At 39.3% G+C, this 144,179-nt stretch overlaps 3 protein-coding genes across 5 annotated transcripts in view; 2 read left to right on the plus strand and 1 right to left on the minus strand.

Annotated features, from left to right (window-relative positions):
• The first annotated feature begins 24,192 nt into the window (after positions 1–24,192).
• On the plus strand, positions 24,193–101,068 carry ZNF292 (zinc finger protein 292). 2 transcript variants are annotated; one of them, XM_081094010.1, is made up of 8 exons: positions 24,193–24,384; positions 58,593–58,747; positions 58,940–59,018; positions 61,289–61,424; positions 76,684–76,886; positions 85,596–85,732; positions 88,678–88,819; positions 92,145–101,068. In XM_081094010.1, the coding sequence occupies exons 1-8, from the start codon at positions 24,217–24,219 to the stop codon at positions 99,276–99,278; spliced, it is 8,154 nt and encodes a 2,717-aa protein (XP_080950136.1). In that variant the 5' UTR covers positions 24,193–24,216; the 3' UTR covers positions 99,279–101,068. The 2 variants fall into 2 exon arrangements, with proteins under 2 accessions (XP_080950136.1, XP_080950137.1); XM_081094011.1 differs by lacking the exon at positions 61,289–61,424 and having other exon boundaries at positions 24,198–24,384.
• A 13,883-nt stretch (positions 101,069–114,951) lies between these two features.
• On the minus strand, positions 114,952–118,379 carry GJB7 (gap junction protein beta 7). The gene has a single exon (XM_081094015.1). It carries the CDS (start codon positions 115,924–115,926, stop codon positions 115,120–115,122), a length of 807 nt encoding a protein of 268 aa, XP_080950141.1. The 5' UTR covers positions 115,927–118,379; the 3' UTR covers positions 114,952–115,119.
• A 15,435-nt stretch (positions 118,380–133,814) lies between these two features.
• Positions 133,815–144,179, plus strand: part of SMIM8 (small integral membrane protein 8) — a 10,534-nt gene continuing 169 nt past the window's right edge. Inside the window, exons 1-3 of one of the 2 annotated variants that reach the window (XM_081094017.1) lie at positions 133,815–133,903; positions 141,357–141,514; positions 143,983–144,179. The exon at positions 143,983–144,179 is cut by the window's right edge and continues 169 nt beyond it. In XM_081094017.1, the coding sequence (XP_080950143.1) occupies positions 141,380–141,514; positions 143,983–144,141 (294 nt within the window). In that variant the 5' untranslated portion in view covers positions 133,815–133,903; positions 141,357–141,379 and the 3' untranslated portion in view covers positions 144,142–144,179. Of the gene's footprint in view, positions 133,904–138,494; positions 139,762–141,356; positions 141,515–143,982 lie in introns of those variants that run through there. The other variant, XM_081094016.1, reaches the window with a different exon arrangement.

Below are 144,179 nucleotides of genomic sequence, written 5' to 3' on the forward strand. Positions count from 1 at the left end.
AGAGAGATCATGTGATAATTACCTTTGTCCAGCTGGCTTATTTCACTTAGCATAATGCTCTCCAGTTCCATCCATGCTGTTGCAAATGGTAAAAGTTCCTTCTTTTTATAGCAGCATAGTATTCCATTGTGTAGATGTAACAGTTTTCTAATCCATTCATCTGCTGATGGGCACTTAGGCTGTTTCCAAGTCTTAGCTATTGTAAATTGTGCTGCTATGAACATAAGGGTGCATATATCCTTTCTGATTGGTGTTTCTGGTTTCTTGGGATATATTCCCAAAAGTGGGATTACTGGGTCAAATGGGAGTTTGACCCATTTTTAGTTTTTTGAGGAAACTCCATACTGTTCTCCACAGTGACTGCACCAGTCTGCATTCCCACCAGCAGTGCACAAGAGTTCCTTCTTCTCCACATCCTCTCCAGCACTTGTCGTGTGTTCATTTGTTGATGATAGTCATTCTGACAGGTGTGAGATGGTACCTCATTGTTGTTTTGATTTGCATCTCTCGAATGATTAGTGACTTTGAGCATGTTTTCATATGTCTCTGGGCCTTCTATATGTCCTCTTTCAAAAAGTGTCTATTTAGGGCCTCTGCCCATTTTTGATTGGATTGTTTATCTTCCTTTTGTTAAATTGTAGGAGTTCCCTGTAAATGTTCGAGATTAAACCCTTATCAGAGATAACATTGGCAAATATGTTCTCACATGCATTGGGCTTTCTTGTTGTTTTGTTGATGGTTTCTCAAGAAATAATTTCTGATTTAAGTTGTGAAATCTCAGATCTTGGTTAATAAAACCATCATTATTATCTTTACAATTATAAGTGATTTCTAAGGGCCAGATCCCAGGCTAAACAGTGGATATACATTATATTATCATAATTATTTCTCATAACAACCCTGAAAGACAATCCCAGGAACTTTTATCTCCATTTTACAAATGAGGGAAAAGGCCTTTAGAAAACTAAGAAGCAGTAGAGCCAACACTTAAGCCCAAACCCAAGATGCTCTCTGACTATGTGTTAGTATTGTTTTCATCTGTTATATATTGACTTTAAAAGTTCAACCTGAATGAATAACAAATAGTACAAGATTCTGACTAGAATTGTGAAGCCTTAAGTACTGTTTTGAATGTATGCTTATTTGTTTACCTTCATTAACTCTACACACATAGATCTCAATTCTAACAATACTTTAATTTCATTTTTCTAAGGACAATTATTTAACCTAAAAATTTACTACATCTTCCATCCAATGGGTATGCCAGTTCCATGTTTTCTAAACTAATATTGGCTTTCTCAAACCAACGTTCATTGTGAAGAGCAGGGATTCTTTCGAGAAAGCCATTTCCCTATGAATATTATTTAACTCTTCTATTAGCTTGTGGAAAAATTCTTGGTGGCTTAACATAATGGAGATTTATTTCTTGCTCGGACCACATGTCCATCACAGGTCAGCAAGGTCTCTGCTCCACACGGGAGCTCAGGCTGACCAACTTGTAGATGCTCCTTATGGAGCACATAGCTTCCTCAATAAGGAGAGAGAGACTGACTAGAAAGAGAGACATAGGTTTTTTACTGCCTCAGTCTGAATATCAGTTTTGCTGCCATCATTGGTCAAAACTAGTCACATGGGCTCACAAACAGCAAAGTACAAAGAGGATAAAAAATGTAGGACATCAAACAGAACATTTGGTATGTATTACTGTCTCGGCCACAAGTAACATCATACTTTTCTTGTCTCTTATCCATCTTTCTTTCCCTTTGAAAACAAAATAAATTGTCAAGCCGCATTTACTCAAATAGAAACATTTTAAAACTTTGTTTTGTTTTATATGCTTATTTAAAATCTATATAGATTGAACTAGCTTAAGAATGAGTCTGGGGCAGGGGAGAGTGGTTTCTTGTTGTGTCAGCTAGTAATGTCCATTGAGGCAAAATAGGAATCTGCAATGTCCCCTTCTCCTCTCATATTTTCACCTTTGTGATTTGATGCCACTTTTCCTTGATCTGAATGCATGACCCCACTATAAGGAATAGAAAGGTAAGCACTCTCTTATGTAGAGGTGGCATGTCTCTACTCAAACACTCCGAGATTGTCCTTGACAGGGAATCATCTTCCTCTCACATTACTTCCCTCCAAAAGGCTAGAGACCAAGTATTCTAGAATTAGTTATTATTTTCTTTTAATATTACCCAACGTTAGATGAGTTCACAATTTAAAACTCTATACTAGTAAATCCATTTAATTATATTTTATAATTAGTTTAATTTAATATGTTCACCAGGAAGTTATATTTCTTTAAGGTATATATCCTCTGGATCCTTACTGAAATAGTTTTATGGTTAAAACTATGCATACTTATAGCTGCTGTTAAGTTTTTCCGGGATAAAATAATTGTGTTCATGATCAGGGTGAGGAATTCTGACTTTCTGAAAGCTCTTTGGTCTGTGTTTTAGAGATAACCAAATATTACTTTTTCAGAAGAACTCTGCCGTGACTACAGATGCTGCCACGGCCATCTCTGTGCAGAGGTTGGTTAGCTGCCCTACTGGACCCCTAACCTGCCACTGCAGCCAGTTGACTTTTAAATGCCAAGCCTGTGACACTACACATTGAATAACTGCTGCTTTCCAGACACATGTCAGGGAGTATAACCTCACACTTAACCTTGATCCATTCCTATCAAAACTCCCAGAAAGAAAAACATATAAAGTATTTCCCAGAGAATGTGCAGACTATCCCTTCTCTCATGAATCAAATCCATAGACAAGAAACATCTGCATCACCTGTGAGCTTCTTGGATCTACAGAAACTGAGGCCCTACCTCAGACCTAGTAAATCAGAATCTTCATTTTATCAAGATTCATATGTGCAGTAAATTTAAGAAGCACTATTCTAAAGCACATTCTTAATCTTAAAAGATAAGGAAGCAGAAAGCACCCAATCAAAACAGCAAGAAGAAAAAGAATTTTAAAATATGAGGATAGTTTAAGAGATCTTTGGCACAACATCAAGCAAACAACATCTGCATCATAAGGGTATTAGAAAGAGAAACAGCCAGGGATTAAGAACCTATTTGAAGAAATAATGACTGAAAACTTCCTGCACCTAGTGAAGGAAAAAGACACACAAGTCCAGGGAGCACAGAGAATTCCACAAGATGAAATCAAAGAGACCCATGCCAAAACACATCATAATTTAAATGCCAAAGGGATAAAAATAAAGAGGGGATCTTAAAAGCAGCAAGAGAAAGATGGTTACATATATGGGAGCTCCCAAAGTCTGTCAGCTGATTTCTCAACAGAAACTTTGCAGGCCAGAAGGGATTGGCACAAAATATTCAAAGTGACAAAAGCAAGGACCTATAATAAAGATTACTCTACTCAGCAAAGCTATTATTTAGAATTGAAGGACAGATAAAGAACTTCCCAGACAAGGAAAAGCTAACGGAGTTCATCACCACCATATCAGCATTACATGAAATGTTAGAGGGTCTTCTTTAAAAAGGAAAGAAAATGATAAAAAAATATGAATAATAGCCCTGGCCGGTTTGGCTCAGTGGATAGAGCGTTGGTCTGTAAACTGAAAGGTTCCAGGTTTGATTCCACATGCCTGGGTTATGGGCTCAATCCCCAGTGGGGGACTTGCAGGAGGCAGCCTATCCATGATCCTCTCTCATCATGGATGGTTCTATCTCTCACTCCCTCTTCCTTCCTCTCTGAAATCAATAAAAATATATAAAAAATATGAATAATAAAATGACAATAAATGCATGTCTATCAACAATTACTTTAAATGCAAATGGATTAAATGCACCCATCAAAAGACAAAGAGTGGCTGAACCAATAAGAAATTAGAACCCTACATACGCTGTCTACAAGAGACCAACTTCAGGTGGAAAGACACAGACAGACTGAAAGTAAAGGATTGGAAAAACATATTTTATGACAATGGAAACAAAACAAAATAAAGCTGAACTAGCAATACTTATACCAGGCAAAATAGACTTTAAAACAAAGGCTATACTAAGAATCAAAGAAGGACCCAGCAACTCCATTTCTGGGCATTTATCCAAAGAAACCCACGACACTAAATTGAAAAGACATGTTCATTTCAGCATTATTTACAATAGTCAAAATATGGGAACAACTTAAGTGTCGATAGGTTAATGGTTAAAGAAGAAGTGGTGCATATATACAATAGAACATGACTCAGCCATAAAAAAGAATGAAATTTTGCCATCTGCAACAACATAGACAGACCTAGAGGATATTGTGCTGAGTGAAATAAATCAGATAAAGACAAATGCCATGATTTCACATATATGTGGAGTCTAAAAAACAAAATAAATGAACAAGTAGGATAGAAGCAGACTCGGATACAGAGAACATTTTGACAGTTGCCTGATAAGAATGAGGTTGGGGGATGGGTGAAGAGGGTGAAGTGATTAGAAAGTACACCTGGCCAGGTGGCTCAGTTGGTTAGAGCAAAGTCCCATACACCAAAAAGTTGCAGGTTCGATCCCAGTCCGGGCACATACAGGAGGCAACATATAGATCTTTCTCTTTCTCTCTCTCTCTCTCTCTCTCTCTCTCTCTCTCTCTCTCTTTCTCTCACTCCCTTTCTCTCTAAAAATCAATAAATACATTCTCTGGTGAGGATAAAAAAAAAAAAGAAGTACAAATTAGTAGTTACAGAATAGTCATGGAGATGTAAAGTGTAGTATGGGGCATATATTCAATTATATTGTAATAGCTATGTAAGGTGTCAGAGATGGGTACCAGATTTATTGGGGTGATCTATCATTGGGTTGTATACCTGAAAATAATATAATATTGTACATCAACTGTAATTGAAAATTTAAAAAGTTATTTTTAAAATTAAATCACAAAAGATAAAGTATTATATTCACAAAGATGAATTGACATTAACAAATTAACAATTGGGGAACGTTTTCCAATTTTCCCCAACCCTGTCTTCATATATCAAGGTGCCTCTAAGTGAACGAGTCAGAGTAACTAATGCTTATTTGATAACTCTTAGTAAAACCTCTTTGGGAGATTTCCCCAAAATGAAGGCCTCTAATAACTGTGTAACAAATACTATGCAAGTTGGGTGGTTTCTAGTTCTGTGCTTTCAACAGAATTGAAGAAGCACCTAATCAAGTTGTCAGTTGCAATATTTTTAGCACATACCTTGAAAGAAGTTTTAAAAATTGAGTAATATTGCCGCAATAAAACTTACCCTGTTCCAATTACTAATGGAATAAAGATTTCTCAGAGCTCACATCATTAAAATAAAAAAAAATAGAATAGAATTGAGGCTGAAAAATCTCATCTTTTTCTAGTCATAAGTAACAATAAATGATAGTTACCCATAGATACATGTAAAAGGTGAGAGTCACCACATTACAAGATTGCCTTGAAAAGTAAATTTACACAAAAAGGACTTAGACAATGAGAGGCACAAAATGAATGGCAATACACATAAACTATGATTATTAGGTAAAAATTTACGATAAAGACCTTAATTTGGACAGGAACCAGGAGGGCCGAGAGGAGGCGCTCTCTAGTGGTGCAATTGGCTTCTCTAGAAATAACACACATCCTGAAAATTATCCTTTTTGTGGTCTGCTTCTTCACCCAAAATGTTAAGGCCTTTCTTCTCTTTGCAGTAGTCTCTTCTTGTATAAAGTGTGGACTTTTAGCCCTAGCCGGTATAGCTCAGTGGATAGAGTGTCAGGCTGCGGACTGAAGGGTCCCAGGTTCAATTCTGGCCAAGGGCACACGCCTGGATTGCAGGCTCAATCCCTAGTAGGGGATGTGGAGGAGGCAGCCGATCAGTGATTCTCTCTCATCATTGATGTTTCTATCTCTCTCCTCCCTTCCTTTCTGAATTCAATAGAAAGATTAAAAAAAAAAAAGTGTGGACTTTTACTGTTGCCCCCAGAATCCCACTGGAGGTCTGAAGGGGTTCCCGATTCACCTGCCCTTTAAAGGCATCCCAGTATCCTTTGTTCTAATAGACGTAGCAGGCTGGTTCCGACATTTGTATTTTTTTTTTATCTTTGTTTCTATAGCTCAAGATTTCTAAAATCCTGTTCTCCTAATCTGCCATCAATACTTTTTAAAATATATATATTTTATTGACTTTTTACAGAAAGGAAGGGAGAGGGATAGAGAGTCAGAACCTCCTGCACACCCCCCACCAGGGATGTGCCTGCAACCAAAGCACATGCCCTTGACCAGAATCGAACCTGGGACCCTTGAGTCCGCAGGCTGACGCTCTATCCACTGGGCCTAACCGGTTAGGGCTACCATCAATACTTTTGTCATTTTCCTCTTTTCTCTTTCCAGTTCTCTCTCTTTCCTTAATTGCCCCCAAAATAATCATTCACCTATTTTGGAAATAAATTTTCATACTTACTAAAATGCATACAAAATATAAAATTTAAATATACTAGAATTTCATACAAAGGGAACTTGCACTTCAGGAAGAATTGCTGACCTTACAAGCCTTTAAATATAATTTCTAGTCACTAGTTTCATGCAGACAGCCCAGATTCTGTATATGCCACACAGTCACCATCATTTATGGGGTAATGCGACTTTCCCCAAACGGTGAGACTGATACTTCGTGTCCTTGGCTTGAATAACTCAAGCAGTTTCTCTCCTGCACATGGCCTCACACTTAGTTCAAGGCTTTAACCAATCTGGAACTAGTTTATTCATTCCGTCTGATCATCCCGCAGGTTCCTAACGCCACACTTTCCGTCCAAGAAGGCATTACTACAGAGTCTTGCATTTGCTGTGGTGGTGGTTCACAGCATAAGCAGTAGGCTGCCTTCTTTACGTTTATACTTACTCAACTAGACATACCCATTATGCAAAAACTCCTGAGCTCTGTGTATGTGACGATAATGAGGGGCACTGGATTATGTTTCCACAAGATCCTCAAGAAAGTTTGTGATCTGTGCAAACTGTGAACATACGGCTCTAACAGAAAAAGGCGTGAGACTTCCTAATCCCTGAGGTGACAACACGAAGGGCTTCTCTGACAGCTGTGCCTTTGTGCATAGTTCTGTTCTCTAAATGATACCCTCAAGCAACAACTGGTGTCTCTTTGCTACTGGCACCTTAGGACTAGCCCCACCTTCAGCACCGGCATGATGACTTATAGGCAGTAAGAAGCAGTCGTTGTGTTCCTCATCATGCATTCCCGGAGATTAAAAGTCAATAGCCACTTGACATTGAGAAAATATCCTCGTGCTGGTAAGTCCAGTGCTTCTGTCCTAGTTTGCTCAGGCTGCCATGCCAAAATATTGTAGATTCTGGGGCTGAAACGACAGAAATCTGTTTTTTCACAGTTCTGGAGGCTGGAAGTTTGCGAGCAGAACGCCCGCATGGTCAGGTTCTGGGGAGGACCCTCTTTCTGCCTTGCAGGTGGCTCCCCTCTGGCTGCGTCTTCTCATGGGGAGAGAAAGGGCAAGCTTCGTAAATTGGCACTAAACCCACCACCAGGAGCGCACCGCCCCCCCCCCCCCCACCACCACCACCGGGGATCTCATCTCAACCTAATTACCTCCCAAGGGCCCCTTCTCTAAATAACATGACATTGGGGGTTAGGCTTAAACATGTTAATTGGGGTGGGGACACAACTTAGTCCATAGCAGTTTTATAACACCTTTTCTGAGTAAGCAATGAAATAGTTATGCAGAGGCCACACTTTGTGAAGAAAGCACCGGGAGGGAGTGGTGTAGCAACAGAGGAATAGGTGTGAGGGTTTTATCATGAACTACACACACACACACACACACACACACACACACACACACACACACGGCATCTGAGGAATTCCCCCAAACTGCAGGACTTGGACTTTAACATAAACAATGCACTTTCCAGTCTGTGGGTCCCATGAAGGAAGTTTACACTGCAAAATCATTTGGGGTGGGTTTGTTTTGTTGTTGTTGCTGTTTGACAATTCCGCCTGAAGACCAACAGGAGAAGCAAAAATAAGGAGCAGCAGTTCTCCCCAGCCTTTAGCCTGCTGAAGGGAAGTCACCTCGGATAGCTCTATCCACACTGTGCCTTCACAAAGAGGGCTAAAGGAGTTGTGATTGGGGTTTGTCTAGAGGGAATTCCAAGAATAAAAAATTATCCGTTTGAGGACCTAGTCCTTCCTAGCCTGGTTTTGTGTTTGTTTTATTTTTCCTAATAACCAGTATGTCTACACCTCCCACCAAGGCCTGTCTGCTCCATGACTCTGATTTTTCCTTTCTCTTGCTCTTAAATCATGCATTGTTTGGGCTGTACAATAAATTTCTCAAGAATTCTCTAAGGTGGTCACACACAGCAGTCAATTCATATTTGATTGATTAATTGACATGCTTTATAAATAGCTATTGACCATAATTATGTGTGTGTATGTACAGTTTTTAAAAAGAGAGAGGGAGCAGAAAAGAGAGCAAGTTGTATGCAATTGGACTTCTTCCTGGAAGCCTCTTTATTGCTCATGCTACCCAACGCATACCATCTGATCCGTATCGCCACTTGGCAGGAAGCAGGACACCAGGCACAACCACTCTTGGATGCTCAAATTTATCTGGAGAGTCTGTCACCATCACCTCTCCCAATCCAGAGTTTTGTTTGCAGAGGTACAGACCTCCTTTTAAGGAACCACTCACTAATATCTAACTATTATTTTTTTCCCAATGTTCTCCTTCTCTCCCAGTGAGGTTGTGTGTGTGTGTGTGTGTGTGTGTTGTTTTGTTAATTTGTCCCCAGGTGGGAATAAAGCGAGGTAGGGGCAAAGTGGAACTGACTTATTAAGTATTCTTTCTAATTTTTCTGCCTTCTACTTGGTACTAAAGATTTGAACTTAAAAAGCAAGCAAACAAAGAAATAAAAACAGGAAGCTGCTACCTTGGTTCTCTGGATCTGTTGTCCTTGGGATAATGGTGGCATAACACCAGCAGCACCCTTGAGGAAAAGGTGGGGGAATGAAAGAAAATGGAGGGGGAGGACATCCATTCATATTTTGGAACATCATCCAGTTGCAGACTATGGTAATTAGGTTCACTATCAAAGGTAGTTTAGTAATTATTGAAGGAATTATAAAATAATACTTTTAAGGAACAGGATTTAGGGAACCCTCGTGCACTGCTGGTGGGAATGCAGACTGGTGCAGCCACTACAGAAAACAGTATAAAATTTCCTCAAAAAAATTAAAAATGCAACTTCCTTTTGACCCAGTGATCCCACTTCTGGGTATATATCCTAAAATCCCAAAACACCAATCAAAAAGAATATATGCACCCCTGTGTTCATAGCAGCATCATTTACCATAGCTAAGATCTGAAAACAGCCCAAGTGCCCATCAGTAGATGAGTGAATAAAAAAGATGTGGTACATTTACACAATGGAATACTATGCAGCTGTAAAAAAGAAAGATCTCTTAACCTTTGTGACAGCATGGATGGGCCTGAAGATTATTATGCTCAGAAAATTAAGCCAGTCAGGGAAAGACACACATCACATGATCTCACTTACATGTAGAAACTAATGAACAAAATAAACCATAGGTCCAGAGGCATGGATATATGGAACAGACTGACAGATGGCAGGGGGGAGGAGGATGGGTGACAGGAAGAGATTAACCAAAGAACATATGTGCATATATACATGACCCATGGACACAGACAATAATGTGGTGAAGGCCTGGGATAGGGTGGGGGCTGAGGGACATCTGTAATACTGTCAATAATTAAAAAGTGATACCTGGCATGGGCCTAATAAACATTAGCTATATTACAAAAAAAAGATTTAGTAATAAGTTTAAATAATTATTTTTAAATGAATCATAAAATTAAGTTTGTCTCAGATTCCTTAAGGTTTCCCCAATTCTTATCTCTAGCAACAACTTTTTTCTATGAAAATTCATTAACAATTTTTATCTGTAAAATGAAATTTTGATCATTTGATGGGTGTGAAAAGTAGTGATTTGCTTTTAGCAAAAGTGACATTTTGTTCCTAATCAAGTAAGAGAATAGCTGTGTAAAGAGCTTTTATCTTGGTGTTTAAAAAAAAATGGAGGCTACACATCCCTAAAAAATAATGTATTTGTTAAGTCGTTGACCTCAAGGGAGTTATCAAGGAGGAAGTTATTATTTTCTTGCCAAATTTTCACTTACCATAATATTATGAATTAATTGTAAATAGTGTAAATGTTTGTGTGAGTGAAAATTATTTATAAACAAAGAGCTATAGGAAGATATATATAGCTGTGAAGATATGTATAGGCTTTTTATTAAGAAGTATTTATATTACATTCTTCTCTCAGTATTTTCTACATTCTTATTACTTCTAACCAACTATGTTACAAAAGGAATTTGTTACATTCATTATATTCCCATTAATCTTTTTTAGAAAATGAATATTATATTTCACAGCTATTGTTTTTCCACTAAGCAACGATTTTTACCATGAGACTGAAATCAATAGACATTTAACAAGTCATATACATAGGTTTATCATCAATCAAAAACCCAAAGGACCTAACACAGCACTTACTAAAGCTGAGTTTGAGTTCATCTTTGCTGTTATATTTTATGCAGCCTCTTTTACAGGCTCTGGTTTGTTTTACTGAGAAAAATAAGGCAGTTCTAGAGACTGATTGGCAAAAGATTTAAGGAAATATAATTCAAAAAAATTATTTCCTGCATCTAGCTGGGATGTGAAAATGTGGAACCCCCTTTTTTCCATACTTGCTCTGCCTCTGGCATTATAGAACAGCAGACTATTTTTAGACTACTTTGATTTTGTGCAGTTTTTACATAGAAAACCTTCACTTAGAAAAAGGGTTGGAGATAGAAAGTTTGCTTTCCAGGAAGGTAAAACTAAACTAATATCTTTAGGAAAAGCTACTTGAAACATGAAGTTTCCTTTGGTTATCTGATTATACTACCTGGCCCCAAGTCAAGAAACTAAAATGAGACAAGCTACAAATTTAAAGGTCAAATCATTAAAGTGATTGTAGTACCTAAATTAGAATATGACACTAATTAAAATAGGGACTAGGAGGAAAACTATGTCGTTAAAAATAAGGAAAGTTGAAAATATGCCCATAGATGAGCCCACAGATCAAAAGAATCTAGCCAGCAATTAGAGGTCCTGGTAATGGAAACCAGGCAACTCCAGGTATAGAATATACAGAGATGATAGAAATGAGCTGCTATGCCAGGACCTCACACTTTTCATACATCAGTTTCTTTGTCTAATGCCCCTTAATATGGGCACCTCTGCCTTTATCACAGCCCATCATAGTCCAACCTACACTACTTCCTTGGAGCTGCAGGTTTCTCCCACTTGCCAGGAGGAGTTTTATGGGTGAGTGTTTATTAAAGAACTAGAGACCTGATGCACAAAATTCATGCAAAGGGCTCAACCTCTGCCACGGCGGCAGCCGCTTCTGCCTTGGCCCCTGCCCACTGCAGCGGCCAGGGGCTTCTGCATTGGCCCCCGCTGCCACGGCTTCATCCAGAAGGTTGTCCAGAGGACATCTGGTCTAATTATCATATTACATTTTTATTATTATAGAATATACTAACACTAGAGGCCCAGTGCATGAAATTCATGCACTCGGGGGTGGGGGAAGGTCCCTCAGCCTGACCTGCACCCTCTCGCAGTCCAGGAGCCCTTGGGGGATGTCCATGTGGAGCAGGCCTAAGCCAGCAGTCAGACATCCTTAGCACTGCCACAGAGGTGGGAGAGGCTCCCGCCACCACAACTGCGCTCACCAGCCATGAGCCCGGCTCAGGACTTCTGACTGAGCAATGCTCCCCCTGCAGGAGCTCACTGAACACCAGGGGCAGCTCCTGCATTGAGCGTCTGCCCCCTAATGGTCAGTGCACGTCATAGCAACTGGTCATTCCGCTGTTCAGTCAATTTACATATTAGCCTTTTATTAGATAGGATGGCCAGCATTAACAATTCTAGAAGCACTCTCCCTAGACTTAAAGGAACTTGCAGCAATTATTTTTGCACATTACCCTTACTAAATTAAACTTGGTATTGTCTGAAATGGCAATGCTGCAAGTATATGCATGTATATAAGGATATAGAGGAAACTTCTCAGGGAATGTTTTGATAATAAAGGAAAAGATAAACACTTTGCACAGAATAAAGTTTAACAATTGGAAATAAATTTCTGCAAGAAATTGGGACTTTTATAATACCAACCATAACAACTCTGGGTTCATAAATCCTTCTGTAGTCATTTGAACTCTCCTAAAAGCTCTCAGAGGGTTATCCTTTCCCCCTTTTCCTGCTTTTTGTTTATAAATTAGAATCAGAGATATTTTATTGAAAAGGACCAACAAATCAAAAGGCAATACAGCCAATTTAAAATTTGCAGTTTATGAACAGTCAGGGCCTCTTGTCCGAGCCAGAGACTTCTTGACTTCTCTATGGATAGTCTTATTTTGGGGAATACTATACAACTTGAATCTACAGGAATCTGTAAAATATTAGAAGCAAAATGAGAGTAGCAAGCTACACTCCATGCTTTAGAATAGGATGATTTTTCAGAATCTTAAATCCTTTCAACCAAAAGCAGCTTTTATGAATAAGAATAAGGTAGATTCTTAGATCAATACCTCGTTTTTGAGGGGCCAGGTTCTCCTTCTATGTAACTATGGAAATTAGATTACACAGGAAAGCAATCTTCCCAGAGGGAGCTGCTTACAGGTGAACTTTCTGATACTGCTAGTGAAATTGAAATTCTAAATCCAGCTATGTTGATTGAATGCAACACCCTCTAATGGGCACACACATCATCTTCATAAGTTTTATTTTGGTAAAAGAAAACAAAGCACAAATAGTGTGATTGAAAGTCCTTCTTGGCTTCTCAGTATATGCTACTGAACAAATGTGTTAACATTCTCTGCATCAAGAATCTTGTCCACTTAATGTAGCATCCTTTACCTACAGTAGTAACACATTAGCAATTTATTCTGATACACTCGTATATGAGCCAGATTACTGTTGTTTTTTCCAAATGCCTACCTTAAATATGTCTATTTTAAAGTTTTAAGTTGTCGTTCCCAATTATACTAAAATTAACCAGTTTACTGACTATCTTCCTTTTCTTTTTCTTTTTTTTATAATATTCACATTTGCATTAGGTTCTTATGACTGCTGTTTTAAATGATCACAAACTGAGTGACTTAGAATAATGCGAATTTGTTAACTTACAGTCCTGGAGGTCAGAAGTCCCTAAGTGGGTCTGAAATCAAGGTTTTGACAGGGCTGCCTTTCTTCTGGGGGCTCAGGAGAGAGTCTGTTTTCTTGCCTTTTCCAGTTTCTAGAGGTTGCTGCATTCTTGGCTGGTAGCCTCCTTTCATCTGCAAAGCCAGCAATGGCTGCTCAGGTCTTTCTCACATCAGATCATTCCGACCTCCTCTTCTGCATCAATCTTCCACATTTAAAGGACATTGTGATGACGTTGGGCCTGCTCGGAGAGTGAGCACCTTATGTTAAAGTCAGATTAGCAACTGTAATTCTGTCTGCAACCCTAGTTCTCCCTTGTCAGATAACCTAACATATTCACAGGTTCTGGGGATGAGGACATAGATATCTATAGGGCACATGGGACATTATCCTGACTAGCATAGCACTCTAATATTGCATGTGATTGATTATATCCTCACAGATTCATTTTTGTGCTAAAGTATATTTGAATTTTAAAAGATCGTTATAGGTCATAATCTGTCATGGGTTGTCCCTTAAAAAGATGTTGAAGTTCTAACCCTGGTACCTGTGCAAATGACCTTATTTAGAATAGGGTCTTTGCATATGTAATTGAGTTAAGATGAAGGGTGGGCCCTAAACCAATACGACTGGTCTTAAAAGAAGAGGAAAACACCATATGATAAATAAACTGTGAATAGAGAACAGTTTGGTATGCATGACTGCAAAAAAAAGTTTGTGAGAGTCAGTAGTAAGTGGAACTCTAGAGAGGTAGGTTAGAGCTGCACCATTGGTTGGGCATTATGGCACCACTGACAGTTTTGAGAGGTAAATTCACATGACAATAATAACTGTTAACATCTATTGAGTGCTAATTAAGTGCCAGTGATAAGCATGTTATATGCATATTTTCATTCAATTGCAACACTAACATATAGGAATTATTCTCCACAATACAGATAAGAAAATAGGGAGTAAAAAATAAAATGGCTTAACCAATCCCCTACACAGCTCACTTCAGATCTGAGGGGTTCAACTCTTCCAGACTGAGTTGCCTTAAAGTCAGAATTGTCCTTGAGAAGGACATTCTAGCTGGAAATCCTTAGCACAAAATAGAAGATGCAGAGGTAAGCAGTCAAGTTAAAAAACCTGGCCAGCATGGCTCAGTGATTGAGCGTCAACCTATGAACCAGGAGGTCACAGGCTCGATTCCCGGTCAGGGCACATGCCCAGGTTACAGGCTCAATCCCCAGTGTGAGGCATGTAGGAGGCAACTAATCAATGAATCTCATCATTAATGTTTCTATCTCTCTCTTCCTCTCCCTTCCCCTCTGAAATCAATAAAAATATATTTTAAAAAAAGAGAGAGAAAGAGATTTATGAGAACCACTGGGGGACAGTGTTGGGAATGGAAACGTGATACAAAGACTTCTTTGGTAAGTCTGCCTTAGCTGATGTAACCACATTATATCACTGGAGGCAAAAACAAAGGAAACGGAAAGCAAGACTCAAAGCTGAACTCCATGTTTGGAATCTGAAACTTGGAAGGACATCAATGCCCTGTACAGAAATAGGAAAGCAAGAGGAAGCTTAACTCCGGGTGAGAGCAAGGGTGGGAGGGGAGTTGGATGAATTTATTTGGGATTGAGATGCCAGCAAAACATCCAGTGGAGCTGTCCAGCATGCAGGTGGCCGTGTGAAGCTGAAGCTCAGAGAAAAGTTCAGACTGCAGATATTGATTTGAGAGTCACGTTCATAAAAATAAAAATTAAAGCCATAAAATGGAGGAGATTGCCAAAGGAGAGGATATAATGAGGTTGATGGCAGAAACTTAAAAAAAAAACCCAAACATTTAGCAGCCTGAAGGAGTTTTTAGTGAGATCAAAGATTCAGTGTAACAGAACCATGCTATATCACTGGAGGCAAAAACAAAGAAAATAATTAATCACTAAACATCTTGAGCAACTAAGACAGATGTTCAGGTCTTAAGAATCTTAGAAGATATGCCTCCTAAATAGAAACTAAACAGTGGAAAGGTGTCACAAGGAAGTTCTTTTCCAAAATAATTGTACAGAAAATGGCTTTTTGAGATCAAAGGTGAGGACCTTGGGCTTCCATTCATAAAGGTCATCACTGCAGATTTTCTGGGCATTCTGCACTACACACTGCAAGGCACAAGTCCTGATGTCCTCTTTCTCAGAACAAGGTGCTTTACTTTCTTTTTTATATGCTTTCATAGATTTCAGAGAGAGGAAGGGAGAGGGAGAGATAGAATCATCAATGATGAGAGAGAATCATTGATTGCTGCCTCCTGCATGCCCCCTACTGGGATTGAGCCCACAACCGGGGCATGTGCCCTGACTGGGAATCAAACCATGATCCCCTGGTTCATAGGTCAACACACAACCTCTGAGCCACACTGGCCAGCTAAGGGGCTTTACTTTCACTATGCTTTGAGGGAAAAGTATCTGGAATAACTGTGAAAATTCTTCATGCAAAAAACTTATACAGGGAAGTAATAAAGTCTTTTCTTCCCATATAAAGAGCACAAGTGTATGAAAAATGCAAAATACTCCAAAAGATTGAATTTGTCATAAAACTAGTTTTCATAGTTACAGCCTTATGATCGCAAACAAATATGTACAGAGCAATTTCTAATAATTCTGCGAGGACCAACACACACTGATCATTTGGAAGTTAAAAAATAATGCTTTGACTTTAATCTTGCAAGTTCATCTGAAGCATATTTGGTTCGTTTTGAAGTCCTGGTCTTATGCATTTGACAGGAAACCCAAGCAGAAAGAAAACATACATTTCTCATAGTTTCCTCTTTCAGCTTTACTCCCTGCTGTGTTGTGCCAGAGAGTGCGTGGTGAGAAATGAGTCTTGCTTTCTAAATGATGCAGCAAAGCGGCAGACCGTTGGGTGTTTTTAAGTGCTTTGTTACTTTCTACACTTGAAATAGGGCAGAGCACCAAAGAAGGAAACCTAACAGTGGCACTGAAATGCCAGAGTGAGTCTTGGTATCCTGAAACAAAGGTAAAGGAAGTTGCCTCCTTGCTTCACTGAGTATTTCACACCCCAAATAACTTCTTAGAACATTTACCTTTCATCACTAATTCTATTGGCAGAAATATTAAATAAGAAATAAACATTAGCTCGATTATATATATATCCTTGATATATATATCAAGGAAGGGGGAGAGAGAGAGAGAGAGAGAGAGAGAGAGAGAGAGAGAGAGAGAGAGAAGAGAGGGGAGAGAGAGAGAGAGAAGAGAGGAGAGAGAGAGAGAAGAGAGGGGGGAGAGAGAGAGAGAGAAGAGAGGAGAGGAGAGGAGAGAGAGAGAGAGAGAGAGAGAGAGAGAGAGAGAGAGAAAGGAAGGAAGATCGATCAGCTGTCTCCTGCCTGCCCCCTACCTGAGCATGTGTTATGTGTCCTGACCAGGAATTGAACCGGCAACCTTTCAGTCCAACTGAACCACACCAGTCAGGGCCACTAGCTCCATCTTAATATTCCTGACCAGGAATCAAACTGTGACCTCTTCATTCGATGCTCAACCACTGAGCCATGCTAGCTGGGCACTGTAGTATTTTTAGAGTGGAAAAAAAGGAAATAACCCAATTGTATATCTGTTAAATAAATAATTAATTTGTCGCATTTATACTGTGGAATACCATGTGGCTATTAGAAATAATGCTGATATGGCAAATTTCTAAAAATTATTAAGGGAAAAGAGCAAAGTGGAACACCACCCAGATGAGTGGTATGAATCAATTTGTTTAAGAAAGTGGAGTGGTAACTTACAAATGCCTATATATATACATATAAGAAAAATTTCTTAAGAATAAATAAACTCTGAGTCTAGTGACAGGGTGGGACTAGAGATTAGGAATAGAGTATTTTTAAATTTTACTTCATGTCTTTCCTTACTTCTTGAAAAATTTCCCCAAACATGAATTATATTTATAATTTAAAAATTAATGATACCCATTAACAATGACAGGAACTGTTGGAACCATGGAGTTCACAGATTGAAATTTAAATTAAGTGTTTCTTTCTGCTCCACTTACCCTTACGCATATAAAAATGCATTTTAATAAGGCAGATAAATGCAGGAAAGGTTTTGAAGTATCTTCCACTTGTTCCGGCACACACTTCCTGAGAGGGCTGTTAAGAAGTAATCAAGTTCTACTTAACAAGGAGCATTGCTAGAGAAGGCATGAATAAGGGGTTGAAAATGCACATCTACTGAGAAACCACCTACTATGTGCCGAACATTGAACTAGGGGCTTAAGATTCAAATGATTCACAAAACAAAAGCTTTGGATAATCAGAGTGATTCAAACAAATTATGAAGAGCTGGCTATAACTTTTTAAAAAAGTGGCCTGTGCCCACTGGTGGGTGAAGCCAGAATGGGGGAATTTGTTACAAAAATGGTGCAAGGGCCCTGAGTTGAAGAAAGGGAAGGGAAAGCAGAATTAGACAACTACAGGTCCAGAGCAGTATGATCTGAAGCACCCTGAAGGGATGGTTAGAAATGCAGATTTCTGGGACCCAGCCTACGGAATCAGACTTTCTAGAAGTGTGGGCTGAGATTCTGCTTTTTAGTCAGATTGTCTAAGTGAGCTAAGGTTTGAGAGGTTCTTCTCTAAGATAACTCAGATCCTGAAGAATAAGTCCTACCTGGAGTCAGAGATAATCTTATATTTATTGTCTCCTTAGATTCCTAGGAAGGTAGTAGGACCCATATGAAGCAGTGCACTAAATACTATGGTGAAGAAATTGAGAAATTATTCAGTCATGTTAAGAAAACAATTGGCTTGGAGATTTAGAATCTCTTGGGAAGATGATTTTAAAAATCAATATTGTCACACAATGTAAGAGCAAAGACAAAGTTGAATTAGGCCTAAAGCACAGGTTAAGTTTGTGAAAAGGAAAGAAAGCTAGAGTCCACATTTTTGCAGTTCATCTGTTACAGTGAAACAACTGAGCATATCTCTTGTCTTCTTTTGATTATCTCTATATATAAAAGCCTAAGCGACCGAATGACCAGTCACTATGATGTGCACCTACTACCAGGGGGCAGACGCTCAATGCAGAAGCTGCCCTCTGGTGGCCAGTGCGCTCCCACAGCCAACCTCCCGGGGCCAGCCAACCTCCTGCCATCCTTCCCCCTGGCTGGCTGGCCCTGATTGGCCATGATCAGGACTGGGTGAGAGGGCCCAAATCGGCCCCCCATTGCCAGCCAGGCCGAAGGACCCCACCCGTGCATGAATTTGTGCACTGGGCCTCTAATGCTATTATAACTTCTTATCATAGAAAATTGCATTAATAAAACATAGATCCTTGAATTATTTAAAAGATAGTTATAAATAAGCTCCTATAGTTTGGAGAACATCTGATCTCCCTGGATAAGTCTGGGATATTTTAGATAATGAGGATAGGTATAAATACATATGTATGACTGCCAAAGATAAACGAAATTGAATTTAGTTCAACGGGCACTTCCTGACTACTTATTACCTTGCAGTGTGCCAAAGGGGATTAGAGAAGGGAGGCTAGATATGACACCGTCTCTACCCTCAAAGGGCTTACATGTTTGTGAGTGAGGCTTATCTATAGACTATGATAAAAGGCATGAGGACAGATTCCAAATCAAAATTCAGGAAGTACTAACTCAAACATACCAGAGTTTTACAGAGTGGTTACTTCTGTATGGGAAGGGGTACGAAGGAAAACAAAACAAGTCAGCCAAATTTACTCTGCTGACAGATATTATATCCTGATTTCACTCCACCTAAACAAAGGAAGTCTTCACAGAGGAGCTCTGGTTAGAGAGGAACTTGAGAGGATGAGGCTGTGAGGAGAGGAATAGTGAGTAAGAACATTTTTTTAAAAAATTCTTTATTGTTTAAAGTATTACATAAGTCTCCTTCCCCCCCCCCCCATTGACCTCTCCTTGGCTGCCCCCACCCCCTAGCACATGCCCTCACCCCCTTACTGTCTGTGTCCATTGGTTATGATCATATGCATGCATACAAGTCTTTTGGTTGATCTCTTACCCCCTCCCCCCCACCTCCCTCCCTGCCTTCCCTCATAGGTTGGGCAGTCTATTAGTAAGAACATTTTTGTAAAGGTATGATAGAGGGTAAGTTTTTGGTGGGACTGATCCTGCTCCAGTATACGAATATAATACTAAGTACTCAAAATGATATTATTAAATTGTTATCATTATTATTGCTATATGTCTGTAGGAATCACTGAAATCAGCAAAACTCCTAAGAAGCTGATGTCTTTAAGTGTGAAGATAAACAGCAGTTCAAGGGCGTGGGACACTCTCCACCACAAACGTGCTATTTTCTGATGGATTTCCAATGAGATACAGTGATTAAAACTTAGAAATATAAATAAAGAAAGGCACTTTTTATATTTATTTCTTTGCTTCTTTGGAGAGATGCTGTGAATCAACTCAAATATTTTGTTACGAGGTTTTATTTTGCTTCATTTCTCAAATATTTTCACCTCGGTTAATTTAAACGTTTGAGGGCCTAGGGCTCTATTAAAAGCATTTTAAAAATGTTATTATTCTTGCCCTGGCCAGGTGGCTCAGTTGGTTGGATCCCTGGTCTGGTACATCAAAAGGCTGGGGATTCTATTCTGGTAAGAGCACATACCTAGGGTGCAGGTTTGGTGCTCGGTTGGGGTGAGGTCAGGAGACAACCCACTGATGTTTCTCTCTCTCTCTCTCTCTCTCTCTCTCTCTCTCTCTCTCAATCAATCAAAACAAATCCTCTATTGTGGATTAAAAATGATAATAAAAGGTTATTACTTTCTCATTTGCACTGGCTTTTCCTCAGATGGTAAGAAAACAGAATATCCAAATAGGCAATACAAATATCCCTCCTCATTTAATTACCTGTTCATTTAACTGTATGAGTTATCTTTCTGGGAAGAACTCAAGGACTGAAATTAATCCTCTTAAATGTGGGTCCAATGTTTCCGGTGCCTTTGGAATCATTTCAATTCTGTGGTATAGCACCTGTCTCATGTTTTCCACATTTTGTTTCCACTTCGCCGTTCCTCGCCAGGAAAATGTGTTCCTGGGACACGTGTGGCATTTTTAACCGATTCCACTAGGTCTTTAACCCGCGTTCCTGTTCTCTGTCAGTGAGCATAGCACTGCTTTCCAGACTCGGAGGAGGACTTTCCACTGGACAGAGCCCAGGACAGACTCCAGCCCTCACTTCTGGGATCTAGGAGGCGGCCAGTATGGGGCCGGACGCTCGGCCCTTTGCAAGGGAGCAGATTGAGTCTGCGAGCCCGGCAGCAGCGCCCGCGCCCCGACTCGCGACCTCCGCGGGACAGACTCCAGCACGCCCCGGGGTTGGTTTCCGAGGCCCCGCGCCCCACCGCGCCCTGGAGAGGCTCCAGCATCTTTCGGCCTGGACGCCCCGGGCAACCGCTGCACCGGGGCCCGGAACCACAGCCGCTCTGCGGGCTTGACTTGCAGCTCCGGTGGAAAAGCCGCGGCTGCAGATGCCGAGGTTGAGGCTGCTGAGCGCCGGCGGCCCGGGACAAACGACTCCGAGCACCCACGCGGCTGCTGGGCCAGCGCGCGCCGAACCGCGGCCCGGAGCCCAGTCTGGCCTCGGGCAAGCGGGGATCCGCACGCAGGGTCGGCGGAGCAGAGCGGAGCCAGCTTTTAGCCTGGTTCCAGTCCTGCGGACCTTCTCGGTCGCCAGGGCCCACCCAGGGAGAGAGCAGGGGCAAGATAAACGGCAGATCCAGGGCGCGGCGCGCTCTCCGCCACCTCCTGGCCTCGCGCTGTCTCCCCGCGCGCAGGGCCCCGGCCGGGCTGCGGGGTTTCTCTGGACCGGGGCTCGGAAGGACCCGCTGGGCCTTAGTCCTGAGCGATCCGTCCTCTGCAAACGCAGCTCTGGTTGCATCCCTGACGCGATCCCCTGGCTCTGCTTGCAGGCACAAATCAGCTACGTTCCTGCCTGTGAGTCTAGGCGCTGCTATTTCGAGATTTCCAGGGAAAAAATGTGCAGCGGTGCGGTAAGGGTCTGTGCAGCGCAGGGAACTCGTGAAGCAAGGAGGCGCGCGCGGCCTGCAGGCAGACACATTTGTCCCCTCTGGGTCTGCCCAGCTTTACTGCTCGTGGGGGTGGAGTGAAGGTTTGTTTCTCTCTCCCAGAGTTTCCTCTGAAATCAACTCTCTTTAGAGCGAAGGTCCAGTATGGCTCTATCTCGCCTGTAGCAATCGCAATGTGTCCAAAATGGGCACCAGCACAGAGTTTCTCCGAGACGCGGAGTCTCTTGGCCCCGGAGTTCATTCTTGTTTTCTCAATGGAATGGGCCTCCGAAATCCCCCAGGACCGTCTCAGTAAGTACATATATAATGATTCCCCTTAAGTGGCAGCTTGGGACTTAGGTGCAATAAGTCACGTGTACTTGTTGATACACCTTCTCTATGAATAAGAATATTTTTGAGATCTCGGAGGCAAAGTTGATCTGTCAAGGGACAGTATATCCAATCCTTACCATTTAACTAAAAACCTGCACGTCTATAGAGATTTGGTGGACATTCTAGTTAGCACCTTAGACTACTTTGATGTTCTGCGTTGACTCTATGCATTTTCATAATACAACACTTATATTGCATATATTACCATTGCAGGTCACTCTTCCACAAAACTGTACATTTCCTTAAGGAAGGGATAGTTTTTACTCACCTTTGATTTTCCCACCAAGTAATGCCTACACGTAAGTACTCAATAAATCATTATTAATTAATTACACAACTCACTCTTAGTCATTAAATTTCTACACTCTGAAACAGAGGAATGAAGGAACGGGAAGATAGGCCTTAAATATACCAAATACAAGTGAAGGACTTGTATTTGGCATTTGTAAGACAGTAATAGTGCTCAGAAACAATTTGCTAATCAAACCTCCTAGGTTTTAGGACTATCATGAGCGGGAGGTGGGAATGACCTACATTCTCAGGCAATTTTAAAAAAATTAACATTTGGATATATTTTCCTTTCTTTTCTCTCTTTCTATAAACTAGGTGCATAAGCCATTATGCTTGAAGGGAAAATGTACTTTGCCTACCTTTGATATCTTATCTGTCCTTGGACTTACTGGTACATTTGGCTAACCCCATATTCTCACTTTTTATATTTTCACTGGCATCATAACATAAATTGGAAAAACCTGATTTGGATATCTAAAATACTTACCTTGGGAAAGTGAGCTGCAAATATTAAAATCCACTAGCTACCTTAATTGTTGCTTTTTCAGTTCTCAGTGATACTTTATAACTTGTACCTTAGTCTTTGAAGGTACTTCCCAGCTTCTTCCATGGGTAAACATGTGAAGAACCTGTCTTGTTAACATGTATCAGCACACATCCTATACTAATATTTTAGCTGATACTGTTCTTCAAAAGGGTTCAGTTGTGCCCCCTCACCTTACATAAAGGCACTTCAAAAACATCACCGCCACTGATGCATTACAAAACATTCATCCTGGACAACATACTATTGGAACACTTCCTAATAATGCTAGAAATCTCTTGGAGGAGGATGCTGCACACAATAGGAATTCTTTTTATTTTAAATGCTCGTACTAGAAAAATACACTTGGAATATGAGAGTGAAAATACTAGTTGCCTCATCAATACCATTGTTTTTCTGAATTTCTGTAGACCATTCAGTTGTAAGAAAGATAAGCCTCTTGTCTTATTTTCTGCTAACAAAATATTTTTTATTCTGAACTTTAGAGTTAACCACTTGAATTTTTGTACTTTTTGTTCAAGTGCCAAGTATTCATTCTTTCCAGACTGTAAGTAAAATATGAATCCGAATGCTATCTCTTTTTGCAGTCAGAAAAATGTGCTGTTGAATTTATAACTCTCGATAACCACGTTCTTTTAGCATCAATTTCTCCTCCTTGTTGTGACTTTTAATGGAGTCCTTATTGATGTCTTCCCCCCTTGACCTACTTTCTTTTTAGGTACTTTCATATACAGCGTGTTTTTAGTGATGGCGGTTTCTGTAGTGTGTAGGAGAATCTTAAATCACAGTGACACAGAGCAGTTAGCTACCGCTTAGTCTAGAAATACTTTGGTGGCTTAAAAATGATCTGGCTACAGCGTCCACACTTGCATCGTCTGAAATCTTTCCAGCTATGCTTTTCACGAATTTGCTCCGTCCTCCCGATGAGGATTTGAACTTCATTCTGTCCTGGTCCAGTGGTCATTTTTCTCTGTCGCCTCCGCCTCCCAGAGATTGTTTTTCCTGGGGGAGAGGCGGCCCCGGAGCTGGAGAGGAGAGTGGAGCGAGAGCGGGCGCCTCGGACACTCGATCCCACCTCCCGAGCCCGGTGAGAAGTCACTTTTGACAGCTCGCAGTCCCGCTCTGGCTCTCCCGCTTGTGGTCCAGGGGTAGGTTTTACCTTCCGCCTCCTTCCTGCCCCGGGCCTGTCCCCAGGCCCCCCGCAAAGGCTGCCCCTGGTCCAGCCCGCTCAGAGCTCCCCTACACCGTCCTCGCGGGGAACCCGGGCGCGCGTCCGTGGAAGCCTCCGGGGATGGGAGAGCCGAGCCGGGACCCGGACGCCCCAGGGCGGCCCCTCCCCAGGATTTTCCCCGGGTCCGGGCGCCCACGTGACAGAGAAAGCGCCAGAACCGGCCCGCCCCTTTCGGCCGCGGCCGCCCGCTTCCCGCCGGGGGAAAGTAAACCGCGGCTCCCCCGCACCGCCCCACCTCGCCCTCCTCCTCCCCGCTTCCCTTCACCCCCCGGCCCCCTCGCACCACCCTCCCCGCGCCGCCGTCCTCCCCACCCGGCCCTTTGTACGTGCTCGGCGGCGGGCGGGCGAGCGCGCCCGGCACGTGACCCCGCCGAACGTGGCATTGTGTTATCACGTGACCCAGGTGCGTACGCGACGGAGCGGGGTGTGAAGATGGCGGACGAGGAGGCCGAGCAGGAGAGGCTGAGTCGCGGCGGCGGCGGCTGCGTCGCGGAGCTGCAGCGCCTGGGCGAGCGGCTCCAGGAGCTGGAGCGGGAGCTGCGGGAGAGCCGGGCGCCGGCCGTGGAGGCGGCCACGGAGTACTGTCAGCAGCTGTGCCAGGTGAGCGCGCCGGCGGTCCCCTCCCCCTTTCCCCCGCTGGAAGGGGAAGAGGGCGGGCGCGCGCGCGCCGAGGGGCCGAGTGGTGGTCGCCCCTGCCCGGGCGTCGCCGGAGCCGCCGCCCGGCGGCAGCGGGGAGAACGAGGAGGGTGCCTTTGTGTGGCTGCCGTGGCGGCGGCGGCTGTCGGCAGCTCCCGGCTGGGGGAAGGGAGTTGTGGTCGGGGCGGAAAATCCCCCCGCCCCTTCCCTTTCCCCGACTCGGGCTGCGCGGTCCGCGAGGCCGAGGGGATGCAGACGGCGAGGAAGGGAGCCCTCTCGGCCGCCGGGAGACGGGAAGGGGCGACTGGAGGCCCGGCCGCCTTCTCCCACCTCCTCTCATTGTGCCCGGGGATTACCGCGCCCCCCGCCACCGCGCGTCTCCTCCGCTCCGCCGGGCCTCCGCCCCCTCGGGGTTGATGCCTGTGCTCCCCTGCTTTCATCCGTCCCGCCCCGGCCCCGTCCTCGCCGTCTGCGGGCCTTTGTTGTTCGAGTTGCGCCTCGGGACTGAAGGGGCCTTTGTTGATGGTCGGAGCAGCGGTCCCTGCCGACCCCTTCTGGCTGGGCCAGAGCGCGGGGTGGGGGCGCGCGGCTCGTCCCCTTCTGCCTTTGCTGGCTCGGGGCGCCGCTTCCCTGGGAGAGGGGGCTTTTTTCGGTCGAGAGGCGCCGACTCTGTCTGTGCATCCTAAGCTCGAAGGTCCCCTGCGGCCGCTTGTCCAGCGTCGCTTCTCTTTTGCTTTCACCCTTGTAGGAGTGCAGTGGCCTCTGCCCCCCCCCCCCCCCCCCCGACACACACACCTACCCCTCCCCCCCATTTCTTGGAGCCTTTCCTCTTTGGCCTCCTGGTGAAACCGAGAGGATTGAGGTTCCGCGGACCTGTGCGCTTGTCAGTTTCAGACCTTCCCTTCTCTTGCATAAGGACACTGCTTTCCAGTAATTGCGCTCTAGCCAGGATTTAGAATATTGTTAACGCTTTGATAGAAATCGGAGGTTTGGGGGGGGCGGGTGTCTACATTTGGACTTGATTTCAAAACCTCCAGTTATGTCTGAAATTTCAAGGAGCTGCTTGCTGCTGGCTGTGGTGAAGATTTTCGTTGGATTGTCCTCTTGAGGGGGAAAAAGACGGTTTGTCCAGGTCACGTTTAGAGTTGGTTGTGAATGTATCATGGAGAAGTTGTTTTGGAAAGATACTGAATTCAAGGTGGGACAATGACCCTTTTACCATGTCAGAATAGATTACATTTTCACTCAATTCCTAGCCTCTAAGTTCTGAAATCTTTCCTTTATCACTTATAAGATCAGGGATACTTTATACCATACCCCCCAAAAATTCTCCATTGCTGTATGTACATTATTGCCACTAATTATTTGGTGGTTGTTAATTATCTTAAAATTTGTGCGATCAGTCCTAGGCGGTTTGGCTCAGTGGATAGAGCGTCGACCTGCGGAATAAAGGGTCCCAGCTTCGATTCTGGTCAAGGGCACATGCCCAGGTTGCAGGCTCGATCCTCAGGTGCAGCCAATCAATGATTCTCTCTCATCATTGATGTCTCTCTCTCCCCCTCTTCCTTCCTCTCTGAAATTAATAAAAATATATTTTAAAAAAATTTGTGAGATCAAGTCGTGATTTTCTAAGAGGATGTAAAGGTCTTGTGAAAGCTCTCTAAGATAACATAAGTCTGGTGAATACCTATGGCAAAATTAGAGATTCTGTCATTCTTTTGATTCCTAGTTTGAAAGAATTGTTGGAATTTGCAAATTTCACTAACCTGGTAGTACCCACTCATTCTTAATTGGTCTTTCAGATATAAAGACTTACTTTAGATATAAAAATACACTTCAGTAAGATGCCCAAAAAAGGTAGTCTTTCATTTATAAGTTAGGTCAGCTTTTTAATCAGTGAAAAGTATTAAAGTCTCACTTTGCTGAAAGACATTTTTTTCAGGTGACAGTGTCCTGATGGGTTTAAGGCTAATTGTAAATACTCTTTTTTATATTTTTATATATATATACTAGAGGCCCGGTGCACAAAAATTTGTGCACTCGGGGGGGGGGGGTCCCTCAGCCCTGCCTGTGCCCTCTCTCAGTCTGGGACCCCTCGGGAGATAACGACCTGCTGGCTTAGGCCTGCTCCCGGGTGGCAGAGGGCAGGCCCAATCCCTAGGTGCAGCCCCTGGTCGGGCTCAGAGCAGGGCCGATTGGGGAGTTGGGCCGCCGCCCCCTGTCATGCACAGAGCAGGGCGGATTGGGAGGTTGCGATGCCACCCTCAGTCATGCTCAGGGTAGGGCCGACTGGGGGGTTGGGGCACCGCCCCCTGTCATGCACAGAGCAGGGCGGATTGGGAGGTTGCGATGCCACCCTCAGTCATGCTCAGGGTACGGCCGACTGGGGGGTTGGGGCACCGCCCCCTGTCACACTCAAGGCAGGGTCGATGGGGAGGTTGCGGTGCCACCCTCTGTCACGAAGAGAGCAGGGCCCATCAGGGGGTTGAGGAGCTCCCCCCTGTCATGCACAGAATAGGGCCAATAGGGGAGTTGGGGCACCACCCCCTGTCACACACAGCAGGGCGGATCAGGGGGTTGGGGCGCTGCCCCCTGTCATGCACAGAGCAGGGCCTATCATGGGGGTTGGGGCGCCGCCACTGTCACACTCAGGGCAGGGCCGATGAGGAGGTTATGGCTCTACCCCGTCACACACAGAGCAGGGCCTGTGGGGAGGGCGGGGGTTGGGGCGCTGCCCCCTGTCACACACAAAGCCGCAGGGCGATCAGGGGGTTTGGGTGCTGCCCCCTGTCACGCTGATCCTGGTGCCAGGAGGCCTCGCAGCTCCGCTGATGCCGGTGCCGGTGCCGGTGCCGGGAGGCATATTACCCTTTTACTGTATAGAATAGAGGCCTGGTGCATGGGTGGGGGCTGGCTGGTTTGCCCTGAAGGGTGTCCTGGATCAGGGTGGGAGTCCCCACTGGGGTGCCTGGCCAGTCTGGCTGAGGGGCTGAGGGCCATTTGCTGACGGGTGACTGAAGCTCCCAACCACTCCTTTTTTTCTTTTCTTTTTTCTTTTTTTATTCTGAGCCAGCTTTAGCTCTGAGGCCTCGGCTGCTGAAAACAGGTTTCTGGCCTTTGTTTACTGTCTGTATTTGATACAATGTTGCGGTTCGGCTGGCTGAAGCCTGCTGAGTAAAGCAGGTTTCTGGGGTTTTGTTTAGCTTCTACATTTTCAACATAGTTACTTAGAATTGCAGCTGAGAGGCCGGCTAGTCAGGTGGGGAACGTTGGAGTCCTCCGTCACTGAAGCAAGCAAGCCTCCCTGTTCGCATCAGCTGCCTGGCTGCCGGCTGCCATCTTGGCTGGCAGTTAATTTGCATATCTCGCTGATTAGCCAATGGGAAGGGTAGCGGTCGTACGCCAATTACCATGTTTCTCTTTTATTAGTATAGATATATATGTATATATGTATATGTATATATATATATACACACACACACACACACACACACACACATATATATATATTTTATTGATCTCAGAGAGGAAGGGAGAGAGAAAGGGACACAAATATCAGTGATGAGAGAGAACCATTGATCGGCTGCCTCCTGCACGCCCCACACTGGGGAGTGGCGCCTGCAACCCAGGCATGTACCCCAGCTGGGAATGGAACTGTGACTTCCACCACTGAATCACACTGGCCAGGCATAATTATTGTAAATGCTCTTGGCCAGCAATATTTATAAGTAGGGTTAATAATTCTGGGAAAATGGAATTTCATGCAAGTTGGACTTTTTTGAGGGTGTGCAACATCATAAAGTTATCACTTCTAAAACATTTTAAATGGATAAAATATTTTTTTTATCAGTCAGAAAGTAATTTCCTGTGTTAGTTTTAAGTTATTAGTCTTACAACACATAAATTGTTTTTATTGACCAGTGCTATATGAAATAGTAATCAAACAAATGCTGTGTTTGTGGATTTCAAAAAATAATGAAAGATTTCATGCACTAAAATCCAACAGTAATTTAAATGTATTTGAAAGTGTGATCTCCATTATTTGAATAGGTACAGAGTTTATCTGATGTTTGATCCCCTCTAGAACATTTTCTGTAATTTTTTTTTTTAAGTAACCTATTTGTTAGTGATCTTGTCAAGTGAAAGTAACTTGCAGTTTCTCTTCTTTAAAATTGGATCCTGGCCATTATTATTTAAATATATTTTTATTGATTTCAGAGAGGAAAGGAGAGGGAGAGATAGAAACATCAATGATGAGAGAGAATCATTGATCAGCTGCCTCCTGCACATCCCTTACTGGGGACTGCTCCCAGAACCCAGGCATATGCCCAGACCCTTCAGTCCCCAGGCTGATGCTCTATCCACTGAGCCAAATGGGTTAGGGCTAACCTTTTGATATGAGTTGAGCAAAACAGTGGTTAACAATTATAGAATTTATTGAAGCAATCTTTTTTTAAAAAAATATATTTTATTGATTTTTTACAGAGAGGAAGGGAGAGAGATAGAGAGTTAGAAACATCAATGAGAGAGAAACATCGATCAGCTGCCTCCTGCACATCTCCCACTGGGGAGGTGCCTGCAACCCAGGTACATGCCCCTGACCGGAATTGAACCTGGGACCTTTCAGTCCGCAAGCCGACGACGCTCTATCCACCGAGCCAAACTGGTTTTGGCTATTGAAGCAATCTTAAAGCAGAGCTAGAAATTATCTTTGTTCCTAACCTTAAGATTATCATTTAATGTTTTTCTACCTAATATTTTGCTGTAAAACTGAAATACTCACAGTACTTCAAGAAGGCAAAGATGAATGAATGTCAGAATTAGTGGGCTTTAAAGTTAATAGACTATAAGTGTTGATGTTTAGTGCTTGTGTAATCATTTGTTGCATTTATTTGGAAACTAGAGGCCCGGTGCACAAAAATTTGTGCACTGTGCGGGGGGGGGGGGGGGGAGGAAGAGTCCCTTAGCCCGGCCTGTGCCCTCTTGCAGTCTGGGACCCCTCGGGGAATGACCACCTGCTGGCTTAGGCCCGCTCCCTGGGAGATTGGGCCTAAGCTGGCAGTCAGACATCCCTCTGGCAGCCCGGGAGCCCTAGGGGGATGTCCACTTGCCAGCGAGGAGCAGGCCTAAGCTGCAGTCAGACATCCTTAGCACTGCTGAGGAGGCGGGAGAGGCTCCCACCAACACCGCTGTACTGGCAGCCATCAGCCTGGCTTGTGGCTGAGCAGAGCTCCCCCTGTGGGAGCACACTGACCACCAGGGGGCAACTCTTGCATTGAGCGTCTGCCCACTGGTGGTCAATGTGTCATAGTGACCAGTCATTCCCAGTCGTTCTGCTGTTAGGGTCAATTTGCATATTACCCTTTTATTATAAAGGATAAATTAGTTTACATTCTGAATTTTTACCTCAGCAAAAGGCAAATTTCTGGCGAATAAAGTGAAACCTACAAAAATAGAAGTTGTTTACACTTTCTAATTTATTGATTTTTTTTTTCTTTTCTTTTTTGGTTAATCCTTACCGGAGGATATTTTTATTAATTTTAGAGAGAATAGAAGGGAGTGGGGAGACAGAGAAACATAAACATGCATGTGCCCCAGTTGGGGATTGAGCCTACACCCAAGGTATGTGCCCTTAATCAGAATCGAATCCAGGACCCTTCAATCTGAGGGTTGATGCTCTATCCATTGAGCTATACTGGCTAGGGCAATTTTCTTTCTTTTTGAATGAGGCAGGATAACATTTCTTGAATTTTGAAAAATAAAAAGGCAATGAAAGATATTACATTTTTCTGTTATTATTATTTTGATCTTTATATTGGGTTGCTTCCTAAAAGCATGTCCCATTTATTTATATCAACACTAGAGGCCTGATGCACGAAATTCATGCAAGGGGCTCGGCCCCCACTGCGGTGGCATCTGGGGGCCTCTGCTGCCTCTGTCTTGGCTCCCACCACCACGGCTTCGTCTGGAAGGATGTTCGGTCTAATTAGCATATTATACTTTTATTATTATAGACTAGAGGCCCAATGCACAAAATTCGTGCAAGGGGCTTGGCCCTTGCAGCTGCAGTGGCTTGCCTCAGCCTCGTTCAGCTGTCCTGCCTAATTAGCATATTATGCTTTTATTATTATAGATTTGCTTAAAGCTCAATTGGGAGGAGGGGAAGGTGGTAGAGGATGGGCATATTTGAAGTGGCAATCAAAAATCCTTAAATTCCTTATATCTTTACAAGCTAATTTTAAACTGGATAATGTAATTGACATTAGTTTTCTTAAAGTAATTTCTTAACTTGTTTCAGGATCATTACTATATTTAAAAATTGATTGTAGTTGGAACTTCTTCAACTATTTATTGTATTAGACTGGGCCAGTATTCACTCACCCACTCGTTGTTATTGAATACCTACACTATGGGCCCGGCAAGCATGATCATGGTGTCCCTGGCTTCAAGGAGCCTACACTCTCTGGAGCAAAGTAGACAAATAATGATAGTAAACTGTGATTTATATCTTTTATTTCTTTCATTTTTAATATATATTTTTTTATTGATTTCAGAGAGGAAAAGAGAGAGAAACATCAATGATAAGAGAGAATTATTGATTGGCTGCCTCCTGCATGCCCCCTACTGGGGGGAACAAGCCTGCAACCAGGGCATGTGCCCTTGGCCAGAATCGAACCTGGGACCCTTTAGTCCACAGGCCTACGCTCTATCCACTGAGCCAAACCAGCTAGGGCAGTGTCTTTTATTTCTGAAATGAGTGCAGTACAGCGGATGGAAGGTTATTTTTGGGGGAAATTTAAACAGCATTCCAACAGAAGAATTGTTCCGAAATGATTTTAAAATAAATATTCCTTTGAAAAGTTCAGCCATTGTATTAGTCAAAGAAGGATGTTTTGGAGAGGTATGATGTTTGTTGATAGTATTATATACTGGGCTGGGTGACTGGTTGATTAATACATGAGTTATGACTTTTACTGGTCGTTTTATCTTCTGGTGGCTAATCATTGTTTTAAGAGGTTGAATTGCAGTTGTGGAAATGTGTGTGTGTGTGTGTGTGTGTGTATCCCTAAACTTTTTATCGTTTAGTTTGTATAAGCAGTGCTTCTCAACTGGGCATAGTACTTTTCCCTCTGTATTTCTTTCTTTGAGGGCATTTTCAAATATGTGGGGTCAGTTGTTTGGTCATTGCAGTGACTGGGGGTCGTGGATGCTAAATTTTCTGAAGTGAACAGGACAGTTCCACTTCATTGAAATTTATCCCTCTCCCTAAATACCCACAGTGCCCTTTTGAGAAACAGTGAACAGATTGAAAAAATTTATTGAGGTTTATTTTTAATCACTATTATCTTTTCATGTTAAGATAATATAGTTTTATTAAGAAATGAAGTTAATCTAGACAGGTCCAGGTAAACGCTCTTCAACCATATTTAAATTCACACTGAGCTTGCAAGGTCAAGAAAATTTCTACTTCCTTAGCAGGAATTATAAGCAATTACTAAAACATTTCACTTTTACTAGATTAAAGAGGGTAGCATATTATTGTCCTAATTGATACAGATATTTGACCTTTTGATATAATTTAATTCTGTACTTTTAAAAAGCATTTAATGCAAGGACTAGGTTTAGATCAGCGGTTCTCGACCTGTGGGTCGCGACCCCTTTGGGGGTTGAATGACCCTTTCACAGGAGTCACCTAAGACCATCGGAAAACACATATATAATTACATATTGTTTTTGTGATTAATCACTATGCTTTAATTATGTTCAATTTATAACAATGAAATTGGGGGTCACCACAACATGAGGAACTGTATTAAAGGGTCGCGGCATTAGGAAGGTTGAGAACCACTGGTTTAGATGTTAGCAGGGGATAAAAGGTACAGGAGAAGCTAGTGGTATATAAAACAATGAGGGAAGATTTAAATATCACTTCAAGGTGATAGTTGAAGACATGCCAAAAGGTTGTGTACCATTAACTAATAAACTTGCTTTATTTTCTTTTCTCTATTTTTAAAATGTAGTACATTGAAATGACTTTTAAAAATTGAAACACCAAGAAAGGCTGTACAACAAAAACTTAATCTCCTTCCCACACTAGACCTCCAGTCACCTTCCACAAAGATAATCACCTAATAGTTTTGTATGCATATTTCCAGAAATAGTTTGCTCTTCTTTTAAAAAAAATATAAAGTCCAGCTATGGTCACTCAGTGGTTGAGCGTCGACCTATGAACCAGAAGGTCACAGTTTGATTCTTGGTCAGGGCATATGCCCAGGTTGCTGGCTCTATCCCTGATCGTGCAGGAGGCAGACGATCAATGATTCTCTCGTCATTGATGTTTTTCTCTCTTTAACCTACTCCCTTCCTCTCTGAAATCAATAAAAATATATTTTAAAAAATTAAAGATGAGGACGTACTATACACTGTATTTTGTTTTTCACCCCAAAATAGTATCTTTGAGGTCATTCCATAGCCACCCATGTAAAATCTATAGCTTTCTGTTTTACATTGTATAATTCCAGCCTATGCTTATAGTGTCTAATTAATTAGTTAATTATTGGTGAATATTTAGAGCAGGGGTGGGGAAAGTCTGGCCCTATAAGGCACTTGAAATCATTTGGTCTGGCCCTGCCAAAGCATTAGGGGTGAGTTAATTAAATGTTTGACCAAATATAGCAGGCTAATTTTTAAGTTGATAGTTTTGTCTGATCCACGAATGATGATATAAATATCCAAATGGCCCAAGGTTCCCCACGCCTGATTTAGAGGAATAATTTAACTTTCTGTATGGTAATTTCAATGAATTCAAAGTAGATAGTAGCACTTCAGGTTGGGGTATCAGAACGCTTTACTGAGGAAATACGATTTTTGCTAGACCTTAGTACCATATTAACTATTCTTTTTTTTTTTTTAAATATATTTTATTGATTTTTTACAGAGAGGAAGGGAGACAGATAGAGAGTTAGAAACATCGATGAGAGAGAAACATCGATCAGCTGCCTCCTGCACATCTCCAGTAGGAGATGCAACCCAGGTACATGCCCTTGACCGGAATCGAACCTGGGACCTTTCAGTCCACAGGCCGAGGCTCTATCCACTGAGCCAACCGGTTCCAGCATATTAACTATTCTTAGTGCCGTATTAGTATAAGAAACAAAAATCAAATTAAAACTATTAGGGAGCCACAGAGTATTTAAATTATGTAGTTAAAATATTTCTGTGTATATTTTTGTTTCATCTATTTGATACATGTTGATTCCTTTATTTGCATGTTTTGCTTAGCTTTACTTATAGTGGTAAGGATTTTGAAAATGCTTGAACATTTTCCCTAAAAAACTAGACATTTGTCTTTTGCATATTGGAGGATATCTTACGTTAATTTATAGGACACTTCAAATCATAAGAAAAAGATGGCTTTCTTGTTAATTAGTGATAATTACTTTAGGTATTAAGGGAATAATAAGTCATTTAAATTTGAAAAGTTTAGGTAATGCTCAGGGGAAATAATTTTCCAAGTTTTCATAATTAGTATGACTGCATGCTGGAGATAGTAAATTTCACATTCTACCTATTTTAGCAAAGAAAATTTTTTTGCCAAATTTTGCTTGCCCCTCCTTCTTGACACTTTTTTGGGTCTAAATTAAAATGGGGGAAGAGAAGATATGTTCTGCAATTTCTCTTCATAATATTTTATGTTATTGACCTGCAAAGCCATGGATTTTTAAAAATATATGTTATTAATACTATATGAAACTGCTCCTGTACTTATTTTCCTTGAAATTCTGTCAAGGTTGAGAAATTACCATATTTTCCTCAATTCCCACACATAAATCTAGTTCTTAAAATTAACCAATCAGTATGTGAGTAGCCTCAAAGTTTGCTTTTCATTAATGTTTGTCACACACCCCATTTAACTTTTAACTATGTATTGTTTTCCAAGAGAGCCATTTGATTCATTGTTTCTCTTTTGTTTTGAAAGTTGCAAAGTACATTTCAGTGGGTTAAAAAAAAGATATCTTCTCCACCCTTAATATGTCACATTACAAAATTTTAATGGTCCCTATGTACATAGACTGTTTGGCCAAGAAGATTTGTTAAAATTCAACCAACTACATTATTTATTTATTTATTTATTTATTTATTTATTTATTTATTTATTTATTTATTTCAGATTTTTTATTATTTTTTTTATTTTTCCAAAAATTGCACCAAGGTAAAGCAGAGCCCCACCTGATGCGAATGTGTTGTTTAGGTGTTAGCAGTACTGCCTTCACTAGACATTCATTGGATAGTAGTGCAACCCCAGGGAAAGGATGGTTTTAACCAGATATTTAAATTCCTCTTAATGTAAGAGTACTAAGGGAGTTGCAGAGAATTTAGGAGTGGTCCCTTCCTTCTAAGAGTTTACAAAATCTGGTGCACATATTAATAGTTAAGCAACAGTATTGGGTAGTAAAATATCTCGTAATAAATATAATAAGAGTGTAATGTAAGAGAACTAGAACATTTTGAAATTACTTAATTTAGCTAAAAATTGAGCAGGAAAGGGAAGCACTTTTTACATTGGGTCTTGAATGAATTTGTGTAACCAAAAAGTGGGAAGAATGGGAATAAACACTCAGAGAAATGAACAACTGTAGCCCTCATCAGTTTGGCTTAGTAGATAGAGCATTGGCCTGCAGACCAAAGGGTACTGGGTTCAATTCCGGTCAAGGGCACATACCTTGGTTGCAGGCTCCTCCCCCACCTGGGCTCTGGTCAGGACATGTGCAGGAGGCAACCAATCAATGTTTCTGTCACGGTGTTTTTCTCTCTTCTACCCTCCCTAAAAATCAATGGAAAAATAGCCTCGAGTGAGGATTAACAAAAAAAAGAAAGAAAGAAATGAAATTACTGTTCAATCTGGCATCTTGCAGAAAAATGTCAGGGCTCAGGATGAAAAATTATATAGAAAAATCAGACAAAGGGTTTAGGATCCAAAACAAGGACTTTTAATTAATCTTGTAAGTGTAATTAATGTGGTTACGTTGCCTAAAGGCTCACCCTTACAAATTTGGGATCTATATAATAACAGCCTAAGCGACTGTAACAACAGAATGACAAGAACGACCAATCACTATGATGTGAACTGACCACCAGGCGGCAGACACTCAACACAAGAGCTGTCCCCTGGTGGTCAGCATGCTCCCACAGGGGGAGCGCTGCTCAGCCAGAATCCGGGCTCATGGCTGGCAAACACAGCTGCCACAGCTGGAGCCTCTTCTGACTCCACATTAGCAGGCTGGGATGAGCGCAAGTGGCACGGTGCCAGGCCCCGATTCGGGCTCCTCCCTAGCCACCTGACGCTTGGTGCACAGCTACATCCCCCAAGGGGTCCTGGACTGCGAGAAGGCACAGGCTGGGCTGAGGGATACCCCCCACCCGCCCCCTCCCTCCAGTGCATGAATTTTGTGCACCGGGCCTCTAGTCTATATATATATATATAAAAGTCTAAGTTCGACCATTCAACCAGTCACTATGACGCACACTGATCACCAGGGGGCATTCGCTCAATGCAGGAGCTGCCCCCTGGTGGTCAGTGCACTCCCATAGCGGGAGCATCGCTCAGCTGACTGATGGGCACCAGACACCAGGCTCACAGCTGGCGAATGCAGCTACGGGGGCGTGAGCCCCTCTGACGGGCACTATTCTGCGCGTCCCTCCCCATCCAGACGGATTGTGACTGGCATCGGGACTGACTGGGCCTGAGCCCGCGGTCACTTCTTGGTCATGGGCATGCTGGCATCACCCTAGGATGGGCACGCAGAGACCACAGTGGAGCGGCAGCAAGCCTCCTGAGCAGCGGCAGCAGACACAGAGGGACCAGGATGAGTGGGAGCGGCATGGCGCCTGACCTAGGCTTGGGCTTCTCCCCGGCCGCCTGCCCCTTTGTGCACTACTACATCCCTTTGGGAATGTTGGACTGCTGCTTTCGGCCCAATCCCCACAGGCCATGCCAAGGTTCCTCACTGGTGCACGAATCCATGCACCGGGCCTCTAGTATTGAAATAAAATTAAGTTCAGAGTGTTAGAAGCTTTGCTGTGTTTTGAAGTAGTTTGTATCCATTATTGCCATGTAACATACTATCCCAAAACTTAATGGCTTTAAAAGAATGAATGTTTTTATTACTATTCTCAAGTCTTTGGCTCTGTTAGGTGGTTCTGCAATTAGCTGGTAGGTTGTTTGGATCTGGCTCAGTGGTCCCAAATGGTCTAGCTTAGCAGTCACCAACCTTTCAGACTTCGCGGACCACCAGTGGTTTGCAGACCACCAGTTGGCGACCGCTGGTCTAGCTCATATGTCTTGTGGTTGTCCAGTGGGTTGTAGAAGGGCCTCAGTTAGGTTGTAGAGTGGCTCATCTCTGCTCCACTCTTATCCTCTAGTAAGTCGTCTGGATTTCTTTCCATGACAGCAAGAAAGCAAGTTATAGGGCACAGCTGCTTTTCCAGGCTCTGCTTGCGTCCTCTTTGCCATTGTCCCATTGGCTACATCAAGTGGTCAAACCCAGCCTCTTTGTGGGCACAGGGAGATGTGATTCTTTAGGCACCATTGATTTTTAAAGAGAGTAGAAGGGAGAAAGAGAGCAGAGAGAAACATCGATATGAGAGGACACATTGATTGGTTGCCACCTGCATGTGCCCTGACTGGGCCAGGATTGAGCCAGCAACTGAGGTACAGGCTGACGCTCTAACCACTGGGAAAACCGGCTATAGCTAATGTTATTTTCAAAGTAATGACAGTAGATGACTTGAAAATTACAAGATTATTAATGCTTTAAAATTATTGTAGGCTATTATCATCAAACATGTTTCTAAAGTAGTCTCTTAAGTGCAAATGAAAATGTCACTTTATATTACAACAGTCATTTTAAATAACTATGTCTTTGGTCAGTTCTTTCAACACCAACAAAGGTTTATATCATATCTATTTCAAGGATAAAGCAACAAAAAGTTATAAGGAGCATGCGATGGGTTGCAGTAGACAATTTTGTTAAAATTAAAACCAGCATCAGCATCCCAAGCCTTTAATTCACAGTATCTAATGGCCTGTCAAGCAAACTGTGTATGAAAGAATCTAGAGTGTAGGTTTTTTCATCAAGTAAAACAAGATCTATAAAAGGTTTTTGGGGTGGGGGGAGTCTCAAACACAAACAACACAAAGTGCTGAGCACTTTGCATATTATGATGCTGGAAGTACATAGTAAATGTTAGCTATTAATGCATTTAAGAGGACTAGGTCTGAAATTTTCCCTCATAAAAGAATACTAATCTTGGTGTTAGTAAAATAGTCTTTAGTTTCTTGTCATCTAGGTAGTAGTTTTCAAACTTAAAAAAAATTAGGGGGACACCCTTCCCCCCCAAATCTTACCTGGTAGCTTAATCTATACAGTAGAAAAGTTATCGCTGCAGAACAGTTTGACAAGTTCTAATCTAGAATATAACAGCATCACTGCTAGAGGATGTAAGGGAGTTCAAGCATACTTCTGACATTTTCTTCTTAAACAGGGGTTTTTCTTATTTTTCCTCATTCGAATATTTTCTTCTGTGTACTTTCCCAAAGATAATGAATGCTTTTGTTATAGAAATGTAATAAAGCCATTCATTACTGAAGACTTTCATATATTTTATTTTATTTTGTAAAACTTTTAATTGTGCTGCTTACTCTTGTCTTACATACTAAGACACATTAAATAAACTTATTTTCTTGTACCTGAGTTTTAAAATAATTTTATTTCTCTGGAAGCATGGCACTTGACGTGCATATAGTGTGAATAGAGAAATTGTACCTTATGAGAGGAACAATAAATATTAAGTACTAAAACTTATGCACACAGTTCCACAGATATACCCAGCTAATGTTTATTCTTTCTGAAAATTTATTAAGATCTAGGCATATGCATTCTTCCAAATCATCTTCATCTTATAGTTTCTCTGGATCTTTCATTTTCTTCCTTGGGTTTCCAAAGAAGAGGCAGTTCTCTGGAAAGTGGATCTTTTTCTCTGTGCACTTGATCCTCTCTCCCTTGGAGAACCTTTCCACTTTGTCTTCATCAGTTTTCTTTCCATCATTCCTATCCTTTAATCTATAGATATGCATCTCTCTCTCTCTCTCTCTCTCTCTCTCTCTCTCTCTCTCTCTCTCTCTTTTCTGTTTGATAATCTATGTTTAGATTTCTCCCTTTTCTCTAACCCCTTCTCTCTACATATGGAACTTATCCTAAAAGATACTTTCTTTAACTCTTGTTCCCTAATCTTTATAGCCAGACTTTTTAGAAAGGTATATTAATTGCCTTCATTTCTTACCTTTCATTGCAGCTTGGACTGTATCTCTCACCACACGTAAAATGTTCTTTTAAAGGTCCCTTGCTTGGCATATCTATAATAAATACTTAATTAACTGTAGGCCTGAGTAGCAATCCAACAGCTCTGACTACTTCATGTGTGTACATAACGTTAAAGAAAAGTCAATTGTCAGCATTTAAAAGCCATGTTTTTATGTTGAAATGAGGATGTTTGGCCTCTTTTGTGGAAAATCAGAAGATAATGGTAATATTGGACCCACGGTTACAGGCTGAAGTTGCTGCCAGCTTAAACCCTCCCTCTTGGCATTTTAAAATATTTGTGACCTTGCCCTAGCCAGTTTGGCTCAGTGGTAGAGCATCGGCCCGAGGATTAAAGGGTCCTGGGTTTGATTCTGGTCAAGGGCTTGTACCTTGGTTGCAGGCTCCATCCCCGGCCCTGGTCTGGGCATATGCAGAGGCAACCAATCAGTGTGTCTCTCTCACATTGATGTCTTTCTCCCTCCCTTCCACTGTCTCTCAAAATCAATGGAAAAATATTTTTAGGTGAGGATTAAGTTTGTCTCCCTTCAGTTTATTTACACTGCTCTCCTGATTCTATTACCTGCGTGACTGCTCCATAGTTGTCTTCTGTAAAGGAAAAACTTTTCTCTTTCCTATATAGGGAAAACCCCAGTTCTTTCCTACTGTTTCTTCCCTGTGAGTCTCCTTTACTACTCACAAAACACTACTAGTCACCAAATGTATGAGGACTTTTTCTTGTAACAACTAGAAGTCTCTGACACCAGCTGGGTGCTCTACAATTTAATTCAATTCTGACAGTGTCACCTGAAGTGTCAGACAGATCTCACAGGTTGAGCTCAGTCCCATATGATTACCGCACCCCAACCCCACTTCAGAGGCCAGTCACAAGCCCAGATAATCAACAGTGTTTCTGACTAAATTAGCTATACATCTGAGGTTACCACAACTCCCTCCTCAGTTTGATTAATTTGCTAAAGTGGCTCACAGAACTTGGGGAAAGATTTACTGTGCTTATATTTATTACTTTATTAAAGGACGCATTAAAGAGCCCTGGCCAGTGTGACTTGGTTGGAGCATTGTCCCGTACACCAAAAGGTTGTGGGTTTGCTTCCCAGTCAGGGCACATACCTAGGTTGCGAGTTTGATTCCTGGTAGGGGACATGCAGGAGGCAGCCACTTGATACTGCACTCTCACATCGACGTTTCTCTCTCTTGCTCTCTCTCACTTTCTCCCTCCCTCTCTAAAATCAATAAAAACATCCTCAGGTGAGTAATTAAAATAAGAAGGATGTGATAAAGAATGGTGCTGGCCAGTGCGGTGCAGTTAGTTGGGTGTCTTCCAGTGCACCAGGAGGTTGCAGGTTCAATTCCCGGGCATGGGTCAAGGGCACATGCCTGGGTTGCGGAATTGTTCCCCCATAGGGGGTGTGCAGGATACAGCCGATTGATGTTGCACTCCCACAATGATGTTTCTCTCTCTCCCCCTTCCTCTATCTCTAAATATTAATAAATTAAAAAAGAAGAATACAAATGAACAACTAAAGAGATATATATGCCCTAGCTGGTTTGGCTCAGTGGATATAGCATTGGCTTGCAGACTCAAGGGTCCCGGGTTCGATTCTGGCCAAGGGCATGTACCTTGGTTGAGGGCACACACCCAGTAGGGAGTGTGCAGGAGGCAGCTGATCGATGTTTCTCTCTCATCGATGTTTCTAACTCTCTATCCCTCTCCCTTCCTCTCTGTGAAAAATCAATAAAATATATATTTTAAAAAAAGAGAGAGAGAGAGATAGGGCAAGGTTTGGGAGAGTCCCAAGGGCAGCAGCTTCTCTGTCCCTGTAGAGTTGAGGTACATTACCCTCTCCTGTGAAGTATTCACCCACCTGGAAGCTCTGTGAACCCTACACTATTAGCTTGCTCAGATAGGCATAATTATTAACTCCATTTCCAGCCCTTCTTCCCTCTCTAGAGCAGTGGTTTTCAACCTTGGCTGCACATTAGAATCACCTGGGAATCTTTTTAAAATCCTGATTTCTGGGCCTCATCCTCCGGAAATTCTGTTTCTTTGTTACTAATGTTGTGGCCCCACCCCATAACAAAGAAACAGAATTTCTGGAGGATGAGGCCCAGAAATCAGGATTTTAAAAAGATTCCCAGGTGATTCTAATGTGCAGCCAAGGTTGAGAACCACTGCTCTAGAGGATTGGGAATGGGACTGAAACTCCCAAGCTTTTAATAATGACTTGGTTGTCTGGTGATTAATACTCCTTCTCCAGGATGCTGGCCCACAACAAACAAAAATGCTTTTATCTCTTATCACTTAGGAATTTACAGGGTTTTAGAAGTCCTACGTTAGGAATGGGGTCAAAGACAAATATTAGAACAAGATGCTGCTTGTGTTATCACTTCAGAATTACAAAGGTTTTAGGAGCTCTGTGCCAGGAACCAGGGGCAGAAACCAATATATATTTTTCCTATTGTCTCATGTCTTCACTAACTCTTCCTTTCACCTGCTGGCAGCACACAGTAATTATTAGCTAGTCTATATACACTGAATGGCCAGATTATTATGACCACCCCATCCGTACTTTGTTGGGCCACCTTTTGCCTTCAATACTGCGGCGATTCTTCTTGGCATTGACTCCACGAAATGGTGAAAGGTGATGCGAGGAATCTGACACCATGCCTGATGAATAGCACTGTCCACTTCTGTGAGATTTGATGGTTGTGGAACCAGCTGCCTGATGGCTCTTTTAACTTCATCCCACAAGTGCTCAATTGGATTGAGATCTGGTGATTGTGGGGGCCACCTAAGCAAGGTAAAGTCTCCCTCATGTTCTTGAAACCACTCCTGCACAATACGAGCACCGTGGCATGGCGCATTGTCTTGTTGGAAGAAGCCATCTCCATTGGGATACACCATCAACATGATAGAATGAAGTTGATCAGCAATGATACTTAAGTATGTTGTGCTATTCAGACGTTGTTCCACACGAATTAAAGGGCCCAGATCATGCCAGGAAAACATGCCCCAAACCATAACACTGCCCCCACCAGCTTGAAGGTTTGTACTCATGCATGTGGGGTGCATGCTTTCATGCTGTTTCCACCAAATTCTTACTCTGCCATCTGCATGATGCAACTGGAAACGTGATTCATCGGACCACATGACTTTTTTCCAATGCTCGACCATCCAATCCTTGTGTTCCTGTGCGAATTGGAGACGTTTTGTCTTGGTAACTGCAGACAGCAAAGGTGTTCGAACAGGCCTTTGGCTTCCATATCCCATACGATGCCGTGTACAGCTAATTTGCCTACAAACATCAGGTGGTCATAATAACCTCGCCACTCGCCGAAACCAGTTTGGGCTCAGTGGATAGAGCATCTGAAAGGTCCCAGGTTCGATTCCAGTCAAGGGCATGTACCCCCAGTGGGAGATGTGCAGGAGGCAGCTGATGGATGTTTCTCTCTCATCGATGTTTCTAACTCTCCCTTCCTCTCTGTAAAAAATCAATAAAATATATTAAAAAAAATAATCTGGCCACTCAGTGTGTATAAAAACCTAAGCTACCATTCGATCAGTAGCTATGACGCGCACTGACCACCAGGGGGCAGACACTCAACCCATAGGCATGGAAACGTGGAACAGACTGATGAATCTCAGAGGAAAGGGGGAAGAGGAGGGTGGGAAGAGATTAGCTAAAGATCTTATATGCATACTAGAGGCTCTGTGCATGGATTCGTGCACCGGTGGGGTCCCTCAGCCTGGCCTGTGGGGATTCAGCCAAATCCTTACACCGGGCTTCTAACATCCCCTGAGGGGTCCCAGATTGCGTGAGGGCACAGGCCAGGCCGAGGGATCCCATGGGCCTCTAGTATTACTATATTTTAAAAGGACTAAATTCAAAATTTCTGTGTGTGTGTGTGTGTGTGTGTGTGTGAGTGTGTGTGTGAGAGAGAGAGAGAGAGAGAGAGAGGAGAGAGAGAGAGAGAGATTTTCCTCAATGTGGTTTTCTTTTCACTCTTCGTTAGTGAAACAACAGTTTTCCCTAACCCATTTTGGCATCTGACCACAGGACTCCCTCAAGTGGCTCATACTGTCCTGGTTGATAACCCATGCTTTACATACTAATCTTAAGTAGTCATCTACTCTGGCAGCATCCCCTGTATCTCACTCTGGATAGGATTTCCACGTGTTCATTGTTTTAGACATTGTCACTTGTCTTAGCTTTTGGCTCCTACTTGCAACCACTTGTGAAACTCTTCCACTCAGATATTCATGTCTGATATTGAACTCATCTGCTCCCCCACCCTCCACCAAAAAGAAAGCCTGTTGGTATTGGTGACAGCCCGACCTCCCCCAAATTTAAGTTTTTAAATCTTCAATCACTTTTAGCTCCCCCTTCTTTCACCTCCACAGCCCAATCGCCAAATTCACTCATTCACTGTTTACTGTTTCCTTTTCTGGTTAGATCTTCAACAAGAAAATTCAACAAAAACTTTTTTTTAATGAAGGTACTTTTCTGTCCTCTATTCTCTTCTCCAGCCTATCCTCTTCTGTATTATTACTAAGATTATCAGTTATCTTTTCAAAAAACAGGTATCAGATTCTGTCCTTAAAGACTTCAGAAGGCAGCACAGTGTTGAAGAGTTCAGATTCTGGATTGGACACCATGAGCTGAAATCCCATTGCTCAGTTTCATCTATGGGCTCAGTTTCTCAACCTATTAAATGATAATAATACCTACTTCATAGGGTTGTGGGGATTAAATGAGACATTAGCATGGTGCCCATCACATAAGTAAACACTACATAAATGCTATTCTCTGAAAAATAAAATTTAAGCTAACTAGTAGCCTTATTTATATTCAAGGACTCCCAGTATGCCAGCATGGCTGATTGGCAGCCATATTTCTTACTTCCTTTGTAGCATTGGGCCTTTATAGTCTGTTTTTACAGTATAGTTTACACATCCTTCCACACCTCTGCTTCGGCTTTAGCTCTCTCCTTTAGTGTTTCCTTCTTTTATCAATCCCATTTCTGCACATTTCTTTCCCTCAATCTGATAAGATTATTGTATATTATTACATTTTTCATGAGGCTTTCCTATAGTAATCCTGAATAGATTTAATAATGTATGCTTCATCCTTTTTTATTGGACGGTGTGTATTTTTCTGGCTTTTATCTTAGCTTCTCTGTATTATGACTGTATTCCTTACCCCCAGATTGGAGCTATTTAAAAGAAGGAGCCAGGCCTTATTTTACTGAATGGCAAGTAATTAAATTTCGTTGAATGATTGTCTCCTCTTTTTTCCTTGATTAGGTGTTTTTTGGAGGGAGGAGTTTTCTGGTCATAAGAGTCCATTACTAACTGAAATTAGGTTTCTTATGACCACTCTTGTTTCATCTCAGTTCTGACATTGGGTGATACCTATGTTCAGGGCAGGCAAGGGTTCAGTTTGATCAAATATATATAGTTCTTATAAAGCAAACGTGAGTGTATGAGAGGAAGGAGAGAGAGGAACTCATTTAATCATCAACAATCCTCTTCAGTAGGTAGTTACTAACTCTGTTTATATAGAGAGACTGCTGAAGCACAGATAACTATAATAACTTGCCCAAATCAAAGACCTGTACTTGCTGCCTCCCACAACCATATCAAAATTACAACTAAAATACATGACAACTATCATCCAGAACCATGGGAAACTTGGCTGAGTGGAAGAACTACAACTAGAGAAATAGAGAAGAAAGAGCATTGAGACTGGTAGGAGGTGCGGAGGCGTGGCGGTTCGGAGGTATGGAAAGGGCTGGCACCCGGGTGTGCCACTTTTTAATCGGGGGTGATATAAGCTCCCACGTGCTCCTGAGCTCCAGTGCCGGGCAACACTTTGGTGGACCCAGACACATACGGTGAGAAACTGGACTGTCAGGCATCGGGGCAGGAATGCGGGGGCAGCTTTCTTCCAGACAGAGGTGCGCACAGCAGCAGTCAGACCTCTCCGTGCAGGACTGACTGGGCAGCCATTGCTGTTTGCTCTGCCCTCAAGACTCCCTGAGATCCCACCCCACCCAATTTACAACCCTACCCAAGCTGTGCGCAGTGGCTTTTGCATAAGAATGGCCTGTCCTTTCTCAGCCTAAAACCTGTCAAACTGCAGTTGGGTCTGGGAGCCCCAAAGCTATCTAAAGAAGGCAAAGGCAAGCACTGCAGCAGCCTGCCTTGCTTCACAGCTGGGCCTCATCTGGGCACTTTCAAACCCCATATAAAGAGGAGGAATCTACAGATCTCTCTGTAGCTCTTGCTGGGTGGCCCCAGGCAATGGCTGACTTTGCACCTCCTTGGAGATTCAAGAGCCAGTGTACCCAGTGGTCAGTGTGAGACCATATCAGATTACAACTCAACATCCATAAGTGACATTCTCAAGGGGCAGACTCAGTGAGCACCAAAGCCCCACTGAAGCAAGTCCTGCCCCATAAGGGTGTCTCCTGCACAGCAGCACTTCCACTGTAGACACAGCTGGTCCTCACAGCCAATTGGCCTGAAGGTAAACAAACACAGGGAAGCAGCCAAAATGCAGAGACAAAGAAACGTGTCACAAGTGAAAGAAATGGAAGAAAGCAAACTACTAGATATAGAGTTCAAAACCACACTTATAAGGTTACTCAAGAATCTTCTAGAAAGCTTCGAGAAACTTAGTGAGACCTTCGAGGAACTTAGACCTTCAAAGATCTTAGTGAGAATGCAAAAAAAAAAAAAAAAAAAAAATGGGAATAGGACCAGTCAGAAATTAAGCTTACACTGATCCCAAGAATCAAGTCAAAGATTTGAAATACAAGGAAGCAGAAAACACCCAACCAGAAGAGCAAAAAGAAAAAAATCCAAAAATATGAAGATAGTGTAAGGAGCCTCTGGGACAACTTCAAGTGTACCAACATCCAAATTATGGGGTGCCAGAAGAGAGAGAGTAAGATATTGAAAACCCATTAGAAGAAATAATGACAGAAAACTTCCCCTACCTGGTGAAAGAAATAGACTTAAAAGCCCAGGAAGTGCAGAGAACCCCAAACAAGAGGAATCCAGAGAGGACCACACCAAGACACATCATAATTAAAATGCCAAGAGCAAAAGATAAAGAGAGCAGCAAGAGAAAAAAAGTCAGTTACCTACAAGGGAGTACCCATACTACTGTCTGCTGATTTCTCAACAGAAACTATGCAGGCCAGAAGGGAGTGGCAAGATATATTCAAAGAATAGCAAGAACCTACAACCAAGATTACTTTACCCAGCAAAGCTATCATTTAGAATTGAAGGTCAGACAAAGAGCTTCACAGATAAGAAAAAGCTAAAGGAGTTCATCACCACCAAACCAGTATTTTATGAAAGTAGAGGCCGGTGTGCGAATTCATGTACCAGTGGGGTCCCTCAGCCTGGCCTGCGGGATTGGGCCAAAACTGGCTCTCCAACATCCCCCGAGGGGTCCCAGATTGTGAGAGGGCACAGGCCAGGGCTGAGGGACCCCACTGGTGCACGATCGGGGCCAGAGAGAGACACGGGAGGTTGGCCAGCTGGGGAGGGACTGCAGGGGGCTCCAGGGCATGTCTGGCTCATCTCACTCGGTCCCGATTGGCCAGACCTCAGCAGCAGGCTATCCTACCAGTCAGAGCGTCTTCCCCCTGGTGGTCAGTGCACATTATAGTGACTGTTAGCTGGTCAACTCTCTGCCGCCTGGTGGTCATTGCACATCATAGTGAGCGGTTGAGCGGCCTTAGCATATTACGCTTTGATTGGTTGAAAGGTGGACCGGTCAACCGGACACTTAGCATATTAGGCTTTTATTATATATGATGCTGAAGGGTATTCTTTAAGAAGAGGAAGAAGAAAAAGGTAGATACAAATTATGAACAACAAAGTGACAACAAATACATATCTATCAACAAGTGAATCTAAAATTCAAGTGAATAAAAAATCTTATGAACAGAATAAACTGGTGAATGTAATAGAATCAGGGACATGGAAATGGAGTGGACTGACAATTCTCAGGGGGAAGGGGATGGGGGTGCGGGAAGGGATGGGACAAAGATCTTATATGCATGTATGCAGAACCTATGGACACGGACAGTGGGGTGGCGAGGGCCTGAGGTGGGGAGGGAACCAGGTGGAGGGGAGCTGGGGTGGAGGGGGGGAGAGGGACATCTATAATAATAGGAACAATAAAGATTAAAAAAAAAAAAGAACAATCGCCTTACTAAAAAAAAAATGTTTTAGTGTTCTTTGTTTAGCAGTAGTTGGAATTAGTTTGAGATTTTTTAAGTAATATGTGGATCTTTTAAAGGTAATCAGTACATATGTATGACCTACAATGAGAGCAACTTGAAGAAATCTGTTTCTGATCCCCAGTTATAATTTTTTATTTTATTGCACTAATTTTTAAAAATCTGCATTTCTTAAGTGTTTGGCCTCTTTGTATGGTGCAAAGATGTACTTAAAATCCATGGGGAAAGGTAGGGTCTACATCAGTGGTCTTTAAACTGCTTTTAATTGGGTATTATTCTAGTAAACATTTGAATATGAAACCTCAATATGGGAATGTTTAATTATAAATCATATATACACACTTATGCATACATATGTAGTTTCAGTTTATATAGTTTAATCTGTTTATTAAATAATAAAGTTTTAAGAGAAGGGGGTGTGGGAGATAGAAGAGAGAAAAGGGAGGATAAATGGTGATGGAAGGAGACTTGGCTTGGGGTGGTGAACACACAATACACTAGACAGATGATGTATTGTAGAATTGTACACCTGAAACCTATGTAATTTTATTAGCTGTTGTCACCCCAATAAATTCAATAAAAAGGAGTTTTAGATAAATTAAATAGAAAAATATATCCCCACGCCCCTGTACTTTATTGTATACTCTCTCATTGGAAACCACAGTTTATAGTGCTGTAGGTAGCTGAAATTTCTGAAATATATTGTTAAATAACTGCCTGAGCTATTTTCCCCATTTTCAGAGTGTAATGGAGAAGTGACAGCAGTGAGCCAATCAGATTTTTTTGAAACTTTTAGTCAAATTTAATGTAATATATACTTACAGTTTATTGCTTCTGTCATGCTTTATCCTTTATGTAGATCCCTGAGTATTGAGTGTAGCAGTTATCAGATTCCCTCCCAGCTCTAAATCAACTCTTTATAACTTGCTCTGCAATATTGGCTTGACCCTGTAGGCATCTATGTTGTGTGAAGTTAAGCTTTGTCAATAGAGGATGCCTAAGGAACTTTACGCAAGCTAGGGGCTTCTGTTTTTGTTTCTTGTTCCAACTGCATGGCTGCAAGTGGCACAGATATATGGCCATTCAGGTGGATGCCAAGTGGACAGATTTTGTGAGCTCACAGCCCCAACTTAGTGACCACTTCATCAGTTTTCCTGACATGGGCATTGCATACCCCAAACCTCATGTCTCCTGATGGAAAGCCACCAGTCAACATCCCAGCTCCTCATGCATGCCTGTGGTGTCACAGATGGTTATTTCCCCTGGCCCTTCCTATGCAGATGCTGCTGGCAGTCAGGTTCTCAGTATCCTAACTCCCATTGTGTGCTTACCCACCATCCTCTTTGGCCTAGCCCAACCTGGAGAACAACTTTGCACTCCAGTAGATTGCAACCACATCTTCTCCAACAAGGTCCAAAACCTAGCTTTGGGGAAGGGCACTCTTCCAGATTTGTGTGTTCCTTGGATACTGCAGCTGATCAATGATTCTCTCTCATCATTGATGTTTCTATTGCTCTCTCCCTCTCCCTTCTTCTCTGAAAACAATAACAAATATATATTTTTTAAAAAATGCGATGAAGTGGAGTTTCCTTCTAAAAAAGGTCTCTAGAGCTACTAAAAATTTGTATTTACGCAATAGTTGATAAAACTATTTCTCTGGATTGTATAAGAAGGGAGACAGGGATCACTGATAAGACATGGTAAATGATGTTAATTAGACTTGGCTTTCTCCCCTGCTTCATCAGAGTCTGGACTCTCCTCGTTTTTAGTTTCTCTGTTTTCTGTAGGTAGCTTCCTTAGTTTTTTGGTTAGCCGCTAGACTGGTTTCCCTTTGCTTCCCTTTCCTCTTTTGTTTTGCACTTTTTTTTTTGTCTGCAGATTTGTCCTTTCCTGCTGCCTTTTTTGGCTTTGTTTCCACTTTTGCAGGTTTTTAGTTAAAAACCTCACAGATCTCCTCTTGGAGTCCTTTGCCGACCTCTGGGCAGAGCTGGCCTTGCTCCTGGGCATCCTGGCTAGGGAGCCTTCCAGCCATGCACTGAGTACCCTAACTAAGTTCGGAAGCTGGGCTGCCTGGCTGCTGCTGCTCCTCCTCCTGCCTCCCCAGCTGCTGGGACCTGCTGTCGACAGATTTTAAACCAATATTCTAAGTTTCCAGAAATATTTAAACATTGTAAATATCCAAAGGTTATTTTAAAATTAGTTTTTAGGATATCAATATTCTTAACTTTTTTGCATTATGTAAGAAAAATTTTTAAATGTAGATTAACACACAGCCAGCTGTATTATCCTTTTAATTATTTTAGAAAGTTTAGTTCTGTTGTCTTTCAAGTAAAAAAGCCAAATATCAAGTTTGAAAATGAACATAATAATGAGGGATTTAAAAAAAATTTTTTACTGTTGAAAGTATTACATATGTCCCCCTTCGTCCCCTTCTAGCCCGCCCCAGGTCTTCACCACTCTATTGTCTGTGTCCATGGGTTATGTATATATGCATACAAGTTCTTTGGTTGGTCTGTTTTCACTCACCCATTCTTCTAGTCTCTAGATCTATTTTGTTTATCAGTTTATTTTGTTCATTAGATTCCACATATGAGTGAGATCATGTGATACTTGTCTTTATTTGGCTTATTTCACTTAGTGTAATACTCTCTAAGTCCCTCCATGCTGTCTCAAAGGGTAAGAAATCTTCTTTTTTAGTGCTGCATTGTATTCCATGGTATAAATGTACCACAGTTTGTTTGGTTTTTGCCACTCATCTACTGATGGGCACTTGGGCTGTTTCCAGATCTTAGGAATTGTAAATTGCTCTGCTATATAAACATAGGGGTACATACATTCTTTCTAATTGGTGTTTTGGGTTTTCTAGGATATATTCCTAGAAGTAGAATCACTGGTCAAATGGCAGTTCCATATTTAATTTTTTGAGGAAACTCCATACTGTTTTCCATAATAGCTGCATTCCCACCAGCAGTGTACTAGGGTTCCCTTTTCTCCACATCCTCACCAGCACTTGTCATTTGTTGATAGTAGCCATTCTGACCGGTGTGAGTTGATACCTCATTGTTGTTTTAATTTGCATCTCTCTAATAGTCAATGACTTTGAGCATTTTTTCATATGTCCCTTGGCCATATGTATGTCCTCTTTGGAGAAGTGTCTATTTAGGTCCTTTGCCTGTTTTTTAATTGGATTGTTTGTCTTCTGTTTCTTAAGTTGTATGAGTTCCTTATATATTTTGGATATTAAACCTTAATCAGATGTATCATTGCCAAATATGTTCTCCCATATTGTGGACCGACTCCCTTTTCATTTTGTTGATTGTTTTTTTGCTGTGTAGAAGCTTTTTATTTTGATGTAGTCCCATTTGTTTATTTTCTCCTTAGTTTCCTTTGCCCTAGGAGATGTACCTGCAAAGATATTGCTATGACATATATTTGATATTTTGCTACCTATGGTTTTTTTCTAAGATTTTTATGGTTTTACTACTTACATTTAAGTCTTTTATCCATTTTGAGTTTATTCTTGTGTATGGTTTAAGTTGGTGGTCTAGTTTCATTTTTTGGTATGTATCTTTTCAATTTCCCCAACACCATTTATTGAAGAGACTATCTTGATTCCATTGAATGCTCTTGCCTCCTCTGTCAAATATTAATTGAATATAATGGCTTGGGTCGATTTCTGGGGTCTCTGTTCTGTTTCCATTGATCTATATGTCTGTGTTTTCTCTTGTCTTTTTTATAATAGCCATTTCAACAGGTGTGAGATGATATCTCATTAATTATTTTTAGATAAGGACTCTTTTTTTTAAATCCTCGAGGATATGTTTGTGTGTGTTTTTAATTGATTTTAGAGAGAGAAAGTAAAGGAGGGGGAGAGAGAGAATATTGATTGGTTGCCTCTCGTACATACCCCAACCAACTGGGGGATCAAACCTGCATCCTAAGTATGTGCCCTGACTGGGAATTGAATCTGCAATTGTGTGGCTTTTTTAATTCTTTATTTTTGAAAGTTTTATATATGTCTCCTTTTCCCCCCATTGACTTCTTCCCGCCTGCTCCTGCCCCCCAGCACATGCCCCCACCCCCCTATTGTCTGTGTCCATCAGTCATGCTTATATGCATAGATACAAGTTTGGTTGATCTCTTACCCTTCCCTTTCCTTCCCTCTGAGGTTTGATGATCTGTTCGATGCTTCTATGTCTCTGGATCTATTTTTGTTCGTCAGTTTATGTTGTTCGTTACATTCCACAAATGAGTGAGATCGAGTGATACTTACCTTTCTCTGACTGGCTTATTTCGCTTAGCATAATGCTCTCTTGGTCCATCCATGCTGCTGCAAATAGTAAGAGTTCTTTCTTTTTTACAGCAGTGTAGTATTCCATTGTATAGATGTACCACCGTTTTTAATCCACTCATCTGCTGAAGGGCACTTAGGCTGTTTCCAAATCTTAGGTCTAATACATTCTGTCACTTCTGAGGATATTAATGATAGTTTCTTGGAATTTTGTCTTCTCCTTGAATAGTTTCTGCTCATTCTCAACTTTCTTTTCCTTTTTTAAATTTATTTTTTACTGTTTATTTTGCTCTCTCACCTATTAGATACTTTCCTCAAATGTCTAGCTGTCCTCAGCCATCCACATTTACTTACTAAAAACTGATTGAGAGGTACAAGCTCATGAGTTATTATGGTCTTCACAATAAGGGGACTTAGCTGGTTTTTTTCCTGGGGAAGACCTGGTGTCAGAATATCTCTGTGAGTCTTTTCTCGTGAGTTCCCAGAGAAGGACTCGGCTAAGGACTCTGGAGGTTCTGGCCATGATCTGGGGGAGAAGAGTTGAGAAAAGGGCGCTGTCTCTATATAGACAGTATGTGAAGATTACTTACTGCCCTGTTAAAGGTAAGATACCTCCCCTCAATTGTGTATATAAAAAAAATCTGTACAGAATAAACTTCTGCTGGGGATAGAGAGGAGTAGTGGCTAGTTTATGTGACCAAGCTGTGGAGAGAGATGAGGAAATCAGGGAGGCTTAACTGCTAAAATAGACTTCCAGCCAATCCTCATTCTTATCCCCATTTTCAGAGGCACCTAGCTCTCTCAATTCTTGAGCCCTTTGGTGATTTCTACAGAGTCAGTATCTTCCTGTAAAGCTTACTTAGAGTGCCAATCTTCATGTACTTTCCATTGTTTAAAATTTTGTTTCTTTTTCCTCCATTACTATTTTCTTGGTTCAGTTTATGCTGCTTTTAAAAAATTAGTTTTAGTAAAGCTTGGAGAGAGCAAGGTGCAAAATGTATGTGTCTAATTTTTCCACAGAAACCTTAAAATAAATTTTAATAACTTTGAAAGTTTAAAGAGTAGTACTCATTCACCAAAAGTTCAGGGGGTCCACAAGGCCAAACCTATAAGATATTTTTCTTCTTTAGCACATGTACAATGGAATGTGTCAGAGGTTACTCGACATATGATATAGCAACAGATTAAATGCAGAAATAGATATGATTTCTGCTCTTTTCTAGTAAGTCAAACACTGAAGAGATCTGAAAAATGTAAAACAATGCCACTGTTTTAAATTTTTTGGAAATGTTTATTTTCATTAAAAATGCCTTATTGTAACATGATGGTTTTATTGTTATTTTAATTCCATTTATAAGTACTTTAAAAATCTAAGTTTTCATTTCTAATATGACTATCAATTGTTGTAAACTACATAAACAAAAACTCTTTGTGATTCTCAGTAATATTTAAGAGAATAAAGGGTCATGAGACCAAAACTGTTGAGAACTTCTAGGGAATCCTATATATAAATTGGAACTAAAACATGAGTTTAACAATATAAACACATTCAACACTCCACTGTTTTTATGTTTATACTAGAGGCCCAGTGCACGAAATCCCTAGGTCTAGCCTACAACCAGGGTCATCTTCTGCCCATTCACCAGTTCCCAGTCCCACCCCGCCGTCGCCACCACTACCGATTGATCAAAAGCTGGGGGGAGGGACCAAGAGGTCAGCCGTTCTACCTGCTTGCCAGTCCCCAGTCTCGCCCCGCCATCACCCACCCGGTTCCCCATGGTTCCCCGTTCGCCATGCTGCAATCGGAGCCTGCGATCCAGGGGTCGGGGGGAGGAACCAAGAGGTGGTCAATGCACCTCATAGCGACTGGTCAAGCAGTCGTTCTGGTCATTATGGTTGCTGGGCTTTTATTATATAGGATATATATACATGTCCTATAAACATACACTATAATATATCTGTAGTATTACATGTCATTAGGGATGGGGGACAGTTAGGAAAAAGAAGTTAAAAGGCTCCTTGCGAGCAGATGATAATGAAGAAGAGGTTGAGAAACACTATGTTGGAGATCTCCTTAGAGCAGCGGTTCTCAACCTGTGGGTCGCGACCCCTTTGGGGGTCTAACAACCCTTTCACAGGGATCGCCTAAGACCATCGGAAAACACATATATAATTACATATTGTTTTTGTGGTTAATCACTATGCTTTAATTATGTTCAATTTGTAACAATGAAAATACATCCTGCATACCAGATATTTACATTATGATTCATAATAGTAGCAAAATTACAGTTATGAAGTAGCAACGAAAATAATTTTATGGCTGGGGATCACCACAACATGAGGAACTGTATTAAAGGGTCGCGGCATTAGGAAGGTTGAGAACCACTGCCTTAGAGCAGGATCCTTTAACCTTTTTTTTGGTTAGTATTTCTCCTGTCTCAGGCCTGTCCATAATACACACTATAGAATAGAGGGTGTAACCACAAATATCTTGTTAGGGGTCCTATAGGTTCCTTAACGAGAGAGCCAGCTTGTTGAGGCTTTTAGCAGCCAGACTGTCCATGCCTGGTTTCAGTCAGGGTGCTTGGCTCATCTATGACTCAGCTCCAGCCATTAGTTGCCATGCCAGAATATGAGTTGCCTAATTTTCCAAAATTTTAAAAATAGAAAAGTTAGAAATCTAAGGTTTATGTGAAATTTATTCTTTTTAAATATTAAACTAATTAGAATCATTTTTAAGCAATGTATACATTAGTCAAAACCTGTATGAGCTAGCTGCCCCCTTCACATTACACACTGGTGTAGTTTTTTCTGGTATGAAGGAATGTGGCTCCAAAATATGACTCCTATACAGTTTTCTGAACTCAGAATCATCTTGCTCCTTCTTAAATAACTTCAGTTCTGGGTCCTCCTGTGCCAGGAGGCTAACCTGTTCTATTTTTGGTTAACTCTAATTGTTTGATGTTTCTGCCTCATGGAAAGCAGAAATGTATCTTCTTCACACTTTAACCTCGAGCTCCTGATTTGCCCTGTGAGACCACACAGAAGAAGACTCTTATGTGACAAGTTTTCAGATTTGTGATTTTGGCTATGAATCAAATTTCCATTTGTCCAGAAATGTAGGGTTTGAATCTTCTCTCTGTCTCTTAAATAGCTCTGTGATCTTGGGGCTTATTACTTTAACCTGTTTATGCTCCAGTTTGTCCGTTTTTAAAAGAAGCATATTACTGCCCTGACTGGGTGACTCAGTTGGTTAGAGTGTCGTCTAGTACACCAAAAGGTTGCAGGTTCGATACCCAGTCAGGGCACATACCTAGGGTGCAGATTCAGTTCCCTGGCCAGGCAAGTATGGGAGGCAACTGATTGATGTTTCTTTCTCACCTTGATGTGTCTGTCTCTCTCTTAAAAAATAAAATAAAATAAAACATCGGGAAGAGGGTCCTAATATATGGTGACAGGAAAAGTTTTGCATTTGGGTGGTGGGCACATGGCGCAATGTACAGATCAGAAACCCACACCTGAAACCCATATGTTCATGTTGACCAGTGTCACCCCCCAAAAAAATAATTAAAAAGAATTTTTTAAAGCAATAAAAACATATCCTCAGATGAGGATTAAAAAAAAAAAAAAAAAAAAAAGTCAGCCATGGGATTCCAGTATGGCTGTGTGACCTTTTGATATAGGTATGTGATGTAATTCTGGCCATTGAGACCTGATGAGAAATCTAATGGGAATTGGGTTGGGGGTATTCTGGAAAAGGTTTCCTTGTTCCTAAAACAGAGGCACATGAAAAGATGGCCTCTTGTTTTCTTCCGGTTATTGCTGACCCTGGGTAAGAAGCTTGTTTCACTCTCTTGACACACCTGGGTGTTAGGTGGGGCATCATCTGACAATGGAAGAGTGAAGACATAGGTTGGTCATATGATAAACCTTTCTTATTGTTAGTGTTTTGAGTTGCATTTTCTTAGCTAAAATAATCTTAACAGATAAAGAAGTCACGTTACTTAATTCTATTGTGGCTGGCAAATTGGATAAAAAGTATTTAACCTCATGGAGTTATGAGGAATAATTGAAATAATATAGGTAAAAGGCACTTTGTAATTGTAAAGTAATTCTGCGTATTTATAGTTCTGTTACATTACCACAGTCAGTATCTGTTGGCCAGTGGACAGAATGTTTCACAGACAGTGAGACTGCCTGGCTTTGCTAATTACTGATTGTATTAATATTGTGCAGGTCACTGGACCTTTTAATTACTCCTCTTTAAAATAGAATTAAATATCTTTATAATTCTGTGAAAGGAATGAGTCTGAGCATCGTGGGATGCCCACCTGAAAGACCTTATATAGATTAAGGCAGTAGGTACAAATAATTACAGTGGGGCCTTCACTTACAAGTGTCCCGACTAACGAGTTTTTTGAGATACCAGCTGTCTCTCCGCCAATTTTTTGCATTGAGTTGATAGAGTAATTTGAGTTAACGAGCTCGGTCTCGGAACGAATTAAACTCGTGAGTCAAGGCCCCACTGTAACTCTCTTACTGTTTTGAAACATCGATGTGAGAAACACTGATCGGTCGCCTCTTGCATGCACCCCAACTGGGGTTCGAACCTTCCCCCCTTTGGTGTACAGGACAACAATCCAACCAACTGAACTACACTGGCTAGGGCAATAAGTAAGTCTTTTAATTGAGGAAAGCATAATTTATTAACCAATCATGTTTGGGGTGCTTCCATTTTCACAGTGGTTCTACTGATCTTGCTGTCTTGAAATACTCTACTATCAGTATACTTGCTGGTTATGAATATCAATTCTCATAGCTTTATGCAGTTAGGCAGATATTTGCTTTTTTGTTGTTGTTAATCCTAACCCGGAAGGTACTTTTCCATTTTTATTTTATTTTTTTAGAGCGAGAGAGAGAGAGAGAGTGGAAGGGAGGGGGAGAGACAGAGAGAGAGGAAAAACATCGATGTGAGTGAGACACATCAATTCATTGCCTCCTGCATGCTCCAACCCAGACCTGGGATCAAATTGCAACTGAGGCCGAAACCGGTTTGGCTCAGTGGATAGAGCGTCGGCCTGCGGACTGAAAGGTCCCAGGTTCGATTCCGGTCAAGGGCATGTACCTGGGTTGCGGGCACATCCCCAGTGGGGGGTGTGCAGGAGGCGGCTGATTGATGTTTCTCTCTCATCGATGTTTCTAACTCTCTCTCTCCCTTCCTCTCTGTAAAAAATCAATAAAATATATTTAAAAAAAAATTGCAACTGAGGTGCTTGCCCTTGACTGGGAATTGAACTCGAGGCCCTTTGGTCCATGGCTGACACTACCACTGAGCAAAACTGGCTAGGGCTCATGTAACATTTTTTAGATGTAGAACATCATACTCAGTTTTATTCCTAGAAGTAGAGGGACAATAACAGAAGAATCCCAGAATGCAGATTTTTCCATTCACTTGGCAAGTTTTGTTTAGATTTTGTAAGTCCTGTTGAGAGATTGTTTTGACTTCTGACACCAAATAGTAGGTGTCCTACAATTCAATCCAGTTCTGACACTAGCTGGAGTTAGTGTCAGACTCCACAGGTTAAAGGGCTTAGTACCACAAGGTGGCCCTAACTTCAGATGCCAGTTGTAAGAACTGGGTCTTCAAGTTACCTGCACTTTGTCCAACTTCGAGGGGCTGGGGTCTATGAATATATGATTATGCAGAAAGTGAGTTTTGATTATATTGCCCCCTTTTAAAAAATTTATTATTTTTTTGAATCCTCTCTCAAGGATATTTTTCCATTGATTTTTAGAGAGTGGAAGAGAGAGGGGGAAAACAGAGAAAATATCCATGAATGATAAACACATTGATTTGTTGCCTCCTGCGTGAGGCCAGGCCAGGGGCCGGGCCAGAGAGGAGCCTGCAACCAAAGTACTTGCCCTTGACTGGAATTGAACCCAGGACTCGCTGGTCTGCAGGCCAACACTATCCACTGAGCAAACCGGCTAGGGCTATTGTGTTGCCCTTTCATTTGCCAGATTACCTTTTCTGTTCCTCCTTTCTTCTTCCTTATTCTCTGTGATCACTTACTACTTCTGCTACTTAGAGATTAATAGAGACAGGATAAGGCAGTATGTGTTTTCTTTTGAATGTTCATTTCCTCTTTCCTTCCTTCCTGCTGTCTCTTCTTCCTTCCTAGCTACCTACAGTTGTTTTTTGGGGGTTTTTTAAGTTGCTTCTGTATGCCAGAGGACACAAGCCCTTGTGGAGTTTCCTTCAAGATAACATCCTTTCTGGGAAATGACATCTGAATTTTCACATGTGATGAGATGAGTCTTAAACCATGAAGTGTGAAGAGGACCAATTGTGGCAGTCTTATATTTGAAAAAACACATTTAATTAGAGCCCTACTTCATTTAGCATAATTCTAGAATCTTTTAGATAGTTTTTAGTAATTTGTGATTTTAGTAGTTATCTTAACATGTGGATATTTATCTACTGTAGCAGTTTCTTCCATCTCTTTATTATGTAGATAAACAGCATGAAAGTGCTGTTTATCTTTTTGATAATTCTGACAACGTGAATTTGAAATATGTACTTCATTAAGGAATGAGGGTTGCTTTTAATTTAATAAATAAGTACTTTATTACAAAAATCACTTGACCTTGTAATTAGTCTTTAATATTGATTACATTTGTTGAAGGTCTTTAGATGATTTTTTAAATGTTAAAACTTGTTATAAAAGACAGTAATGGTATGTGCTATAATTTTTTATTAACTGAAAAATTACATGTTTTTTTGTGACTATGTGATTCATTTATTAGGTGTTGAATTTTATACTTCTTATACAAAAAAAATAGAAAACAAATACTCTTAAATTCTTCACTGCATGTCTGGTCTAGTATTACTTGCCCAGATGTCTTCTATTTAAAATAACTTAAATCTTAGAATTTTGAGTGAAAGCTGGCATTTTGACTAGGGTAGAAAAGAGATAATGCTTACACTATTTAACACCAGCCTTTATGAAATGATGTATTATTGGATGAATTAACACTCTTTTTTCCCCCCCTAAAGAGAACTGGAAGTAAGACTATGGTTTTATAACTTTGAATATTTTAACCAGTATAAACTAATTTTCGTTTTTATAAATAAAAAATTATTTTTAAAATTTCTCAGGGAGGAAAGAAAAATAGTTGATTGGTCAATGTGTAGTTTGATTTACATTGACTACTTTTTATTATTCCTTCCAAAACAGACACTCCTTGAATATGCAGAGAAATGGAAAACTTCAGAAGATCCCTTACCTTTGCTGGAGGTATACACAGTGGCCATCCAAAGTTATGTAAAAGCCCGACCTTATCTTACCTCTGAATGTGAAAATGTAGCATTGGTTCTGGAACGCTTGGCATTGTGAGTAGACCTTTGAGTAAATTAAAATTAGGTTTAGCTTTTTTTGTTTTACTTTTATATCTTAGCTCTTATGATAATTTAAATTTAAATAGATTAGTTATGGGATGTCTACTAATAATGTTAGAATGCATTTTATTTTACTTCAAATTTTAATAATTATATATATCTTTACCAAATTTTTTTGTTTTTTAGAAGCTGTGTTGAACTTCTACTGTGTCTGCCTGTTGAGTTATCAGATAAACAATGGGAACAATTTCAGACACTGGTGCAGGTGAGAATATTTACCTGTTAGGTTTAATATAGGTACATTTTAAGTTAGTTTTCTTTGTTCTTAATAAATTATTGGGTTAAACTTTAAAACACCTAACGACAAATTTTAATTGCTCTTGTTATTGTTATTAACACTAGTGTTTTGCATATAGCAGATGCTCAATAAATGTTTCCTAAGTGAATTTACACATTTAGGTAGTTTGGTTGAATAATACACTGTTCTTTAAGATCAGGTAACTAAAGGACTTTGTTAGAGTAGTAAGGGAACACAAAAGAAAATGTCCTCATTTGTATTAAGGGACAGTTTAACTAATATTGAAAATCTGCAATATACTTAATAAGGATGTAACATATCTCACTTTTTTTTTGTCTCTCACTTAAGTCTTATGAAAACTTTGTGGGGGTAGGTATGTTTTTTCCCATTTTAAAGGTGAGAAAACTGAGGCTCATACTCTAAAATATTTATTTTCTCGTACTTATGCAGCTGATATCACAGAGTAGTTATTTGAACCCAGCTTTTTCATTCCAAAGCACATGCTTTTTTTTTTCCTAGAGCTGAAAACATGCCTTTTATTTCTTTTATTTAGTGGTTTTTATTCTACTTAGATGAGTACTACACAATTTTACACTTAGTTATTTTGGAGCATTTTCAAGAACATTAAACTTTGTTTCAGGCACTGGATTGTGCTGGATATATTATAGCTTCAAGTAAATTTTGATCAATCGGATAAAAGAGATGTTCCTGCTAGCTAGTTTTCAAAAATATAGTTGTCTTTTTCTCTAGCCACAGTTCTTAAAATATCCTTTGGCCTTATGTTTTTCTGTAGGAGATGTATTAAAGAGGATTAATCTCAAATTTTAGAAGCATGTGAAATATAGTTAGAGAAAGCAATTTTCCTATTTTATATTAAACATTAAACTCAAGTGCAGAATTCTTGAAGGTAGGATTCATATCTTAATACCTTTGGATTCTATTATGTCTTATACATAATAGATACTTAAAAAGTGTTTGTTGAAATGAAAGTGTCTTGTCCTGTTTGTCACATTGCAACTAACTTTTGATCATGCAATTTCTGCTTCAGCATATCATTCCTTGTGTCTTAGGATTTTTTTCCTAATGTGTTTATTTTTAGGTAAATAATTCAGAACTTTTCATTGTTTGGCATTCAGATACACTCTACACAGAATTAAATAAGTTGTTTATATACAAATATACTACTGAATCCCTCATGCTACTTAATTTTTTTTGTAAGATAAACTTCTGAACTTTCCTTTTTAAAACAATAGCATTAATTGATACTTTTTAATGTGAGTTAATGCGAAGGAAATAACTCTTTAAATCCCTCTATAGTATTTTCAGCAGTTGCTCAAAGAAAATTTTTAAAAGCACTTGAAATTGTTGCAGTGGGCAAGTTTTATGGTGTTGAGGAATAGCTGTTTTGTATAAACATAGCATGCAGTTTTAAGTTTCCATGACACTTTTCTCTTATTTTAGAGTTTCCTCAGGGTTATTTTATATCTACTTAACAGCATTTGTTTCATTTTACCTGTGTGTCAACTGTTTAAATATTTTTTTACCCGACTAGAAGATAAGCCCCATAAACACTGGGACTAGTTGTTCTCTTCCCTAGTACTTTCTCCATAGAAATTCTCAGTAAACAGTTTTGAATTGAATAAAAATTATTGATCTTTGGTGGTCTATAGAATATGCCAATTGCATGAAAGTTTGGAAAAACTAATAAGTAAGGTTCGTGTCAGCTTTAATAGGATTTTGCCAAGGTTATGTAGTAAATAAATGAAAAATCATGCATTTATTTAGTTGGTTTGCTTTCATACGTCTCTTATTGGAATATGTGTAAGTTGTCACTTAGGCCTTGATGCAGGTCTGTCATTTATTAATGGTAGAAGTTTTTGAAAATTTTTTTACTAACACAGGATGTAAATGTGTAAGGTCTTTTACGCTATGGGTATTTTGATAACTTCCTTGAGAAATAACCTTCCTCTTCCTGGTTTAGATTTTGGAGAAAAATTATTATGGGCTTATTTATAAAAATACATTGTTTTTATTTAAAATTTATAATAATATAATGCTTATCCTTGAGATTTGACTTTAAAAGTCAGAAGTAAAGGAATTTAGCACTTTGTAATGTGGCATGAGAATTTGAAGATAAAAGTCTTATTTTTCAAAAGTTTAGTATTATATTTAAAGCCTGATAAGCTTGCTTTTAAAAATCTGTTGTAATTCTTTGGATGTTTATTTAATATTTATAGGTAGCTCATGAAAAGCTGATGGAGAATGGCAGCTGTGAATTGCATTTTTTAGCTACTCTAGCTCAAGAGACTGGGGTGTGGAAAAACCCGGTACTGTGCACTATTCTTTCCCAGGAACCATTGGATAAGGATAAAGGTAAATTTTCTAGAGAGAGAGAGAGCGAGAAAAGAGAAAAAAAGAATCATTAGACCAGAGAAAATTAAGTACTTAAAATTGTTTTGATATAATTCATCTCAAGATATTCCAAACAAGGATCATTTAATTACATTTTATCTGAGATGGTTGAGGCCCTTCATTTTTATTTTATTTGGGGGAAAGATGTATTTATAGGACTTTACAATCATATCATTACAGAGAAACTAATTCCTCCCCCCCACCCCCCACCCCCCAACATCTCTTTAACAGAGGTATTCCTTTTACAACATCCTGATAGGTGGCAATCTGGCTTATATTTAATATCTAACTTACTTGACAGATGGAGATGCTGAAATAGGGTAGTTAAATTATTTTCTTGAAAATAGAATACAAAATTAGTGTTAGAACTTTCAAGTCTTCTGTCTCTAAGATTAGTATTGTTTCTCAAGCAGCTTATTGCTCAGTCTTATTTTATCCAACTTAGTTGTTATTGTATGAGTTCGGCAGTAAAGACTCCAGTTAAACTCAGACTGGCTGGTATCCTGTTGGAAGTAGATGGCTAAATCACTAATATGCATAACAATGTTCAGAGTACAAAAATTGTATATATCACAAAGAAGGGCACAGTTGTTGTCTTTAGTACTTGAGATTATTTTGGAAAGTGCCCAGCTTTCACTCTAATCTTTCCCAAGGTATTAAATTGGAGAATTAAATAAGCTGCTTCCATTGTTTATTGCAGCTTTTCCTGTTGATTGATTGCAGAGTCTAAGTATTTTGCAATATGATAGCAAATTATGAAGGCTCTGAGAAGGGAGTATAAATAGCCCATTGCTTCTGAACACTTCTGATACTTTGATATTTACTGAAAGGCTTCCCTGCTAATCTCCAAAGTTCTCTTCAAGCTGGTTGTTCCTACATGGCCTCCCTTCTTACCATTGCTCTATTGCTTTTCTGATAGTTTATAGCAATGTTATCTGTTTTTTAAATTTTCATAAGAAGTTTATTTTTAGTATCCCCTTACTTTGTGGCTATCCACAGATTAGCTGCAGTGTTCTCCGTACCTTAGAGAAATAAAGAATAGACACTCATTATTTAAAGTAATAAGAAGAACATTTAAAAGTTGAGAATCTTAGTGTTTTGTTTTGTTTTGCCTTTGGCATATTAGTTTTCTTTCCATTATATTAATAACACTATGTTGTTGTTTTTTGTGCTATAATGAAATTGTATTTTCTAATGTTCTCAACTTTTAAAAATATTGGTTGTAATATATTAATATCAAATTACATTGTATAGTTTTTAACAGTTTTAAATGTCCTTTAATATGCATGGTTTCATTTAACCTTCACAATGATCCTATGAAAATGGTAGGCCCTTTATTCTGTTTTACAGATCAGAAAGTGGAGGCTCAGAAAGATTACTTGTATTTTCTGTATCACATTGCCAGTGATGTGAGGCAATAGCAGGAATTGAAATGAGATCTTTAACTTCTCTTCTTTTTATAATATGCCCTGTTGAACCTAACTTAATAAAATAAAATTTCATCTAGTTTAAATAAAGAATTAACTCCTTGCCCTGGCCAGGTGGCTCAGTTGGTTGGAGCATTGTCCCATGCACCGAAAGGTTATGGGATCAATTCCTGGTCAGGGCACATATGGGAGGCAAACAATGTTCTTCTCTCTCTCTTAAGGAATTAATTCCTTTTTTTCCTGAAGAGCATTTTTGCCAAACTCACACATTATGCTAAAGTAGGAAAATGAAACTTTCACCTTAGCAGAGATTTAAAATTTATTTTAAAAGAAAGTGCGCTCCATTTCCTGTTTAAATGTGCCCGATGTTGTTTCTGTTAACAAATGTCTGCCCATCTCTGTGCTGCTTTATTTCTTGGTCTTCACCTGATATAGCCACTGGGATAATTTGGATTATGCAACCAAGAGGAGTTTCTAAAATAGCAGGTGGATTGTAGATAGCCAGACTTTCATACAACTCATGAAGCAACCAGAGAAATATATGATTGAGGAATTTTGCAGCCATAATCTTTACTTTGTTCTCTGTTATTTAGAATGCTTCTTTGGTGGGAGTTATTTTATGTATAATTACACAAATTATTCATTTCCTTCTTTGAAAAAGTTGAAGGAACTAACATTTACACACACGTGCTACTTTATTTACATTCTCAAATTTGATGGTTCAAAAGGAACTTTTAGCTTTTTATATTATACTAGAGGCCCAATGCACAAAATTCGTCCAAGAGTAGGCCTTCCTTCCCTCGGCTGCCAGCACTGGCTTCCCTCTGGCACCCAGGACCCGGGCTTCTCTCCAGCACCTGGGACCTGGGCTTCCTTCACAGTCCCGGCTTTGTCCAGAAGGTCGTTGGAAGGATGTCTGGTTTAATTAGCATGTTATGCTTTTATTATTATAGATATTCAGCCCCTTGGTTTAACTTAATCTAACCTATAGCAGCTTTGAAGAGAGGAGCTAGAGCTCAGAGATTAAGAAGTACATGTCAGTAGATATAGCTCATTAGTTTATAGTGAAGTCTTTGAGTTTTGATATAGTATTTCAGTGATTTTCAACTGGTGTGCTGTGGCACCCTGGTATGCCACAAGAGGCACACCAGTGTGCTGCAAGAACTTTTAAAACATGCACTACCTGACTGTTTAGTCAGGGGCACTGACTTCTTTTCCCTTAGATGGTCAAATTAAAAAATTACAACAGCCAACACAGCAATAGCCATCAGGTGTGAATTAATCGAAATTATACCTATTTTTTGTCAGATGGGCAAAATATATACATATATATATATATTATATATGTATGTATGTATAATTTATTTATTTATTTATTTTTACTGATTTTAGACCTACTAAAATGCAGCTAAACCAAGAAATCTTTTTGGGATTGGGGGTGGGCATGACTCAAAATTTAAAAAGTTGGTTTCATTTTAAGATGTTAGCCTCCTAGAATAAGGTAACTCTAATTACTAGACCAACATAATTCAAGTAGATGGCCTTTGAATATCACAGGAACTTTAGGCTTACATATTACTTGTACTTTTCTTTAATCATAATCTTGGGATTGGAAAGACCAACTGAATACTCATTTTTTTAAACTCAATTTTTGCTCCCTTCTGACACATTACTGATAAATACATTGGCCTTTGCTTGAATATTTCTAGAGAATGGTAACTGTGTAGTTCAGTCCGTTCTTAGCCCTCTATTAGAAAATAGTCATTGTGAAAACTATATTCTTAGAGTTTACATCTTTTGGATCTAGTGATACCTCTAAAGCCATACTGAACAAGAGTATAAGTCCCTCTTTTTGCACCATATCAATTGAGATATTTAAAGATTGCCATCATGTCAACACTTAGTCATCTTTTCTTTTGTAGACTAAGAGCCTTCCTGGTGTGGCATGCTTTTAAATCTACAATCATGATACCTAATTTTTGAGTAGATTTTGTTGGTGGTCTCATTAATGTGTAATTCTCAGAACTTGATGTGTACCCTAAATATGAGCTGCCATTGGTACTCTCTCTCCTTCATCCTAATAATTTATACTTAGTATTGACTTAAGATGACATTGTCTTTTGGGGTAGCCATATCTTTCTCAAAACTCAACGAGGTCACTAAAACCATACACACACACACACACACACACACACACACATTTAAAGTAAATGCTACTATTTTAAATTCTTTACATATTTATACTTTGTCTTTTGGCACATAGGGTATTACTTTTTTTTCTCTTCAATTTCACTCTTTAATAAGGTTTATTCTGTCTCTGTAACTTGTCAAAACCCTTTTAAATCTTGATTTGTTATTCAGAATCCTTTTCAGTTTCCTCTAATTAGCAGACTTATTAGTGTATATTCTGTAAGCATCCAAGTCGTTGATAATAATCATGAAAAGATCATATCCAGAATACCTAGTCCCTGTGATACTTACAGAAATCATCCTTGCCTTCAGTCCTTTAATCAATTTTTTTTTATTATTGCTTCATCAAACACAACTATTTTTTCTTATGTCTGTCCCATGCTTCTCATTTTGGTCTATAAGGATTTGATGAAAACTATTTGGCTAGAGTTCTGTCAAGTTAGACTGGTTAATATTGAGGTTAGTCTGATCTAATTTATTATTTTTAAATGAACTTTTTATTTATTTTAGATTTATAGAAAAATTATGAAGAGTTCCCACAACCATTTTCCTATTAATATCTTATTATGATATATTTGTCACAATAAATTGATATTTGATACTTTATTATTAACAGTCCATACTTCATTCAGATTTCCTTAGTTTTTACCTATTGTCCCTTTTCTGTTCTAGGATCCCATCCAGGATTCCACATTACATTTAGTCATCATGTCTCCTTAGGCTGCTCTTGGCTGTGACAGTTTTTCAGACTTTCCTTGTTTTTGATGACCTTGACAGTTTTGAGGAATACTGGTCAGGTATTTTGTAGAATGTCCCTCAATTGGGATTTGTCTGATGTTGCTCTCGTGATTAGAACTGCGCTTGTGGGTTTGGGGGAGGAAGATCACAGAGGTAAAGTGCCATTGTCACTACATTATATCTAGGATGCATACTGTCCATATTACTTTTGACTGTTGATGTTAAACTTGATCACCTGGCATAGATAGTATGTTTGTCAGGTTTTCCACTATGAAGTTACTATTCCCTCCCCCCCCCCCCTTTCTATGCTGTCCTCTTTGAAAGGAGGTTACTATATGCAGCCCACACTTAAAAGGCAGAGAATTAAGTTCCATTGCCTTGAGGGGGTGGGGGGCACAGTATCTACAGAGATTATTTGGAATTCTACACAGGAGATTTGTCTTTTTGTCTCCATTTATTTACTTAGTCATTTATATTCATGAGGATTCTTTGGATACTTATTATACTTGGTCATAATCCATTACTACTTTATTTTGTTGCTCCAGTTGTTCCAGCTTTGGCCATTGGGAACTCTGAGTTAACTTCTGTGCCCCTTTGACATAGCCCCATCATTATGAGTTATATTTTGTTTGCATACATCCTTGCTTTCTGGTACTACAAGATGCTTCAGGCTTATCTTACATATTTCCTGTCCCAGTTCTAAAATCAGCAGTTTCTCCAAGAAACCCTAGTTTCTTTTATTGAGAATAGTATTAGATACCAAAACCTGGTAACTGGGTGTTCTCATTAATACTGGGATGAACTTGTTTCTAGGACCTCTCAGTAGACAAGGCAAGAAAACATATGTTGGTATACTAATCTGTATATGTACACATATCTATAAATTTCTATGTGTAACTAGCCATATCTATATACTGATGTCTCTAACTGTAATCCATACTACATTGATCATTCTAGCATCCTCCTCTTACCCTATAACCTTCACTTCAACAAAGTGTTATGTAATTGGAATCATACAGTATGTGGTCTTTTCAAATTGTCTTTTTCTCCCATTGACCATCTATATACTTAATCAGTTTTGCTACATACACTTTCTTTTACCGTTTTATAGAGTTCACCTATCCAAAGTTAGTTAGGTAAGAATAAGAACCTTTTTCCCCCCACCTCTTTCAGGGAAATTCTTTCATAACATTGGTAATACAATTACATTCTTTTGACATATTTTACATTCTATCCTGGGCTCCCCAGACCTCCGAAATAATTTTTTAAAAAATTTCCATTCCTTAGGATTCCCTCTATGCTATAACGTTCTATGGGTTTTGACAAACATGTGGTGTCATGTATCCACCATTACAGTATCATACAGAATAGTTTTACTGCTCTAAGAAAATCAACTGCTTCGCTTACTTAGCTTTCTCCTGGACACCTGACAGTTCCTGACCTGTTCACCATCTTTTCTTTGAGACTGTCATAATTAAAGCCTTTTTGGTCTAGTTTCTTTCACTTAGCAATATGCATTTAACATTCATCTATGTCTTTGGCTTAACAGCACATTCCTTTTTATTGCTGAATAATATTCCATTGTATGAATGTATCACAGTTTATCAGTTCACCTAGGAAAGGACATCTTGTTTACTACCAGTTTTTGGTGGTTGAATAAAGCTGTAAACAGTTGCATGCAGATTTTTATGTGGACGTAAGTTTTCACATTGATTGGGTTAAATACCTAGGAGTATGATTGCTAGATCATATGGTAAGACTATGTTTTGTTTTTTAAGAAACTACTAAACTCTCTTGAAAAGTGGCTGTACCTTCCCAGTTGGTGTGGGTCAGTGGTTGAGCATTGCCCCTTAAACTGAGAGATCCCTGGTTCAGTTCCCTATCTGGGGGCATGCAAGAGGCAGCAATCGATGTGTTACTCTCAGTGATGTTTCTATCTCTCTCTCCCTCTCCCTTCTCTCTCTCTGAAATCAATAAAAACGTTAAAAAAAAAGTGGTTTACCATTGTGTATTCTCACCAGCAATGAAATGAGTTAGTGTTACTGTACACCCTCACCAGTATTGTCTGTTTTTAGAATTTTAGCCATTCTAATAGGTGTGTACTGATAACACATTGTTGTTTTAATTTGTATTTCTATAATGACAAATTATATTGAACATCTTTTGACATGCATTTTTGCCATCTGTATATCTTTCGTGAGGCATATGTTCAGACATTTTTTTGCCTATTTTTTAATTGGTTTGTTCATTTTCTTTGTATATTTTGGATGCAAGTACTTTATCAGATATAAGTTTTGCAAATATGTTCTTTTACCCTGTGGCTTATCCTTTTTTTAAATAATGTGTGTAACAGAGAAGTTTTAAATTTTAATAGAGTCCAACTTACCAATGTTTTCCATGTTTTTGGCATATATTTTTCTCCTGTAAGTTTTATACTTTTGCATTTTACATTTGGGTGTGTGATCATTTTGAGATAACTTTTGTGAAGTGTGACTTAATCTATGTTTAGTGACTCTCCTTGGCTCTTCACAGTCACACTCCTTTTTCTCAACAAGCACAAGCCATGTTTTTAGTATAATTAATTTGGAGACTTAGGATTATATCTATTCCTCTAGTCTACAGTTTTGCAAAATGTACCTTTAGCCCCATTTTGAAAATTACATTTTACCATCTGTTTTCATTTGCTCCATTGTTCTACCCTTCTCAGTGTAAAGCTTATTATCAGAACCACCATAAAAAATAGAGAAATTTTTCTTTTTCTCTGTCATCATAAGTAATAGATCATCAGACCCAGTCAGCAGGTCTTTTTTTCCTCAAAAGTTACTCACCTCCACCAGTTTTATTTTTCTCAACATTTTTGGTGAGTTAGGATTCATCTTGGCCTTAGCTTTAATAATGTTTTGCATACTCACAGTGTATCCTTGGTCCTGAGCCTGCTTTTCCTTCTGCATGTCATCATTTGAAAATCTAAATTCTGAGAGAGCTCTCTATTACAGTCACACTGAACCTCTTCAGCCCTTTCTACTTATATATTGGGATAATCTGCAATTGCAAAAATTGTATTTTTATCACTTGCCAGTCTTTTCTTGAATCTAAAAGCCCTATAACTCCCCTCCCCTCCCCTTCATTTTCAAAGGAAATTTCTAAAGCTTAAGCTTTTCATAGTGCTTATAAATCTACTTCAGAATTTTATGAGAAAATAAGTGTTTATTTCAGTAATAAACTTTACATTTTTAAAGTGAACATGGAAAAATTGCTTTCTTGTTTATCAGATACTAGAGGCCCAGTGCACGAAATTCGTGTACGGGGCTGGGGGTGGAGGGGGTCCTTCAGCCCAGCCTGAAACCTGTCACAATCCGGGACCCCTTGGGGGATGTCTGACTGCTGGTTTAGGCCCGACCCTGCTAAACTGGCAGTCGGACATCCCTCTTGTAATCCAGGACCGCTGGCTCCTAACTGCTCGCCTGCCTGCCTGATCGCCCCTAACCACTCTGTATCTCTACCTTATCACCCCTACATGCTCACCTGCCTGCCTGATCACCCCTAACCACTTGCCTGCCTGCCTGATCGCCCCTAACCACTCACTTGCCTGCCTGATTGCCCCTAACTGCTAGCCTTCTTGCCTGATTGCTCCTAACCATTCACCTGTCTGCCTGATCTCCCCTAACTGCCTCTGCCTGCCTACCTGATCACCCCTAACCACTCACCTGCCTGCCTGATCGCCCCTAACTGCTCACTTGCCTGCCTGATCATCCCTAACCACTCTGCCTGCCTGATTGCCCCTAACTGCTTGCCTGCCTTCCTGATCACCCCTAACTGCCTCTGCCTCGGCCCCCACCACGGCGGCTTCGTTTGGAAGTACATCCGGAATAACATCCGGTGGTTTGGCGGTCCAGTCTAATTAGCATATTATGCTTTTATTATTATAGATTAATATACACAAGATGTAATGGTATCTGAAAGGTGGAAAAGATGAGAAGATGGAGCAAGTGATAACTTATACTTTCAAGGCCAGATCTGATTATTACATGCACAGCTACATTTGCTTTCAGATAGTAAATCTCCAGTCCTTTCACTCTTGGATGCTTTTTGTTACATATATATGGTGTGTGTGTGTGTGTGTGTGTGTGTGTGTGTGTGTATGTGTATCTATCTTTACCTGTTTATATATAGAATTCCTAAAGGGGTGACTTTGAGACCTAGACTTAAATCTATTGACAATGTTTTGGGGTTGTTTTTTTTAATTTATTTTTATTGAAAGTATTACAGATATCCCCCTTTTGTCCCCCATTGACTCCTCCCCTCTACCTCACAGCCTCCCCCCTATGCCTTCACCGCACGGTGTCCATGGGTTATGTATATATGCATATAAATTCTTTCGTTATTCTCTTCCTGGCACCCCCTCCCCACTTCCCTCTGAAGGTCAGTCTGTTCCTTGCTTCCATGTCTCTGGATCTATTTTGTTTGTCAGTATATTTTGTTTATTAGATTTCACATATAAGTGAAATCATGTGATACTTATCTTTCTCTGACTGCCTTATTTCGCTTAGTATAATATTCTCCAGGTCCTTCCATGCTGTCTTAAAGGGTAAGAGATCCTTCTTTTTCACAGCTGCATAGCATTCCATAGTGTAAATGTACCACAGCTTTTTTATTCCCTCATCTACTGATGGCTCTTGGGCTGTTTCCAAATTGACAAAAATGCTTTTTGTGGTAGGACATTTCTTACACAAAGTCACTAAAAGAGCACCTTTATAGAGTATGTATTAAAACTGTTAGAAATACACTTTTCCTAACCTTTCTATCTTTCCTTTTTCACATTTCACTTTGCTTTGGTTCTCTTTCTTTGTCCTTAACTGGCATTGTCTTCTTATAAAACATAAGTAAATTGACCATTTTAGGTTTTTTTAAAAAATGACTACTAAGTTATATTGTCTCTTACTTGTGTAGATCCCTTAGATCCTTAAGGATCAGCAACTCTGGATAGAATTAAGCTAATAGAACTTAACAGCTGTAATCGTATAAAAGTAGTCTCTGTCCAATTTCAGGCTGATGACATGTTTTGTATTTATTTTGTGTTTTGTTAACATTCATTATACTCTATTATATAATTAAATAGAAGCATAGTGACCCCAAAATTTTTATTCTTTCTAAAAATGATTTTAAAATATATACATACTTGATTTCAGAGAGAAACATCAATGATGAGAATCATTGATTGGCTGCCTCCTGCACGCCCCCTACTGGGGACTGAGCCTGCAACCCCTTATGTGCCCCAACCAGGAATCTGGCTCATAGGTGACTCTCAACCACTGAGCCACACAAGCTGGACCTAAAAAATTATTTTAACCCTTTGTGGGGTTAAATGTTATTTTTGTAATTCAAACAATCTGGTCCAAATTAATTGACGGGATTGAATGTTAAACTTTTTAATGTTCTTATTGCTCGAGGTTGGACCTGCTCCTAACACCTGGTCTGTCGAGTCAGCCTCGAGGTTGGACCGAAAAGGGTTAAAACTCTCATTGGCTTCTTGAAACATTCTAGAAAAACATATTTCTATTTTAATGAGTGTAATTTATATAATAAGAGCCTAAGCGACCCTTACAGCAGAACGACCGGTCATTGTGCTCCCACAGGGGGAGCGCTGCTCAGCCCGAAGCTAGGCTCACAGCTGGTGAGCGCAGCAGCGGTGGCAGGAGCCTCTCCTGACTCCGAGGCAACACTAAGGAGCAGTGAGCAGGTGGGCAGTAAGGAGTATAAGGGATCCTGGACTGCAAGAGGGCTCAGGCTGGGCTGAGGGGGGGAACACCCACGCCCCCACCCCCCCCCCACCCCCCCGCATGAATTTCATGCACCAGGCCTCTAGTTAATAATAATTTTATGTGGATAACTATATCAGAATTTAATTACTAATAATTGTTATTTCACATAAAAAATTTTAGTGTCACATGCTAACTAGGTAGACCTAGGACATGAAATATTTAATCTTTAAAAATTATGTTTTATATCAATTGTGTCTAAAAATCATTTATGATCATGGAGTTTACCGTAATCAGTTATAACCATAAAATTTCAGAATTAGTAAAAAAGCAAGCAACTTGACTTATTCTGAAATCTTTAAGTGAAACTTCTCTTTCTTATAAATGTAATATGTTCCTCAGGAAAGGGTAAGAGGTGGGTGAATATTAAGACTATCTCTAACTGGTAATTTTGACAATGAAATATACTTACCTAGAACATTTGTCTCAATTTTGGCTGTGCTTAAATCACCAGGAGAGTTTTTTAGACACACTAGTGCTGGAGGCCTACTTCAGTCCAATTAATTAGAGCCTATGTGTGAACTGTAGGCATTAGTACTTTTTAGATGTTTAAGATTATTGTACAGGTGGGGTTAAGAACCACTGACCTAAAGCTTGAAATGTTGTGTTTTTATTAAATTTCCAAATTTAGAATTTTTTGATAATCCTCACCCAAGGACATGTCCATTGATTTGAGAGAGAGAGAAAGAGAAACATAGATTGGTTGCCTCCCATATGCACCCTGACCAGGGATTGAACCTACAACCCAGTTATGTGCTCTGTCCAGCAGTTGAACCGGTGACCTTTCACGTATGGGATGATGCTCCAACCAACTGACCCACACTGGCCAGGGCTGGATTTTTTTGACTAACATTGCTGAATTGATTTTTTTTTTAATGCATAAAAAGCACATAACATCAAATGTATAATTTAATCATTTTTAAATGTACAGTTTAATAGTGTTAAGTATGTTCATTGGTGTGAAGTACACAGATCTCCAGAACTTTTTTATATTACAAAAGTAAAATTGTATAGCAAAACAACTTCCCTTTTCCCCCACCCTCCACTTCCAGACCCTAGATAACCAGCATTCTATTTTTTGTTTTTATGACTACTTTATACCTCATATAAATGGAATCATACCATATTTACTTTTTTTGTGTGTCTGGCTTATTTAACTTAGCCAAATGTCCTACATATTGTAGAATATGACAGGATTTCCTTCCTTTCTATGGGGTGAATAATAGCTTATTGTGTGTGTGTGTGTGTATACCACATTTTGTTTATTCATCCATGTGTTGATGGGCATTTGAATTGCTTCCACCTCTTGGCTGTTGTGAGGAGTGCTGCTGTAAATATGAGCATGCAGATATCTCTGCAGTAGCCTCCTTTCAATTCTTTTGAGTCCATACCCAGAAGTGGGATAGTTAGATCATTTGGTAGTTCTCTTTTAATTTTTTGAGGAACTTCAGGTTCTTCCATAGAGGTTGCAGCATTTTATAGTCCCATCAATAGTGCAGAAATGTTCTAATTTCTTCATATCCTCACAGACACTTGTTTTTTTGATAGTAGCCATTATGATGGGTGTGAGCTAATATCTTACTGTTTTGATTTACATTTCTCTGATGATTAGTGATATTGAGCATCTTTTTATATGCTTATTGGTCATTTGTATATCATTGGAGAAATATCTCTTCAAGTCTTTTGCTCACTTTTTAATAGGATTTTATTTTTTGTTGTTGAGTTGTAGGAGTCCCTATATATTCTGGATGTTAACCCCTTACCAGATGTATAATTTGTAAATATTTTCCCCCATTCTGTACATTGCCTTTTCACTCTTTTGATTCTGTCTCCTGTTTTGATGCAACAAAGTTAAGTTTGATGTAATTCCATTTGTCTGTTTTTGTTGCTTATCCTTTGATGTTATATCCAATGAATCATTGCCAAATCCAGTGTCTTGAAACTTTTCCCCTTTGTTTTCTTCTAGGAGTTTATATTTTTAGGTCTTACATTTAGGTCTTTAATCCATTTGGAATGTTTTATATGGTGTAGGTAAGATAAGAGTGCAACTCTATTCTTTTGCATGCGGATATCCTTTCCCCAGCACCATTTGTTATAAAGACTGTCCTTTTTCCATTGTGTGGTCTTGGCACCCTTGTTGAACATCTACATGTGAGGGTTTATTTCTGAGCTTTCTATTTTATTGCATTACCTATATGTCTATCTTTATGCCAGTGCCATACTGTTTTGATTACTGTACCTTTAAGTGTGAGACCTCCAACTTTGTTCTTTTTTGAAATTGTTTTGGCTATTTGAGGTCCTTTGAGATATAATTGTAGGATAAATTTTTCTATCTCTGCAAAAAATGCCATTGTGACTTTTATAGGGATAATATTGAATCTGTAGATTGCTTTTGGTAGTTGTAACTCTTAACATTATTAAGTCTTCTAATCTATGAGCTTGGGATCTTTCTATGTACTGTGTCTTTAATTTTTTTAACAGTATTTTATAGGATCCAGTGTATAAATTTTTCATCTTCTTGGTTAAAGTTTATTCCTAAGTATTCTCTCTGCTGTTATTGTAAATGGAATTTTTTAAATTTTCTTTTCAGATTGTTCATTGACTAGCTACTGAAGGATAAAAATCATAAAACTTTTAAAATAAATCTGGCAAGCTCTAAAAGAGGGAGCCTTTGATGTGGTATTATAAGTCTAAAGAAAGACATGTTCTGGATTGGAGCAAAGTAGAGAAAGATATGGAAGAAAGGGGAGGAGAGATAAAGCAGTTGAAGAGAAATGGACAAGGGAGGATGGGATAGGTTCTCAATTGAGTATTAGAATGTAATCTACTTTTGATCTATTTGAATCATGAGCTTCAGAATACGTATTATTTTCCTTTTAAAATACTTCTTCAGGAGGTACCAGAGAGGCATTTATAAACTTTGTCTTCAGTCTTTATACTTTTTGTCTTCACTGCTATAAACTTGTTCTAATTAGATATACTAGTCAAATGAGATTTTGTTTTTTCTCCTCTTACCACTGTATAAAGCTGGAAATTAGAAGATTCCATTATTCTGGTCCTGGTTCTGTTGTTAACTGGCTTTATGAACCTAGGAAGTCACTTGCCTTCTGTGAGCCTCAGTTTACTCATCTGCCAAATCTTGGAGCTGGACAAAATGACCTATATGGAAATATTCTGTATTTCTTTGAAATCAGTTTTGCCCTAAGTATGGCAGTGGTTTCCCATGTTAAAAAACAAACACAACTATGCTTTTGAAATTTATATTACCACATATTCTCTTAAATATCAAGTTAGCACAGAAATTATTTTGCACAATCTGTCATTCTAACTTACTTGCTGCTATTTGAGATTTTAGGGACTGTTTGCAGTTCTCCTGTTAAGATTGTTATCAGTTTTTTTTAATACTTGGCACCTGTAAATAATTTTTTGCATGATCTTCAGAGTTCATTGATTATGAATTATTGTGGGAGTATTTGAAATAATTCCCAGACTTTGTATCAGAGTTTCCTTTTGAGAGAACTATTGTATTAGGAAACTAAAGCTGTTTTTTCAAGTGTGTGATTTATTTATAGCTAGGATAGTTTTATTTTAACTTTACTTAAAGTTTTTATTTAAAACCTTTACACATTTTGCTTTGATAGTGAACTACAATTAACCCTAATAGGATCATGTGATACTGAAGAAAGAAAAGTAATGCCATGTATATGTAAGACATATAGTCAGAGGTACCAGAGAGTTAGGCATTTATAAACATTGTCTTCAGTCTTTATACTTTTTGGTTTAGTTTAATGTAAAGATTATAGAGTAGCAGGTACAAAGGTCTAGTTATCAAGAAAAAGATGAAATTTGGCATAGCTTATATGGTCATGGTTTAATACTGAGGAGCATTGATCATACTATCTTATAGACACTAGAGGGTAGCAAAGAATAAAGAAGGGAAGAGAATCTCTCATTTTTCATCTTCTAATGTGCAAATTACATACTAGACATATCTTCCAGTATGTTCATAAGTAGTTAAATTGTGTGTTTTATTTAAAGGGCATTTAAAGTTTTATTACTAAAAGCCTTCCAAAGGTTTCAAGTTGGCCATCACCAAATAAATTTTTCAATATGATTTTCATCATGGTAAAGAAAACGTTAGGGAAAAATTTAAACTTGTATTTGTTAAAATTTAAATTCTTCAAAAATAGAAAAAAAATGAAATTCTTATTTTTAGTGGATCAAATGAGCAGTAGGAAATTAAAAGAATAAAATGTATGATGCTTAAGTGGTACTTAAGCAAATGTTGAGGTTTATTGATTGATGTTTAAAAAAATAACAGAAGTTCTAGCAGACTCCCCCCACCTTTTAATTTATTTTTATGTCTTAATTTGTTCTAAAACACTTATTAAAGCAAGATAGACTTCAATCATTAGTACTGAAACACAATTTTAGTTGGATCTCATTTCCTAGAGTATCCAAACATCCTTTTGTGATTGTCTATATAGTATGTAATGCCCTAGTACTGCAAATTTCTAAGGATGCTAACTCCTGGTATTCAAGAATAAATGAGGGGGGAGGGGGGAGTTGTAAGGATGGAGTAGTATAATTTTAATAACATTGACCATTAGAATTTAATGTGAAATTATTTTATCATCAAGAAGTTAATTCACCTCATTCTAAATGGTACTCTCAGGGGCAAAAAGTATTTAATGCAATTTTTAAATGTTAGCTATATAATATCATTTTACTTATAAGGTCAAGTATTTTGTTATAACCATGTAATAGTAATAGTTGATTGCAAAGAAGGGTTGGGGTAGCTCCTGTGCTTTAAAAAAATATTCCTCTTAAGTATTATATTGCAAACGAATTATTACCAAATGTTAATGGGTAGTTTCTATGCTTTAAAAAAAAAATACTCCTTATAAGTATTTTATTGCAAATGAATTATTACCAAATGTTAATGGGTAGTTCCTATGCTTTAAAAAAATATACTCCTTATAAGTATTTTATTGCAAATGAATTATTACTAAATATTAATAATATATTATGTCTTGTTTTTTAAAGTGAATGAATTTTTAGCTTTTGAGGGTCCCATCTTGTTGGATATGAGAATTAAACATCTAATCAAAACAAATCAGTTAAGTCAAGCAACTGCTCTAGCAAAGCTGTGTTCTGACCATCCAGAGATTGGTACAAAAGGTAGTTTTAAGCAAACTTACCTTGTCTGTCTTTGCACATCATCACCAAATGAAAAGTTAATCGAGGAGGTGAGTATATTTTCTTCTGTTAGTAATTCTTTTTTAAACCGAAGAAACTTTTAAGTTAGATTAGAATGCTTTGACTTCCCTTTGTCTTAATGAGGGACCATTGTTAATCTTATCTTTGGTATGCTCTTGGATAGTGATTCTAAACAACTTTCAGAATTATAATGTAAAGTAATTTTATCTAGCTTTGGTTGAAATAATTTGGATCTTTTAACTGCTTTGGCTGAAGTATGGGAAAGGTAGTGGTGACTTAACAGTTTAATAGAATTTTTATTATTTGTCAGCATTTGGGCCTTAACGTAGTTTTACCTGACTTCCAGATATTTGCAGATCTATTTTAAATTAAAATAACTTTATAGAATTTATATGACTTCCCCCAGGAGTATTTTTTCTGTTTTTAATGTGTATAAGAAACATTTCATTTAATATTATATCTCTCATGAGAGCTAGATGTCTATACCTCTTCCTAATTATATGTAAAAATAAATTTTATATTTGCTTATTAATGTAAAACTATTTTCTTTGTGACACATGACTTTTTTTCCTCCTCATTTCATGTAAAGCATAGTATTCATGTATTTTTATGTTTTATATTAAAGAATTCTGAGAGTAGAATCATGGTTCAAATGGAAATTTTGCATTTTGGGTGACTCATAATTCCAAAGTGAATGAAGTTGAAGGCAGTTGTCAGGGAATTAAATGTTGTTCAAGAAATAGGGAATATGTATTGAAAGGATATGTATTTAGATAAAACTAATATGTTAGACAGTATTGTGTGAGAATATAATGTGTACAAGTGTCTTGTATCTCTGATATAGGTATCCTTTAGCTCCAGAACAAAAGAGAGGAGAACAAAGGGATTGTGGGACAAACTTAAAGATATATAAATGGAAAAGTTGAGATTTAAGACAGAGGACATTTAACAGAGTATGCATGATCAGCTGAGTAGACAGAGATTTCAAACAGAAAGCTGAATGCCCATATGCAGTTAGAGGTTGTATTTGTAATGGACCAAGATTAGATATAAGTCTGTTGTGTATAGCAAGGATAATGAGGATACTGAGAAGAGTGATGTCAGGTAATTTCTGAGCTGGATGGAGTAGAGCAAAGGGTTCTAGCTTAGGAAATTATACCATTAATTTGAACATTGGCTCATCTATAGATTTTTTTTGTTGTTGCTATTTTTATCTCAGGTAATTGGCTTTTTAATCACTGTATAGCAAAACAAAATAGAAGATTGAAGTTTTCTTATTAGTTCAGAATAACTATGTAGACAAGTTAATAGGCTGAAGTATAAAGTTTCTTGAGAAAGTCTTTGATATGTGTGTAACGTTTTTTAAATTCTTAAATTAGTTATTATGCTGCTACATAAAGCTTTTATCTGTTCAGTCCCTGCCCTAAGTCATTCTGTCTATTGGTCCTTCCTTCCTGTAGCAATTTTTATTTAGTGAATGATGTGTGCTAAGCACCGGGATGTGGGGAAGCAGGGGGAGGGGAGAGTTAAAGGTGAGTAAGGCATAGGCTCTGCCCTAAAGAGCATCCCATCCCTTCTAGCAGAAAACTATCTAAACATAGGGCTGTTGGGTTAGCTTTGAAGTCCTATTTGAAGTTGAAGACTATGAATTTGTAATCTCCAGGAAAATAATTTTATGTTTTTAGCTGTTTTAAATTAAAAAATTATGCAATACTGAACCTAAATTAAATTCCCTTTTGGTTTAATTATCCTGAGTTGAGTAGCAGCAGCTCAGCCTACTCTGGGAGACCCTAAAGAAAATTCTCTATGTGGACTCTGGGTAGTTCTGATGTCATATGAAATGATTTTATTTTTCCTTCTCCTGTTAAGCAGGAAGAATTAAGACATTCCATATTCTTTTTTAAAAAAATATATTTTTATTGATTTCAGAGAGGGAGGTAGATGGAGAGAAAAATAGAAACATCAATGATGAGAGAGAATCATTGATCAGCTGCCTCCTGCACACACCACACTGGGGCTCGAGCCCACAACCCATGCATGTGCCCTGACTGGGAGTCAAACCATGACCTCCTATTCATAGGTTGACGCTCAACCACTGAGCCACGCCGGCCGGGCCATTTCATATTCTTGAACAGAATTTACTAAAGTCTCTGTACCCTACCCCAGAAACAAAACTAGATCACATAATACAGGACAGAATTTCTGTGTAAGTCTACACATTTTCTTGTTAAAAGTACCTTTTTGCTTAGAGATTGATTGATTATTCTTTTATATTTCTGTTACAAACATAGAAACTTTTTCTTCATTGTTTTATGTGAAGTAAATTTTCTTACTATTTCTGCCCGAAGTAAAGGTAGTCACTTTGGAACAATTGTTCCCGTCAGAATAGGTATGCTTGCTCTCTTACATGACCTACTTCATTCATTTACTTTACCTGTCTGGTTTTTGTAAGCATTTGAGATTTTTATCCATTCCTTAGAGTATGGTGGAAATAGATTTTGGAAAGACTCAACTATACCTTGGATCTATAATCCTTTTGCAGAAATCCTTATCGAAGTGAGCCAGTAGGCAAGGGATTGACTATTTTCCAGGACCCTTTCAATGTGATAAAAATAGCAGCTAGCCCTGGCAGAGGAGTTGCTGCTGAGGGAAATTAGTATCTATCTGGCATCTCTGGAAGGAATGAGTTTTGGCCTGGATTCTTGGGTTAGGTATAAAAACAAAGTTAGCAGTGTTCATTTTAAATCCAGTATTTTATTGTTTTTTTCTTGTTAACGTTAACATAGAAATTTGAATAGTAAAATCCTCTATCTTGTGTCTTTCTAGCCAACTTTTCCTCAGTTAATACTCCCCAAAATAATCACTAAGTTTGAAATTTGATATATAACCTTTCTGACATTTTTTTTGTGTATATGTATACATATTATATACTTTACATATTAAAACATACATATACACATCCTGGATGCTAGTCACTTTTCACCTCTTATTATGGACATCTTTCCATGTTATTCCATATAGATTAATCTAATTTTTTCTCATGGCTGCATAATTTCATATTACGGATTTGTAGTATATTTAAGGCACTGGGGAACATTTAAATTGTTGGCTTGTACATACAACCTTTCATTCTTGTCAGGGGTGTACTGGTAGAGTAAATTTCTAGAAGTGATAAATTGCTGGATCAAAGCATCTACACATTTTTAAAAATATATATTTTATTGATTTTTTTTTACAGAGAGGAAGGGAGAGGGATAGAGAGTTAGAAACATCGATGAGAGAGAAACATCAATCAGCTGCCTTCTGCACACCCCCTAACTGGGGATGTGCCCGCAACCAAGGTACATGCCCTTGACCGGAATCGAACCTGGGACCCTTTAGTCCGCAGGCCGACGCTCTATCCACTGAGCCAAACCGGTTAGGGCCATCTACACATTTTAAATTTATACACAACCATACTGTCATCCAAAAAAAGATTGTGCCAATTTATTCTCCCATAAGTAGTATATGAAATTTCTTCTTTCCTAATACTAGAAGGTTATCCATCTTTTAAATCTTTGCTAGCCTGAGAGTTAAAAAAATAAAAAATAGGAGCCCATTTTTTGATTTTATGTTTCCTAACTTCCTTTATGGATGGAAAACAATTTTATTTTGATAAGTAAAAGACTATTTTTGAAATGTAATTAGAGCAAATACATTTTAAAAGTACACTTGGTAAAAGTAGATAATAAAGTATTGAAGTGTTGCATATTTTTTGAATACCTGGCATAAAGAGCCATATTAAAACAAAAATTGTTCACATTTTTTAAATGATTTTTTTGCTATATAAACAGATTTAGCATAGTATGTCTTTAACAAACTTCAATCTAATTGGCTTTAAGTATTTTATTCAGAATTCTAAATTTCCTGGTATTTAAATTTTTGCTCACTTTAAAAAAATATATTTTTACTGATTTCAGAGAGGAAGAAAGAGGGGGAGAGAGAGAGAGAAACATCAGTGATGAGAGAGAATCATTGATTGGCTTCCTCCTGCATGCCCCCTACTGGGATTGGGCCTGCAACCTGGGCATATGCCCTGACCAAGAATTGAACCAGTGACCTCTTGTTTCCTGGGTTAATGCTCAATCACTGAGCCACACCTGGCCAGGCAACTTTTTCTCACTTTTCAAAGCAGTAGAGAAGAGTTGGTAATCTCTACCTTGGATTTAAAAAATAATTCTTAGACATTGATGGCTATATTTGACATGTATTTCACCACAGTTTTAACTCAACCATTCATTAATTTAATTATGGTTTCATTTCCTCTGCCATTCTCTTTAGTGTCACTTTTTAAAAATAGGGCCATGTAGTGGCAAATCAGGGATTTAATAAAGGCTATCAAGTACACAGTACAAATTGTCTTCTTAGTATACCTATAAAAAGTGATGTGTTTCACCCTAACCGGTTTGGCTCAGTGGATAGAGCGTCGGCCTGCGGACTGAAAGGTCCCAGGTTCAATTCCGGTCAAGGGCATGTACCTTGGTTGCAGGCACATCCCCAGTAGGGGGTGTGCAGGAGGCAGCTGATCGATGTTTCTCTGTCATCGATGTTTCTAACTCTCTATCCCTCTCCTTTCCTCTCTGTAAAAAATCAATAAAATATATATTTTTTTAAAAAAAGTGATGTGTTTCTATATTATTGAATATAGCAAATGTTTCAGTTGGTATATTGTATATCTACTTATACAAAAACCATGGGTGGTGTTCATCACAACCATCAGAATCGCGACCAAAGGGAAGGAAGTCGGTCCTGAAGGGGTTGTCTTGGCAACGGCTGCTCCCTCCCCTGAGCTGTTTCCAGTGAAGGCGGGGTTTGAGGCAGGAACCGCCCTCGGAGCATGGACCCACTGAATCCTGGGTCGCTTTGCCAAGGGCTGCTCCCTCCCCAGCTGTTTCCCAGAGCTGTTTGGGTGTAACATCAAGCCAGAAGCTCAACTAAGCAGAAGTCAGTTAGTCCTCCAGGGGTTTCTTGGCAACAGCTGCGCCCGCCCCCAAGCTGTTTCCTGGAGCTGTTTCCTGTGAGGGCGGGGTTTGAGGCAGGAACCTGGCCTCGGAGCATGCACCCACTGAATCCTGGGTCGTTTTGCCAAGGGCTGTGCCCTCCCCAGCTGTTTCCCGTGTGGCCTAAGGGAAGAACCCACCCTCAGAGCACCAGGAGCGCCCAGCAGCAGTCAGTTCTGGGTTGCTGAGGTGGAGGCCACGACGCAGTAGAACTCTGGGTCTGGCCCAACAGGGGGCATGGCCGACCTTCAAACCAGACCCTGACAGTAGAAAGGAGGGAACCCTATTCCTCACAGAATACGCTGTTGGATAGCTTGCTGTCAGTGGCCTGCCAGCCAGGAACCCCATTCTCCTGCACCCTGGACCCTGACAGGGGGGAGGAGGGAGCCCCTTTCCTTACAGAATCGACAGGTGGCCAGTTTGCTGTCAGGGGCCTGCCAGCTAGCAATCCTATTCACCTGCACCCTGGCCCCTGACAGCAGGGAGGAGAGAATATGTTTAAAGACCAACTATTGGAACAAAGTACCTCTAAAGCCAAAAGAAGCCATTGTTGGCGACAGAATAGAGAGTTAGAAACATCGATGAGAGAGAAACATCTATCAGCTGCCTTCTGCACACTCCCCAATGGGGATGTGCCTGCAACCAAGGTACATGCCCTTGACCAGAATCGAACCCGGGACCCTTGAGTTCACAGTCCGATGCTTTATTCACTGAGCCAAACCAGTTAGGGCAATTAATTCCCTTTTAATGTGCACAAATTTCATGCACTGGGCTACTAGTATGAGAATAAATCTGTAGAGGCTATCGTAAATATATACAAGTATATGTTAAATTACTAAGTGTAAGCTAATGCAGGTAATATCATTAGGAAAATAAATTTATTTCCTTATATATGATGTACACATTTTACATCATTTGAACATTTAGCAAGAATGGCTTAGGTTTTAGAACAGCGGTTCTCAATCTGTGGGTCGTGACCCCTTTGGGGGTCGAACGACCCTTTCACAGGGGTCGCCTAAGACCATCGGAAAACACATATATAATTACATATTGTTTTGTGATTAATAACTATGCTTTAATTACAGTGGGGCCTTGACTTACGAGTTTAATTCGTTAAGGAGCTCATTAACTCAAATTACTCTATCAACTCAATGCAAAAAATTGGCCGGGAGACAGCTGGTATCTCAAAAAACTCATTAGTCGGGACACTCGTAAGTCAAGGCCCCACTGTATGTTCAATTTGTAACAATGAAAATACATTCTGCATATCAGATATTTACATTACAATTCATAACAGTAGCAAAATTACAGTTATGAAGTAGCAACGAAAATAATTTTATGGTTGTGAGTCACCACAACATGATGAACTGTATTAAAGGGTCGCAGCATTAGGAAGGTTGAGAACTACTGTTTTAGAAGATTAAAAAGAAATAATCAGAATTAAAGTAAATCAGAGTTTTAAGATAAAAGAATTGTTGTTAAACCTGAAAATGTAAAAATCAATATTTAGCAATAAAGGGCCTCAGTGTGCTTGTGCCTGTGGAATTCTGGCAAGTGCAGAGACTTTGAAACTAGACCTGGATTGAAATCTTGATTCTGCCACTAATTAAGCATGTACCTTTGAGCAAGTAACTTTACCTCTCTGAACCTTATCTCTAAAATGAAGTTGTAGTATCTGCCAGGCAAACTACTGTGCTGACTAGCAATGCTGTTTAAGAAGCTGGCATTAATAAATGAATAGTATCTGTTATTGTTGTTATTGCCATCTATGAAAAAGTAAAAACAAAACAAAAAAACCACACACTCACACACACACACACACACACACACACAGCTCATGGGTTGATTTCCTAACATTTTTATCTGCATGGGTGTGCCAGGATAATTGTTTAAAGTTAATACAGCTTTTAATAAAAGATACTGTGATAAAAAAAAAAAAAGTAGGTCTTTGATGTCAGTCAGACATAACTTAATTTGTGGTATTACCACTTAACTAACTGTGGTAACTTGGGTAAATTACATAATTTATTTGACCCTCACATTCATTATGTATAAAATGTTAATATCAGCCCTGACTGGTTTGGCTCAGTGGATAGAGTGTCAGCCTGTGGACTCAAGGGTCCCAGGTTCGATTCCGGTCAAGGGCATGTACCTTGGTTGCGGGCACATCTCCATTGGGGAGTGTGCAGGAGGCAGCTGATCGATGTTTCTCTCATCGATGTTTCTAACTCTCTATCCCCCTCCCTTGCTCTCTGTAAAAAATCAATAAAATATTTTTTAAAAACGTTAATATCAACCTAGTGGAAAAGTTGTGATTAAATATAATGTATATAATCTCTGACAATGCATTTAATGTTGTAGGTATTTGAAAATATTGGTTGTATAAATATATACATGTGTGTATATATATACATATACATATATATATATATATTGTTCAGCCCTTTTTGTTTGTTAGTTTGTTTAAGTGGAGTAACTTTGTAAGAAAGAGGCAGACAGAGGACCAGTGGAAAGAACACTGCACCCAGGAGTTTCAACACTTAGGTTTCAGTCTTAACTCTGCCATTAACTTCATGCTTAACTTTAAGAAATTATTGTTGTTAAACACAGACAAGGAATTGGGTCTTTTCTTGTCGTAGTGTTTTCTAGCCCAATTTAATATATAAAGTGGAACCTCTGAATCTATCTCCAGGTAACTTTTGTCCTCATTATCAAAGGTCAACTACAAGATACTCTCATCTCCAGTTAGACACTTGTTCAATCCTAAATGCATTACATTTTACATTTAGACACACACACACACACACACACATTTAAAAGTTGAAGGGGAGAGATAGAAGATCTACTAAGGAGGGACATTGTTACCTCTGTGGTACATGGGTGCTAATGGTCTGTATCTTCAGTTAAGTTGTACGTGTTGGAATTAGTCTTTCTATTCTGTGGAACACCAGTGATTTCTCATTGCATGCTATTTGTTACATCCTTGTCTTAGAGCAGATGCTTGTGGAAATCTTAGGTAAATTTTGTTTGTTTTATGTAGTATATCGTTGTAATGAGGTACTAAATTTTAATTTAAGGAGCAATAGATTTAAGTGCATAATTAAATGAAGCAAGTTGCCATCATCTAGGTATTATACCTTTGCATGCATGACTGTTGACGAGCTTTGAGATGGAATAATTGTATATGAAAAGAAAAAAACTAGAGATTTATAGAAAACTGAGGTGAGCTTAATTTAAAAGTGTTACATCTATATAAAATGTTTTATACTTTATTCCCTCAGATGAATAAACACTTTTTTTATTAGTCTATATCCAGTATATCTTTCTGTATATTTCTGCTAATTCTAATGCTTTTTAAATTATGGATAAAGGGGTAAAATATAAATACTGCAGCTTTACTTTCTCAGTATCATAAATGTGACTTAATGGGTAGAGAGAGTGCTTATAATTAGCATTAGTTATTTATATATAAATGCATGCTTGTAAAGTTCTTGAAAATAGTTGGTTTTCTGGCTTGAAGAAAGATTATTTCTTTAAACTCTAGCCTAGAAATGACAAATTACGAATTGATAGTGGTTGAGTTAATGTGGTTTTACTGATGAAAATGATCTGTAAATGTTTAATGAAAATTTGCAAGTATATTACTATATATCTTAATATAATACCATTTTATGGAATATTTCTATATCCTTTTTCTAGATTTCAGAAGTTGATTGCAAAGATGCACTAGAAATGATCTGTAACTTGGAATCTGAGGGTGATGAAAAAAGTGCCCTTGTTTTATGTACTGCATTTTTGTCACGTCAGCTCCAACAAGGAGAAATGTATTGTGCTTGGTGAGTTGCTTTTCTTTTATAAAGAGAAGTTTGTTAAATAAGAATACAAGATAGGTTGTGAGAATTCAGATAACTTAAGAGCGTATTTTTAAAAATCTTTTTTAAGTCTTATCAAGACGAAAAGCTTATTTTCAGATACTAAGTGCTGTTTAAAGTGATTATCAAGTAGTTCATACTACAACTTCAAAAACTTTTTGTATTAAGGACCACACAACTCCTTAAAATACCAGTAATGATCACATAATGATCCATATTGATGAGAAAGTTTTTAATGTTGAAAAATGAAAGGTTTATTTTGTCTAATGCCACAATAAATAATTCCTCACATATTTATACAGCCTATGATTGTCTATTTTTTTCCTCTGCATAGTGCACACTTTTAACTCTATGAAACTGTTAGTCATTTATGTATGGAAATATAGTTCTTTTTTTTTTTCTATGAGAGCTCATTTTACATCACTGACTTCTTCAGTGCACATTTCTTTATATATGGTACATTTCCAAGTGGGCAAAGGCTGTTATATTTAGTCCGTGGGAAGGGGAGGAGGGAAAGATGCAGCAACAGAAAACTTCAGTTAACTCAAAAAACTTTAAGATCAGCTATCATAAATTAGTGCTAAAATTGACCATTTATCTGGTCAGTCAGCAGCATTGATAATCTTTATTGTTGTTTTGCTATTATAGGAATAAAAAAGAAAATTTAGTTTATAGAATTCTGACATTTACGAATGTGTTCCAAGTGGCACATGGCATACAAATAAGTATAGAGCAGGCAAGTTAAATAAATGGTTGTGTAATCAAAGATATATAATGCATAATTATAAAGGTTTTCTGAGCAGTTGAGCTTTGTTATGAAGGAAAATTATATATGCAATATAGAGAAAACTAATATAAAAGTCAGGTAGATTCTTAAGAGAATAGATGACGTATTTATTGAGGACAAGTAAATTTTCTATATAATAAGTATCAGTGATGACTAATAAATTATTATATTGGTTTTCTAAATTATCTAAGGTTATATATGAAAAGTGAAAGCAGTCTTATTATAAGACCTTAAGTAGAAGTAAGACAAAACAGAAGTTTTTGTTTAGAAACACTGTTTAAGACAAGCAGTTGAGAATGGCTTGGGAGCTGAATGGTGAGGGCAGAGTTGGGGAGAATGAAATCCTATATAATAAAGTGGTAATATGCAAATTGACCCTCACACCATAACGCCACCACAAGAATGCGGCGTGCACAGTGGGGGCAGTGCCGGCGGCCGCTTCACGTGGCTACTGCCAGGGTTTCTGCGGTCCCGTGCGTGCCATGGAGGTAGGGCCCGGCGGCTGCTGTGCATGGGGGGGTGGGGGGTGTCTGGGTCTCACATAATTTCACGCTACAGGTCACTAGTAGCAGTATAATAGTCCAGCTGGGAGGCTATGAAGACTTCCTTATAGATGTAGGGTGTAGTGAAAGAAACATAAGGTAACAGTGTTGGGGGTAGTAAAAAGCAGAGGCTGATAGGGTCAGTGACAATGATGCATTAAGTTAGAAAGATGGTGAACTGTAAAGAATGTTAATCATCTTTTTCATATATTAAGTTTCAGGTTTCAGAAGAGATCAAAGTGGAGAAGTCTTATAAAGAAATAGGTGAAAGTGTTAAAGACTGGAGAGACAGATTTTGAAGTCCTCAATATATAGTTTAAAATCCAGAAATGAGCAAGTTATTCAAGTGGGTGGTGAAAAGATCAGAGTTCCTAGGAGTGGAAACTGAGGAAATGCTAATAGGAAGGCCTGTATTGAGGAGAATACTTGGTGAAAGAAGATTTTTGTGGAAGTTAACCACGGAGGAGAGAAGAGAAATAGAATGATAGGTAAAAGGGAGAAAAATTCACAACTTGAGTAAGATTATTTTCTATGAAAAATACATTGTAATTGCATTTGAATATATTTCAAAGTTCATTTTTTAAAATTTCTATTTTTTTTCACTGCTGAGACACAGGATAGTTACTTATTTCCAGGTTCTGTGTCACAGATTCGTAACATTTATCTAATGATAATTTATTTGAAATTTAATTGACCAATTAAATGGGTCAATTTTAAACTTAAGGTAAAAGATAAAAATTAAATGCCTTTTAAAAACCATTATACCATCGGTGTATTATATATATATATACATATACACGTACATATACACTAGAGACTTGGTGCACGAAAATCATGCACTCAGGGGTGGAGGTCCCTCAACCCACCCTGTGCCCTCTCACAGTCCAGGAGCCCTCAGGGGATGTCCAACTGACGGCTTAGGCTGTGCTCATCAGCCATGAGCCCAGCTTCTGACTGAGCAGCACTCCCTCTGTGGGAGCGCACTGACCACTAGGGGGCAGCTCCTGTGTTGAGCGTCTGTCCCCTGATGGTCATTACATGTCATAGTGACCGGTCATTCTGCCCTTTGGTCGATTTGCATATTAGGGTTTTATTATATACTAGAGGCCTGATGCATGAAAATTCTGCAAGGGGCTCATCCCCTGCTGCCATGGCGGCCACCTCCTCTGCCTCGGCCCCAGCCTCCATGGCTTCGTCCAGAAGGGCGTCCGGTCTAATTAGCATATTATGCTTTTATTATTATAGATTATTTGCATATTAGGGTACACACATTTTGTATTTCTTATTAAAATTCAGATGTGGCTCAAAGTTACCATTTATTTAAATTATTTAAATGTCAGGTACTTTCCTAGTAAAAGGCAGTGCTTTTCTCTCTGAGATTGAAAAATAATAATAAAATGGTAAAGTATATCCTGATTTTATTTAGTCTTAGAAATTTGAGATTTTTATTTTGCTTTTAAGCTTACTTATACCTCTAGAATTCAAATATAAAATCAATTTTAATTTCAAGTGTAATGACTGCATTGTCATAGTCCAAGTTTATTACCTTATTGCTCCAACTTATTTTTATACATTTTTAGGGAACTCACTCTCTTTTGGAGTAAATTACAGCAGAGAGTAGAGCCATCTATACACGTGTACCTGGAAAGATGTCGTCAACTTTCTTTGTTAACCAAGACAGTATATCACATTTTCTTCCTGATTAAAGTTATTAATTCAGAGGTAAGAATAATCAAGGTATCTTTTCTTAATTCAAAATACATAAATTATCTTTAATAACAGTCTTATTTTGGCACCTTTTCCACTGATTTTTATTTCATTTAATGCTTTTGAACATTGATTTTTTTATAGTCCTTTAAAACATATGATGCAGAGAAACTTAAAAATGCAAATGAGAGCCAGGAGTTTGTTCTTAGCCTGTAGAAAAGTAACATATTTAATATTTGTAGTTTACCATTCTATAATTTTCACTGGTAGGTGTCATTCTATTTTGATAATTTGCCACGATCGAAATGTAGAGAGTATAAAGAGAAATACACAGTTGGCTTCCTTTGCCAGCCATCTGGCAGATCACATGATCTAAAAATCCTTCTACAGAACACCCAGAAATACTTGATAAAATAAAACAGTTTTTTTTTATGTACAATAACTGAGATTGCAAGGATTAGGGAGATCCCCAGGCTCAAAGTGAAGAGGAACCTGTAAAGTGGAGCAGAGAGCTTGAGCTGATGGTGGACCTCTCCTTCCTTGTGGATATTGAGATATAAGGGGTTTGAGTTTTAGTATTTACATGGGAACAGAAGAGCCATATGAGGATAGGAGATAAGATCTTGGCTCTCTCAAGTTGGAGAGTTAGAGCTAAGCTCTGTCTCTCTCCCCTCCTCCGCCAACCTGTGAAGTACTATAATTTAATTGAAAAGTAGATTAGAAAAATATTACTAACACAGATGGATGATAGGGAACCTTATGCATGTCCAACTGCACTGCGAGACAGAACAAAATGTTTCCTCTAAGAAGTTATAACCATTAGTCTACCCCCACACAGATGTGGAGTCCAGTAAAAAATATATATTAAAAAAAAATCAATGGGAAAAATACCCTTGGGTGAGGATTAACAAAAAACAACACATACACACAAAACAACTTTGTTATAAATAAAGTTGAAATCTTAACACCAAAAAAACAATAAACTACCAAAATTTTTGTTCTTCTGCATATTTAATTTTCTACGTGTAATTAAAAATTAAGTTTATAAGTAATATTCATATCATAAACTGATTATATAAGAAGTGTTTTTAAAGTTGAGTTTGAAATCACAGTTTCCCATAAGTACATGTAATTAATTAGTCCATAAGAATTTACTTAATAACCTCATTTGATAAAAGTACTGATAGCACCAGCTTAATTATGAGCCATAGAACAGAAAGCTAAGTGATACCAATTTAAAGGAGGAATAGAGACAAATAGCCCTTCCTGGCACTGGTATAGCAGCAGGCAAGCTTCTAAAAAAAATGTAAGGTTTTATCTTTGTAATCCCACTCTTTTCTGTTCCTTTCCTCTGGCTGGCTAGTATCCTTGACTCAAAGCTACCCAAGGCTTACATGCTGATATCAGTTCCCCATGTACATCCCTGTAATCCTTTCCTAGCCTTCCACAGCATTATATCTTATCATGCTTCAAAATTCTTAAATGGTTACCTATGTATTTCAAAATTAAAAATAACTAAGCATGGAATACAAAAGGGTCTTCACAATCTAACCTGTGTGTCATCTCATCTAGCTTCATCTTTTTACCTTTCCCCCTACCCAAATAGCCTACAATTCCAGGCAAACTGACCTCATCTCTCCCCACCCCTCCATATGATAAAATAGGAGTAACCTAATTGTCTACTATTATGAGTAGCCCCTAAGGCAGCGGTTCTGAACCTGTGGGTCGCGACCCCTTTGGCGGCTGAATGATCCTTTTACAGGGGTCGCCTAAGACCATCCTGCATATCAGATAGTTACATTACGATTCATAACAGTACCAACATTACAGTTATGAATTAGCAACGAAAATAATTTTATGGTTGGGTCACAACATGAGGAACTGTATTTAAAGGGCCAGAAGGTTGAGAACCACTGCCTAAGGTAACAACGATGCAAACATTTTTACTGTAAAAGTTTTCTGGCTCAAATCTATCTCAAAATAGCATAAAATAATGATTCAATTTTATGTGAAAGCCAGAGACAACCATATGGTTCCACCTCTTTCCCAATTGTTCTTTCTTCACTATCACTTATAAAAATGGGTTTTATGTTCTTGTTTTCTCCATTTTCTTTGTTTTCTTCTTCATCTTCGTGCCCTTCCTTTTCTTGAAATTAAAGTCCAGTTCAGTATACCAGCCTCCTTTCCTCACTCTTCTTTTTGGCTCACAAATCTAAGCTTCTGTTTATTAAAATATTTAGTTTTCTTCATAATCTGTGAAAATACAGACCCTGTCAGCTATTTTGACTTCTTTTCTTTCTTGCCTTTTGATCTGATACAACACATATTTCATTCTCATAAATGTGGCCACATATTTTGGCTGGCTTGTTTTTCATATATATATTCCCTTTTAAACCCATTTTATATTCATGTATCTTTCAAATGACTTACATTCATTACTGCTATCCTATCTAATAATAGACAAACATGGTAATTGACCGTACCTTCACTACACCTCCCATTGGCTAATCGGCGAGATATGCAAATTAACCACCAACAAAGATGGTGGTTAATTTGCATACGTAGGCACAAAGCCGAGAAATGAAGACTGAATGCGGCTCCAGCTGGAGCAGCGAAGGCTTGAAGGCAGCTTCGGCCAGAGCGAAGGCCTGGGTCCCAGGTGCCAGAGGAAAACCGGTGCCGGCAGCCAGGGGAAGGGAAGGCCTATTGCACGAATCTTTTCATGCAACAGGCCTCTCTAGTCTTATAATAACAGTGCAAGATGCTAATTCAAAAGGGGAAAAGTTTATTATGTCTCCTTGTACTCCTAAATCTTAAGCTGATCTGGCCATGAGGTAGGTAATTTGACATTCAGGTTTGTGATAGAACTAGAATCTCCACTATTAAGGGTCAAATAACTTTATTCTGTTAAAAGTGAAAACCTTGTTTTATTACTCAGGAAATATGAGGACATTATCATTTTGTAATTGGGTTTTGTTTCAGAAGGGTTGCAAATGCAAAGTTAGGAAATGAGATTTTTGATAAAGTTTATGCTTTTTTTATCTCTATTTTATAAGTGGGATATGAAAGGTCAGAGAAGTTAAATAACTTCCCAGTTTGCCTAGCTATTAGATAATCTAGGCTGTCAGTGCTTATGCTTTCTGTGCTATTTTGTGCAGTTCATTTTACACACACACACACCATCACCAATCCAGGCTATGGTGCAGTGCTTTATAAGGAGCATCTTTTCATGCATTGGCTATTGCAAAATTTGAGAAACCTTGATTTTAAATTATTAAATTCACAAATCTGTGTTGATTAGTGTAGATTAAGTTAATATTTCCTATTTGTTTTTTCACAGACTGAAGGTGCTGGACTTGCTACCTGTATAGAACTATGTGTAAAAGCTCTTCGCTTGGAATCTGCAGAAAATACTGAAGTGAAAATATCTATTTGCAAGACCATTTCTTGTTTGTTGCCTGATGATCTGGAAGTTAAACGTGCTTGTCAACTGAGCGAATTTCTTATTGAGCCTACAGTAGATGCATATTATGCTGTGGAAATGTTATATAACCAGCCAGACCAGAAATATGATGAAGAGAATCTTCCAATACCAAATTCTCTACGCTGTGAGCTCTTACTTGTATTAAAAACTCAGTGGCCCTTTGATCCAGAATTCTGGGACTGGAAAACCTTAAAACGACAGTGTCTTGCATTAATGGGGGAAGAAGCATCCATTGTGTCTTCAATTGATGAACTAAATGACAGTGAAGTTTATGAGAAAGTAGTAGACTACCAGGAAGAGACTAAAGAAACTTCTGTGAATGGACTTTCTGGTGGAGTTGGTGCTAATTCTGGCCTTCCTTGTGATGAAAAGCAGAAGAAGAGAGAGATAAAGCAATTAAGAGAGAGAGGATTTATATCTGCTAGGTTTCGGAATTGGCAAGCCTACATGCAGTATTGTGTGCTATGTGACAAAGAATTTCTTGGTCATAGAATAGTACGACATGCTCAAAAACATTACAAAGATGGGATTTACAGTTGTCCTATATGTGCAAAGAACTTTAATTCTAAAGAAACTTTTGTCCCTCATGTCACATTGCATGTTAAACAATCTAGTAAAGAGAGACTAGCAGCTATGAAACCATTAAGAAGATTGGGAAGGCCGCCTAAGATCACAACTACCAGTGATAATCAGAAGATTAATGCTGTAGCCAAGCAGGAACAGCGGCCTATAAAAAAGAATAGTCTTTATTCAACAGACTTTATAGTATTTAATGACAATGATGGTTCAGATGATGAAAATGATGACAAAGATAAGTCTTATGAGCCAGAAGTCATCCCAGTCCAGAAACCAGTACCTGTCAATGAATTTAATTGCCCTGTAACTTTTTGTAAAAAGGGCTTTAAGTACTTTAAAAATCTAATTGCTCATGTAAAGGGGCATAAGGATAATGAAGATGCCAAGCGCTTTCTTGAAATGCAAAGCAAAAAAGTTATTTGCCAGTACTGTAGACGCCATTTTGTAAGTGTTACTCATCTCAATGATCACTTACAAATGCACTGTGGCAGTAAACCATATATCTGTATACAGATGAAATGTAAGGCTGGTTTTAATAGTTACGCAGAGCTCTTAACCCACCGAAAGGAGCATCAAGTTTTTAGAGCAAAGTGTATGTTTCCTAAATGTGGCAGGATTTTTTCAGAAGCTTATTTACTATACGATCATGAAGCACAGCATTATAATACCTATACTTGTAAGTTCACAGGTTGTGGTAAAGTGTATCGTTCTCAGAGTGAGCTAGAAAAGCATCTGGATGATCATAGCACTCCTGAAAATGCACTGCCTCCAGAAGACCAACTTAATTCTTCTGGAGCTTCTGTTCAGCTTCCCAAAGTGAATCAGAACTCAGAAGGGACAACTGATAAAGAAAGATCTATGCTTCCTTCACAAAATAACGTTGAAAATACGTTATCAACAGATAGATGTGATGCTTGGGATAAAAGCAATGCAGAATCAGCTGTGGCCAAACAAGACCATATTTCTGCTTCTGAGCTCAGACAAGCTGATGAACCATTGTCAGATGGTTTGGAAAATCCTGCTACTACTCCTCTGCTACAGGCCAGTGAAGTGGCTGTGTCCATTAAGGTGTCCCTCAATCAGGGAATTGAGGATAACTTTGGAAAGCAAGAAAACTCAACTGTGGAAGACACTGGAGAATCACTGGTCACAAACATACATACAGTAGTTGAAGATACTTGTAATGATTTGTGTCATCCAAGTTTCCAGGAGAGAAAAGAACAGGATTGTTTTAATGAAGCCCAGATTACTCAGAATTCTTTAGTAAATTCAGAAACGCTCAAAATAGGTGGCCTTACCCCACAAAACTTAGAAAGACAAGTGAACAACTTGATGACTTTTTCTGTGCAAAATCAGACAGGATTTCAAAACAGTTTGCCAACATCCAAACTTGAATGTGGAGGTAATGTTAAAACATCGGCCAATCTTTATAATTTACCCCTTAAGACATTAGAAAGTATCACATTTGTTCCACCACAGCCCAATCTAAATAGTTCTTTAGGAACTCCATCAGTGCCTCCAAAAGCGCCAGTTCAGAAGTTCAGTTGCCAGGTTGAGGGATGTACTCGAACCTATAATTCTTCACAGAGTATTGGGAAGCACATGAAGACAGCACACCCTGACCAGTATGCTGCATTTAAAATGCAATGCAAAAGTAAAAAAGGCCAGAAATCTAACAACTTGAATGTACCAAATAATGGAAAGTTTGTTTATTTTTTGCCATCACAGGTGAGCAGCTCTAACAATGCATTTTTTACACCACAAACCAAAGCCAATGGGAATTCTACTTGTTCAGATCAGTTGCAGCCCGTCTCATCATCCATTTTTCCAGCTCAGTTAGCCAGTGTATCAACTCCATTGTTACCCTCAGTGGAAAGTGTCATAAATCCAAATTTAACTTCTCAGGATAAAAATGAACAGGATGGTAGTATGTTATGTTCCCAGATGGAAAATTTGTCTAATACTACCTTACCAGCACAAATGGAAGATCTAACCAAAACAGTTTTGCCTTTGAATATTGACAGTGGCTCAGATCCTTTTCTTCCTTTACCTGCAGAAAGTAGTTCAATGTCTCTCTTTCCTTCACCAGCAGATAGTGGAACTAATTCTGTTTTTTCCCAACTGGAAAACAATACAAATCATTTTTCCTCACAGATTGAAGGAAACACTAATTCCTCCTTTCTAAAAGGTAATGTTGAAAATGCAGTTTTTCCCTCACAAGTAAATGTTGCAAATGACTTCAGCAGCACCAGTACGCAACAATCTGCTCCTGAGAAAGTTAAAAAAGACCGTGGGCGAGGCCCAAATGGGAAGGAAAGAAAACCCAAGCACAACAAAAGGGCTAAGTGGCCTGCAATTATCAGAGATGGGAAATTTATCTGTAGCAGGTGTTACAGGGCTTTTACCAATCCCAGATCACTGGGTGGACACTTGTCTAAGCGATCTTATTGTAAACCTCTGGATGGAGCAGAAATTGCTCAAGAACTTCTACAGAGTAATGGACAGCCTTCTCTTCTTGCCAGCATGATTCTCTCCACAAATGCAATAAATTTGCAGCAGCCACAACAGTCTACCTTCAATCCAGAAACATGTTTTAAAGATCCATCATTCCTGCAACTTCTTGCTGCTGAAAATCGCTCTTCAACATTTTTACCAAATACATTTCCTAGGACTGGTATGACTAACTTTAATACAAGTGTTAGCCAAGAAGGAAGTGAAATTATTAAACAGGCTTTGGAAACTGCTGGCATTCCCAGTACATTTGAGGGTGCTGAAATGCTTTCTCAAGCTCCAACAGGTTGTGTCTCAGATGCAGCACAAGTAAATGCTACAGTGGTACCAAATCCAGCAGTGCCACCAACCCTGTTGCAGACTGTGTGCCACCCAAACTCCCTGCTGACAAGCCAGAATAGAACACCAAACTCCAAAACTCCCTCCATTGAGGAATGCAGCAGTTTGCCTATTTTTCCAACAAATGACTTACTACTGAAGACTGTTGAAAATGGTTTGTGCTCTAGTACATTCCCTAATTCTAGTGGGCCATCACAAAATTTTACCAGTAACAGTTCACGTGTTTCAGTTATAAGTGGCCCTCAGAACACAAGGTCCAGTCATTTAAATAAAAAGGGAAACAGTGCTTCTAAGAGAAGAAAGAAAGTTACTCCTCCGCTAATTGCACCTAATGCTTCCCAAAACTTGGTAACTAATGACTTAACAGCAATGGGACTTATAGCAAAGAGTATTGAGATACCAGCTAACCTTCATTCAAACGTAATTCCAAATTGTGAACCTCAGGCTTTGGAAAATCTAACACAGAAATTAAGTAATGTGGACAATCAGATATTTCTGACTGATGTCAAAGAAAACTTTAAAACTAATCTTGAGTCTCATACAGTGTTAGCTCCTTTACCATTAAAAACTGAAAATGGTGATTCCCAAATGATGGCTTTGAATTCATGCACTTCAATAAATTCTGATTTGCAGATTACTGAAGATAATGTTATACAAAACTTTGAAAAGACTCTTGAAATTATTAAAAGTGCTATGAATTCTCAAATACTTGAGGTAAAAAGTGGATCTCAGGGTGTTGGTGAAACATCACAGAATGCTCAAATAAATTATAACATTCAACTTCCTTCAGTAAACACTGTACAAAATAACAAATTACCTGACTCTTCTCAGTTTTCCTCCTTTGTAGGTGTTGTGCCAACAAAGAGTAACATTCCTCAGTCTGAAGTATTCCATAAGGAGGATCAAATACAGGAAATTTTAGAAGGCTTACAGAAATTAAAATTAGAAAATGACCTATCTGCTCCAGCATCCCAATGTGTACTAATAAATACATCAGTGACACTGACTCCTGCTCCTGTTAAAGCAATTCCAAATGTTACAGTCGTTCAGCCAGTTTCTGAAATGATAAATATTCAGTTTATTGACAAAGTTAATAAACCCTTTGTGTGTCAAAACCAAGGCTGTAATTACAGTGCAATGACAAAGGATGCACTATTTAAGCACTATGGTAAAATTCATCAGTACACTCCAGAGATGATACTTGAAATTAAGAAGAATCAGTTGAAATTTGCTCCATTTAAATGTGTAGTACCTACCTGCACAAAAACATTTACAAGAAATTCTAACCTCCGGGCGCACTGTCAGTTGGTACATCATTTTACAACAGAGGAAATGGTAAAGTTAAAAATAAAAAGACCTTATGGGAGAAAATCTCAGAATGAAAATTTGTCAGTCTCACGAATAACACAAGTAAAAAGACAGCTAGCTATGATAGAGGAAAATAAACGGGAATTTCAGTCTGCTATGGAATTGGGAGCAATGAAGGAAAATGCCTTCAGTAATATAGCAGTGATTCCAGAAAATCAACTTATAGAAAAAAAAAGTTCTGAAAAAACAGAAAGTTCTTTGCAGGTGAGTACAGTTACTTCAGAACAGTGTAATACAAATTCTCTCACAAACATACAAACCAAAGGACGGAAAATCAGGAGACATAAAAAAGAAAAGGAGGAGAAAAAACGCAAGAAGCCAGTTTCTCAGTCTGTTGAGTTTCCAACAAGATACAGTCCTTACAGACCTTACCGATGTGTTCATCAGGGTTGCTTTGCTGCCTTTACAATACAGCAAAACTTAATACTGCATTACCAGGCTGTACACAAATCAGATCTACCTGCATTTTCTGCAGAGGTTGAAGAGGAAAGCGAAACTGGTAAAGAAAGTGAAGAAATTGAAACTAAACAAACTGTGAAAGAATTTCGATGTCAGGTGAGTGACTGTTCTAGAATTTTCCAAGCTATTACTGGCTTAATACAACACTATATGAAACTTCATGAAATGACTCCTGAAGAAATTGAAAGTATGACTGCTTCCGTGGATGTTGGGAAATTTCCATGTGACCAGTTAGAGTGTAAATCTTCCTTTACCACATATTTGAACTATGTTGTTCATCTTGAGGCAGACCATGGAATTGGGATAAGGGGGAGTAAAACTGAAGAAGATGGCATATACAAGTGTGATTGTGAAGGTTGTGACCGTATATATGCAACTCGGTCTAATCTCCTTCGACACATTTTTAATAAGCATAATGATAAACATAAAGCTCATTTGATTCGGCCAAGAAGATTAACATCTGGTCAGGAAAATATATCAAGCAAAGCAAACCAAGAAAAGACAAAGTCTAAATATCGGGGGACAAAACACAGATCTGGAAAGGAAGGAACCAAAATGCCTAAGATCAAACGAAGGAAAAAAAATAATTTAGAAAACAAGAATACAAAGATTGTACAGATTGAAGAAAATAAGCCTTATTCTCTGAAACGTGGAAAGCATGTATATTCTATAAAGGCAAGAAATGATGCCTTATCTGAATGTACAAGCAAATTTGTAACCCAATATCCATGTATGATAAAGGGGTGTACATCAGTTGTTACAAGTGAAAGCAATATAATTAGACATTATAAATGCCATAAATTATCTAAAGCATTTACATCACAGCACCGCAATCTTCTTATTGTCTTCAAACAGTGTTGCAACTCACAACTAAAGGAAACCTCTCAGCAAGAAGTTGATAAGAATAATGTCAAAGAATCTGATACATGTGTATCAGAGAGCAGTGATAACTCAAGAACAACTACAGTTCTACAGAAGGAAGTTGAAAAAAATGAAAAAGACGAAATGGATGAACTAACAGAATTATTCATTACAAAATTAATAAATGAAGACAACACAAGTGTGGAGACCCAAGCTCATACCTCTCCAAATGTAAATAATGATTTCCAGGAAAATAAGCCCTGCCAACCAGAAAAACAAAAAGGAAGTAATTTGAAGAGAGGTAATAAAGAAAAAAATGTCTCCCAAAATAAAAAGAGGAAAGTTGAAAAGGCTGAACCAGCACCAGCAGTTGAATTAAGTAATACGCATAAAGAAGAAGAAACTGCTGTTGCAATTCAAACCACTGAGGAGCATCCTGCATCTTTTGACTGGAGCTCATTTAAACCGATGGGATTTGAAGTATCATTTCTGAAGTTTCTTGAGGAGTCTGCAGTGAAGCAGAAGAAAAATACTGACAAAGAGCATTCAAATAGTGGAAATAAAAAAGGATCCCATTCAAATTCAAGAAAAAATATTGACAAGACTGCTGTGAGTAGTGGAAATCATATATGTTCTCATAAAGAAAGTGAAACCTTTGTACAGTTTGCCAATCCATCACAGCTTCAGTGCAGTGATAATGTAAAGATTGTTTTAGACAAGACTCTGAAAGACTGCACCGAGCTTGTCTTAAAGCAACTTCAGGAAATGAAACCTACTGTCAGTCTGAAAAAACTTGAAGTACATTCAAATGATCGATCTGTGTCTGTTGTGAAAGAAATCAGTATGGGCAAAGCCACAGGGAGAGGACAGTACTGATAACTAATGTGCTATAAATATGTCCTTTAGAATTTTATTTTAAATAGCCATCAAGCATGCTAGAATTGTGAAACTTTTTCATTATTTTTGTTATTGACATGAATTAACCTGGCCAAAAAGAGGAAAAAAAGAAAAAAAAACATGACATTTGTCATGTAAAACTTTTTTTATCCCTATGGGACTTGAAGAACAGAATCAAAACTTAAGTTATTGTAAATATTGAGCTAAACCTCAAATTTCTATAAACCAATTGTCCTTTTCATGAACTAAAATGAATTATCTATGAGATTGATTTGTTTCACCAATCACTGCTCATGTATAACAGTACTCTTTGTTTGTAGATATCTTTTTTGTATATATTTATTATTGTAAATCATTTGCTGCCACCAGCAGTATGTAAGTCTAAACTATTAAATGACACATTTATATTTGGAATTTTAATTTTTAACTAAGCAAGTTTTTAAAACTTCTTTTATTGTTTTAAATTAAGAATTTTTTAAACTAAAACTAGAAACTCTGCCATAGTTCATTAATTTTTACATAAAGCATTTATTTACAAGATGATCTCAAAATCACTTTTCACAAAGCAGGCACATTATATTAACACCTTGCTCTGCTTTGTAAATTTGCCATCCAGGATTTTAGGGTGGTATTTATGTGAAATTAAAGCAGATTCTTTAGCAGTTTCCTATAGCTACAGTCTCCCCACTCCCTCTGCTTCTAATTGGATATAGATAATATGATTCCATGATATATAATGGAAATGTGAATAAAGAATTTACATCAAAGATTTTAAACATTTGGTATTATAAAAAAAAAAAATCCTTTGTGAATGTGATAGAAACTAGTAGTGTGGAGCAGTGTAAATATTTGAGGTGGTGATTTGTGAAGTAGCCCAGTATTGCCTTAAATAAAATCACATTTCATTTGTTGTTTTATACATGTGATCTTATAAAGGTTTTTTTTCTCCCATTTTCTGAGATTTATAGATTGGTGTATAGCTTTAAACTGTATAAACTTTTGTGGAAAATTTTTTTAAACATTTTTATAAATCTTAAAATTGGTATCATCAAAGTGAGCCCATCTTGTGTTTATAAAATGCAAGAGTCTTTTGAAACACTTTCTATAAGGAAGTTGGATGTTTCGGTTTTACTGTTTATAGATGTTAGATTGTACAGATTTGTCTGTATTTCCCACCAAATCTAATGATACTTTTTTCATTAGATTGGTCTTCCAGAGCAGTATTAGTTATTATTATTGATTATCTTGGTTATTCAGTATATAGTTAGCTCTTATAGTTTGGCTTTATTTACCATATTTATACTGTGGATTTACAGCTAGAAATAGACGTTAATTTCACGAGAGTTTAGTTGAAGTCCAACTAAAAGCATGGGAAACAAAAGAAAAACATCCTTTCAAATTGACTTTTGTTTCTGTTTGCCATAAGTAGTAGCATTGAGTTTTGACTTTGTGTTTGTTATAAACCAGTTGCATTCACAATATTATTAGCCTGAGGTATTGATAAGATTGTGATGATATGAAAATGTGTATAATTCCCTGTGCAACATCAGATTTACAGGAAAATGAAGCACTTAACACGAACTGAAATTGCTGGTACTCTGAATAAATGAGCAAGTATTATAGTTTTATTTTTAGGGCCTAATGGGTTATATTGAATAGTTGGTTTCACCTCCTTAAGGTTTATTACCAATATCCATAAAACTTGACACATTAAAATCCCTACCCTTTGGTAAGTCCACTGTTATTTATTAAAATAAAAGTTCTTGTGGGTGATTAAGACATGTTTTCTTTCCTATATTAACAATAACTTTGAGTAATTTTAATATTAAATTTTTGTTAACAACTTATGTTTTTGTACACTTTTCTTCAAAGTTGATCTAGCTCTTAAAGGTAGGCATTTGGCAAAATTTCCCTATATTGTGCAGAGGCAAGTAGATTTATTTCTGATGAATTTAGTGATGAGCCACTGTTAAATGAAAATGTGAATGTATTTGGGGCTTTTCTTTTGCTCATTAACTTAAGAACATTGACCACTAGACATTTCTGTAATGGTTCTCCTATATGTTAGAAGAGTTTGACAACATTAAGTTAAATTTTTATATTCCAGGTTCTGTATGCTAAAAGTTATATGGAAGAGTGGGCTTTTTAGCATGGAACAGAAATAATCAAATTATGGTATAAAATAAATATGAATTTATAGAATAGCATGTTGGTAAGCTTTGATATGGAATGTAATGCCTAAGTATTAAAAAAATCATAAATATATTTTTCATGGTATACTTTTCCTTAGTCATTTGTCTTGAGATATATTTTCCCTGCAGCCTCAATTTGCCTAAGATTTCATCATTATAAAATTGTTGTTTTTTCTCTTCTGAACCCAAAGAATTTGAATCTTACAGATCAGAACATGTTATTTATTCAAAATACATTGTTGTATTAAGTGAAATGTAACAGTTTGGGAAATTTTCAGTAATTCAGCATAGTTAAATTTTTTTAAAGGGCTAGGCAAAGGTAGAGTTTTAACAAGACAAATTCTGATTATTAAGCTATCAAATACAGTTGCTATAGTTATTAAAATAAAAGTACGTAAATATTACAGCTAGAAACAGCAAAGGAAGAATGCTCTTATTTTGTAAGGGGAAAGAAGGTTGGCAGTTATGAAAGTCTTATAGAAAATATGAGTCTTGAAAGATGAATGAGTAGACATCAGATAGTAAGGGGTGGGGGGAGGAATTCTAGGCATGAAGGTATAAAGGGGCATAGTGCATTTGCAGTTTTGTAAGTGGTCCATGTGGGAAAGGAGTTGGAGAAACTAAAGAGGCAGATGGGTGAGATCATGAAGGTTCTTGTATGCCATATTGATCTTTATCTTATTTTATGTTTGATTGTTTAAGTGGTTACTTAATGCATTTAAATTGAACTATTCGATCAGGTACCTATTTTAGAAAGATAATTGGCACTATAGAGAGAATATATTGGGTAACTTGGAGATTAAAAGCAAGGAGGTTTGCCCTAGCTGGTTTTGCTCAGTGGATAGAGTATCGGCCCTCAGACTCAAGGGTCCCAGGTTTGATTCCAGTCAGGGCCTTGTACTTTGGTTTCAGGCAACCAATTGATGTGTCTCTCTCACATTGATGTTTCTGTCCCTCCCACCCTTCCACACTCTAAAAATCAGGGGATCCCTAGCTGGTTTGGTTCAGTGGATAGAGCATCAGCCTGTGGACTGAAGGGTCCTGGGTTCCAGTCTAGTCAAGGGCACATGCCCAGGTTGTGGGCTTGATCCCCAGTAGGAGACGTGCAGGTGGCAGCGGATCAATGATTCTCATCGATGTTTCTATCTCTCCCCCTCCCTTCCTCCCTTGAAGTCAATAAAAAATATATTTTAAAAAATAAAAATCAATGGAAAAAATATTCTCAAGTCAGGATTAACAACAACAAAACAAAATAAAAAAGCAGGGAGGCTTGAAATAGTCCAGGCAAAAAATGATGGGAGCCAGATAAAAGAATGTTAATGGAGGTGAGCAACTAGTGGATGAGAGGTGTTAAAATGTAGAGCAGTAAAGTAGCCTTTTTCAAAATGTTTATTGTAGTGAGATACCAGAGGGTTGGAAGGCGAGGTCTATTCAATGTTTTTTAATATTGAGGTATGAATCACTAAATTAGTGTAGTAAGGAGCACACTTTGGGGAAATTATCTAAAATGGCATTTATTTAGCCAGGACTGATCAGCAGGTGCGCACCAAGGTGGCTTGATTAGCTGTTTACTAATGGTTGTTATTCTGACTGGTCAATTTATCCATCCTAGTTGATTGAATGTATTAATGTTTTGAATATCATCCTGCATTTAAATATTTATTGAATGCCAACTAACTGCACTTTTATTAAAATCTAATCTTATTACTCAAAGTCCCTGACAATTTCTCCAAATACTTAGCTACCTATCACTTTCCTGATGTTTCCATCTCTTTGAACACACGCTAAGCGTCTTCCCCCATCTCAAGGCCTTTACTCATATCATCTCATCTGTCTGGAATGCTTATTCCTGTATTTGTATGGCTGACTCACCCATGAATTCTCATCGGAGATAATTAATAAAATGTCACGCCCATTCTCTATATGTGTTTAATTTTTATATTTATTGTGCCTCACAAATCATTTATTAATCAAGGTGCTCTCATTTCAGTAATCTTCCTATAAATGGGGAGCTCTACACCCATACCACCATTATTTCTTGTCTAGATGTTATATTCAAAACCTCTTACTTCCAAGTCTTGGATTCAACATTCCCTTTCTCCAACCACAATTTTTTTCCAGCTCACCTCGAATTACCGCCACTAAAAAATTCTACCATATCATAACTAATCAATCCTACCACCAGTACTGTCTTACTCTTGGTCAGCTCACTTACTGGCTTATTCATCTTAAGAGACTAGATCCCACTGTTAAACACACTCCCTTGTAAATATCCTGAGACCATGCCGCTCTCTGTAATGATCTAGAAAAATCTCAAAACCTTCTGTCTATTTCTATACAGTTGAATGGGAGAAAATTATTACACCAGGAAGGTTTATCTGAAATCTGCCTGACAGTTTTTTTTATGGTTTTATTGTAACTAACTTCTACAAACTTCCAATGATTTATATATGCTTTCACTCGATATTCTCATTCCCTTTTAACCATTTTCGCCACCAAATTAACAAACCCATCTATATCTGCACTATCTTATACTTACTAAAAACCAACCCCTTCCCATGTAGTCTGGATTCCATCCCCCCTCACTTTCTAAACTTTTAATTACTCATCAAACTTCCTTGATCAAATCATTTATAACAGATTATAAGTATACCATAGTAGCTACTGTTGTTCAAAGAAGGGGCTGCCATTTATTTGGTTCCCGCCATAGCTAATCTAAATTACCTTCGCAGATACCCGTTTCTTGTCTTCTGATTTACTCCCACTTTATATGCCCCTACAGTTCTGAAGTTGCTCTCGTGAGGATCACCAGTCTCTTCCATGGTGCCATATCTATTGGGTTTCTTTTTCTGCCCTCAATCACTGCCTGAGGAGCATTCAGTAGTTTTGATGACTTCTTTGTTGACATTTTTCTCTTGGTTTTTCTTCTTACCCTTTCTGGCTGCCCCATCACTGACTCCAACCCTAGTTCCTCTACTAGCACCTGACCTTTGGCTTGTTGTGTATGTCTCTGTCTTCTCCCTCTAAATGATTTAGTCGGCTCTGTGCAGTTTAGTATTACTAATATATCTGCTGCCCAGCTTTGTACTTCTAAGACCAAACTTTTCTTCGGTCAGGCTTGTACTGGTCCATCTGATAGCTAAGCAAACCACATCCAAATCATTCTGTTTCTTCTCAGTATTCTTAAGTGAAGTCACTGAGTTTCTCAAGATAGCTTCTTTAATGTTGTCATAGTAACCAATTCATGTGCTTTTCCTGTGTTAGGTCACAACAATTATTTCTACTTACTAGGTGAAGAACCCTCTTGCTTCTCTTCTTGTCTCACCCAAGCCACCATTATTTCTTGCCTAGACCACTACAATGTTCTTATAGGCTTTATTTCAGAATATTCCCCACCAGGCAGCTAGGTTGTTTCTTTTTAAGAAATATTTTGGGGGGAGGGGCAGGTTCAGGGAACTCATTCATTGTCTTCACATTGCCCTTTGAATAAAGTGTGGTTTGTTTTACTGTGTCTTCTGCTTCTCTCGAAGCACTTTGTGTTACTCTCCTCTGTCCATTGTGTTCTAGCTATGTTGTTTTCTTTTGACTTTCTCAAACTAGCCCAGCCCTCTGGAGGAGCCGTATTGTACATGGAAGGCTACCTAGGGATAGAGTATATATAGAAAAGGGCCTAGCGCAGTGATGGCGAACTTTCTGAGCTCGGCGTGTCAGCATTTTGAAAAACCCTAACTTAACTCTGGTGCCGTGTCACATATAGAAATTTTTTGATATTTGCAACCATAGTAAAACAAAGACTTATATTTTTGATAATTATTTTATATATTTAAATGCCATTTAACAAAGAAAAATCAACCAAAAAAATGAGATCGCGTGTCACCTCTGACACGCGTGTCATAGGTTCGCCATTACTGGCCTAGCGCTTAACTCCAAGTAACTCATTATTTAAAAGTAGATAAGAAGAAGTAGGAAAGCATGAGACTAGCTTGATGGAAGTATTTTAAGGAGGTGTGTTCAATTCTGTCACATTCTACTAAGGTAAGATAAGGATTGTAAAATATCCATTGGATTTAGTGGTAAGAAAATGATCAGTGACCCTTGCAGTTACTTAGTTTGAATGGAAGCCAGTTTGGGGAGAGTGGAGCCCAACTGTAAACACCTATTTTGGGGATATTTGGTTGTGAAGGAGAGAAGATAGATTCTGGAGGGTATCATAACCTTTCTTAAAATAGAGACAAATAGAACATACTCAAATGTCAATGAGCAGGTGAGGTAAAGGGATTAAGTTGAGAGAAATAACATTTTATAGAATACTTAAGTTTCTGGCTTGGGTAATTGTAAATGGTGATGCTGTTTACCAAGGTAGTACAGTAAGAATAGAATTGACGGGAAGGTTAATGTTCAGTTTGAGGTTCTTGTAGGTCATCAAGGCTCAGAGGAGTAGTGATCAATTCTTTATAGGGGTCTGAAACCATAGTTCTAGAATTTAAACCCTTTGAGGACAAGCATTATTTTTCTTGTATCTCCTGAGATATAGTAAGCTCTTAATACATTTTGCTGGAAGTTGAAAGAAGCAGCAAGCATGTAGGAAAAGATAGATCTCAAGGAGAGAAGCCTGAGGAACACCAGCACTTAATGGGCAGAAAAAAAAAAATAGCAAAGAAGATTCGGGAAGGAAGAGATAGGTGAGAACCAGGAAGTAAGATAAGGGTATACAGAGCATTATGAAAGCCAGAGAGAGAATGATGACGGGTAGTTATACCAAATGCCACCGGGAGAGCAAGTAAGAGTGAGAATAAAGAGGCTACTAGAATTAACCATTGGTGGCCACTGACCTTTAGAGAAGTTTTAGTGGATGCTAAATAATGTTTATTTCCCAATTATGTGCAGTTGTATGGTGAATGGCTAACTAAAGAAATGAAGGCAATGGATTATTAAGTATCTTGCTCTAAAGAAAAGGAACATGGTTAGTACCTGACCTTATTTGAAGGCTTTTAAGATTAGTCTTCGATATTTGTGGATTCTAGAGAGGTACCCATTATAGAGCTCAAAGTTAAAGAAGAGTAGTAGGTAGAACCTGGTCCTAAGAACATAGGTTAAGTGGAAGTATTAGCATTACAAAATAGGAAGGATATCTCTTACACTAAGTCTGTTAAGTAGAAATGTTGAGCTCCTTGCGAGGGGGGAGGAGGGGCACATTCCTGCCCCACAGCAAGCCTTGGAAGGGTAGGAAATCAAAGTATAAATGATGAAGGCATAAGATGAGAATGGGAGAAGGAGCTAAGTAGGAGATATACAGGAATTACTGATCAGCATTTAAGCCTCAGCTGAGCTATGAGAGCACAATCTATGGCACTTAGTGATTAGATAATATATCTAGGAGTTTTCCTTGGTTTGAATGGAGGAAAAAGTTGCATGGTCCTGGTATGGGTAATGCATCATGAATTGGCTGGGGTTAGGGTTAGGAAACAGCCAAGAAGAAAAGGGAGTAGTGAAGGGACTGGAGGTCTTATGCTCTTAAAGGGAGGGTTTCATGAGAATAAGGCCAAGAAATAGGTGTGAGAGACTGGTGGGGCATTGAAATTTAAGATTTTAGGAGTAATGCAGCTTGCAGTGTCTGGAAATGGCCATAGAAGTAGATTCCTGAATTAGAATGTAAAGGCTGTTGCAGTTGAGAAATTCAGAGAACTTTTGGTCTAATATAGTGGACTGTACACAGATGTGTTCAGTAGAAATTGGTTTATGAAGATGGATTAAGAGAGTCCCTCTAGGCTATGTGGCACATGTGAGGAGTTTGGGAAGTTTTCAGAGTATCCACTTGTCCCAAAAGTCTTGGGAGATACAAGTTAAAGTTGCAGAATATAAATTTGTGAAGCAGCAAAGAACAGTCTAGGAGGACCCCTTTTAAAGAGCATAATGAGCAGGATTGGAACGCTTACATGGAGAAAGTCAGGGAGAGGAACTAGAATAGTAAAAATGTAAGTATAGGTAGTAGTAGAAGGTCATCTTTAGTGGCCAAGAGGAAAGGTAAGCTATGAAAGCTAACAGAAATCTGTATCTAGCTTTTCCTGGCCTAGGTTCCATGTATCAAATCTGCTAATGATAGTAACAGTTTATAGTTACTGGCTGGGCACTGTGCTAAGAACTTCCCTTGTATTTCTATTTATTCGTAGACTAACCCTAAGAGTTAGATGCTCTTACCTCATTTTAAGATGAAATTGAAGAAGATGAGGAAAGGCTAGGTGTCGTGCCTAAGGGGTTTACACAGCTATTATGTGACAGAGCTGAGAGTTGAAACCAGATAAACCTATCAGAGATTGTGCATGCCTTGATTTGGAGAGTACGGGCAAGCCAAATGAGGTAACAGATGGCTCAAGTGTCTTTAGCTGGAATGATGCTGTAAAAATTGTTCTGTTAGCTGAAGAAAATTCTCCCCAGGTGAGTAGAAAACAATATTGGGAGATATTTTGTAAATGACTTTGTTGTTGTTGTTAATCCTCACCTGAGGATATTTTTAGAGAGAGTGGGAGTGAGGGAGACAGAAACATCGATTTGAGAAAGACATCGATTGGTTGCCTCCCACATGTACCCTGACCTGGGCTGGTGATTGAGCATGCACATGAGGTACATGCCCTTGATCAGGAATCTAACCCAAGACCCTTCAGTCAGCAGACTGACGCTCTAACTACTGAGCCGAACCAACCAGGGCTGTAGATTACTTTTAAGACCCACTTTTATTTTTATATTTTTTGTTTTCAGTTTAATTGTTTACAAAGGAAAAAAGTTGACCTGGAGCCATGAAAGAGGAGACTATTGTTGAAGGTAGAGAACACAGAATAACAAAGGGCTCAACTCTAGACATCTTCCCTAGAGCTGTGTACTCTTAAACCACAGAAGCTAAGAGAAAAGGCAGTGAGTGAGACACACTGGTGGAAAGATTAAATGGGTTCTGACCAGCACTCTAGTCAGTTGTGTGTTGGGAGCACTATATTGAAACTTGTAATCAGAGGTTTGTTTACTGCCATCTTAGCTACCAGGTTCCTGTGATCCCCCAGATAGCTGCAGGTATGGCAAAAGAATTCACTGCGAAGCTGCACTTACACAGGCTTCAGCGTTACCACACCTGGATCCTTTCAATACCCTCACCTTCCCGCCCCACTGCAGGCTAATTGGGGAACAGGGCATTGGTGATTGATTCAAAATATATGAGGAGTTCAAGCAGTCACTGGGTTTCTGAGGACAGGTGGGTTTAAACTATTCAGGAGCAGAGCATTACCAGGAAACTCTTAATGGGAAACAGGCACCTAGGAGTCGTCATAAGAGGAGTGCCCCCCCCCTCCCCCAACACACACACACACACACACTTTGCCAAGCCAAAGTAGCCCCTTTTATATGGAGGCTTCCAGATGCTAATCAACACCTAGACACAGGATGGTAAGGGGGTTGGAATATACCAAGAATCAATCTGTTACCTATTTCTGGTAAACTTGAAGTCAATACAGTCCAAATGTTCAAACAGCTAGGTCATTTTGGTCATTCTTTAAAACTTACATAGATAAACTTACCATATTTACTTACTTGAAAATTTCAAAATCAGCCTAATGTTTTTAGTAAATTATGGCTACTTAAAACTGGAGCATTACAGTTTTCACTGAAGTATATATACCCTCAAAGGAAATTTTGGATCCCATGATAGAAGTTGGGTGTTACTGCTGCAGTGTAAAATATAATTCTCAAGCCTTCCCCATCAGAACAGGAGAATTAGGAACCCCATTTTATAGATGAATACTGACATGGGCAAATTAACAAAGCAGGTCTGGTCCCTGGTTCAAAATGCTTTCTCTGCTGTCCAGCTTGTTGAAGGTATTACCATTTCAAAGCAGGATAAAGGTGGTTGAGTGTCAGGATTGTATAGGGAAATATTCATTGCAAGTATGAGAAGCATACTTATTTCAGTAAGAAAGTTAAAATTGTAAGTTCTATTGCATCTCAAGCATACATAGGTGTCTTACACTTTAGTTTTTTAAATGTAGTCTATAATATAAAATGAGAAACTGAAAGAAACAATTCTAGTTTGTTCCAGTACAAGTTGATCCCACACCAGCTCCCAGCCAAAGTAGATGAGTCAGATGTATGAAAGGCAAAAAACAGCTGCTTTGCTAGGAGTGAAATATTCAGAATATTCTATTTGATAATGGTCTGGGTCTTTCCAACACTAAGTTATGGTTGTGTGTAATCATTGACCTTTTAACTGTATGACTCCTGTGTATGTACCTGACAATGAGGGAAAAAAATCTGAATTTTTATTTTAAATCTATGGTTGGAACCCAGTATTCCTAGTGGCTTGGCTATGATTTTTGTTTGTTTTTCTATTTTTCTTTCACTGACTAAGCTATAGCATCTGTATAGGCAGTTTTTCTCAGAAGTGGACATTGAAGTGAAGGGCAGACATGATCCTGCAGAGCCTTCAAGCCTGGTATGTACATTGAATTGTGTGCTCAGTAGAGCAGCAGTTACAAATTGCTGAACTCCCAATATCCTGGGGCAGGTCATAGGAAGCCCAAGACTGATTCTGGCTCTCTCTAGAAAAGACACTACATAATAATAAATAGCCATGTGTCAGACACTACTTTGAGCTCCTCACATGTTAACTCATTCAATCAACCACAAAAGGAAAGTAGCTGACATGAGAGTTTATTGTCAGTTTTAATTTACGTGCCTGGCTCATCTAAGAAATCCATGTATTCTTAAGCTAGCAATCCTTAGAAAACTGCTTGAAGGAAATTTTATATAGTAGTCACAATACTTTGTATGTGCGTGTGTATCTTCAGCAGAGAAAGCAGACATTGTTCTCAATTTCATAATGTCAGAGTGAAAGAAAGACCATGTCATTATTTGGACTTGGTAAAATCTACATGTAAATCCTGTTATTACCTTACTTTCCCATCACATTGGCTTCAACAAAAGAAGTTAAATGCACTCCTTTTCAGGAAATGTATGAACGTTCTATTTAATAAGTATTCAGATGTTTTTTGATCACTTGTCTCACAGAGCGTTTGTTTAAAATTAGGTAATTCATGTGTAGCTAGCCAGCATCTGCTTTCTGACTTAAGGCTTATCAGCCTTTGCTGGAAGAAAGTTGGTCTTGATTGACATTGCAGGTGTCATTAACTTACATGCTGCATATAAAGTAAGTTTAAAAGTGTGGCCCTAGCCAGTTTGGCTCAATGGTTAGAACGTTGGCCTGTGGACTGAAGGGTTCCAGGTTCGATTCCAGTCCAGGGCACGTGCCCGGGTTGCAGTCTCCATTCCCATGTGGGAGATACAGGAAGTAGCTGATCAGTGATTCTCATCATTTGATGTTTCTCTCCCTCTCCCTCTCTGACATCAATAAAAATATATTTAATAAATAAAAATAAAAGTGGATGTGAGTGTGTATAAAGCTCATCAATTTCATAGGCCTTACCATAGGTGTTGCTTAGATATTGAGCTGCACAGGAATAAGAGGCCACAAGATGGCAAGCTAACACTGGAAATGGGTGTATAGCTAAGTTCTGGACATTGGAAGAGAAATTACCTTTCCATTTTTTTATTTCTATTCTATAGAGATGTGGGCTAATAATGTGGTCATCTGTATTTTTGAATACTTAAAATATGCTAGCTGAACAGTTACTGAAGTATAGTTTTAAGAATCGGGAGATGACTAGACGACTGTTTATAATGGATACAGGCTAAAGCCACTTTGTATGGATTATAGATATTTTTAACTTTTTCCAAAGCACCAGTCAAAAGTCTTGTTTTGTTTTGAATAAACGGTAGTCACTCTACTTCCTCTACATGCAAAGGAGACTTGGAAATGTGCCTTTGCTCAGGTGGACATATTGCCACCTCCAACAAAATCAGTTAGTACCTAGTTGTCTAATACGGTTTTTAAAAATGGGTGTGACACAGTTAATCATTACATGGGATACCAGTATTTCAAATATATTTGAAACAATTTTATACAGGAAATCTCTGGAAGATTCGATTTGGAGTTTTAAAAAAATGAAATCTTGCTGTTACTTTATGTAACATTAGGCAAGTTGCTATATCATTTTGAGTTGTAGTCTTCTGATTTGTAAGTATTGTAAAGATTTCTTCCAATTTCAGAATGCTATGACTTTTTAGTTTGCACAACATAGTTTTGCTGTAAGATTTATGAAGATGTTAATTATTGCTGCACATCTACTGCGGGTGAACTCTGAAGGTATGATGAAGGATGTGGCTCTTGCCTGCATGTAAGATGTTCATAATTTAGATTGGGATACAAGTGTATAAGCCAATAATATAGGGGCAAGTGATATAATGAAACCATTTTGTGAATTATAATATCTGACATTTTAAATAACCTTTATGTGCCAGGGTTTTGCATGGATCATCTCATATACTCTCTTTAACAACCCTATGTGATAGGTATTATTTATCTCCATTTTATATCAAAAGTTTGCTCTCTGGTAGAAATATTTGATCCAAGCCTTGAAATGAAATTAGAATTTCTCAAGGTGGAGAAAAGAATGAAATCATACATAAGTACCTTACATATCACTATAATGTCATGATTTTAAAGAAGATAAATCTTACTATAACCAGTTCTGTGGAACTGCCTAAAGTGTTCATTGTAATGAGGTATGTTGCTATTTATGTACATGAAATTTTTTTAAGGTGATTCTCTATTAAACAGATCTTTCTGTGGTATCAGGTTTATATAGTGCTATAGCCAATACAAAGTCTCATTTTGCCATTACCCAATATATATGTTCTAGTTATGAAAACCATAGGATGTTGAAGAGCTAAAAGGAAATTTGGAGGTGATCAAGCTATACCTCCCATATAAATCCAGGATTTTTGTTATTGTTGTTAATCCTCACCCAAGGATATTTTTCCATTGATCTTTTAGAGAGTGGAAGAGAGAGGGAAAGACAGAGAGAAACATCAATGTGAGAAAAACACGTTGCGAGGAGCCTGTAACCAAGGTACATGCCCTTCACCGGAATCGAACCCAGGATCCATTGGTCCATAGGCCGACAGTATCCACTGAGCCAAACCAGTTAGGGCTAAATCCAGGAATATTCTTGATTTCCTCTTTCAGTGTTAGGGATCTACTACATCAGACAATCATTTTGTTGTGAGGCAGTTCAGTTTAACATTTCTGTATTAGGGAAGCATCTTTATCTCTGATTTTCAGCTATTGGTTCTAGTTCTGAAGCCTTGGGAATTGATAAGCTGTTTGTCTTTCAAGTGTTGGGAAAATCATTCCCTATAGTCTGCACACAAACATCTACTAACACAGGATTAAGTTAATTTTTTCCCAGTAGTTTCTTACTATGCTTTTTCATGTGAAAATGACAGACAGCTAAAACTCAGGGATTTATTTATGTCATGAGCTAATATCAATCCTAGTCTCATATTAAGATTTTAAATCTTGATGCAGAATGATTACTGGTTCCATTTCACCTGAATTCTACTGAGATTTTTAATCCTGTTTTGTTTCGGCACCCAACATACTTGTCATTTATTTTGTCTTTAGTAGATATGGCTTCTGTGTCTTCTGAATCACTAATGTGAATGTAGTCAGGAACTGGTTTTGGCCACAAGTAAGAGACTAATGAGAGAGTGGGGGGGGGGGGGGGGCGGGGAGTGCGGGGTAGGGGGGAGAGAGAGAAAGAGAGAAACAAGGAAAAGACACCGGGTGAAAGTTAAGGTTTCTTATAATGAAAACAAAACCGTGAAGATAGGTGGTTCAGGCTGATAGGGCAATTTCATAATGGCTTCAATGTCCCAGGAGTTTTTTGCTCCATCCAGGTCTAGCTTCCATCCTCAAAATCACTTCGTGGTAGAAAGATGTTCACTGCAGTTCTAGCTATGATGTCTCAGGCAGGAAGGAGTGGGGGAGTGAAAAGATGCATGCAAGCTAGGTCAGCCTCCCTTTTATTTTTTCTCAGAGAATACTGTCAACCTGGTAGTTTTGATAAGGTAATTACATCATTGCCTACATGCAAAGGAGACTTGGAAACCTGCTTTTTAGCTGGCACATTGCCATCCCCAACAAAATCAGAATTCTCTTAGGTGAAAAGGAGTAAATACTGGGTAGACAAAAGATGGGAAGAGGCAACAGGGACAAAAATATTAGAAAGATTCAGTTTCTAAGTACAGAGACCTAAGTTGTGGGGATACAAGGATACAAAGAGGTGAATAAGATAAAATATTTGACCTAGCTACAGTCAGTAGTCTTTAATGTCACCAAACTAATGTAATTAGAGGCAATCTTCTCTAAGAAGATTGGTTTTTCACATTTGCTAATCTTTCACAGAAAGATCTCAAATTACTGCATTTACTTCCTTTGAGGTAAATGATAAATGCTTTATCAGTGAAACCACTTGCTAACCTAGTGGTTAATGCTTTTTTTAGTAGTGGGGTTAATGATCATCAATTTAGTTAATGACATTTTTGTAGCAAAAATTTGGAAATTGTATTGCTTAATATTTGTCTCGTCTTGACCCAATCTATTGCACAGTGACTTTTTGCTGAAGGATAGGAATCTGGAGTCCACTTCTTCAACTTCCTATTATTCTGTACAAACAAGTGGGCTCATCTCCAATTCTATGCCACTCTGTCTATTTCTGCTCTGATTGGAGGCCCATAGCACACAATTTTCCATTCTAGAGGGAGGGGAGATGTATTAATAAATTGCAGGCAAGCTGTGACATTGTATGATACATTGTGAATCCCTGATCATAAAAGGTCCAATAATATGGAAATGTATAATGTATTTTCAAGTTCTATGGTTAGAGAGAAGTGTTAAATCAAATGGGCATATTCTTTTTCTGGATCCTCCCCCACTCCCTATAAATGTGCTTTTTCTGTGGGACCTGCCGTCCATCATGACTCTAGGGCAGTGGTTCTCAACCTGTGGGTTGCGACCCCTTTGGCGGTCAAATGACCCTTTCACAGGGGTCGCCTAAGACCATCCTGCATATCAGATATTTACATTATGATTTATAACAGTAGCAACATTACAGTTATGAAGTAGCAACGAAAATAATTTTATGGTTGGGGTCACAACATGAGGAACTGTATTTAAAGGGCCAGAAGGTTGAGAACCACTGCTCTAGGGTGACCCTTTCCGATGTCCAGGGGCACCTAAACTGCAGGGTCGTGGGCTCTGTGGTCTTTTCCCCAGGCTGGGCCTTCTCACTTAAATAGGCTCCTGTGCCCCTAGTTAGCAGCCACCCCGCCCTCCCCAGCCTTTCTCTGCAAGGATTGGGTGGGGCTGCGTGAGTGGAGCTGTGGCTGCTGCTGAGGCACCTTGGAGGACATCACGTTTGTCAGAAGTGTCACTTATACTTTCCACTTGACAGACCGAAGCACTTAGAAGGATGCTGTTAGCTGGGTTTCTTCAGACTAATTGGCAATTAACTATTCAAAAACAATTCATGAACCCTGCAGCAAAACAAGGAGACCTCTGTTTGGTGTATGTGATCGAGCACATACTGAAAATTTTATTAATTCCTCCCAAATTACATGAAGGCTGATACCCTTTGTTTCCCATCCCAGGCTAGTTCTTGCTTAGAATGGATGCAGGTTTTCTTTGTTTAACCTTCTAGTGTGTTGCAAAGTAGCTTTGTTTCACTTTCCCGAGTTGTGCTTATGGCAGAGGCTGAATGGTGATTCTGGAGTAGCGGAGGGGCCCCTACCTCACCACATTCAACATATCTGAGGTTGGGGCACTCACACACTGAGAACTTGGGTCTTTTAGAGTATTTTTGGAGACAGCACTTAAGAAGGCACTTGAGAATTAAAAAGCTCAGTTCAGTGAAATTCAACACAATACACAGGCATGAGGTAATCACCATGAAGAGGATGAAGATGGTTTTCTCGGTGGGTCTGGACATGAAGCAGTCCACAGTGTTGGGACAAGGCTTCAGATCACACTTCATAAGGTAAGGAACACTGAAGCCATCATACAGCTTGTAAAATAAAACCAAGAAGCCAATTTCAAAACCAAGTTTAACAATGAGGCTGATAAGGTAAGTGTACCACAGGCCCCCATCCATCGTACCTAGGCTAACATATAGTTTCTTTCTGTGCCTTTTCTCTCTACCCTCACGATAGGCTACATGTAGAACCACCAGAAGTGAAGGCGTGGAGACCATGATCAGTTGTAAGGCCCAAAGTCTGACCTGGGAGATGGGGAAGAAGTAGTCAAAACACACGTTTTCACAACCAGGCTGTCTAATGTTGCACTCAAACTCTTTCTGCTCATCTTTCCACACATGCTCTGCTGCCACCATGTAGACCAGCAAACGGAAGATGAACACAACAGCCAGCCAAATCCGCCCAATCCCAGTTGAGTGTTTATTTACTCCACTTAGGAGGTCTCTGAGGAATATCCAACTCATAGCGTAGGCTCAAAAGAAGACAAGATTCTGAAAAAGAAAATTTCATCATGATTCATTTATTTTTATTCTACTGATCATTTATTTCTACTGTCTTACCTGATTATGGAATTGTGGGAAGTAAACTCAAACTTCTACATTACAACAACTTCGGATGTTGAGGGCTCCCTAAGAATCCCTAAGGATATGCTCTCTTTCATACAAGGGGATGACATAACTGACCCACATTTGTAACTGATCCCATGCCTAGTTTAATTAGGAATATGGTTGGTCATCCCACACATACTACCCTGCTTTCAAACAAATCCTTTTAGTTGATTGCTTCTCTCTAAGAATGGGTTCTGTGGCTGACCTGGAAAGAATTGGATGTAAATCTCTAGGTTACCTTGGTACTTTGAGATGTCTCTTGCATGCCAGCTTCTTGAAGTTGTTGTCTCTACTCACTTTCCCTAATTTGTCAAAGTACTTCCCCAACCCTTAAAGGTTATTCCCTGCCCCTACTTCCCCTCATGTTCTGACAGAGCTCACCTAGTGAAAAGTGAGCTCTGTCAGGGCTCACAATATCAACTTTCTCAGACCCATGCTTCCTCATCCCTCCAGACCTACTTACATCCATGCCCAACTTATCTTCTTTGCCGAGTTTGGAGGGAGAGGTCAGTCTCCTCTTGCCTCAAAATGATCATTCCAGCTCTTCATCTATTATTGATCTGTCCACTTTCCCTACCCTTTGATTTCCTTAGCTGGTTGACTATCATTACCAACAACCAAGCACCCAAGTCAGGAATCTCATAACCATTCTAGACTCCTCTCATGACCCTTTTTTAATTGCTCACCAAGTTCTGATTCTTCCTAGTTATTTCTCAAATTTATCTCCAAGTCACTGCTGAAATCTTTCTGATCTGTACAGCCCTCCCAGTGTCATCATCTATCTCTTCCCTTGTCCTCCTAGTACATACTTGATGCTGCTTAATTCTCTTGTGCTTCTCTCCATCTGTTTTGCTTTTATTCCCTATAAAAAGCCTTTTTCATTTCAGTTACATTTACTTTCTGGCACTCTCTGCTTCTGTCTTGTTCATAATTGAACTTGTGGGCTGGGCCCTGGTTTGTGTTTGTTGGGCCCATCATATGCTCAGCGCTGTCTGTCCAGTGCTTTTGAGTTGGTTTCTCCCAACCACTCTAGAAAGTGGGGTTTGTTTATGGTGGTTTTGGTTTTGGTTGTTAATATTTTTCAGGTGAGAAAGCAGACTCTGAAAAATGCTGCTTTCCCAAGGTCACACAATAAGGTGCAGAGCAGGGTTCAAATCCAATCTCCATTATTTTCAGTTAAAGGTGCAAGAAATGTATTAGGTAAAATGCCTGTGAAAGAGAACAGGGAGGAAGCTGGGAAAGGCTTGGAAAACCATCAGACCATGATGCAAGTCTGACCCCAGGAAAGGAAGAAATGAAGGTTGGGTAGAAGTGACAGACTGCAATGCAATCTTTTTTTTAAAATTATTTTTCAACCACAGTCCACCTTCAGCATTATTCCACATTGGTTTCAGGTGTACAGCACTGTGGCCAGACAATCACATACCTCACAAAGTAATTTTCATTTTTTTAAAACAGGGTTTCTCAACAGTTGCACCATTGATATTTTGGGCTGGAAATTTCATTCTAGCAGCTGTCCTGTGTATTGTGGAGTGTTGAGCAGCATTCCTGGCCTCTGCCACCTCCTGTCCCCACTGTGACAACCAAAAATGTCTCTAGACATTTCCAAATGTACCCTGGAGAAATGAGGCAAAATCTCTGCAGTTGAAAACTGCTGCTCTTAACTTGCTACTATAATCAGACGATGTGGGTTAGAGCTCCTGGTCTGCCACTAACACACTCTGTTATGTCTCAGGTGAAAATCTTGCCATTTCAGGTCCTGTTTCCTATTACAGAAATAATTACATCTTATTTTCTTCATAGACTCAGCCAAAAGAGTACCATGGAAATGATGCTGTGAAGGGAACGTGGGGGTTAAGAAATTTGGGGTATTGTTATAACAGCACACCTGTTGGAGCACATCACATTATCTCCTGAGGGAACAATGAGTAGCAGCCCACACGCTACAGCCCCAAGGAGATGTATGAAGGTTAAGAGCTGTTTTCAGAGGAAACAAAGGTACATGTACACAATGCTCTATTCAGTAGGGAATTAATACTCGAATGTCCTTGGTTTCAGAACACAAACAAAATTGTATTAAGTAAAAAGGATTCTCAAATCCACCTGAAAGGTTAATGTCTCCGTGAATTATTAAAACAAAGCCCCAAAGGTTACAAAGGAATAAAAAAGTATTATGTTTCCTCATGGCGTGTCATTGGGCATTTGTCCATATTACTCAAGTGGATATTTATGTAATGTTCCAAAACATTTGAAAGTACTCTGTTGGGCATGTTAGAAAAGGGAGGAAGATAAGAGTGGATACAGACTATTCTGCTAAAAGAAAAGCAGTTAAAAAAAAAAAAAGTATTTGAACAAAATCCAAAGGTTGATATTGTTAAATGTGTCAGGATTATGAGTTTCATTGGACTGATAAATGTCCAACCTATTTTGAAATTCTCTGCTGAAGAGGCAATGGTTTTTCTCAGGAGGGAGGGGTGTTCTAATGTTAGTTCACTTTTAACAGCTGTTTGGCATAAGTGAAATAAGCCTGGGCACAGGGTTGACTCCTTGGGTTCAAGTCCACGTTCATCTGTGATAATAGTACCTACCTCCTGGGCCTCAAAACAGAGTCTGACACATTGTGTGTGGGTGCTCAATAAGCAATATATGCTTTTTTTCATTAAAACCTTCCTTGATGTCAAAGTAAAGTCTTTTCAATTGCAAGTTAAATTTGTGGGTTTTTTTTCTCTAGCTCTGTTCCTGTGAAGGTGAAAAATAGGAATCTCCATTTAATAGCCTGTTAAGCATTTGAAAGCAGTAAGTGAAGTCATTAGCTCAAATATTTTTGTATTTTAATGCACAAGATATTTTAATAAAGATCTTTAGTTTATCCCTTTCATTAAATCATCAAGGATTACTCCCAATTTTTAAAAGAGTTTCCACTTACCAGTTCTAATGAAGCAATTCTATGATTTTCTCCTCTTAAGAAGTAGCAGTTTACTGCCCAGGAATTCAATCTGGAAAATTCGGTTAATCAAATACTTTCAGAAAGTAAATATTCAATTCTTGATATCAGGGAATAATTTTGGAAAGTTGCAAAATTCCCCCAAACATTTTATGTAAATTAAAAGTAGGGGTGAGAAGCCGGTGCTGGGACAAGCAGATTTTCACATGCAAAAAAATAAAGTTGGATTCCTACCTCACCATTTAAAAAAATTTCAACTCAAAAATGGATCAATAATCTAAATATAAGAGCTAAAACCATAAAAGTTTTCAAAGAACACATAGTGGTAAATATTTATGATCTTGGATTTGGTAAAGGATTCTTAGATATGACACCAAAAGCATGAGCAACAACAACATATAGATAAATTGGACTTCATAAAAAACTTTTGTTCTGCCCTGAGAAGTGTTACTAAGTGGTTAGAGCATTGGCCTGCACACGGAAGGGTCCTGGGTTCAACTGGGTTGCAGGTTCGATTCCCAGCCCCAGTCAGGACATGTTCTGGAGGCAACCAATCGACATGTCTCTCTCACAACAGTGCTTCTCTCTACCCCACCCCCGCCCGCCTGCCTTTCCCTCCTCCCTCCTTTCCACTGTCTCTGAAAAGCAATTGGAAAAAACAACAATATCCTCAGGTGAGGATTAATAACAACAATAAAACTTGTTCATCAAAGAACATTATCAGGAAAGTAAAAAACAGCAACCTACAAAATGAGAAAAAATAAGTCATATATCTGGTAAGGGCTTAATATTTAGAATATATTTTAAAATTCCTAAAACTCAATTACAAAAAGACAACTCAATTTTAAAATGGGCAAAACCTGAATAAACATTTCTCCAAAGAAAATATGCAAATGACCAGTCCACCCAGGAAAAGATCCAACATCATTAGTAACTATGGAAATGAAATCAAAACTGCATGAGATACCACTTCACACTTACTAGGATGGGTATAATCTTTAAAAGGTAAACTAACAAGTGTGGGCAAGGATGGTGGAGAAATTGGAATCCTGTACAAAACTGGTGGAAATGTAAAATGGTGCTGCCACTGTGAAAAACAATTTGGCGGTTCCTCAAAAAGCTAAACATAGAATTACCTTATGACCCAGCAATTCCACTTCTGGATAAATATCAAAAAATGTTTTTTGAAAACAGGCTCTCAAAGAGATGTTTGTATGCCAAGATTTATTACAGCATTATTTCCAGTAGCCAACAGGTAAACACGACTTGTTACATCAACAGATGAATGGATAAACAAAATTATTCAGTCAGAAAAAGGAAGTAAGTTCTGCTACATGCTACAGCAAGTATGAATCTTAAAGAAGACATTATGGTAAGTGAAATAAGACACAAAAGGATAACAATTGTATGATTCCACTTATATGAAGTATCTAGCAAACTCCTAGAGCTAGAAACTAGATTAGACATTACAGGTACCAGAAGGAAGAAAAAAATGGATAGTTATTGCTTAATGATTACAGAGTTTCAGGTTGGGGTTGAAAATTTTTTGGAAATAGTAGTGATGGTTGCACAATACTATAATTGATGTTACTGAATTGTACACTTAAAATGATCAAAATAAATTTTGTTATGTATATATTTTTACCAATACAGTGGGGCCTTGACTTACAAGTGTCCCGACTAACGAGTTTTTCGAGATATGCGCTGTCTCTCAGCCGATTTTTTGCTTTGAGTTGTGAGCTAAAATTCGGGTTATGAGCCAGCTTCAGGTACCCCACCGCTAGTTGGCGCAGCGAACGTCACAGTGAACGCCACAACATCAGCCCAGCATCACGTGTCTCACTCGTTCATTGTTGATTTGACATACGAGTAATTTGAGTTACGAGCTCCGTCACGGAATGAATTAAACTCGTAAGTCAAGGCCCCACTGTATATATATATTATTTCAAATAAGTTCCCCAAAAATGTGGGTGGGAAGATGCCTATTTGGAATATAAGGGAACAATAGTGGTTTAAATGACCTGAACATTTATGGAGAACTGTTTATATAGAAAATGAAAATAGGGAGAAAAGGAGAAATAACAAAATATTAATCCTTATCAATGAAAAAAAGTTCTTATATCTCCTTTTCACAATTTTTTGTGGTGCCAATAATGTTTTTTACAAAAAGAACATACACTTGAAGAAAATAAACTTAATAAAAATGAACCATACAATATCAGAGCTATTACTATTCTCTGCGTGTATGTGTTTGTGACGGTTGAGCAAGGCTGTTTATAGAATAAACGTTTACAAAGCCAAAGTATATTAATATACTTATTAATATATATCAGGAAGGTTACCAGGTAGGAAAATTATGTGCTGAATCATTTTCAATCTTCCTTGCCTGCACAGATATGTCAGTGACTCCCCAAATGTCCAGTCCAGACCTCTCACCTCTGAGCTACAGCTGCCTCCTTGTTATCTGTCCTAGGATGTCATCTCATAAACTGAAAGCGTCCCAAAGTGAACCCTTGCTATTGCTCCTCCACTTTCCACCTCCCCCAGAGCACTGTCTGCCTCCAGTGCTCTCTACCTCAGTAGATCACACCAGTACCCACCCACATGTTGAAACGTGGAAATTGTTCTTCACCTCCTCTCTGCTCCAAACCCCACATCCAATCTCTATTCAAGTCGGAAGTTTCTACCTTTGAAACGTATCCCAAAACTTCTGCTCACTCTTTTTGTCGGCACTACCACCACCCTAATCCAAGCCACCCTCAGTTCCTGCCTGGTACACCATAATAGCTTCTTATCTATCTCCCCTTTTCTCATTCTTGACCTCTTCCAACTCATTCTTCACTTTATAACCCGATTAACATTTTAAATGGAGGTTGTATGGTCTCATTTCTCTGCTTAAAGCTGTAACAGGGTTTCCCATTGCAGTTAAGGTAGGAAAAAGGCCAAATACTTCGCTGGAAGGCAAAGCCCTGCATGGTGGTGCCCTTGCCTGTCTGTCCACCCCATCTTGCACATCTCCAGGATACGCTGAATTCGGGCATGCTCCTCCTCCTTCACTTCCCCTTTAGACCTAGGTCCACTTGTTCCTTCACCTGGATCGGAGAGGTCTTCCCTGACTCCACCAATCTAACTTCGGTCTTCCTTGGTATTCTTGTTTATAATATTGGCCTTCTTTCCTTCATTCCACTTACACTTATTTATATGAGCAATATCTGTATAGACTGTGTGTTCTCTGAGAGAGGGACTAGGGTTGTCAAATTGAGTGAATAAAGGCATAGGATATCCAGTTAAATTTGAGTTTTAGGTAAACAATGAATAATTTTCTAGTGTAAGTGTGCCTGCTATCCAATATTTGGGATTACTTATACTAAATAAGTATTCATTGGAAATTAAATTTAACTGGGCAATCTCATATATTTTATTTGGCAACATAAGCAAGTATCCTCATTGTCCACTATGGCACACCCCGGGCCTAAATAATGAATGGGAACACAGCCTCTCTAGATCTTAGAAACTTCTCCAGGAACACTTGGGGACCTCAACCATTTTTCTCCTTGTACCCAGCCTCTCTACCTCTACCTGAATTAAGTGTCACTCCATTTCCCATTCAACTCGGCATTCCTGTTCTGAGGTCCCCATTTCCTCTAACTCCTAGTTGGACTTGAGATCCAGACCATCCTGCTCCATCTCTGTAAGAAAAGCAAGTGGGAGATGTCCCCAGCATCTTGTCTACCAACACTGGCCAACACCCACTTTGGTCAGATGGTTCATCCTCCCGGCTCTGCCTACCCCTGTCTCCCATCTCAAGCCCACAGGTCATTTTCATCTTCATGCTCCTCCTCCTCTCTGCCCTCCCTCCTCCTCATAGCCTTTCAAGTTGTGACTTTTCTCTCTTCAGATTTTGTAGCTCCTTCTAAGCCTCAGAACATATTTTAGCATTTGATGATATAACATCTTAACTAGTTTTATATAGATTGTTTCTCCCCAAAGAATCTTATATGTTGTTTGGAGTTGAAAACCATATTTTCTACTTGTTTTGTATCCTCCAAAGTGCATAGCATAGAGTAGCTGTTTAATAAATACTTATTAGCTACATTTAACTAAAAAAAAAAAAAAAAAAAAAAAGCAAATTTGAATCTCAGGTGAAGTATTCGGTCTCAAACTTCTTTCCTCTTTCCTATAAAATAACTAACTACTCATATAGTCTTCAAGAGCCTTAATTCTTCCCACTGACCACACTAAGAGATTCAGCTAAAAAATGAGAAATTAAAGTTATTTTCATATCACTTGGTTGTCATATCTAATATTAACATTGATGATTAGGAAATATCTATTCATTTCTATTTACTCAAATAATTCAAGTCTTAAACTGATAGCAACAGTAGTCTTCATGATTGGCACCAATGTCGATTCAACTGTTTAATAATTTTATTAACAATCCCAAATGAATTTGGCAAACTCCATAGCCTTCAAGCCAAATTAAGTTTACCACCTGTTTTAAATACAGGGTTGTGTTTTGGGAAACAGCCATGCCCATTCACTTCTTATTGTCTATATTTGCTTTCATGTTAAAATAGCAGAGTTGAGTAGTTGCAATGGAGCTAGCATGTATGGCCCTCAAACCATAAAATATTTACTATCTCACCCTTTGCAGAAAACGTTGACTGACATCTGATATTTACATCATATTTAAATTCATAGAACATTACAGAACTTTTTAATTATCTGGGCTAAACAACACATGTTGTTTGTGCTCAAGAGAAAGCCAAAGGAAGCCATGTTGAGATTGCAGCATGAGTGAAGTGAGTAGTTTGAGGGGAGACAAGTGGTGGAAGAACAAGCCGTTACCCAAACCACGGTGGGCCAGGCAGGACCCACTCAAAGAACCTGGGCTCCTGTGCTCAGTATCTTATTCTCTTAGTGAGCAGTGATTTAATTTCAGCAAAACATTGTTTGTCCACTAAATTTTAATTACTTTTAATTTTATTGGTTTTGTGATGTTTGCTTTTACTTCTGTAAATATAATTGCATAAGAACCATAAGTCTAAGGATTAGCCTGTTGGCTCATTTTCAGTTTTATGCATGTAAAAACAGTATACTGAAAAAAATAAATTGTCAACACTGAGGTTTCCATGAACAACGCTGAATAGAATGCACCTGCATAGGCCAACACATGCATACATATACCACTTCTTGAAGGTAAATGTAATGTAAAAGGTCCAATAATTAAGTTAACTTTTTCCCAATAGTTTCCTACTATGCTTTTTCATGTGAAAATGACAGACAAGTTAAGTTAGTTCTCATACTTAAATTCCTTCACAATTTAAAGGCACTGTCATTTTTAGAGGCTCACCTCTTATTTTCCTATTAAATAAATCCTATCACAAGAGAAATAAGCTTACCTCCTGACACAGATGTGGAGATTAAGAAGAGATCCAGTTGGCTGCTCGTTCAATTTAAAAAACCATGAGTTGGTTGTATCATTTCCCTGAGAGGGAACTAGTGCTCTACACTCAGGAAAATGGAGCCCAGTGGTTTCCAAGGTAGTGCAAGCCAAACAGGGTAACCTGATCATTTGTTTTGGCTCATAATCTAGATGAGAATTCTTGTGTCTCTGCTGTTTACAATATACATTAAGAGAGAACTGAACTGGGGTAAATGAATTCAAAGCCACTCATATACACAGTTCATTGAACATTTCTTTTTATAAAACCTTGTCAGCATTTACACAAAGAAGCTAGAACAATGAGTGTTTCATCTCTTTAAATGATTTTCCAAGAAGCTAAAACAATGAGTGTTTCATCTCTTTAAATGATTTTCCAAGGTTATTTATTAAAGCCTTTCTACAAAAAAAAAAAACAACAACCCAACAAAACAAATTTAAAAAAACCAATAGGCAAAAGAGCAATTTAATTCAGTCTACCTTGATGAGGTTATTTTAACTTTACTTCCTATGCCCTCTTCTTAGAAATCCAGGAGGTAAAAAGGCATTGTAAAAATCATTTTCCCAACCCCAGGAAACATTGATAACAGACATTTCCTATGCATACAATAGTGATAGAAGAGAGAGAGAGAGAGAGAGAGAGAGAGAGAGAGAGAGAGAAAGTATCTTTTTAAAAAAATATATTTTTATTGATTTTTTACAGAGAGGAAGGGAGAGGTATAGAGAGTTAGAAACATCAGTGAGAGAGAAACATGGATCAGCTGCCTCCTGCACACTCCCTAATGGGGATGTGCCCGCAACCAAGGTACATGCCCTTGACCAGAATCGAACCTGGGACCCTTCAGTCCGCAGGCCGACGCTCTATCCACCTAGCCAAACCGGTTAGGGCAAGTAGTTATTTTTTTATGGACCCATTTCTAGGTGGGAGTTTTGGCTAAAACTAAAGTTATGTAAAAATTAAAATGAAATCATGTATCTCTTAGAATAAGAATAGCTTATCATGTTTCTCTGAGACTAAGAATAGCTTAGAAACAGAATTTTACCATTGGAAATGAGACTAGAGCTCATAAAATTTAATGTCTTTATTTTAAAGATGAGAAAACAAAACTGCAGAGAGCAGCCTGCCTCAGGTCCTAGAGTCAGAACCGAAAGTAGGAAAGGACGGGAGACCCAAGTCCCAGGGCTCCTTCCTTCCCGCTGCGATAGCCGGCTCCCCAGGCCCGCGAATCTCAGTGCAGGTTCTCATCCTTCTCTTAGCACTCAGGGCCTTTAACAGTATTCCTGTGTTCAGGTTTCCAATCCAATATTCAAAGAAGAGTGCCGATTATTTAGAGAAATCATCACTTTTCATTTTATTACTGGATGAAACTTCTCCATACCCAGTAAAGCAAACCTTGTTTGGTTTGGTTTGTTTTGGTTTTTACAGAGATTCCAGGGTCCCAGAATGGTGACCCGGTTTCCAAAGGGCTATTACCATGATAAGATCCCAAGGCCTTGTCTCTGCAACTGCTCATCACTTTCAGTTTCCACTCCATTGTTTTGAATGAGCACTTAGCAGATTTTAGCCATGGTCTTAAAGCATTACCTGTTTGCACTGAGAGACCTTCCGCCAGGAGTGGTTGAACTCAGGTAGTTTGTTGTTAGGGCAACCTTCAGGGTGGCCTTACTGGATCCCCGAGTGCTGAGATTGAGACGACCCAGGCTTCCCAATAATGTCAGCAATAACCCAAACAAAGGTAGCATTCCATGACCCAGGAGGCAGAGGCATCATTTTCTAGACAAAGCTCCCTGTTCTCAAGGATCTTGCAGCACCTTGCACAGAAGCTAGAGGGGAGCGAAATTGCCAAGGGCTGGGGCAACCCGGAAAGGCTGTGTAGAGGAAATAGAGTATGGGTTGGATCTTTGATTTTACTGACAGGCAGAATCATGGGTGTGTTCTGGGCAAAGTCCCTCTGCTGAATCCTGCATCCTCTCAAGTATACTCACAATTCCTTCTATGCTTTTGACAACAAGATTTAATTCTTATACCTCTATTTTTTGTTTGGAGAAACAAACACAATAAAGCCTACAAAACATGGAATATGGTAGTAAAACTATCAGAATGAAGTCAGAAAGCTAGGGATAGGGAGAAATAAGAGAAGACAGAACTGGACAAAGAATGGAATGAATACTGGAAACCCTATTCTCTTTTAAGATTTGGATTTGGATAGCTTTCTTTTCAGAGTGAAATGTGGCCCTGGAGCATGTCAGCAAGAGGCAGCGCCCAGAGCAGACAGGCAGTGTACACCAGAGCCTTCGAATGTCCAAGGTGTCCCCCTGGATCAACTGCACAAGGGTGGGGGCTGCAGGAAGGCCTGTCTTAGTGATCACTCTGGTAAGAAAGATGACAGAGTCGAGTTGAATGCAGATGCCATATCAGAAGAATATGACTAAGATTCTGCAAGTAACATCACAGCTGGCTGCAGTGAGGTATTGGCGCTGTGCACCGGGAACCATCGTGCGCGGAGCCTGTGCTCTGAAGCTAGTCTGTATTGTTTTTCAGCGTAATGTCTCTTCCAGGGGCTCAGGGAGCTTTTCTACTCAGCTCAGTCATAGTAGGGGCACTGTGTTTTGTTCTGGCCTCGGTGGGACCTTTGACAAACTCAAGTAGGACTAAAAGACAGTGACCAGGGTAGAGAGGGTGTCTTTAACATCATTAAAAAAAAAAAAAGGATCAGAGCAAATGGAGATGTTTAGCCTGAAGAGGCAAGGTCCAAGGAAGTTATTTATCAGAATTGGTGTCAATTATATTTCAAGATTTTTTTTTTCGATAGTAGAGATCTCACTGACTCTGAGTTCAGACCAACCAGGGATGGAATCCTGGACCTGTTTCTTACTTTACTCTGTGTCCTTGCTCAAGATGCTGGCGTCCTCTTAGCCTGCATTTCCTTGTCTGCAAAATGGAAGAGGCAGTCCCTACTTCAGTACAGCTGCTCAACAGTGGTAGCTGTCATTAACTTTGCCTATTGAAAGCAACACTGACCTTGGGTTGTGAGATTTCTGTCATACAAATGGCACCAGAAATGAGAGAAGTAGGCATAGACATCAAAAACAAACAAAAAAATGTACCTTTTGTGCTGGGCAACAAAGCACATATGCGAGGAACTTGCCCCAGCATCTCAGATCAATTGCTTCTCAGTACAATCTGTGAACACAAGATATCTACATGACGAAGGAAGAACCCATCTCCTTATAACAGCGATTCTCAGTGACACCAGGAGCTTGTAGGAGATCTGTAGCATCTAGAACAACTCCAGGAACACAGTAAATAACCCTTAATAATATGATATTTGTAACATCAAGTGCTTCTGAGGTTTCACGTCTGGTAAGAATGGGTTGCAAAACTGCCTTGAGCCACTGCCTCTTACTCTGCTGCCACAGGTGACCAGTCCCTCTTCTGGCTGATGCAGGAAAGGCTGGAGCAAAAATGCTCCCTGGGTGCAGAATATCTGAGGGGTGTAGGAGAGGCCACATTCAAGCACAATTTCTATATCTACAATGAGTTTTCAACATTTTTATATGAAGAGGGAAGCACTGTCTCTTTGATTTTAAGCACTCTTTTTTATTTTTTAAAAATTTTTTTATTGATTTCAGAGAGGAAAGGAGAGGGAGAGAGATAGAAACATCAATGATGAGAGAGAATCATTCATCGGTTGCCTCCTGCACGCCCCCTAGTGGGGATCGAGCTCGCAACCCCGGGCATGTGCCCTGACCAGGAAACGAACTGTGACCTCTTGATTCCTGGGTTGATACTCAACTGCTGAGCCGCATGGGCTGGGCAGGGCTCGCATTTTCAGTATTTGTGACCAAAGCATCAATTTATCTGAGCATTTTCCACATCCAAGAAATGTTTGAAATCTTGTTTTCCTAAGAACAAGGAACTCACGTATTACCTAGTATCTGTTCGGCTTCCACTTTCTCAAACTGTTCAGGGTTTGACAGGGCATTAACATTGACAGAAGCATGTGCCTCTGGCTCCGCTTAATTTTTGTTGTTGAGTCAACAAACAAAAAGTCATATTTTCCTCATGAACATTCTGTGCACCTTTACTCAGGAAACCAGTGCAGAGTATCAGAAAGCATTTAGATACAACTTATGGTCACAGTATGTACAGTGTAACAGTCATTTCACTTGTGCGACAGATAAGCCTAGGTTTTTATCTCTCTCCCTGTATTATTTGAACTTGCTTAAAGAAATAATAATATGAATGGCTTTGTGTGCATATAGATGTTAATGCAGATATTGGAGAAAAAAACAACACATTTACTTCTCCATCAACTTTTCCCAGATAATCAGTTCTTAATTTAGTCACTTGCATGCTCTCCCTACAAAAGAATAGTTACATTTTAGATGGAGACGTAAGTATAGGCAGCACAATCCCACTCATATAGAAAATCTACAAGTCTGTGAAGGTAAGCTGGAGGTTAACAATATAAAATATAAATACATACATGAGTAAGGATCTTCCACTCCAGGATGGTTGGAATAAACATTGCAACTTTAACTTCATTATGTGCTTGGGAACTATTCGCTCTGATTCCCTGGCAGTAATGTGAACATATTGGGTAACAGTTTCTGCTGTATTATAGGCATTTGATAAAAGGTAGTTCAATTTAAGGTTGAAAAAGTAATGAATAACATTTGATGAAGCAATCTGAGATTCCCATATGTAAAGGAATTTCAATATGTTAAAAGTAGAAGCATTATTTGTTCAGGTGATTGCTTATTCCAACAGAACAGACGGGCAAAAATGTTAATACATACATACATAGATAATTACAGAAGATGAACTAATTTGGTAAAATGCTTCCCCCAGTGCTTGACTAAACTAAAAACAAGAAATACACAAAAACATTTAAAAAGTACCTTACACGTCTTCTTTTGTGTTTCAGAGGAGAAGCACACATTTCAAATCCCTTTCAGGTCTGTGGATTGCGCCACTCTGCATGTTGCCATAACAGCCGAGCAGATGGTATTCTGCAAAGTAAACACGGACATAAAATAGCCATCCGTTCTTCGAAGTTTTAATGGCCTAAGTATGTTTACATTTTGCTCCTTGTGGTATAATAAACACAGTTAACTGCACACAGCTTGCATATGGCTGTACATACTAGTAGATTTAAGATTATGGCACCCAAAGCTGATACTCTGCGGCCAGACCCTGAATCCCCAAGTCTGTTTGTTCAGCATCTTTAGCCTACTGGAAAAGCTGAGAGTAAACCCAGCATGTGTAATGGCCTTTCTTTTTAAAGACTGTTGCAGTGGGTTTGGGGGGAATGGAGGGAGAGTGGAGGTAGGCAAGGCTTTATTCATTCCAGTCTTCTGTAAGGATAGTGTGTTTCAGAACACCCTCGCCACTTCTGTCCTCTAAGAATGTTGAGGTGAGAACAGGGGAGCTGGGAGCAGTATATTTGACTGGGGAAATACAGTATATTTGACATTACATGAGGCTTGGAGAGAGAGAAGGAATTTGGGTAATAACTATTGCTCTTACCCCTCCCCCCAGAAAGTCCTACTGAAACAAGACTGTTAGGGGATAGGCTTTGATGTGGTAACTGAATCTCTCCAAGACCATGTATATGAATTTATATAAAGGGCAGGGCTGAGCTTTCCTTTCTTGGTCTATCACGATCCCAGGTGAGCTAACTCTTTGGAGGGTCTTTAATATTTTAATACAAGATAAATTTACCCTGAAACTAATGAAGATTAAGCTTCAAGGCCCCTCACCTGCACAGACCCCTCTAAGGTGTGGAAGGAGCCCTCGCAGTGTGTTCTCATAGTTTTATGTTTCTATAAAATTTGAGAATATAAGATATTTTCACTGTCAAGATAATCCCTTGAGACTGCTGTCTCTACTCCAGTTTCTCCTTCCTTGCATTTCCCCTCCTGTCAGATAGACTGGAATGGCCATGGGCATCTTGAGGATCCAGCTAAGGGAAAGTTGTTGCAGGTTTAGTTTTGGGTTTAGTGAAGATATTTGTGTGGTTCACATTCCCCCTTGTGCCCCCTCACTCATTGCCTTTACCAAAGGTGCAGAGAGTGAAGTCTCATTGCAATTTGTATGTGTCCAAAGAAATGCAACATCAGAAGGATATGTGTTGTAGAGGAGAACTGAGGTTTGAAATATATCAAGGAGATTTTAGTTGGGAAAATTCTTCCAAATATGAAGAAACTTAATGGAGACTTTCCCCAAATTGATAGTAATCTCCAGTTTATATGCTATTACCAAAAAGAAATTGAAACATATTATTGTAAATTATTAGTAACACGGAAAATTTTGAACAGCCATGCTAGAGAAATGACTGGATTTGGTTTTGTTTATTCTCTAGAGAAAATTCAGTAAAGTTATTGCCATATAAAGGGACAACAGAAGAATATTCAGACAATAAAGGTTTCTGCCTTTTTTATTATCTCACCTTAGCTGAAGAGAGAGTTAGCAATCTGGAAGACAGAAAATATCCAGATTGAAGTGCAGAGAGAAAATAGGATGAAAAATACAAAATAAAAAAAGGACATTTGGAACCCAGAGAAAAGTTTTAATATATGAGTAATTAGAGTCCCGAAAAAAGAGGTGAGAGAAAATAGGAAGAAATAATATTTAATTATTGGCTAAGAATCTCCTAAATCATATGAAAATCATCAAGACAAATTCAAGAAGCTTTATGAATCCCAAGCAGGATTACATACAAAGGAAAACATGCTTAGGTGGATCATAATAAGAGTACTGAAATCCAAAGACAAAGACCAGGTAAAAAGATGCATTACTTTCAAAGAACAAAATAAGATGGCTGATTAACAATAGATTCCAGAAAACAATACAATGACTTATGGAAGTGCTGAAAGAAGTGAAACATAAAATTCTATGTTTCACTGGGTAGTGAAAATAATCTTATAAGAAACACATCTCCACCTCCTTTTCCTCAAAGAAAAGACAGCGACATAATAACTTCATGATGGCTTTGTAAAGTGACCACTTGTCGAGGCTGAACTACACATCCTAGAATTCCGTTTCTTGTATGTTCCTGATAAGGGGGGGGGGGGGCAACAGGGGGAAACTTGGGAGATTTGGAAGGTAAAGGGGGAGCAGCAGCTACAGTAGGTGCTGCATGTTGTTGCTGATCTGCTGATGCACTGAGCTGTTGGGAAGTGGCAGCTGGACCTGCAATCACTCTACCTTCTCCAGGATCCTCTTCATCTCCCCTGACTCCTGGTCCAGGTGTGTGTTTAGCTCTACAACTGGGGGCTTCTGTAGGGTACTCCTGTCACCAAGGTCAGAGGCAACAAGAACAAAGGTTTCAGTCCCTCCTTGTGGGTTTCCAACTCAGGATTCTGAGTTCCAGCTCGCTTCATGATCTTCCCTTCCTGACTACCAACTCTGGACTTTGAACTCCAGCACCAGACCAGGAGGTGACAGCCTTATAGGACCAACTTAACCAGCTGCCACAATTACATAAACCAATCCCTTGGAAGTCCAGAGAAAACCCCTTAATTTTTTCACCACGGTGGTACTGCAGTGCAATGGGGAAAGGACCCTCTTTACAATAGACAGTGCTGGTCAAGTGGAAATATGTATGGAAAATAATGAATGTTAATTCCTACCTCACACATTACACAAACATAACTCTAGAAGAATTGTAGATGTAAACAAGAAAGAGAAAACAATAAAGAGTCTCAGATTCTAGAAGATAACAAAGAATATTTTCATGACTTTGATGTAGAAAATGATTTATTAAACATGATACTAAAAACAGTAATCATAAGGGTTAGTAAAGTGAATTTCAATTTTTCAAGGACTTGATCATCGAATTTCATTAACATCAGAAGATACCATTAAGGGAGTGAAAAGGCAATCACAATTGGGAGAAGATATTTGCAATACATCTGCAAAGAGACTCATAGCCAGTATTTTTTTTTTAGAACTTACGCAAATCAATAAGAACAACTTAGAAAATCCAATAGAAAAGCAAGCAAAGAATAGATATTTTTGGAAAAGAGGATGCCCAAATGAAAAACAAGTATATGAATGGGTAGCAATTGACCCCCTCAAAATTAAATCTCAACTTAAATCTTGTACTTTATAAAAAATTAACTCAAAATGTATTATAGAGCTAAATGTAAAACATTGCTATAAAATTTTAGAAAAGAACATAGGAAAAACTCTTTGAAAACTAGGGATAGGCAAAGAGTTCTTAGAAATGATAGAAAAAGCACAAGCCAAAAATAAAGAAAAGTGGATAATTTGGACTTCATCAAAGTTCAAAATGTTTGCTTTGCAAAAGACCGTGTCTTTTTTATAATAGCCATTCTACCAGGTGTGAAGTGATATCTCATTGTGGTTTTGATATGCATTTCCCTGATAAGTAATGTTTAGCACCTTTTCATGTCGCAAACAGGTTTTAAGTTTAACTTATTTTTTCAGATTGCCTAATAATAGCAGATACCAATGAACTTTAAAAAATGAAACCTCACCCTAACCGGTTTGGCTCAGTGGATAGAGCATCCGCCTGCAGACTCAAGGGTCCCAGGTTCGATTGCGGTCAGGTCAAGGGCATGTACCTTGGTTGCGGGCACATCCCTAGTAGGGAATGTGCAGGAGGCAGCTGATCAATGTCTCTCTCTCTCATCAACGTTTCTAACTCTCTATCCCTCTCCCTTCCTCTCTGTAAAAAAATCAATAAAATATATTTTTAAAAAATGAAACCTCTAATCAAATATAAAGATAATTTGACTTGAGAGAACAACTTTTAAATTCAAAATCCACTTGCCAGAGCTTTACATAAATCCATGTCAAGATCTGGGCACCTGATATTGTATTGTGTTTGTTTTAATATAACTTGTATCCCCACAAATTTAAATCAGGAAAGTATTTGCAAACAGGGATCCATAGCTATTCTTATGATAACCACAGCTACACACATAGCTTGCATCTTGGCATCTCAAGGCACTAATAGAATGGCAGAGTATTAACTGTACATGTGAATATGTGGGTTGGAAGAGACCATATCTAAGCCTTCTTTCCCAAAAGATAATGCTTTCTCCTTCCATTATATAAATTTATATAATTCTTTTTATTTCTTCTTCTTTTATTTCTTTCTTTCTTCTTCTTTTATTTTTACAACACACACACAAAGTTGGAAGGTTATTTGAACCTGGGAGGCTGGAAACGAACGGTAAAAATGTAAGAAATCAAAACACACCCCTTGCAAACTCCAGCCAGCCAATCATCTGGGGCGGGCACGAGGGCCCGGGAGTCACTGGAGCCTCGTGCCTGCAGCGCCCGCGCCGCAGCCTCCAAACTGTAGGGGTCGCTGTGGGGCAGAGCCGGCGGGCGCGGCAGGACGCTCTTTCCCGCAGGCGGAGACGGGGCGGAGCGTCGCGGGCCCCGAGAGGAGGTGACCCTGCGGCAGGTGAGCGCCGGGGGTGGCGGGGTGGCGGGGTGGCGGGGACTGGGCGGTCGCCCCGCCGCACGCTCGTTCCTGGCCTTCGCGGGCCCTGCCGCCCTGCGGGCCTCACTCCTAGGTGCGTGGGGCTCTGTCGAGCACCCAAGATTCCCGCCACTGCGGGGTGCCCTGAGCCAGGTCTCGGACATTACTGACCCACGGGGGCCCTTGCCCGCCCCTCGCACCGGGAGCCTGACACGGGTCCGTGACGCTTCCGTGGACACGTCCACCTTAATTAAGAAACCCTCCCGTTTCCTGGGCAGTTTCCTGGTGCCCTAGCTCACCAGGCTCTCTTTCGGGAAGATGGATATGCCCTTGTTTGCACCTGCGGTGCCTCTCTCTCTGTAGCTGTCAGCAGCCCTGTGTCCCCCGCAGGACAATGCCTGCACCCCGCCGAGGGCCGTGCCTTTTCTGGAGGCTGGGACGCACCTGTCCTCTGAGTCCCGGCCAGCGGCAGAGTAGGGGCCACAGCGTAGGGAGGCGAGTGCGCCCGGATAGTATGGACAGCCTCAGAGGGCCTGCCACAGCCACTGGCAGAACCTTACTTCAGGGGCAGTAAATCCAAAGCTGGAGAGGTTCTTCTTACTCGTGTTTTTTACATTAGAAACAATACAGAATCCATTTTTAAAAATTTAAGTGAAGACAAGTTTATGTTTCTTATCTCTTGTAATAGCATAAATGCCCAGTCCTGTCGATTTAGGAGTAAAGTGGGGATATGGGGGTGGGCAGGAGATTGAGAGACAGGATTATCTCATTCTCCCATAGCCAAAGGCACAACCTCTTTGGGTTTAAGTTTCTCATTGTTTAAAGAAGGAGATTGGCCCTGGCCGGTTTGGCTCAGTGGGTAGAGCGTCTGCCTGCAGACTCAAGGGTCCCAGTTTGGATTCCGGCTAAGGGCATGTACCTTGGTTGCGGGCACATCCCCAGTAGGAAGTGTGCAGGAGGCAGCTGATCGATGTTTCTAACTCTCTATCCCTCTCCCTTCCTCTCTGTAAAAAATCAATAATATCTACACTAATAAAAGAGAAACATGGTAATTGGCGTAGGACTGCTACCCTTTTCATTGGCTAATCAGCGAGATATGCAAATTAACTGTCAGCCAAGATGGTAGCCGGCAGCCAGGCAGCTTGAAACTAACATGAGGCTTGGTTGCCTCCGTGACAGAGGACTCCAACGTCCCCCGCCTGCAGCTGCAGGCCTCTGAGCGGGCAGTTTAAGAAACATTGTAACAAATACCGCCGGACTTCAGCCAACAGATTCGCAACATTGTAAGCAAAGGCCAGAAACCTACTATCAGCAGCGGAGGCCTAAGAGCTGGAGCCAAGCCTCAAGCTAAAGCTGGCCCAGAATAAAAAAAAAGAAAAAAAGAAAAAAGGAGCAGTTGGGAGCTTCGGTCACCCACAGCCTGAAAATAGCCCTCAGCCCCTCACCCAGACTGGCCAGGCACCCCAGTGGGGACCCCCACCCTGAAGGGTGTGTGACCAGCTGCAAACAGCCATCATCCCCTCACCCAGGCTGGCCAGGCACCCCAGTGGGGACCCCCACCCTGAAGGGTGTGTGACCAGTTGCAAACAGCCATCATCCCCTCACCCAGGCTGGCCAGGCACCCCAGTGGGGACCCCCACCCTGATCCAGGACACCCTTCAGGGCAAACCAGCCGGCACCCAACTGTGCACCAGGCCTCTACCCTATATAGTAAAAGGGTAATATGCCTCCCAGCACCGGAATCAGCAGAGCCATGAGGCCTCCCGGCACCGGGATAAGCGTGACAGGGGGCAGCGCCCAAACCCCCTGATTGCCCTGCGGCTCTGTGTGTGACAAGGGGCGGGGCCACAACCTCCCTATCCGCCCTGCTCTGTTCGTGACAGGGGAAGGCGCCCCAACCCCCTGATCAGCCCTGCTCTGTGCCTGATAGGGGGGAGCTCCCCAACCCCCCCTCCCCCACAGGCCCTGCTCTGTGTGTGATGGGGTAGAGCCATAACCTCCCCATCGGCCCTGCCCTGAGTGTGAGAGTGGCAGCGCCCCAACCCCCTGATCGGCTCTGCTCTGTGGGTGATAGAGGGCGGTGCCCCAACCCCCTGATGGGCCCTGCTCTGTGTGTGACGGGGGCAGCACCCCAACCCCCTGATTGGCCCTGCTCGGTGCGTGACAGGGTAAAGAGCCCCAACCCCCCTGATGGGCCCTGCTCTGTGCATGACAGGGGGCAGCGCCCCAACCCCCTTATTGGCCCTGCTCTGTGTGTGACAGGGGGTGGTGCCACAACCTCCCCATCGACTCTGCCTTGAGTGTGACAGGGGGCGGTGCCCCAACCCCCCAATCGGCCCTACCCTGAGCATGACTGAGGGTGGCATCGCAACCTCCCAATCCGCCCTGCTCTGTGCATGACAGGGGGCAGCGCCCCAACTCCCCAATCGGCCCTGCTCTGAGCCCAACCAAGGGCTGCACCTAGAGAATGGGCCTGCCCTCTGCCACCCGGGAGCAGGCCTAAGCCAGCAGGTCATTATCTCCCGAGGGGTCCCAGACTGCGAGAGGCACAGGCCGGGCTGAGGGAGCTTCCCTCCCCCCCCCCCCCCCACCGAGTGCACAAATTTTTGTGCACCGGGCCTCTAGTGTATATATATATATATATATATGGGTTTTTTTTAAAGGAGATTGGACCAGATGGTGAGGATAATAGCTACCTACCATTTATTGGATATGTTGGTGAGGATGACAGTAGCTACCATTTATTGGACATATCCTTTTAGAAATGTTATTTAATGCACACAGTAATTCTACGCAGTGGTTCATATTACCCCTTTTCTAAAGGAGAAACTGAGGCCCAGAGAGGTTGTCACTTACACACAGACAGCTTATAAATAGCAAAGCAGGAATCTGAGGATATGCTGGATTCCCTCAAGATATCAAGTCCTTTGATTCTATCTCAAATTTGTTCTAATTTAAATTATTTTTAAGGTGTTCTGCCTCAGACTTTGAGTTATTTTCTCAAATTAGAAGATAGTGTGGTATGTGAAACTAAAATAACAACTATATATCTGATAAAAATATTTCGTCCATTTTATAATTCCCTAAGTCTATTATAAGAAAGGGTTTGATTATTGCTAAGGTTCCTTCTCACTAACATTCTAGGATTATGATAATTTTCTTTTGCTATATCTTCTATTGAGATGCTTATTTCAAAACTGAATATCTGAAGATTAAATTTTCCCCCAAAGTAATTCATGTTCTTATATCATGGTCTAATTGTCATGCATGATATAATATAGATAGGCCAATTTTATGCCAGTGAATGATTTAATGTCTGTTGCCAAATACATTATGGATCATCCCTCTAAGCAAGAATTTTACTGAAGGAGGGAACATCATTCAGAAATGACCAGTCCTGACTCTATCTCAGAGCATCTTGTACATCCTCAAAAATTGTGCATTAAGTCAATGGGGGCACCATTCCCACTAACACTTTGAGGTGTGATTGTCCCCCATGAAGCCATGCAGAGAGGCAGTCCTTTATCTCTGCTGCTTCCTTTCCCCATCATTGCATATTTCCTTCACAAGAAGAGAAAAAAGTACAGAACTCTTTACCAGAGAGGGACATAGGAAGTAAATGCAATTTAGTTGAGATCTTCTTCGTAGGTAGATATGAAAACTTGTTGTGAGTACGCGGAACTCAGTTTATTCTTGTATTATTATTTATTATTTATTGTAGACCTACTTTTGCGCCCCCCCCCCCAAAGAGTGTAGTAGGTAATCCCTAAATTTGTAAGTGTCCTTTCAGTAAACATCTGCAGTGGTTTCCAGCCCAGGTATTCTTTGTTATTTTTGATAAAGAGTTTAACACATACAGTGCATTATTAAGGTGACTGTGGCTGTCTGGGGGTTGCAGTCTGTTTACTACCTTGCTGAGTTATTTCTTTGATTCATTACAAAGGAAATGTAGGTTTGCTAAGGAAAAGAAGAGACCAATGAATTTTACAATTAAAATTAAGTCATTACAATTCATGTTAGAACATTCTGAATGCATAGTTTTTACAGACACCTGATATAAGTTGAATTTCATGACATTCAACACCACTACATCCCTTTAATTTTAAAATAGTGAAATGTTTGTTGGCTATAACTACTCTTCTCTCTCTCTCTCTCCACACAGTATGCATATTGTTTATATATACATAAATATATATATATGAAAATATATATATATGAAAATATATATATATATATATATATATATATATATATATATATATATATATATATTTTGGACTTGAGGTTAGTAGTGAGTTAATTATCCTCAATTCTTGACACATTATCATCAACAGAAAGTGTATGATAACTGTGCTCTCTATACCCACCTCCCCCATTACCTTGTTTTTCTTTCCAGTAAACAGTTTAAAGCCAGGTAGCTTTGTTTTAATTATACACAGCTAGTTCTCAGTGATTAAAGGAAAATGCTGCTTTTGTCAGTTTCTGCTGAGCATGACTTTTACCTTTGTATATTTGCTTTTTGAGGCCTTGTTAGTATTTTTACATAATGCCCACTTTCAATTAGTGGTGTACTCTGAGACTGTGATTCAGTCCCAACTACGTGGCTATCGTGTTAACGGTTTCTTGCTTTACATTTCTAATAGGCAGGGTCTATTTACAGACTGTAATACTGCTTCCACTTTAATGATTGCTTCTTTCTGAATTTTCTCTTCCCACATTACATTCAAACACATTATTAGCATAAGTAGAAATATCACTGGCACCTAGCCTAAGCCACCAATTGACCAACATTTTGACTTAAATTCGAAATACATTTGTACATGCCATTTATCCTACTCCCATGGCTAAGAGGGAAAGGTGACATGCCCGCAGATTTTATAGAAGAAAATGAGAGCAATAGAATCAGTACATGGTTGCCACAAGAAAGGAGAAGTAACAAAGGAGTTTAGCATCACTCCTTCTACATTTTTGAAATATTGAGCCAAAACTGAATTGGAAGTTAAAGGGATTCTGGGACTAGAGCAGAATTGAATTTGAAATCCCTTTTATAGCTGTTTTTGCATGTTATTGCGAGGTTTATACAAGAATTTGGCATGTGAGTTGACCATTGATTCAGCAGAAAGCATTGGATTTTTTGCCAGCCTTGGGCATGATGAGTTTCAAGCTACTGTGTGCCCGCTGAAGAAATTGTAGGCATGTTAGAGAGTTGTTTAAGAAGTTGTCTGTAGTGAAAAGAAAACTGTTCCAGTAGAGAAAATTAGTAACTCACATGCAGAAGGAATTTAAAAAGCAATTACTAGTTACAGCTTGAGCGATGTTTTAAATGCTGATGAAATTTACGAGTTGTTACCTCATATACTTCATGCCCTAGTAGGTGGACTTTGCAAAAGGAGGTAAACAGATAGATTGCTGTTCTTCTGTAATGCATCCTTCACCGAAAAGATGAGACCACTTGTCATTGGCAAGTCAGTTAACCCTCAGGGCTTCAGAAATGTTCACTAACTCCCCTGTGATTACCAAGCTAATGTGCAACTCTAAATTTTTTTTTTTAATATATTTTATTGATTTTTTACAGAGAGGAAGGGAGAGAGATAGAGAGTTAGAAACATCGATGAGAGAGAAACATCGATCAGCTGCCTCTTGCACATCTCCTACTGGGGATATGCCCGCAACCCAGGTACATGCCCTTGACCGGAATCGAACCTGGGACCTTTCAGTCCGCAGGCCGACGCTCTATCCACTGAGCCAAACCGGTTCCGGCGCAACTCTAAATTTTTAATGAATGGCTGAGGAAGGTTGGCAAGAGAATGAAAGGAGCAAAATGCAACATCCTCTTGCTGGTAAGTAGTTGCTCTGCCCACAACATTCTCCTATGCTTGGGTCATGCATGTGTTGAGTTTTCCCACTGAATTATGCAGCCATCTGGTTAGGTTATAATTTGTATGGTGAGAGCTCACTGCAGAAACAACTGTAAATTTAAATGATGAAGGGAAAACAGAAAATAAATGAAGCAAGCCATTGGCATGGTTGCTGAGACCTGGTGATCGGTAGAGCCATCCACAGTAGTGAAATGTTTGCAGAAAACAGGCATGACTCCTGTGGAATCCCCCAAGGTTAAATTGGAAGAAGACCAAAAACCAAATGTGGTATTTGAATTAGTCTGGTACTCAATTGCTAGTCACTGGTCTCTCAAATCAGTTTGATTTTGAAGACCATGGCTGCAGGTATCAGTTTAACTATATCCAAAGACTTTGCAAATCCTGCAATTGCTGCAGAAGTGCTAACTAATGTCAAAATGGAACCAGAAAGTGATGATGGGAGTATGATGACAACAATGATAACCATAACATCTAAGGGGAACACGTGATGGAACCACCTACAGTGAACGTTTCAGAAGTCCTTGCAAATGTAGAAAGTGTTGACTATCCTTTATCCTTTCCCTTAAAGCGGATGTTCCTGATGAAGTGTTTACCCAATTAAGTGGAATGGATCAATATTTAGTGACTACTGCAACAAAGATGTTTGAAAAAACTGAACTGCTATAACTAATAAAGTTGCAAAAATATTGCTTTTGTCCTATATAATAAAAAGCTAATATACAAATTGTCCCCTCTACCGGGAACTCAACCGGGAGCCCCATCAGGGGGCAGGGCCAGCCAGCCTACTGCCTGTGGCTCCTCCCCCTGGCTGGCCCGCCCCTGATCAGTCCCTCCCACCCCGATTGGAGGCAGGGCCAGCCAACCTCCCACGTCCCCTCTCTTCCCCCCAATACCCCCCTCCCCCGCGGGCACGAATTCATGCACCAGGACTCTAGTAAAGTCTATAAAATGGAAGACTTAAAGAATACTTGTATAGACAAAGCCCCAATGAGTGTTCCAAGGAATAGCTATAGGCAAAGGGGGAGTGAGGACAAACAGCTACTTACCCTTACTACTTAGTACTAATGCTTGCTTGGGCCAATGGGGAAGAGGGGGGAGCCTGAAGGGAAAGTGGGACAGGGGAGGAACTGTAGGAGAAATTGAGCAAAAGAATGCTAGTTTTCTCTCAGATTGGTGTCCTGAGAGGGCTGTGGAAGGCGAGAAAGAGTGGAAGTGGAAGGAAATAGAGAAGGTTGTGGATAACCAATGGCCACTCCTAGCCTAGTGCCTCCTTCATATAGCAAGATACAGTGCGACTCAGACCAACAAATAATGCTCCAGGCTTCTGTAAGAAACAACTTTTGCTCACCTCACTGGTTCTGAGAGATGAAAAATAACCATTTTGTCAAACAAACTTAGAGCACTATTGACAAAGCATGTGTTTTACAAAGTAATAAAATAATTGACAGTCACTTTTGGTATATATCTGGACTGTAATTTAAAAAAATTAGTATAGCGTTTTACAGAGCATTATAAAAAACAATCACAAAGGAAAAAGGTCTCTTTTTTATTTTTAGGTAATAAATCATCCTCAGTCAGGATGTCTTCAGCACCTGAGCCTCCAGCCTTTAAAAAGGAGCCACCCAAAGAGAAAGACTTTCGAAACCCAGGGCTCAGAGGGGTCCAAACGACAACGTTATTTCGGGCTGTGAATCCGGAGCTCTTCATTAAACCTGTAAGAGATACACGCAGGATAAGCGTTCATGTTTAGTTTAATGAGCCTGTCATCAATAGAAAGCTCTTGTTTCCTGTGACATTTAATTTTATCATGGAAATTTTGTGTTGACTATTAATATCTCTCTGAATAAATGCAGTTGGAAGGAAAATCTTAAATGCTGTTTCACTAAATATACATATAAAATGAATTATTTTAAGGACATTTGAGAATTTTAATGGAAAGTGATTATTTTCATGGATCAACTCAAATTTCTATTTAAAATTTTAATAGCTGTATTAATTTGAAGGACATTTTTAATGTTTGATCAGGTTCTATTAAGTAAATTGGACTTTCTGATGAAACAGAGCAAAACGAAAAATCTCATCCTTATTATAGACAATTCCAGCTTCTTTTAATAATGTTTTTACCTAAGGCATATTGCAAACATTTTGTGAAAGCTTTCAAAACATACATTTGTACACTGTTAGGGAGTCAGTCAGCTAATCATTTATATTCTTGATGAAAATTATTGAATATATTTGATATAATACATTTTACTTTTTAAATAGATATAAATTTTTATTTTATTAATTTTATTATTATTAGTAGTATTTTTTTAATCCTCACCTGAGGATATTTTTCCATTGATATTCAGAGAGTGGAAGAGAGAGGGGGAAAGACAGAGAGAAACACTGATGTAAGAGAAACACATCGATTGGTTGCCTCCTGCACAAGCCCTGACCAGGGCCCGGGCCGGGGAGGAGCCTGCAACTGAGGTACGTACCCTTGGCTAGAATAGAACCTGGGACTCTTAGGTCCGCTGAGCCAAACTGGCTAGGGCTTTTTTTTTTTGTTTTAATCCTCACTCAAGGATATGTTTATTGATTTTTATATTATTGTTTTATTTTTATTTTATTATTTTGCCTTTTTGAAAAATTGTTTAAAGTATTACAAATAGTAGTACATATGTCCTTTTTCCCCCATTAACCTCCCTCGGCCTCTCCTACCCCCACCCCCACCTCCACCTCCCCCCCCCCCCCCGCACATGCCCAATTAGAGCGAGAGGAAGGGGAGAGAGAGAAACATGGATGTGAGAGAGAAACATCGATTGGTTGCCTCCCATGTGCCCGACTGGGGATTGAACCCAAAACCTTTTGGTATATGGGACACTCTCCAACCAACTGAGCCATCCAGCTAGAGCTATAAATTTTATCTTTAAATAAATGTAACTTAAATTATTGTAAAATACTAGAGGCCCGATTCACGAAATGTGTGCAAGAGCAGGCCTTTCTTCCCCTGGCTGCCAGCACCAGCTTCCCTCTGGCACCCAAGATCCAGGCTTCCCTCGCAGCCCCGGCTTCGTCCGGAAGGACAGCTGATCTAATTAGCATATTACTATGCTTTTATTATTATAGAATATTGAAAGGTATTGAATTTGATTAGAATTTTAATAGTTGGAATTTTAGTAACATAGTTGCCAGTGTAAACTGACAGTTAAATAGATCAATTTAACAATCAAATCATTAAATCAAGGTAGAATGTTTTAAAAACTTTAATGTGTTTGTAATTGTCAAATGCATTTTAAGAATTGCAGATATAAACTACTCTGAGTTTGTGGCCTTTCTTAGATGTCTATACAAGTGAAAAAGTTTGACCTTTATTCTTTGGATTCAGATTTGAAATAGTATAAACAGCAGGTATGGTGACAGGAACAATACGAACTGAAACTTGTGTAGCAACTCTGCCCTTACGTTGACCTAGGAAAGGCCCATTTATTGGACACAAATGCGAGCACCTGAGTTGAGTGATAAAGATAAACACTTCTATGGAGATGTGAACATCTTTCCTACATTTAAACACTTGTTAAAAATTCAGAGCTAGTTGATTTGCCTCTTAGGGTCTCGGATTTCCCAGTAGAAGATCAAGGTCATTACAACAGAATCCTATCTGTTCCAGTGACTAAATTTCTGAGGTGCTAGAATAGGTTCCGAGAGGAGAGCATATACATGGCCATTTTTGCTGTACCTGACGTATGACATAAAAGGCTTTTTGCCAGTTGTTGATGAACTCAGGAGAGAAGAATAGCGTGTATACTTCATCCCTCACTTCCTAATAAAATGAAGTTAAGCAACTTCTCCATGTCACACAGATAACACTGGGAACTTGAGCACCGGACCATTTCCATGCCTCTTGTCTCCTCTGCCCCTTGCCCAGACATCACCCTCCTGAAGGTGGAGGTCTGAGATGTCCCGGCTACAGACAGAAGAAAGACTGGAGAAGAGAAGCAACAGTCTTCTACAATCTCTAAATTATCAGGAGTTGGGTTAATTGAATAAAGAACTAGAAAAGTTATTCTAATTCAGAATATCATAGGAATGCTAGTGTGGTAATAAAGACTTGTTTTGTCAAGAGGAAAATACAACAGATGTTTGGGTCTCCTCAAATCCTTAGTCTTAACGAGGTTTTTTAATTTTTTTCTTTGACAGAACAAACCGGTAATGGCTTTCGGATTAATAACCCTTTCACTGTGCGTGGCTTATATCGGTTATCTACATGCAACACAAGAGAATAAAAAGGACCTCTATGAAGCTATTGATAGTGAGGGACACAGCTATATGAGGAGGAAGACATCTAAATGGGATTAATAGTGCTGGTTACTATGGATGGAGCTAAATAAGGGCTC

This window comes from Myotis nattereri (assembly GCF_964212035.1).
Source record: "Myotis nattereri genome assembly, chromosome: 6".
Classification (NCBI taxonomy): domain Eukaryota; kingdom Metazoa; phylum Chordata; class Mammalia; order Chiroptera; family Vespertilionidae; genus Myotis; species Myotis nattereri.

Coding starts and splice junctions, on each gene's coding strand:
- ZNF292 (XM_081094010.1), top strand. CDS start 24,217: ATGGCGGACGAGGAGGCCGAGCAGGAGAGGCTGAGTCGCGGCGGCGGC. Junction 85,733..88,677: donor GGAGAAATGTATTGTGCTTG/GTGAGTTGCTTT, acceptor ATACATTTTTAG/GGAACTCACTCTCTTTTGGA. Junction 88,820..92,144: donor TTAAAGTTATTAATTCAGAG/GTAAGAATAATC, acceptor GTTTTTTCACAG/ACTGAAGGTGCTGGACTTGC.
- GJB7 (XM_081094015.1), bottom strand. CDS start 115,926: ATGAGTTGGATATTCCTCAGAGACCTCCTAAGTGGAGTAAATAAACAC.